At 37.4% G+C, this 144,179-nt stretch overlaps 2 protein-coding genes and 1 pseudogene across 3 annotated transcripts; 2 read left to right on the top strand and 1 right to left on the bottom strand.

Moving 5' to 3' along the window:
• Positions 1-26,719: 26,719 nt before the first annotated feature.
• Positions 26,720-42,602, bottom strand: CISD1 (CDGSH iron sulfur domain 1). Of its 2 annotated transcripts, XM_032423817.1 has the most exons (4): positions 42,367-42,602; positions 36,455-36,549; positions 35,334-35,539; positions 26,720-27,035 (listed from the first exon to the last, which is right to left on the bottom strand). In XM_032423817.1, the coding sequence occupies exons 2-4, from the start codon at positions 36,492-36,494 to the stop codon at positions 26,946-26,948; spliced, it is 336 nt and encodes a 111-aa protein (XP_032279708.1). In that variant the 5' UTR covers positions 36,495-36,549; positions 42,367-42,602; the 3' UTR covers positions 26,720-26,945. The 2 variants fall into 2 exon arrangements, with proteins under 2 accessions (XP_032279708.1, XP_032279709.1); XM_032423818.1 differs by lacking the exon at positions 36,455-36,549 and having other exon boundaries at positions 42,367-42,593.
• Positions 42,603-43,690: 1,088 nt separating this feature from the next.
• On the top strand, positions 43,691-86,140 carry IPMK (inositol polyphosphate multikinase). The gene is made up of 6 exons (XM_032423719.1): positions 43,691-44,231; positions 56,262-56,347; positions 62,186-62,282; positions 70,732-70,904; positions 82,082-82,163; positions 83,857-86,140. Exons 1-6 carry the CDS (start codon positions 44,042-44,044, stop codon positions 84,477-84,479), a joined length of 1,251 nt encoding a protein of 416 aa, XP_032279610.1. The 5' UTR covers positions 43,691-44,041; the 3' UTR covers positions 84,480-86,140.
• Positions 86,141-136,341: 50,201 nt separating this feature from the next.
• LOC116644196 overlaps positions 136,342-144,179 on the top strand; it is a 12,209-nt pseudogene continuing 4,371 nt past the window's right edge.

Here is a 144,179-nt window from a genome sequence, read left to right as displayed (position 1 = left end):
TATCACACTTTATCAATCTATAATTTTCTTTGCTCAAGAAAAATGTTTTTGAGTTTTATTCATTTTGATGCATATACAGTTTAAATAATTTTAACTACTATATATTATGTATAAATATACCACAACTTATCCATTAGCACATGTCAGTGGACATTTAGATTGTTTCAATTTTTTGCTATTACTAATAATGCGTCCCTAATAGCTATTGCTTTTTGGATCTTACAATTAAGCAGTTTTTCTAGGTTAAATTCTAGAAGTGAAATTGTTGGGTCACAGAGTAGACACATCTTTAACTTCACTCAATATTGCCAAATTGCTTTCTAAACTCTTATGCCAACTTTCACTCCCTCATTCTCTCCCAACATTTAGTATTGCCAGTCTTTTTTGATAATCAGATGAATGTCAAGTTATTATTATTTTAAAATCTGAATTTCTCTGATTACTCTAGAGATTGAGCATCTTCTACCTGATTACTGACCATTTGGGTGTCCTTGTCTATAAATTGCCTTTTTACATCTTTTGTCAGTTTTTCTCTTTTCTTTCTTTATGAGTTTTTAGAAGTTCTTTATATATTCTGGATACCAGATGGGTTGTTTTTTTTTGTCAAATGGAAGTTTTAAATATCTGTGTCATCAAATATCTATGTGGTCTATATAATCAGATCTTCCCCTTCAGAGTCCATGCTTTGGGGGTCTTGTGTAAGAAATCTCTCCTATTTCAGTGTCATTAAAATGGTCTGCCACATTTTTTTCTAAACATTTTAAAATTTGCATTTATATTTAGTTCTTCAATTAATCTGGAGTAGAAGGATACAGGAATCTAATTTTATCTTTCTCCACTGGTTAGACAATTGCTCTGCTACTGTTCATACCTAAGTAGATCTGGTATGGGCTTTCTGTTCTTTTTCACTGGTATTTTTGTCTCATACCAAACCACATTATTTCAATTACTAGCTTTATAATGAGTTTTGCTTTCCTGTAGGACAAGCGCCCTTTTCTTATTTGCCTTGAAAACTAAGTTGCCTATTCTTTACCTTTTCATATGAATTTTAGGATCAGCCCATCAAAGTCCATGGAAAACCATGTAGGGATTTCAACTGTAATTGCATTAAATGTAAAGATTAATCGGTCTCATTGTGATGGCAATCCTTAACTTTCTTGATCATGCTATGGTCTTCATTTACTTAGGTCTTCTTAAGTGTTTCTTTACTGAATTTGGTATACTTTTTTCCATAAAGATCTTTGCGTTTTTTGTTAAATTAATTTCTTGGCATTTTTGTAATTATTTGTTGCTAGTTTATAAGAATATGATTGATTTTGGTATCATGATCTTAAAGGTTCTAATTGTTCCAAGATTTTCATGTTGACTATCTTTAGGGTATCAAAGTCAAAGTATACATCAAAGTATATCCCAAAGTCAAGACTAATTACAAAGTCATAGTTAAGACTCTGAAAATTACCAAAGAACAAATAGACCACTTAGAATTGTGTTTGTTCTTTTCAAACCCTTTGTCTCTTATTTAAGTATCTTATTCTCCCTCTTTTCCCCATCACCTCTTAAACTGACTAGGACTTTCATCTGAACATAGTTTTAATAGCCACGTAGTACAACAAGGCCTTGAAGAGAAAACAGCTGTCCTTTCCTATCTATCCAGTTTTGATAAAATCAAAACTAATGGTTTAATTATCATAACCAGCTAAATATTATTCACAGCACAGCCACACAAGACCTTTTCTTTTCTTGTATCACATTTACTTGTCTTGGAGTTTATAATGCACCTATTAATTCCCAAATTCTCTGTTGTTTATTTGCTTCTGTTTTTCATGTTAGAGGTTTACCTCGCAGGCCTGGTGATCATTGTCTATCAGTTCACTTTTAAGAGGAGGCACTTAAAAACCTGGCTTCAGTCTCTGCAGGAATAAGTCAGGTTTGCTGACTATCTGCTGGCTATCTATTTAAGTTACAAATGTCAATATTTTCCCTTGGCTATTCTCTTGGGCTGGGGTGGTGCTATGGACCGAATATTTGTGTCTCTCCCTAAATTCCTATGTTGAAGCCCTAATGTGATGGCCCTTGAAAGTGGGGCCTTTGGGAGGTAATTCATTCATGAAGATGGAAGATGGAGACCACACGATGGGATTAATGTCCTTATAAGTAGAGTAAGAGAGTCAGCCCTCTGCCATGTAAAGAAAGCATGTGGAGATGTCCATCTGCAAACCAGGAAGCGGGCTCTTACAAGACACAGGATCTGTTGAGCAACTTGATCTTGGACTTCTCAGCCTCCAGGAGTGTGAAAAATAAATGTTTGTTATTTAAGCCACCCAGCTAATGGTTGTTCTTGTTACAGTAGCCTGAACTAAACAAGGTGGGGAGGAGATGTAAAGAAGAGTTATAAGCAACCCATTAGGAAAAGGGGCTGCAGGTCTTGCTATACAGATTTTTAACTTAGCCCTCCTGTTTTTAATCCAGCCCCTTACTAATTCTAGAGTCCTGAAGTCCAGTGCCACCCATGACAGCCTTTCCCCAGAGTAAGGTCAAGTCATCTTTCAGAGAGTGGAGCAAAGGGGCAGTTAACTGCCTATGTGGGCCTGACAGGGAATTTGGTGTGTGTGGGGCGGTGTTTACAGCCCCTAGTCAGATATTTAATATATCCTCTGGTTTTCAGTGCCATACCCCTTTCCCATGTTCACAGTTAGCCCAATTCCTGAATCTCTGTAGAATTCTGTTTTTCTTCTTAATATTTTTAATATGAGATTTTAAAAACAAAACTTTTTTATTAATATAGAAATTTGACAAATAACAGCATATATGTCTATGATTCTTGCAAATATAGCTCCCTTCCACCAGTTTCTTGTTTCTTTTGATTTTATTTATTGGGTATTTGTCATGCAGAATATTTTATTTTTGTTTTTAAAAATGAACTCAGAAGTTATGCCTTCTGTGTTTTGTGTTATACTTACAAAAGTTTTTCTACTTCAAGAGTTAAAAAATATTGTTCTTTCTTTCAGAACCTTATAGTCTCTCCAAGTCTTTACATTTTGGGGGGACAATTATCAATTATTGTAAGATACCAGGTAGTAGCAGGTATCTAACATTATTCTTTCTTCCAGTTGGCTATTAATTGTTTCAGCACAATCCTTTGAATTATTTATCCTTTTTTTAATGATTAGAAATGTCACTTTTATTTTAAATCCTAATTTGAATTAAGGTCCTTCCTAAACTTCTATTCTTTTTCATAGTTTTTTTTAATGTAAATTCATGCTCCATTATCACACCATTTCAATTATTATTGTAGTTTAATAATAGATTGGACAATCTAAGATTGCTAACTTGGGGTTTAATAGTAGTTTTTGCTACCCCACTGCTAGCACTCTGGAAAACATCTCAGTAATACTTAGGTTAAGTCCTCACCATGACCCTTCCTCTTTCTCTCACATTCTATACCCAATCCATCAGCTAATCTGATCCAGTCTACCTTCAAAACATATCCTGAACCTGACCCCTTCTCTACTGCTCCATCCTATCGAAAACTGCCTTCATTTCTCTCATCTGGATTATTGCAGTAGCCTCCCAAATGCTTTCCTTGCCTCTGGGCCTGTAGTCCCTACAGTTCGTCTCCATACAAAAGTGTGGATTACATGTAAATCAATGTCAGCTTCCTGCTCAAAAACCCTCTGGTAGCATTTGAGTTTACTCAGAGTAAAAGACAAATACCCACAGAGCCCTAGTGACTTTTTTTTTTTAAAGATTTTATTTATTTATTTGAGAGAGAGAATGAGACAGAGAGAGCATGAGAGGGTCAGAGGGGGAAGCAGACTCCCTGCCGAGCAGGGAGCCTGATGTGGGACTCGATCCCAGGATTCCAGGATCATGACCTGAGCTGAAGGCAGTCACTTAACCAACTGAGCCACCCAGGCGCCCGCCCTAGTGACTTCTTTGACTTCCTCACCTCCCACTCTCTCCAGTGCCAGGGCCCTCCCTGCTATTCTTCAAATACATAAACAAAAACACTTAGCATAATTTACCCAGGCCTTTACACTTGCTCATCTGCTACCTGGAACTTACTTCCTTTGGATATCTATTTCGGTTGGTGGCGAAGAGGGAAGAGAGAAAGAAATTCAGATATTCTGTTATAATTTCTGAATAGGGCAGCTAGACACTAAACAAACAGAAGATAGAGTATATTTCATAATAAAGCTAACAGCAAAAGCAAAATACAAACTTCCCAAATTGTCAGAATACACATACTAACACAAAACAAACACAGAACATACAGTGAAAATTATATTTAAAAGGCTAAAAATAAGAAAGAAGTCATAAAAAATGGTAGAACTAAAACCCACCTATTATATCCATAGATGTAAATATGCTAAAACATACCTATTAAAAAAAGACCGGTTGAATTATAAAACAAAGAACATTCTATATTGTACATTCTGTACATAGAGAAAACACTAAATTAAAATTACTCAGAAAATTTGAAAATAAAAGGATGAATATCTTTATAGTCTATGAAAATATATATATAAGAAAGAGGGGTTGCAATATTAATATCAGATGAGATTAAATTCTGGAAAATAATTACAAAATTACACTTTATAAAGAGTGCAATATACAATGAAGGTTTTATGATATGCCCAACTTATATGTACAATTTGACCCAAATTGTTGGAAGTTGCAGGTAAGGCTGGGAGTGGGCAGTGGTAGAAAATCTGGCAGGTCTTCTGTGGCCTTGAACCATCATTTAAGTGTCAACTCTGCTTTTTAGGTCACATCCAAGTATTACCTGTCTAGTTATTTACCATAATTTTCTTTAAAATGGCACATTTCCTTTTTTTTTCAAGTTTTTACTTAAGTTCCAGTTATTTAACATACCGTGTAATATTAGTTTCAGGTGGAGAATTTAGTGATTTAACACTTCCATACATCACCTGGTGCTCATCACAACAAATGCACTCCTTAATACCAATCACCTCGGTGTGCCTGGATGGCTGTCAGTTAAGCATCTGTCTTTGGCTCAGGTCATGATCCCAGGGTCCTGAGATTGAGCCCAGCATCGGCATTGAGCCTGCTTCTCCCCCTCCTTTTCCCTCTCCCTCTGCCTGGCATGCTTGTGCTCTCTCTCTCTGTCAAATAAATAAATAAAATCCTAAAAAAAAATACCAATCACCTGTTTCACCCATCCTGCCACCTACCTACCCTCCAGTAATCCTCAGTTTGTTCTCCATCATTAAGAGTCTGTTTCCTGGTTTGCCTCTCTTTTTTCCCTCTTATGTTCATCTGTTTCGTTTCTTAAATTACACATATGAGTGAAATCATATGGTATGTAACTTTTTCTGACTGATTTATCTCGCTTAGCATAATACCCTCTACTTCCATCCATGTCATTGAAAATGGCAAGATTTTATTCATTGTATGTATATATACCATCTCTTCTTTATCCATTCATCACATTAGGGCTCCTTCCCTAATCTGGCTATTGTTTGTTGATAATACTGCTATAAACATTGGGTGCATGTATCCCTTCGAATCTGTATTTTTGTATCCTTTAGGTAAATACCTAAATAGTAGTGCAATTGCTGGATTATAGGGTGGTTCTATTTTTAACTTTCTGAGGAATCTCCATACTGTTTTCCAGAGTGGCTGCACCAGTTTTCATTCCCACCAACAGTGTAAGGGGGTTTCCCTTTCCCCACATACTCACCAACATCTGTTGTTTCTTGTGTTGTTAATTTTAGCCATTCTGACAGGTGTGAGGTGATATCTCATTGTAGTTTTGATTTGTATTTCCTCGATGAGTGATGTTGAGCATCTTTTCATGTGTCTGTTGGCCATCTGTATGTCTTCTTTGGAAAAATGTCTATTCATGGCTTCTGCCCATTTCTTGATTGGATTATTTGTTCTTTGGGTGTTGAGTTTGATAAGTTCTTTATAGATTTTGGATACTAACCCTTTATCAGATATGTCATTTGCAAATATCTTCTCCCATTCTGAAGGTTGCCTTTTAGTTTTGTTGTTTCCTTCACTGTGCAGAAGCTGTTTATCTTGATGAAGTTCCAATAGTTTATTTTTGCTTTGTTTCCCTTGCCACAAGAGACATATGTAGCAAGAAGTTGCTATGGCCAGTGTCAGAGAGGTTGCTGCCTGTGTTCTCTTCCAGGATTTTGATGGATTCCTGTCTCACATTTAGGTCTTTCATCCATTTTGAATTTATTTTTGTGTATGGCGTAAGAAAGTAGTCCAGTTTCATTCTTTTGCTTATTGCTGTCCAGTTTTCCCAACACCATTTGTTTAAGAGACTTTTTTCAATTGGATATCTATTACTTCTTTGTCAAAGATTATAGTTGTGGGTACATTTCTGGGTTTTCTCCTCTGTCCTGTTGGTCTATGTGTCTGCTTTTGTGCCAGTGGCTATTCTGGGTCTTTCGTGGTTCCATACAAATTTTAGGATTGTTTGTTCTAGCTCTGTGAAAAATGCTGTTGGTATTTTGGTAGGGATTGCATTAAATGTGTAGATTGCTTTGGGTAGTATAGACATTTTAACTATATTTTTTCTTTTTTTCTTTTTTTTTTTTAAGATTTTATTTATTTATCTGACAGAGAGAGACACAGTGAGAGCAGGATCACAAGCAGGGGGAGTGGGAGAGGGAGAAGCAGGCTTCCCACTGAGCAAGGAGCCTGACGCAGGGCTTGATCCCAGGATCCTGGGACCATGACCTGAGCCGAAGGCAGACACTTAACGACTGAGCCACCCAGGTGCCCCTTAACTATATTTTTTTTTCTTCCCATCTATGAGCATGGAATGTCTTTCCATTTCTTTGTGTCATTTTCAATTTCTTTCTTCAGTGTTTATAGTTTTCAGAGTACAGATCTTCTACCTCTTTGGTTAGGTTTATTCCTAGGTATCTTATGGTTTTTGATGCAATTGTAAATGGAATTGAGTTCTTGATTTCTCTTTCTGCGGTTTCATTATTGGTGTATAGAAATGCAACAGATGTCTGGACATTGATTTTATATCCTGCCACTTTGCTGAATTTCTGTATCAGTTCTAGCAATATTTTGGTAGAGTCTTTTGGGTTTTCTATACAGAGTATCATGTCATCTGCAAATAGTGAAAGTTTTACCTCTTCCTTACTGATTTGGATGCCTTTTATTTCTTTTTGTTGTCTGATTGCTGAGGTTAGGACTTCCAGTACTATAACAGTGGTAAGAGTAGACATCTCTGTCTTGTTCCTGACCATGGAGGAAAAGCTCTTAATTTTTCCCCATTGAGGCTGTTATTAGCTGTAGGTTTCTTGTTTATGACCTTTATTATGTTGAGGTATGTTCCTTCTAAATCTTCTTTGTTAGGGTTTTGTTTTTGTTTTTTTTTTAATCATGAATGGAAGTTGTACTTTGTCAAATGCTTTTTCTGCATCCATTGAGAGGATCATATAGTTCTTATCTTTATTTTATTAATGTGGTGTATCATGTTGATTGATTTGTGAATATTGAACCACACTTGCAGCCCAGGAATGAATCCCACTTGGTCATGGTGGATGATTCTTTTAATGTACTATTGAATTCGATTTGCTAGTATTTTGTTGAGAACTTTTGTATCCATGTTCCTCAAGGATATTGGCCTGTAGTTCTCTTTTTTAGTGGAGTCTTTGGTTTCGGAATCAGGGTAATGCTGGACTCATAGAATGAGTCTGGAAGTTTTCCTTCCATTTCTATTTTTTGGAATAGTTTGAGAAAATAGGTATTAACTCTTCTTTAAATGTTTGGTAGAGGGGTGCCTTGGTTGTACAATGGGCTAAGTGGCTGACTCTTGGTTTTGGCTCAGGTGATGATCTCAGGGTTCTAAGATCGAGCCCCTCGTCGAGCTCCACACTCAGTGGGGATTCTGCTTAAAAGATTCTCTCTCCCTCTCCGTCTGCACCTCCCCCCACCCCGCACTTGCACACATGCAGGTGTGCTCTCTCACTCTCTCTCTCAAATAAATAAATCCTTAAGAAAAAAACAATAAATGTTTGGTAGAATTCCCCTGTGAAGTTGTCTGGCCCTGTACTTTCGTTTGTTGGGAGATTTTTTGATTACTCATTCAATTTCTTTGTTGGTTATCAGACTGTTCAAGGTTTCTATTTCTTCCTGTTTCTGTTTTGGTAGTTTATATGTTTCTAGGAATTTATCCATTTCTTCTAGATTGCCCAATTTGTTAGCATATAATTTTTCATAGTATTCTCTTATTATTTTTCTGTTTCTAAGTGTTGTTATTTCTCTTCTCTCGTTTGTGATTTTATTTATTTGGGTCCTTTCTCTTTTCTTTTTGATAAGTCTAGCTGGGAGTTTATAAATTTTATTAATTTTTTCAAAGAACCAGCTCCTGGTTTCATTGATCTGTTCTACTGTTTTGTTTTGTTTTTAGTTTCTATATCATTTATTTCTGCTCTAATCTTTATTTCCCTTCTTCTGCTGGCTTTTGGCTTCATTTGTTGTTTTTTTTCCAGCTCCTAGGTGTAAGGTTAGGTTGTGTATTTGAGATTTTTATTGCTTCTTGAGGTAGACTTGTATTGCTATATACTTCCCTCTTATGACCACTTTTGCTGCATCCCAAAGGTTTTGGACAATCTTGTTTTCATTTTCATTGGTGTCCATGTATTTTTTTATTTCTTCATTGAGTTCCTGGATGACCCATTATTCTTTAGTAGCATGTTGTTTAACCTCCATGTATTTGTGGTCTTTCCAAATTTTTTCTTGTGGTTGACTTCAAGTTTCATAGCATTGTGGTCTGAAAATATGCATGGTATGATCTCAACTTTTTTGTACTTGTTGAGGCATGATTTGTGACCTGGTATGTGGTCTATTCTGGAGAATGTCCCATGTGCACTTGAAAAGAATGTGTATTCTGTTGCTTTAGGATGACATATTCTGAATATAACTGTTAAGTCCATCTGATCCAGTGTGTCATTCAAAACCATTGTTTCCTTATTGATTTTCTGCTTGGATGATCTGTCCATTGTTGTACATGGCATGTTGAAGTCTCCTACTATTATTGTATTATTATCAATGAGTTCCTTTATGTTTGTTATTAATTGTTTTATATATCTGGGTAATCCCATGTTGGGGGCATAAATATTTATAATTGTTAGATCTTCTTGTTGGATAGTCCCTTTTATTATAATACAGGGCCATTCTTCATCTCTTATTAGAGCCTTTGGTTTAAAATCTAGTTTGTTGATATACAGTAACAGTCACCTTACAGGCAACACGTTGGTACTAAATTCGTATCTTTCAATTGTTACCCTGAATGTAAATGGGCTAAATGCCCCAATCAAAAGACACAGGGTATCAGATTGGATAAAAAAACAAGACCTATCAATATGCTGTCTGCAAGAGACTCATTTTAGATGCAAAGACATCTCCAGATTTAAAGTGAGGGGGTGGAAAACCATTTACCATGCTAATGGACATCAAAAGAAAGCTGGGGTGGCAATCCTTATATCAGACAAATTAGATTTTAAACCAAAGACTGTAATAAGAGATGAGGAAGGACACTATATCCTACTTAAAGGGTCTATCCAACAAGAAGATCTTACAATTTTAAATATCTATGCCCCTAACATGAGAGCAGCCAATTATATAAGCCAATTAATAACAAAATCAAAGAAACACATAGACAATAAATCAATAATAGTAGGGGACTTTAACACCCCCCTCACTGAAATGGACAGATCATCTAAGCAGAAGATCAACAAGGAAATAAAGACTTTAAATGACACACTGGACCAGATGGACTTCACAGATATATTCAGAACATTCCATACCAAAGCAACAGAATACACATTCTTCTCTAGTGCCCATGGAACATTCTCCAGAAGAGATCACATCCTAGGTCACAAATCAGGTCTCAACCAGTACCAAAAGTCTGGGATCATTCCCTGCATATTTTCGGACCACAATGCTTTGAAACCAGAACTCAATCACAAGAGGAAAGTCGGAAAGAACCCAAATACACGGAGGCTAAAGAGCATCCTACTAAAGAATGAATGGGTCAACCAGGAAATTAAAGAAGAATTGAAAAAAATTCATGGAAACAAATGAAAATGAAAACACAACTTTCAAAATCTTTGGGATACAGCAAAGGCAGTCCTAAGAGGAGAGTATATAGCAGTGCAAGCCTTTCTCAAGAAACAAGAAAGGTCTCAAATACACAACCTAACCCTACACCTAAAGGAGCTGGAGAAAGAACAGCAAATAAAGCCTAAACCCAGCAGGAGAAGAGAAATAATAAAGATCAGAGCAGAAATCAATGAAATAGAAACCAAAAGAACAGTAGAACAGATCAACAAAACTAGGAGCTGGTTCTTTGAAAGAATTAACAAGATTGATAAATCCCTGGCCAGACTTATCAAAAAGTGAATGAAAGAGGAGAGATCACAACCAACACCAAAGAAATACAAACAATTATAAGAACATATTATGAGCAACTATATGCCAGCAAATTAGACAATGTGGAAGAAATGGATGCATTCCTAGAGACGTATAAACTACCAAAACTGAACCAGGAAGAAATAGAAAACCTGAACAGACCCATAACCAGAAAGAAATTGAAACAGTAATCAAAAATCTCCCAAAAAACAAGAGCCCAGGGCCAGATGGCTTCCCAGGGGAATTCTACCAAAATTTAAAGAAGAATTAATACCTATTCTTCTGAAACGGTTCCAAAAAACAGAATGGAAGGAAAACTTCCAAACTCAATTTATGAGGCCAGCATTACCTTGATCCCAAAACCAGACAAAGACCCCATCAAAAAGGAGAATTACAGACCAATATCCCTGATGAACAAGGATGTTAAAATCTCACGAAGATACTAGCCAATAGGATGCAACAGTACATTGGAAGGATATTCACCACGACCAAGTGGGATTTATTTCTGGGCTGCAAGCATGGTTCAACATCTGCAAATCAATCAATGTAATACACCCCATTAATAAAGAAAGGACAAGAATCATATGATCCTCTCAATGGATGCGGAAAAAGGATTTGACAAAGTACAGCATCCTTTCTTGATCAAAACTCTCCACCATGTAGGGATGGAGGGAACATACTTCAATATCTCAAAAACTGAGAGCTTTTCCCCTAAGGTCAGGAACACGACAGGGATGTCCACTTTCACCACTTTTGTTCAACATAGTACTAGAAGTCCTAGCCTCAGCAATCAGACAACAAAAAGAAATAAAAGGCATCCTAATCAGCAGAGAAGAAGTCTTGAAAAAGAAAAGCAAAGCTGGTGGCACCACAATTCCGGACTTCAAGCTCTATTACAAAGCTGTAATCATGAGGATAGCATGGTACTGGCACAAAAACAGACACATAGATCAATGGAACAGAATAGAGAGTCCAGAAATGGACCCTCCACTCTATGGTCAACTAATCTTTGACAAAGCAGGAAAGAATGTCATATACAGAAAGCCCACAGTGAATATCATTCTCAACAGGAAAAAACTGAGAGCTTTTCCCCTAAGGTCAGGAACACGACAGGGATGTCCACTTTCACCACTTTTGTTCAACATAGTACTAGAAGTCCTAGCCTCAGCAATCAGACAACAAAAAGAAATAAAAAGCATCTGAATCAGCAAAGAAGAAGTCAAACTCTCACTCTTTGCAGATGATATGATACTTTATGTGGAAAACCCAAAAGACTTCACCCAAAACTGCTAGAACTCATACAGGAATTCAGTCAAGTGGCAGGATATAAAATCAATGCACAGAAATCAGTGGCATTCCTATACACCAACAACAAGACAGAAGAAAGAGAAATTAAGGAGTCAATCCCATTTATAATTGCACCCAAAACCATAAGATACCTAGGAATAAATCTAACCAAATAAGGAAAGAATCTGTACTCAGAAAACTATAGAATACTCTTGAAAGAAATTGAGGAAAACACAAAGAAATGGAAAAACATTCCATGCTCATGGATTGGAAGACAAATATTGTGAAAATGTCTATCCTATCTAGAGCTATCTACACATTTAATGCAATCCCTATCAAAATACCATCAACTTTTTTCAAAGAAATAGAACAAATAATCCTAAAATTTGTACGGAACCAGAAAAGACCCCAAATAGCTGGAGGAATGTTGAAAAAGAAAAGCAAAGCTGGTGGCATCACAATTCCGGACTTCAAGTTCTATTACAAAGCTGTAATCATGAGGATAGCATGGTACTGGCACAAAAACAGACACATAGATCAATGGAACACAATAGAGAGCCCAGAAATGGACCCTCAACTCTATGGTCAACTAATCAACAAAGCAGGAAAGAATGTCCAATGGAAAAAAGACAGTCTCTTCAACAAATGGTGTTGGGACAATTGGACAGCCACATGCAGAAGAATGAAACTGGACCATTTCCTTACACCACACACAAAAATAAACTGAAAATGAATGAAAGACCTAAATGTGAGACAAGAATCCAACAAAATCCTTGAGAAAATCCCAGCAGCCTCTTTGACCTCAGCCGCAGCAACTTCTTCCTAGAAACATCACCAAAGGCAAGGGAAGCAAGGGTAAAAATGAACTATTGGGACTTCATCAAGATTAAAAGCTTTTGCATATATATACATATATATATATATATATGTGATATATATATATATGGAAACAGTCAACAAAACCAAAAGACAACCAACAGAGTGGGAGAAGATATTTGCAAATGACATATCAGATAAAGGGCTAGAATCCCAAATCCATAAAGAACTTATCAAACTCAACACCCAAAGAACAAATAATCCAATCAAGAAATGGGCAGAAGACATGAACAGACATTTCTGCAAAGAAGACATCCAAATGGCCAACAGACACATGAAAAAGTGCTCAACATCACTCGGTGTCAGCGAAATACAAATCAAAACCTCAATGAGATACCACCTCACACCAATTAGAGTGGCTAAAATTAACAAGTCAGGAAACGACAGATGTTGGCAAGGATGTGGAGAAAGGGGAACCCTCCTACACTGCTGGTGGGAATGCAAGCTGGTGCATCCACTCTGGAAAACAGTATGGAGGTTCCTCAAAAAGTTGAAAATAGAGCTACCCTATGACCCAACAATTGCACTACTGGACATTTACCCCAAAGATACAAATGTAGTGATCTGAAGGGGCACCCCAATGTTTATAGCAGCAATGTCCACAATAGCCAAACTATGAAAAGAGCCTAGATATCTATCAACAGATGAATGGATAAAGAAGATGTGGTATATATATACAATGGAATATTATGCAACTATCAAAAAATGAAATCTTGCCATTTACAATGATGTGGATGGAAGTAGAGGGTATTAGGCTAAGCAAAATAAGTCAATCATAGAAAGACAATTATCATATGATCTCACAGATATGAGGACTTTGAGAAACAAGATAGAGGATCATAGGGGAAGGGAGGGGAAAAATGAAACAATACAAAACCAGAGAGAGAGACAAACCATAAGAGACTCTTAATCTCAGGAAACAAACAGGGTTGTTGGAGTGGAGGTGGTGGTGGGAGGGATGGGTGATAGTCATTGGGGAGGTTATGTACTATGATGAGGGCTGTGAATTGTGTAAGACTGGTGAATCACAGGCCTGTACCCCTGAAACAAATAATACATTATATGTTAATAAAAAAATTTTTTTAAATAATAGGATCTAGTTTGTCAGATATACCTATTGCTACTCTGGCTTTCTTTTGACGTCCATTTGCTTCATAAATGATTCGCCATACCTTACTTTCAATCTGTAGGGTCTGAGTCTGAATCTGAGTCTCTTGTAGGCAGACTACAGATGGGTTTTGTTTTTAATCCAATCTGACACCCTGTGTCTTTTGATTTGAGCATTTAGTCCATTCACATTCACAGTAATTATTGATAGGTATGTATTTAGTGCCATTTTATTAATTGTTAAGTCATTGTTTCTGGAGATTTTCTCTGTTCCTTTCTAGTCTTTGTCACTTTGTCACCATCTACATTTGAATAATTATTGATAGATATGTATTTAATGTCATTTTATTACTGTTAAATCATTGTTTCTGGAGATTTCCTTGTTCCTTTGTAGTCTTTGTCTCTTTTGGTCTTTTTTTCCCACTCAAAGAGTCCCCTTTAATTTTTCTTGCAGGGCTGGTTTAGTGGTCGTGAACTCTTTTAGCTTTTGTTTGTCTGGGAAATTCTTTATCTCTCCTCATATTCTGAATGATTAGCCTTGCTGGATAGAATATTCTTGGCTGCAGATTTTCCCCATTCAGCACATTGAATATATCATGCCACTTCTTTCCAGCTTGCCTAGTTTCTGTGGAGAGATCTGCAGCTTGCCTTATGGTCTTCTCTTATAAGTAGGGACTTTTGTCTTGCTGCTTTTAGGATTTTTTCTTTATCACTATATTTTGCAAATTTAACTACTATATGTCTTGGTGTTGGTCTGCTTTATTGATTTTTGTGGGAGTTCTCTGCACCTCCTGGATTTATATGCCTGTTTTCTTCCCCAGATTAGAGAAGTTTTCAGCTATTATTTCTGAAATAAACCTTCTGCTCCCTTCTCTCTTCTTCTTCTGGGACTCCTATGATATGAATGTTATTATGTTTGATGGAGTCACTGAGTCCCCTATGTTTACTCTCATGATCCATAATTCTTTCTCTTCTTTGTTCAGCTTCATTATTTTCCATAATTCTATCTTCTACATCACTTATTCGTTCCTCTGATTCTTCCATGCTTGTGGTCATTGCATCTAGTCTGTTTTGAATCTCAGTTATTACATTTTTCATTTGGGCCTGATTGTTTTTTTAACTCTTTTGTCTCCAAAGTAAGGGTCTCCCTGATATCTTCCATGCTTTTCTCAAGCCTAGTGAGTATCCTTACAATGGTTGCTTTAAATTCTCCATCAGGCATATTAATTATATCTGTTTCGATTAGATCTCTGGCTGTGATCTTTTCTTGCTCTTTTTGGATGAATTCCTCTGTCTTTGCATTTTGTCTAGGTCTCTGTCTTCTTCTGTGTGTAGGAGAAGCTTGTTATGTTTCCTACTCCGGAAAGTAATGGCTTTGTGAAGAAGAGGTCATATAATGTCCAGGGCCTGGCATTTCAGGGAATGTCTCTGGTGTGTGCTGTGTTTTGGCTGCTATATCCCTCATATCAGTCATCTGCAGAGGTTCTCCTTGCCTGTTTGGAGAGAAGGCAGTGTTTGGACCTTGGCTAGAGTGTGGTGAGTTTTAAATAAGTGTGCTCTGTTTTGCTTGTTAAATGAGACCTGATGCTACTTCCACTAGAACTGAAGCTCTATGGTTGGTAGACATGATGTATGTAGGGGTTTGTGCTGGTCTCCTGGGGAATGATCCTGCTATGCTGGTCCTTAGACACATTTGCCTGAGAAAAGCAGTATTAGGAGAGCACAGGGGCAGTTGGGACTTGGTGTAAGCAGGTTAGGCAGCCAGTATTGGTGCTGTGCTGTTTATTGAAGTTGGTTTATGCTGAGGGGTGGGGAGGGAAATGGTACCAGCCAGCTCCTTTTTCCCCAGAAAGGGGACCTTGTGCTTGCTGCTTTCAGGGAAGCACTCCCAAAGGAACAAATAATTTCCCCTTGTGTGTCCCAAGTACTTTTTTGATCACTGTTTTCATGCTGTCTGTCTCTGGGTTGCTTGTCTGCCTGGAGCAGCACAGTGCACTTTGGGCTCCATCCCAGCCAAGCCTGCTGACTTTCATAACCCCAGGCTTTAGGGATGTGGTGTAGTCAAGGTCTTGTGCTGGTCTTCTGGTGGATGGTCTTGCCACACTGGAACTGATGCAGGTTTGACCAAGAAGGGGAGTGGCACCAGGATGTAGGAGTGTGTGATATGGAGCAAAGCAGGCTAAACAACCAGTGTCCAGGTTAGCTGCCCTTAGCAGGTGTTTTTGTGCCCATGCTGAGGGACAGGGGAGGGATATGGCACCCTCTGGCTCTTTTGTTCCAGGAGAGTGTACTTTGTGACTGGCACATCTCAGAGATGTGCTCCAAGAAGAGCTAATAGTCTCTCCCCTCATGTCTTAGGCTATTTTCAGATAGTGCCATCTGCCCCAGGGTTGCTTGTGTGCCTTCTCTCCAGGAGCAGGACAGTACCCTCAGGGCTCTATTCCAGCCAAACCCCTGACCTCTAAATCTCGTCTTTGAACCCAGGTGGTTGCAAAAACTCACAAAAATCAGCCCCTCTTGATTTCCCAGCTAGTGGCTTTGGGGGAGTGTTCTCTTTGTGCATATCCCTGTGCATTCTACTCTCTTACCTTTCTCTGTGACCAGGACTCCATCCCTTCCACAGCACCTGAGATCTGTTTCTCCCCCAAACCGTGTCTCCACAATTCCTACCTTCTTTGATGTGGCCTCTTTTCTCCCTCTACTTGTGCAGTATGTTTTGTCAGTCCTCAGGTCAATTTCTTGGATATTCAGAATGATTTGATAGTTATTCTAGCTGTGTTCGAGGGAGAAGGCAAGTCTAGAGTCCTCCTACTATGCCAACATCTTAGCTACCCCCTGCCAATCACACATTTCTTAACTGAAATAAGTTTATTTAATATAAAAATGTTAAATGAGAGAGTTAATGCCCTACCAAAAAAAAAAAAAGGCAGCTGTTCCTCGCATCTGAAAATGTGGTTCCCTGTTACCAAATTATTCAAATGAAGCAGAAATCCATCTTATTATATAAAATCTTCTGATTTTTCAGTGTTAGCTTGAAGAAACAAACAAAAACTACCTGTTGTTCTTTTGGCCGTGGGTCTACCAGCATTCAGTCTTTGTGTTAGTAGGTATTGGGGACAACCAAGATATTTCCCTTATTGTCTCCTCCTTCCAGCATCAACCAATGATTCCTACAGTTCAGTTCCCCCTACTCTTTTCCCTTCATCCTCAGCCACTGATAATGCCACTTATGACTTACCTGGACTGTGAACTCCTTAAGAGCATCCCTTCTTATTACATCCCTCTCCACTTCCCCCTGTCTACCATAGTTTCTGGTACTTAATGGTGTCATGCATTTATTTGTTGATTCATATACTCAGTCAACAAATGTTAGATAGCAGAGAAACAGAAAAGACTTTATAGCCTAAATGAAAAGGTTTATAATAAATGTAAGGACTTGGACAAAAAATAAGCATAGTCCTGTGGGCTGCAAAGAAGGGGCATCTAATCCTAAATGAAGGGGTAGAGATTTACAACCTCCCCCCCCCCACCCCAGCCAGGGAGGCAATATCTAAAATAATTCTTTGATTCTTGAAGAAAATCCAGAAAAAAGAAAAAAGGGTGGGGAGGCATTCCAAGAAGAGAAAGCAGTTTGGTATGGGAGCTGAATGAGACTGGAATAGCTGATTCCAGAGCGTTGGTGGGAATTATGAATGATGGTGCCAGAGTGTAGTCAGAGTTGGTCAAGAAGAACTACATTGAATAAGTTCATGTGAGACCAGCACACAATGCAAACTAATGCCTCTTTTTTTCCAAACAGATTTTCTCCCCTGGTCTGTACTTTCTTTCTTCTAATTCTCTGATTGGGAAAATCTCACCCTTCATGTATCAGTTCAAATATCAGTTTTTCTGGAAAGATGGTCTCAACCTCCTTCTAACCCTTATGAACAGAATTTGAATTGATTGAACCATTGTACTTTGCACAGACTTATATTTTAGCTCTAATTATTTTGTTTTACATTTATTCTTAGTTTTTCAGCTAGGCTGGAATCATTTTATGTTTTTAAAGTTACTGTTTTTAAGTTCATCTTGGTATCCAAAGCATCCGTAAGATATTTTATATTTGTTCCTTGAATGAATAGATTGTCATCAGCTTCTCAGAGGAAATAGCATTTTAGGTGGATGTTGAGAATAAGTAACATTAGACACACACACACACACGAGTGAGGGAGGGCATATCATGCAAATGGAATAGGAGCAAAGACATTTCTTTTTTCTTTTTAAAGATTTTATTTATTTATTTTAGAGAGAGAGAGAGAGCATGAGTTGGGGGAGGAGCAGAGGGAGAGGGACAAGCAGACTCTGAGCTGAGCGGCAAGCCTGACCCAGGGCTTGATACCATGACCCTGAAATCATGACCTGAGCTGAAATCAAGAGTTGGATGCTTAACCAACTGAGCCACCCAGGTGCCCCAGGAGCAAAGATATTTCTTATTAAATCATTTGGGTTGAAATGACTGCCCAAGTGATTAGTGAGGATAAAGAAATTTTGATGGCATTTGCTTAAAAGGAAGGCTGTCATGAAATTCCATTTCACACTGAATTCTTCCACTGCTTTGACCTATGTTCATATATATCTGAAGAGGTGAAGGTATTTATTTATGCTAGTGCAGTTGAACAGACAACTATGACAGGTCTTTCTTTCCTTACTGTGTGTATTTTAATACCCAGGTTATGTTTGACTTTCTCCATGCAGTCTTTTCCAATTATTGAAACCCTAGGGGTTCCTTTATCTTTTCCAAATCCCTCTGGACTTTCTGCTGCTACATTTTCCAATACAAATTATAACCTGAAGGCATGATTACTTCTTTTGTAATTGCATACTTTATACTTTGATTTATAGCTATAAAATGACTTTTTTTGGCATGTGGTTGATATTGTAAGACATCATATTTACCACATATATGAGTATAGATAGATATACTTCGGTAGTTGACTCTTCATTTTACCCTCTCACAGTATTATGAATATATGGAATCCTTACCAAGAAGGAAAAAAAAAATCTCAAACTCTTCAGAAAAATTAGATTAAGGTTAGAGAAATGTTCACTCAAGAAATATATTATTATAAACGTTTCCTATTGTTTAAAATATATTTGAAGGCAATGGGAGATTAGAAATTTTATTTGATATTACACATGAAGTTTCTTAGAGCTCTTTTTTTCTGTGCCTGCTAGGATAAAGAACAGTCTGAGATCACCTGCTTGCTTTGATCTGCTTACTATCTGCAGTTTGATTCTGCCCTCAGGGTTTACATTCTCCTCTTTTTTCTTAGGACACTAATAAAAATTCAGCTGGTTGGAATGGCTTCTTTGAAATCAAGTGGTATACTCCCTCTAGTCAACAGTACTGCAGTTTTCCTAATCTTGATTGTTAATGAGAAACTTTTATAATAAAAGAGACTTTTCTCCACCCTATTATCTTGTGATAGAAAGGTGTGCCCAGGGGGTGCCTGGGTGGCTATGTCCTTAAGCATCTGCCTTCTGCTCAGGTCATGATCCCAGCGTCCTGGGATCGAGCCCCGCATCAGGCTTCCTGCTCAGTGGGAAGCCTGCTTCTCCCTCTCCGGCTCCCCCGCTTGTGTTCTTGTTCTCATTGTCTCTCGCTGTCAAATAAATAAATAAAATCTTTAAAAAAAAAAAAGAAAGAAAGAAAGAAAGGCGTGCCCAGGACTCCCCCTGGTGGTCATGATAACCAGGGACGTACATGGGAATCTAGAATTTTGCATTTCTCACTAGGCTTTCGTTCTATGGAGTGGATACTAATAGAAGAGGCCAAAGGAAGAAAGGGGAAGGATAACATTTAGGAATGTTTGGATTACTTCTCTCAGTTTAAATTTCCAATCTCATCAACTTTGTGTGGTGTGTTTATCGCTTTTGTTCTTTTTTAGTTTCTTGTTCTTGGTCTTTAGACCGTATCTATCAAAGGGTATATTAATCAAACCAACCTTATACTCAAACTATAGTTTTTGATCAAGAAAAAGGTTTCTTTGAATTAAAATGGTCATGGTAATGTAGTAGTAATGACTCATACAACATCTGATATGCTGTTAAACAGCTGAACAACAATTGACAGTAGTGAACAATTGAGCATATTTACCAGGTGTTGGGAACTATATAAAAGACTTCATATGCATTTTATATGCATTCATCTTCTTGCCTTTCATATGCATTCATCTTCATGACAGTGCTGTGATAGTCCTATTATCCCTGTTTTACAGGGGCTCAAATAGGTTAATTGATCAGACTAAAGTCACACAGTGGAAAAGGTAGAGTCTTTAGCTCTTGGCTTTGTTAGGAACCTTCCAGGGTACTCACTGATGGTTAGTGAATACTAAGAATGGTTTTGATATAAACTCCCACCTAATTTTCCTCTTCAAAATTACATTATGGTATAGCTTAATTTAAAACATCACTATTGGTACTGAGATTATGAAACCTTTCTATTCAGATCAGGTATTTCTTCATTATACAATGAAGAACAATATAGAACAACATTGATTTAACTTCTTGGTCTCTCTGGTGACATGATCAATGTTGAACACATGACCCTTTAAGTTTTAGCTAAAGCAATAAGGGCCAGCCTCTTCTACCTGGGTTTAATGCTTTGTCTGCTTTCATCTGGTTAGTCAGGGATGACAACTGGATTTTATCTTGCACATCAAAAATTAGGAAAAAAATACCATTAATATAATCATTCCACAGGAAGTTGCACTGCTGACATAAGTGGTAGAACCAATCAGGGCCATGTTGGGTGAGAGGGTAACGTGGTCTCTGGTCTTCCAGACTTGAAACTTGCTTGCCCGTCTTCCCCTTCAAACATTCATTCTTCAGCCCTTACTGCCCTAACCTGGTTCTGTATTTTTGCCCCTTGTACTCCTGCAGTGTTTGTACTTATCTCCTTCACCTCATCTCTCTAATCATATTAATAACAGCCTGTTGTAATACCACCCTTCACCCCTCCTAAGAGTTGGGGGCTGATAAACTGTAAGGGCAGGGATTGTTTCAATCTTGTTACCTACAGCTGGCAAACAGTAAAGTGCTGAGTAATAATTTGTAGAAATTGCTATAGAAAGACCTTATAATTAACAACTGCTTTTTCCCCCTCATGCAGAAAAACCGGGGACCATTGTAGAAAAATGTCCTGGGAATGTTAACAAAAGTATGCCAATATTCAATCATTTCTCGGTATTATTTGTGTAGAAAACAGCTCTGAATCTTTTTGTACTACTTTTAGCAGGGGACATGATTTTATGGTAAGGAAGCCAATACAGTTTGTATTATATGATTAGAAGGAATTGGCTCATCAGATTGTGAAGGCTGCTGACAAGTCCCAAGATCTGCAGGGTGAGTCAGCAAGCTGGAGACCTCGGAGATCCAATGGTGTAATTTCAGTCCAAAGACTGACAGGCTTTAGAGACTCAGGAAGAGCAGATGTTTCAGTTCAAAGGCAGTCAGGCAGGAAGAATTCTTCCTCTGGGGAGGGTCAGCTTTTTTGTTCTATTCAAGCCTTCAGCTGGTTGGATGAGGCCCACTCACATTAGGGAGGACAATCTGCTTTAGTTTATCGAATTAAATGTTGATCTCATCCAAAAACACCCTCATGGAAACAATTAGATAACATTTGACCCAGTATCTGGGCAGTCTGTGGTCTGGTCAAGTTGACATATAAAACTAACCATCACAGAGGCCCACAGAAAATTATTTCTTCAAGTGGCAGAGCAGGGATTTAAATATGTCTGATTTAGAGGGCTATAATTGTTGCACCAGTGCAAAGAGGTACTACCTCCAAAGAGGTAATAAATGCAATTAGAAAGCCTTCCAGGTTGACAAACTCCAAAACTTTTGGTCTTTTTCATAGCAGCTTTGTCAAAAAAGCATATTCCCAAAGCAATGTCCACAGATTTTAAGTATTCCAAGTACCATAATTTTCCCCCAATTATAATGCATCATGTGCATACTGTCCTAAAACAAGCTGATTTGGGTAATAGTATTTGTTGGTTTTTATACTAGGAGCTTAGGCACAGAAGTATTGATTAGACTAAATTATAGCCAATCTTGTCAGGGTAAGATATCTACTTAGTAAATTTTCCTAATAAGCATGTTCAAATGTTTATAATACTGGATATAAAGGAGCAAATTTGAAAAAAAGAAAGACAACCAGGACTTGGGGGTAGAACAAGACACAAATACCGACTTTTGGGGGATTACCATTGTATCCTTTAAAAATTACATTCAAATCTCTTACTAATGAAAACAAGTTTTTATTGAGTACCTGCTATGTGCTTGTAATTGTTTTGGGTACTGGGTATATTGTAATGATAAAATCTGAGATTTCCCTTTCTCAGGGGTTCAAAAAAAAGTGAGTATGTAGCATGACCAAGGACTTTGGGAAACAAGATGCCAAAAGCATAAAGGTGTAACAAAGCCATAAACTGCAAACTGCTACAAGTGACCAGACTTTTGGGGGTACAAAGGTACTAGAGGAACAGGGACTTAACTCAAGTTCATATGCTGGATGGCAATGTTAAATTAAATGTAATTTATGGTTTAATATTTTTACTTCAGAGTCTACACTAGGTGGCATCCAGGGTCAGAATAGAAGCAGTAACCAGCAATGGAAAGCCAATGTATTTAAGCTTCTGTGCTAGAAGCAGCTTCCCAGTGGATCCTAAAAGAAATAGTATTAAAAGTGAATTGGTTGCTTTAAGTGATGATCAAAATGCTCTCCATTGGAAGGGAGGTAGAGGTGAAGAGATCAGGAAAAGGTTCATGTGATGGCTATAGGGCAGACTACAAGTTGGAAAGATGAAGGCTGAGGAATTTTTAAAAAATAAAATAATGGTATTAAAGTGAATACACAGCCTTCTTGTCTAGAATGAAGGAAGCCTATATCAAGAAAGTTTAGGATAAAGAAAAAGGATTTCTGTGCAGATGGAATACATAAACGGAACTCTACCTTTTCATGGTTGGGAGATTTTGAAACATAACAGATTTAGTTAAGTGTAATGGATGATAGGGCTGTAAGAGACATAATCTCTCATGTCTATCTTGAATATGGAGTTAGATCAGCCACTCATTGCCTAACCCAATAATGAAAATGTTAGTAGGCAGTATTATCAGCAGAAGAAATAATTTATCCCACAGTAATAAGCATGTAGGCAGGTGGGCAATATCCACAATTATTTTAAACATAAGGCTGGGAATCTATAAGACTCTGTGTACTTACAAATGAAAACAACTTTTGAACTAGCACTCGGGAGAACCAGGTTTTGTTTTGTTTTGTTTTGTTTTGTTTTTAATTCATGTGACAGAGAGAGAAAGATAGAGAGAGAGAGGGAATATGAGCAGGGGGGAGAGGCAGAGGCAGAGGGAGAGGGAGAAGCAGACTCCTCGCTGAGCCAGGAGCCTGATATGGGGCTTGATCCCAGGACCCTGAGATCATGCCCTGAGCTGAGCTGAAGGCAGACGCTTAACCATCTGAACCACCCAGGCACCCCAGGAGAACCAGGTCTTAACAGAAATTGACTTCCGCTGATCTGTAAGAGAAAGGCTGAAAGAACTAAAGAGTCTATTCTCACAAATAATAGGTGCGACTGAAAGAGAAGAACATCTAGTTTATACAATGTCTAGCTGACATTCTCAGCTTGGCATTCTACTGTTCATGTTTGAGGTTATACTGCTTGTTATTCAGATTTTGGGGGTAATACCATATCGATACCCCTAATCTATAATCCTAACTATATTCACCAATTTGATAAAATCTTATTCCCATTCTTTCCCCTTTGTCCTAATTCCTGGCAACTTTAGTTAACTTATGCAATTCTTTTGTTTATGAAATACTTAAGTCCACAAAAATATAGACTTTTCTCAGGAAAGGCATATACCTAATTAACAATGATCCTTTCTAAATCTGTGTGTTGTGTATTTTATTTAATGCTTTAAATAAAGGATTAGGTTGGATAGCCATTACTCTTAGTTTGGATCAATTCCATGACGGTACATTTGAATGGAAATAAAAATGATTTCTTATACATTAATAACTTTGCATGAAACCTCAATACATGGTAATCATATGTGAAAAATTTCATATGTACAAACTAAGTATCAAAATGAATAAAACTGTATTGTTTTAATATCTTAATAAAATAGTAAGTCCCAGAACTTTACATAGGACCTTGGCTTAGTGGTTCCCAGGCTTTTAGATTTCATGGAGTAGTTAAAAAAAAAAAAAAAAAGTGGGGACCAATACAGAGCTGTCAACTTTTTATTTTGCCAAGTAAGGATACTTAAAGCAACTGATAATACTATCAACATTTCATAAAAGGATACTTCAATACCACAAAAGTTGGAATAATCTTATAATAAAAATTAAATTCAAGCTGATTACCTATCAGTCTTTTACTTTTTTCCCTTTTGGGATGCTGAAAATTTAGGGTTGGCCTAGAATTTGCAAATAAATTGCCTAAAATGCCATTTTCTCCAACCATTTTAAATAGAGGCTGAGAGGTGAGTGGCTTTGCCTGAAATCAACTTGTGTTAAACTCAGAAAGAAAGCATAGCTTCTGACAACTAGTAGATAATACACACTCACAGAAACACAATCACTAAATATGTTGCTAATTAGGAACCTTAATCAATGTTTATCTTAAAACCAAACCAAACCCAAATCCTTCATAACTAATGAAAAATCAAATAAACCCACTTACTTTGTTGTATACACAACTGTATCTATTATAATTTAAGGAAAACCCCAAATCATAAATTATCATAATTATGTAACCTACATCATAAATGATATAATCTTATCTGTGAGCTTTTAATTCTCCAAAATGTTTCGGTCTCAATTACATGGTCTGTGGAAAATGCTTAATAAATGTCTGTTGTACTAACAGAGGAATGTCACTTTCAATCACTGCAAAACAAGTTTCTTCCTGACATTAGGAACTCTCAACCTAGCATAAAATCCTATTTTGGAAATCACTGGAACATTAATGTATAGAGAAAAAAAGATAGTGGTGGTGTGGGGGAACCCAATTTGCCTGATTTCTCAAATGAAAAAGCAATCAGATGCTTCGGGGTGCTTAAATGAGAACAGTATTTGCACACAATGATTTTTGTGTAAAAACATCACATTAATTTAACCACACCCACTTAACTTTTTTAGGTAAGTAACATGAAAGGTTTAATATCCTAAAGGGATTCTAGTTGAAGAGCATGTAACAAAATTTTAACATGACCCTGAGGATATATTTATCTAACTATTTTGGACTAACAAAATGCTACAGTAGATCTGCATTTCAATTAGGCAATCACTTCTAATTCCACCATAAACATACACATAATCTTATTCCTTTGAAAAATAGTTTTGACAGTTGGCAGTAATTTCTTCCCCCCTTTCCACTAGCTATAAAAATGCATGACCAATAGTCTAATTTCAAATTCAAAATAAGAATACAGTTTAGTCTGTTAAAAGGATGTCCCTTTATCAGAACCTGGGAGTTCATGGATTCATTTTTCCTTAAAACAATTAACCTTTAAAAGCATGATGCTTCTTTTGCAGACCCACCCATACTTACTTAAAACAGAAGGCAGAGGCACAGAAAGAAATTCACCTTAAGAAACTGATAGGTAGAATCAGGGTTTGTAGTATTTTAGATTTTGTATTGAAGATATGCCTTAAAGACATATCCAAATAAGTCACATAGGCTGCTTAAAACCAGTATACACAATTTTGGTATAAACTTTCCCTACTGTAATACACAAAATTGTACATTTAAAAAATATCAGTGATTGTACATAATACAGGAATGCTGATATTTGGTTTGATTCCTGTGACTTCCATGGTAATCCTGGATTTTAGCACACAGAAACTTGTTATTCACTACTACTGAGAATTCAAGTATACTAAAAGAAATGATGAGAATATTTTTGTTACCTATGTCAAATTGTTTGTATTACAATTGTATATATTCTGTCCCGACTTTTCCTTCTAACCCATAAAGCCCAAAGAACTAATCTCTCTTTAAAAATTCACATATTAACTACTCCTGTCTTACTATTTTTATTGCTAATTATTTTGTTTTCACATTTTCTTTTTTTAAATTTTATTTTATTATGTTATGTTAGTCACCATACAATACATCATTAGTTTTTGATGTAGTGATCCACGATTCATTACATTTTCTTTTTTTTCTGAATCAGGAATGAATGCAATGTTTCTGAGTCTTCGAAGATTATATAAACAAAAACTTGTCTTCAAATTTTTGCTTTTAAGATCATACAATTTAAGAGAATGTAATTATTTTTCTCCCTCAAATAGTTTCTTTAATAGAAATAGCCATGTGCCTGATTATCAAGGGTGGGAAATAAAATCCTCCTGTGCCTTTCATCTAGCTTTGTGACTACTATTCCTGTCATGGATGTACGGCTTTCTGTTCAAGAGGCTTGACATCATGTGCTCCAATTCCTTCAGTGTTCCCGCTTCAAGTGCTTGCCACTTCTTGGAATAGAATTCTGGAACATTACCATTTTAAGACTTTCTTCATGACTACTTTAATATCACTTTGATCCAAATTTCCAGTGTTGGTTCCTTTAATGGGTCAATTAAATATCCATGAAAATGAATAAAGAAGCTACTGTGCCCTTTTATTTTAGACCTGGCCCACTTATAATTAAGCAGAATAACATTCCAAGTTCATTTTGATTGAAAACTATGAAAACATAGAAGCTATATTTTCTCAGCGTCATCACCTAGGTCAAGAAGAGAATCAAGGTCATCACAGGTTTTTCCTATATTAAGAGATTAATATAGCTTGATCACACCCAATTTACTTTCTAGGTTAACTAAGTAATATTAAAAGGTGATAATTTTCTTTGAAACTTATAAGTACAACCTGCATATACAGGATTTTGAGAATAATTTAATGTTAACTTTAACATACAACTATATCTTAATATAATTATTTTAAATGTAAAGAAACGGATCCTTACAAGACCAAAATAACCCACAGGCCATGAAGTTGGTTTTTACTTTTTCCTTTTTTTGTTTAAACAAATGTGCACCACGATGGTTCAACAAGTAAGGCAAATGCCGTGAGTATGAAAGCCGCAGTTTCCAATACACCACATCTAGAACCCAGGGGAGGTGAATTAGACAGAAGTCGTAGTCATTCTAATTAAACAATCAGATAACATCATGACAAGTTGGTTTGCAGTATCAAAACTGTCTAAGTTTCCTTTCTCTTAATGATCAGAGGTCCCACGTTGTCTCCAGTCTCTTCATTGTGTTTTGTGTGAGATCCATCACAGAATGGGAACTAGGAAAAGAGAGAATGTCAATGTCTAACTGCAAAATCAGTATTAGCCTGGCAGAGTGGGGGTGATGCTTAATTTACATATATAACACACATGATAACTCTTAATAAAAAGATTTTCTTAGACTACCTTATATAGGTGTTCTTAAAGAGCATATTTGAAGTATAAACAGCAAGTAGAAGGAAGAAATCAACTTGTGGATAATACACAATGATTAAATGCATTTCCATTGGTGATATTTGATTGTGGATGCTGAATATCTTTTCCATGTTTATATGCTAGTTACAGTTACATTTCCCTTCTAGTGATCTATGTCCATTTAGAGCCTTAGTCCATTTGTTTAAAATCAATTTGTGTATTATCCCTTTGTTGATCAGCTTTGTAGCAATTTTTCCCAAACCTTTTTATTCTGCTAATTTTTTATATTCGTTTCATACAAGCATGCCAGTATTTCCCTTTTTAATATTCTTCATGGAGACATCTTTCTCCTAGGGATGTGGTAAATATTTATTACTTTCCATGATTTCACATTTTAAATATAACTGACATTTTGGGTTCAGTGGTAGAAGAAGTGACAGAAGTAAATTTCTAACAGTGCTTGTCACAGTGTGCTCCAAAGAAGTCCTAAGATGTTCTGATTTGGTTTCATTATGTTTTAAAAACATATCACAGGGCGCCTGGGTGGCTCAGTTGGTTAAGCGACTGCCTTCAGCTCAGGTCATGATCCTGGAGTCCCGGGATCGAGTCCCGCATCGGGCTCCCTGCTCGGCAGGGAGTCTGCTTCTCCCTCTGACCCTCCTCCCTCTCATGCTCTCTGTCTCTCATTCTCTCTCTCTCAAATAAATAAATAAAATCTTTAAAAAAATAAAAAAAATAAAAACATATCACATAATTCTCTTGATTTGTAGCATACATTATTATTTAAAAGAAGTCCTGCTATTAAAAAATGCTATTTTAACTCAAAATTTACCAGGCTGACTGAACTGTGACACTTTTCTAAATTGTTATACCTTTATTCCTAATTTTATAAAGTTCTACCTATAAAAATGCCTATTTACAGGTTTTACATTATCATATTCATCAACCTACTCTGCTGAGATAATAACAAGGTTTAAAATATGCTTCAATATTTGGTAGAGCTAGGTTTCTGTCACATTATTCTTGTTAGACTTTTCCTATTTATTCTCTACCTACCTTTATTAAACTTTACCTATTTATTCTTCCAGATAAACGAGAATTTTTAAATTTCTCTTGGAATTCTCATCTTCAGGTCTCATGCATACTCTGAAAACATTATTTCTGCCTTATATGTTTTATAGTTATCATAATTAGGTATATTTTCATACCTAACTACTTATTCTATATATTATCAATGGTTTTTGCAAGTATAGCCTTCCTACTGTTAAATGATAAAGATAGGAATTCTACAATGTTTTACTTGTGTCCTCAGGATTTTACATTTACAAGGTCCAATTACTAGTTATTTTTTTTCTTTCTTTCTTTCTATATTTATAACTTTTATTTTCTATTTCACGTCAAACGATGATAGCATCTTCATTTTATTCTTGATGTCTGAAATGTACCTAACACTCTAGAATCTAGAGTCACTGTTTGGTATAAGGTACACTATTGCATTGAAGAGGCCTATTTAGAAGGGTAAAGTAACAGGAATCTTAGCCTTAAGATTAAAATTGCTTCATTACTCACAGTGAAGGCAATATAATTTTAGATACCTGAAAATAGGCAATAAGGGTATAAATCTTTAAACTATGACATTAGAAGTGTCTAAGATTAAAATAATACTTGGTTGATGTTAAAGAAACTTAATTTTAATTTTACTATTTGTATATAATTCCAAGATACAGTAAATTAGTTAAAAATTACAGAAAAAGTCAAGGTACCAGCATATCTAATATTTCAAAGTAAAAATTCTACCTTGGGGTAGATGGCAATGTCAATGCAATGTATATAAAGCTTTCTTTCTTTTTTTTTTTTTTTTTTTTGTCAATAAGATATGGTACACAGTATATTCATGTTAAAAACAAGTTCTTACAACAAAAACATCAACCTAAGCTTTCAGTTTTTTCTTGGCATGGATAAGAAAGAGGCTATAACAATCCACAAAAATCAAAATAAAATGTACCCCATATCAAAGAACAGCATATCAAGGTGACATATGTTTAATAAACAAACAGATGATTTTACAGTGAGAATACAAATTTACATTGCAAAAGACTCCACATTTTTTAGAAATAGCAGACACAAAACATGTTACTGTACAGTTTTAAGATATAGGTTATAAAATGTATTTCTAAAATGTGAAATATTTATAAATTAAAAAGCTTTAAATAACTTACTGAAATAGCATGTTTAACTTTTCTTCTTAAATCTCATTTTAAAAATACTAGAAAAATAATACATTTTTAAAAATTATTTCCCTCTATAGAATCAAGAGAAGAAGAGAAATCTATAGAGAAATATACAAAGAACATCTTATAAAAAGATTAAGAAAGCCATACATCTAAAATGAGAATATACTTTTTATATGATAATCTAGGTCTGCCTAAAAACAGAAATTTGCCTGGTTCCTGTTTTAAAAGAAAAAATATTTCTTTAAAAAGCAGCGAATAGTAGATCCTATTTGTTTAATAAATTTTCATGTTTTCATAATATGTAAAGCTTTTATGACTTTAAAATGTAAACGAAGCATTAAAAATCATTTTGTTCAGGCACACAGATATCTTTTAATAGTATTTTATTAATCCCAGGAATTACTGACTTAAGGCAGAATCCTCTCCCAAACTTCATGTGAAGATTAGGTATTCTCATTATATTTATTCATTAGAGTTCTCACTTTAAGTTAATGAAAAAACAAAACTTTTTTTTTTCAACAAGGACCGAGATGAGTTATTTCTATTTGGATTGGATTAGCAATTTCTTAAGACTACACTGTACATATTCATGGGATATATTTATTGAAATTAATTCATGATTCTCAATATAATATAAATGAATGAATGTCAATTACTTGGCATTAAAATTCAAAAACATAAATAATACTTATGTTTTTCAGGAAGTGTCTTGTTCAATTTTTCAACTTTTCTATGCAAGGGAAAGAAAATGTGTGTATACTTTCAAATGTAATCTAGGAAGTAGTCTTTGTATTAATAATGCAATTATATGTCAAAAACAAAAATTACCCTCTTTCATTGAAGATTTTGAAATTTGTTAAATTGTCAAGCAAAGAGCTGAAATTACAAAAAAAACCCACAAAGGGTATATTTAATTTAATTCATATAGTTATCAATATTTAAAAGTAAAACCTAAAGGATCAAATAACTGATGGAAAAAAGTTTAGCTTTTAAGTGATTTTAAAATCTGTTCTAACATGCCAGTGTTTGTTATTAACAAATTCTGGATAAAAGCTTGCAAACTGAATTGGCTGAATTTCCTGTATGTCCAGAAAATATCATGTTTGTTAACCCAATTAGTAAACTAGAAATCCCACATATTTTTAAAATTAGAGAAGAGAGGGTTTAGAGAAGAGGCTTAATAAATGATTAGGATTGAAAAAAAAACAACCCTAGAGATTCTTGCTTTTCATTTGGAAAGATAGGAACATCATTGGTCTTCATAAAATACACAAGATTTGTTTCTTTTTAATGGCTCTAATCTCAAGTTAATGATGTTTCTGTTTTTTGGGTATTTCAAGATAAAAATAAATAAATGCTCCTTCTTATCTCCTGTATCTACAACAATTTAAAAAAAATTATCTTCCTTCTCTAAACTTTGTATTTTTAATGAGTTTGGATTCTATTTCCCAAGGAAGTTGCATGGGGCCATTTTGACTCACTATCATAAACTGCTCTGAGAAAGTCTTGCTTTGGTTGAGAAAGAAAAGCAGTAAGATCTGACATTACCTGAGAAGATATGACATTTTATTCCATTCTTAGGTACTTGCTTTAGTAAAATGTAAGATAGAGGGGCGCCTGGGTGGCTCAGTCGTGGAGCGTCTGCCTTCGGCTCGGGTCATGATCCCGGAATCCTGGGATCAGGCCCCGCATCAGGCTCCCTGCTTGGCAGAAAGCCTGCTTCTCCCTCTCCCACTCCCCCTGCTTGTGTTCCCTCCCTGGCTGTGTCTCTCTTTGTCAAATAAATAAATAAAATCTTAAAAAAAAAAAAATGTAAGATAGAAGTAAAATATATTAAGAGAAATTAGGATTTTACAAGACTCTCCTTATGTGGATTGGACAAGCTATGTAACCAACATACAGAATTTTGTTTCTATGAAGAGATGGACTCCAGGCACCCACCTCCAAACCATTAATAGGATGGAGACTTCTGTAACACACACACACACACACACACACACCCTAAAACAGAAACAAGCACACCACTAACAAAAAACCCAATTCAAATCCTGAAGTTGTAAATGAAACAAAATGATTCTACATAGTATGTTCAGTTGCATTCAACTTCAGTTGAGCTCCTGACAGTAATTAGCACGCTTTTCCTCTATTCTTATTTCTTAGTCTGTGTGCATCCTTCTACTGTCCTTGTTCAAACTCTCTCCTGCCTCCTAGATGGCCAAAATACAACTCAGGGGAGTGGGGGTAGGGTGGCAATCTGGCAAGAAAGACTATGTTGCATACTCTTTCCTCTGAAATCAAAGTTCTCTCACTTTCTTATTTCGAAAATAAGGCTCTCCCTTCCTTCCTGAGTTTCACATTTGTGCTCCCACTCTCATTTCCTTCCACCTCTTTCAAGACAGCGCTGTCTCAAATAGTATTTTTCCCTGCAGTCACTTCTCTATTGCCTCCTTTCTTTCTCCTGTCACATATGGATAGCCCTTTTGTGAAATACTATGAAATAGGCCTGTTTCTGAAACAGCAGAGGGCATATCAATCCTGGGGGGAGGAGGGGGAGACAAATGAGGCATATTTAAAAAAGTAATTTCTGCACACTGCTAAGAGATGATTCATTAGGCCTGGGAAAACCACTCAAAAATGTTAGACCCACACAATGGGCTACTAGTGATTGTAACTTAAGAATGAATTAGAACAGAATTAAACTTTCTATCACATGTAACTTTTTTGAGATAAGTAGAAAGGTGTTTTCATTTTGTTATATTATAAACACAACTGGTTTATATGAGGAAAAAAATTATTGACTATGAACTCAATAGAGCCAAAGGTATTAATTACAAGTCTTCTGTGCACTGGCAGGTAAATGTGTGAGTTGGCACCTCTGTGATAACCTTAGGTACCTCAGGAATGTGGGGAGTTTCCAAAGCTATCTGAAGAATAAGAACATCCATTAACAAGAATAATATTCAAAGTGAACTCTTAATTGATTCATGTGGGAATAAAAAGTTCCCAAGATTCAGTGAAAATTCAGAACTGACAAATCCTAGATGCAAAGAGGATCACTAACAGCATAAAAGATAAGCTTAAAAAAAGAGAAAATGGGAAATAAAATGACTGGTCTGGCATTCCTCTCCTTAAAGTCTACCTATGGGAAATGACCATCTCTAGTTTAACCATCTGGAAACTCTAAACTGTGTGATGAAAAAATAATCCCAGAATGTTTTGTTGAATTATAAAGTCTAATAAACCGTTTAAACCACTAGCTTGTGTCCATTTATGATTCTTCCTGAAGTATTTAAGATCTTAGTCCTTATAAGTTCCTATTTGCTTTATTGACCCTTTCTTTACCCTCTGGGAAAAACCAACCAAAGCAAATACCCTTTACTTGACCCCAAATCTATGCTTTAGAGTTCACTCAAGCAGTCATCTTTCTTTTCCTTTCCATTCACTGTCACATTTACTGAAGTTTTGACATATACTAAGACTTCTAGCATTTCTTTATTAGTAATTCACTCTTTAACCCACTTAGACACAGCTTCTATTCTAATTATTCTGTTGAAATGACACCAAAAGGTTAATTGCCTAACTGTTTAATGCAACTCATACTATAATATTCACCTAGCCATCTTTGCACAAGCCAATGTTCACAGCCAAATCTTTGAAACTTTCTCCTTTCCACTGTGAAGCCATGATATTCTTAGTTTTCTTCTAACTCTGGTCCATTTCATCTTTTTGGCTCTTATTCTTCTTTCCAAAATGCAAAAAATTCCCTAAGATTTCATACTTAGCCCTTGATTTTTATCTGCATCAAGGATCTGTTGTATTCTTATGTTTGACTCATCAGTTTTGCTGATTTCTATCTCCAATCCTGATGTCTCAGCCTTAGACCCACATTTCAGATTATCTGCTGGACATTTCCATTCAAATGTCACCTCAAAATTCACTTTGGAATTAAATTCCTTGTCACCGTTCTAGAAAATCAGCTTTTCTTCTTGGAAGTCCTATTTCTGTTGGCAGCACCATCTCTTCTAATACTATAGGTGTAGAGACTTTAATGAGTTTCCGTTTTTCTCCACCAATCTCCCTTACAAATCAGTCAGTGCATTTGGCTTATCCTTCCCTCAAAATGTCTCCTGTATCTGTCCATTTTTCTCCATTCCTAGAGCTGTCACTCTGGTATAAGTATCATAACTTTATCTGGAAATTCCTGACAAGAAGCTCCCCATGTCTGGAGGCACAAACTCCTCAAACAGGTACTGAAGAGTCTCCTCAATTTGGACTTATTCCTGGGGGGGATGGAAATGCAATAACCAGACTAGATTCTTCATTGATCCCACCACCTTTGCTCACATTGAGTTCTTTCCTACAGATTTTAAGAAAGAGTCCCCCAAAACTGCTAGTTTATTCAAATACCACCAAACTTTCCAGGGGCAATTTAACTCCCATGTATATCACTATGCTTTCCCAGAAAATTCTAGCCCACAGTGTAAGCTCTTTCTTTTATTTAAAGCACCTGTACTAAGTCTACTGTACACATCTATACCTGCTGTTTTACTATTTAACTTTTTTCATGCATATATAGACATTAAATGATTATTGACTAAAGAACTACTACACTGACTTAGAAATTCTTGAATTTCTAAAGGTATTATTTTGCATATTTTGGTGAGCAACAGGAGAATAAAACTTATCATGGGCATAATTCTTAAAAAACAAACCAGGTCTGGTCTACAGAATATTATTTAGGATTATTTTCTAGCAACCTCACTAGTACTTACAAATAATCCCACATACCAAATGAACAGTGTTCTTTTTAAGGTACAACTGACTATTATTTTGATTCCCATTCCGTATGTTCATCAAGCAGTTTCAGATTGTATCGGGGGAGAGAGTTAGAATACACTTTCCAGTACCTAGTATGTGACTTCTTCCTTATTTGTGATGCGTGATTTGTGACAATGGCTTTCCACTGTGGGAAGAGGTGGTGCCTGACATGTGCTTTCAGAAACAGATAAATCATTTTTATTGTCTATTTTCTTATGTGTTATAGTGTCATCTTTAGTGAAATCCATCTTATTTAAATGCTAATGGTGGCGGTACACTCACCATATTCCTCACAATACATCACATTCAATGTATGAAGCTTTTCAAGATGACCTTAGGAAAGATTTACCATCTTTAGGTCACTAGCTGTCATCACTGTCTAAAAGCTGCAGGTATCACAGATGAGAGTTCCAAATGGAACTTGATGAAATGTAATTATCACAAAAGAAGATTTAAAAAATCCTGTTAGGTATTTAACTATAGGAGCTATAGCTTAAAGAAAGCTTAGATACAGGGTCAATATATTTACCAGATAAGAAATTTTCAAGGGTAGTTTTCCAAGTTTCTCCTGAATTTTCTAAAACTTGTCCTAGAATCCAGGAGCTTGAAAGTTCAAGAAAAGAATCTACCCTTTCTGTTCCTCTTTGTGTTTTAGGCTGCACACTCTCTTTCCTGGGATAGTGGAGGCAAAGATCCACTTGGGGAGGAAACCCTAAGAATAAAGGGATTTTTTTCTCTTCTTGGTCAAGAATATAGTTACATTCACCTGAACTCAATAAGGAAATAATGGAATTTTACTGCATAGTAGGTACACATTTTAGGAAATATAATCCTGGAGAGTACATGTAAAACAGAGAAGAACAGGATGCATTAAAAAGGAAAGAAAGAAAAGGGGAGCCTGGCTGGCTCAGTCAGTGGAGCATGTGACTCTTGAGCTCAGGGTTGTGAGTTTAAGCCCCATGTTGGACACAGAAATTACTTAAAAAAAAAAAAAAAAAGGAAGAAGAAGAGATATCCTAATAATATCTGGTGATACATGTTTGATAGAACAGTTTAAAAAGAACTGTTACATTAAAGATGGCATTAACATAAAAGACTTGTTTTCCTCACCTTTTTGGACCTCCAACAACGGCAGTACACAGCTTTATCTCCCAAATCCTCCATGTCATAAGCATGTACTATCTTGGGGTTGTCTTTCTGGATGTGAAGGTTTACCATAGATTTGTTGCGATGATCTTTAACATAAAATCTTTTGTAAGCTAGATAACCAACTGCAGCTGTCCCAGCAGCAATAGTAACTGCTGCAATCCATTCAACTAGAGCAGGGAAGGAAAACAGGAATAATCATCAAAACCAAAATATACACTAATAATGTGTATTTTTACTAACATTAATGTTCAGGAAATCCAGTTTTTGAGTTAAGCATTCCAATAGTCAAAAGTTTTTACTGTTAACAAAATAATCACAACACAATGGTGTAACAATTCTTGTTAAGACTTTCCCCAGCGTTTACTGAGGCAATTGCGTATTTTCTACTGAATGATGATAGCTAAATTGAGATAGAGGAAAACTTAAAAATTATTTTATAGATGGAGAAGGAAAAACAATGTTTAATAATTCTTAAAGTGTTCATAAATAGATTTAAAAGAACATGTAAGCCTGCTGATACCTATTGTTTAAAAAAAAATCCGATACATAAAAAAATTCAGATTATAAAGACTACCCCCACCCAAAAAATCAGGAGGTGATTATGTAAACAAACTGACTCATCAGAGTTCATTTAAATAGTAGGTCCTTTAGTGATTTTAAAGTGCATAACCACAAAGAGAATTGGTATCCGAAGAAAAAAACAAAAAAAGGACAAATAAAACAAAGCCACCCTTAATACTAAACACTCAAAGAAATATATCCAGCAGGATTCTGGGCTTCAAAGTCATCCAAAAGTTTTTGTTTTTGTTTTTTAAATTTCAAAGTGCTTTCTCATTAGAATAAAAATCAGAATGTATTAATTTCTTATTTCATAGAAAACATGAATATAATTACAGTTATATTCTCAATAAATTCTAAATTTCCATTATCCACCAGTGGATGATGATTTGAATTCCCTACAAACTTCATTTTAAATTTAATGACATTTTTCTACTCAATTATTTGCTTGACTAACAGACCATCTATTTATTCTTTTCATGTAGCTTTTCAAGGAGTCCTTAGAAACCCAAGCACTTAACTACCCCAGTTCCACAGAATGTTGGAGAGAAGAAAGTTCTGCATAGTCTGGTTAGCCTCAGCCTCAGAGGAGAGTTGTCTATTCCCAGCATGGAGTGAACTGCAGGAAGAAGTTGAACAGGGGTCAGGATAAACACACTGGACTGCTTCCCAGCACTTCCTCAGTCAGATCTTCACAGTGTTTGAAATAAGTTCCCAGACTATCAAATAAAGCCCTAGAGAGATAAGTACAAAAAATACAATCCAAGGACAAATAAAAACATATATTGAATAATTAACTGTATGGCTTATTTGCACTATTGAGTCAAATTTCTTTTTTTTTTTTTAAGATTTTATTTATTTATTTGAGAGAGAGAGAATGAGAGAGAGAGCACGAGAGAGGGGGGAGGGTCGGAGGGAGAAGCAGACTCCCTGCTGAGCAGGGAGCCTGATGCTGGACTCAATCCCACAACTCCAGGATCATGACCTGAGCCGAAGGCAGTCGCTTAACCAACTGAGCCACCCAGGCGCCCCTTGAGCCAAATTTCTTATTGCACTAATGTGATTAATCACCCTTCCTAATAGTGCCCTATATTAAATTGGAGGTCATTCTTACACAACTATAATGGGAAGGAACAATCATTCTCACACTTAGTTCCTTTTATCTTGGGTCTTCTCTTTTAACTCATTCCTTGGATTCTATTTTCAACCACAGTATTTTTCTCTACAAAACAGTTTATTTTCCTTCCCACAATATTTCCATTCCTCCTTGCTAAAATCCTCTAAAATAAACATTAACATTATGTCCTTCCCAGGTGCTGCATGACTGAGACAAGTTAATAAGTTATTTGACATCTTCAAACCTTTGGACTCATTGAAGAATGTTTTTAACTTCACATTTTGTGTAGATTTGTCTTGAATTTTAGTGCAGCTTCATGATATTATCCTGTAGCAATTCCAAGTAGGGCTGAAACTTTGCTCTGATTTCTAGCTGGGTTCATGATATTCCTTTTTGATGTATTATTTACCATGGAACTCCCTTGAGAAAGGACTCTCTGTGTCAGGAGCTATAGCAATCCGCTTCTAAGCTAATGGAAAGCCACTCTGAATAGCTAATGTACCTATCACAAAATGGGCTAATATTGCTTTGCATAGTATATGTTCAATTATGTTTGCTAAATATTATCTTTAGTATAAACTTAAAATGACGAAATATCCCAAAAGAATAAATTAACACAATAGAAACTGTTAATCTTAGTTACATCCTACTTTTTAGGTGAATTATGAAGTAATCTCTAGCAGATTTGCTTTAATAGTGCCTACTTATATCAAAAAGGCCCGAAACCCAAATAACTACTAAAATTGGTTAAGATTAATTTGTCTCAACATAAAATGGGAATCCTACCTGAAACTCATGATAAGCCAAAAGAATCTTTCTTAGTCATCAAAACAGTCTTCTATTCTCTTTTCTCATATTAGCCACTGAATCCATATGGTGACTTTTTTTTTTTTTTAAACCTTTACCTCCCTGGAATTTTTGACAGCGGAATAAATGACAGAATAACTGACACACAAAAGAGGCAAAAGCAAATGAAAGAAATGGGAACTGACTCTGGATACTACTGAAAAGTAGCTGCCCCATGGGGAATCAAAACATGCACTGTTACCCTACCCCCTAACAAAGGTCACTTATGACCCTATATAAATGTCATAGGACCATATGTGTGCTGGGAAAATGGCTTCGCATGTGCTCCAATGGGTTTTTTTAGAATCACAGAGCTAGACAAATTCTTTAGAATTTCCACTTTCTCCTCTTCCCAAAACCTAATTCCCTAATCTCATTAGACACAAATGTAAAAGTTCCCAGAATAAGAAATATGTTGCTGTTTTATCATTTCATTATTGCAGCCTGAATCAGTTTTTTTCTGGCAAAAAGCTGTGGATGCCACTGGCAACTCTAGGGAAAAGAAGGAAAAGGAAACTGTGTAGAGATAGGCAAGAATGATGATGGATTGAAAAGTCAACAATTAGAATAGAGAAAGAATTGAAAACCCAAGACAATAAACAAAAACAATAAAACCTAAGTAACTATTTAGTTCTTGACAGTGGATATATTCTATTAAGAATAAACACAATCTCAGAGGCAAAAAGAGACTTTACCAAAACCCATTTTTAAAGACATTTCAGTTGGCACCTTTCAGACACTCTTTCATAACTGGGGTCCAGAAAAACCCTGAGCACTACTTCTGACTCTTACGGTTTTATCCTCACTTCCCTTCTCTATAGACATTTCTCAAGGCACAGTATTCTTACAGTTAGATGAAACCCCACCCTGCCCAATCTTGCTTAACAGTGCTTTCTATCTATACAAATACAATGAATAAACCAATATAAAGAAAATACAGAAAATACATTTCTAAATAATCCTTCCCATTCTTACTCTTCCCTTGGTCTACTATTGTATAATATTGGTTTGTATAACATAATACTGGTTTTCTCTCAGAATTATTCAGAGATTGAAAACAATCTCTTGTTTATAACCCATTCCTCAGCTTTTCTCTACTGTGGGAATTATTTTGTTTCAACTTAGACAGAAATCTCACCGTTTCTGTTCCTTTAGTCCCTTTTCTGTCTAAAACGGTCCTCTCCTGCCCAGGATCAACTGCCACAGAATCAGAATGTTCTTTTCTTCTCAGGAGAGGGGGAGGGGAGCTATGTTTAAATCTTTCCCTCCCTTAGGTCGTTCGCCCAGATTGGCAGGCTGTGTCTGGTAATGTTTTTTTCTTAAGGCCTGGCATACAGGGGCGCCTGGGTGGCTCAGTCATTAAGCGTCTGTCTTTGGCTCAGGTCATGATCCCAGGGCCCTGGGATCGAGCCCGCAGCGGGCTCCCTGCTCCGCGGGAAGCCTGCTTCTCCCTCTCCCACTCCCCCTGCTTGTGTTCCCTCTCTTGCTCTCTCTCTGTCAAATAAATAAATAAAATCTTAAAAAAAAAAAAAAAGGCCTGGCATACAGGTAGTGTTCAATGTTAGCTGAGTATAAAGAAATAACAGATTACTAATTTGAATTTGCAACTCCATCTGTCCATTTTACCATCACATTGCTCTTATACCAAATGACTTATCTTTGGCCTCATCTTAATCTACTGTAACAAGTGTGGGACTTAAAACATTTCTTCAGATTAAAAAAAAAAATTTTAGGAATGCCTGGGTCACTCAGTGAGTTAAGTATCTGCCTTCAGCTCAGGTCCTGGGATGGAGCCCTGCATCAGGTTCCTTGCTCAGCGGGGAGCCTGCTTCTCCCTCTGCCTGCCGCTCCCCCTGCTTGTGTGCTCGCGCTCTCTGACAACTAAATAAATAAAATCTTAAAAAAATAAAACTTTAGTATGGAACACTTCAGACATATACAGGGATTACTATAATGAACTCCCATTTACCCTCACTCAGCTCCAACAAGGATCAACTCACTGCCAATCCTGTTTCATCTATAATCCCTAATGCCCCCCAATATTTACTTATTGTTTATAATCTAAAGGAGCAGATTCAATGAGTTTTGGAGGTATCAAGGAGCAAGACATATAGTAAACTTCCTAAAAGTCATATACTGGGTATGAGGAGGGGTCACTAAAGATGGGGGACTCCATAATAGTGAAAGATGTTTAATGTTAGAAATTATAATAAACTAGAATTAAATAAAAATAAGTTCGGCATAAGTATGTTGATTATACCTCAATAAGGGAAAAAAAAAAAGGTTGGTATCACCCACCCAAAGGGTATCAAGAACCATCTCACTGAATAGGGTCTCTGGATTCCAATCATTTATCTTCATTGCCTCTCCCAGATTCATGTCCTGGCCTGATCCCCATTAATTTTATTTATAACCCACAACCCATTATTCTTCTTCTGAATATAAACAAGAATTCTGCATGTATAGACATACCCTTTTATTTTTTATTTAACATATACTTACAAAGTGCATACTATTTTAAGCCCTTTATAATTATTAATCTACTTAGTTGAGAAGAGACATCTCAATTCATCTTCCCCAAATTCAAAAATCAAAAATATAGATTTTTTAGTGTGGTTTAAAAATTGAGAACAATTTGAGGTCTAAACATTACAAGGTGGATTCTCAATACATTATCTGTCCCTTCCCAGCCACACTACAATGTTTGAAGAAGAAAGTAAGAAGGTGCTGGATGAAGAGATTTACAAGGGTTTTGGACCTTTTCCCATAGTCCTCATAACAACCTTTACACTTTTAGGTGAAATAAAAAGTAGTTACTTCTCATAACAAAGTTGAGTACTTCAAGTTTAAGCTGATAACCCTCTTCACCAAGCAATTTCCTATCCCTTAGAAAACAGCAAGCTAATGGGGAAGTCACCTTTGGACTCCCCTATGGTTAGATTAAAACAAAAACAAAAACACACACACACACAAACTTATCTTGATTGCAAGAAAGATTAGCCAGCAGGTAATGCTAAGAAGTCCCAGGGTTCACCTACTTCACATTTCAATGGGCACTAAACCCTAGGTTCAAAACACACAAAATGACTCCACATTTTAAGAACACGTGTTGGAATCTTTCAGCCCATATCACAAAAGTGCAAACTGTCTTTCTATAAAATTATCAGTGGCTCAAGTCATATGAGTATCTGATTTTACACAACAGTCTTATTCCTGAGAAAATACAGGTTTGGGTTTTTTAAAAAACTGAAACAAAAATCGCTCTGTATTTTAAGTGCCCCAAGGTACCTCTATTTAAAGGACTCTCAAGATGAGCAACCTTTGAAATAAGTTTTATAAATAATCACCTCCTATATACTTCATTAGTAACTAAAAAAGTCATGGGTTATCCCCCCCCAACTCTGCCAGGTAACTTTTGGCAACAGACGTGGAATTCTCCAATTTAAAGAATGGATTACAAAATTAGGTCTCATGTTAACAGGAAGCTTTTACAGAACCTGGCACTCTAGTTGCTCAGTATTTACTAAATGAATCAACAGGGCTCTTTTTAATTAACTTCTGGACAATCTCTTTACTTTTACTTAACTACTGTTACAGGTAACCAAACCAGGAGGTGTGGCGTTTTATACCTGGGCAGAGAGATCGCATGTGTCACGTAGCTGGTGCACAGTATTATATTAACAGTTATACCACCACCAAGAACTGTTATAATGTGAAGCTCTACATTAATCGAATTCTAGAAAATCTCTTAATTTTAATTGGACCTGTTTCCAAACGCCAGACTAGCGCAAAGGAAGCAAGGCTGAGAAAGCGGAGAGCTCAAAGAGCTCCGTTTTCTATCCTCTCTCCTGGACCACTGCCACGGAGTTCCAGATGCCAGAGGGATTAAAAACAAAACAAAAAACCCCCCCCAAAAAAAAAACAAAAAAAAAACCTGGGAAAACTGAAGATCTCGGATTGGGTTCGTTCCTTTAAAAAAAATGTGCAAAACTGAGATGTGATTAGTCACGCACTGCTTCAGAGTTGCAGGAAATTGATGGTCTGTCTCCACGGTGATTTAAACTTGAGAAGGCGGAGCAGTTCTTTTTTTTTAAAACCTTTCCTCTTTTCCAAGCTCTGTGACTTAACACAGAGGTGCCTCAGGGGAGAACAAGAAAAAAAGCTAGCGACGGAATCATTAGGTTTTAGGTCATGGCTGGTTAAGGAAAACGTGATCCAGACTTGGGTGAATGCCTCCATAGCCCCCATGCCACTTATGCCTGGAGAGATCACCAACCCATACGGACATCGCCCCCCTTCCCCGTTTGGCCCAGGGAGCCCGCAGGCCAGCCCTGCGCTTGCCCTTCTACATCTCAAGGTTACAGGACTGGCGGGTTCGCAGGGCAGCGGTAGCTAACAGCCCAGAGAGGAGCAGAGGAAGCTGCAACCGGTGCGCAGGCCTCCAACCTCACCCGCTCCCAGGCCCCACTTCACCTCGTACGCTGGAAGTCAGACTCATGGCGCCGTCGCTTGCAAGGCGTGTGCACAGGACACTAAGCACAAAGAGGCTCTTGCGGAGGGCCGGAGTCAAGGTGCGAGAAACGTCTACGCGTACCGACTCCAGGCCGCTACGGCGCAGGCGCCGCGGCTGGCCGTAAGCACGTGTGTATTGCCACCCTAGTTAATGCTGAGCATGCGCGGAGCTGCGTCCCAGTCTAAAGAAGTCTTGAGTCGGGATTTTGACAGCCGGAAAAGTGGGGAGGAGGAAGAGACCTAGAAAGGTAGCAACTGAGTGTGCGCAGTCGTAAGGGGCGGAGTCCTGGAGCCTGGGGCAGGGCTTTGAGAATAGAGATTCCAGGCCAGATTTAAGTCTTTTCCAGGTGTGCGGGCTTCACAGGGCAAATGACAGGTGCTGGTATAACACTTGACATAATCAGGTATCTAAGATTTTATCTACAGTTTTCTTGTTCAGTTCGGCACCTGCAAGGCCACGTCCAGTTTTCATATAAAATGCCAGTGGCAGACACACAGGTATTAATTGTGGAGTCCTATTTCAGAACCTCACCTCGCCCTCGGTGTACGTCACTTTCTTCTGCTTTTGAGCCAGTTATCTACTGAGGACCCTGGAACCTGCGCTAAGGGCTGAGTAGGAGAGAGAAACAAACGGCTCATTTCTTCAAAAAATGTACTCAAAAAAGATACTAAGATTATTCTCTATCTTCTACAGTCTGAAATTAGTGTCAGTTACAAAATATTTTATAAAAGCGGTTTAGGGGCCCGAATTTGGGGAGGGGGGTTAGAATTAACTCAAAGGGTGTTTTGGAAGGTGTATTTTCTAAGAAGCTTCTTGTTTTTACTCTTATTGTTTCTATGCGGGGTGGGAGTTGGAGGGAGTTGATTGCAGGGAAGCCTCCCAAGCCATGCTTGGCACTACGGCCTCCCAACTCTCAACACGTGACTGATTGCTCCTCACAACTGGAAGCCCCTGGAGTCTCTGAGCCGCACCCCAGGAAGAGCTGAAACGCCCTCTGAATGAATGAAGCTACAACAGCCCTGCTGGCATTGTAAAGCCAGCTCAGGGCTGGGGTGAGAAAGACCGCGAGTGCGCTTGCCCTATCCGGTAGCCTTCAGCTCCCGCTGACTGCGCCAAGCTCCCGCCCCACTGCAGGGGGTCCCGTCGGGCAGCCTCTGGGCATGCTCAGTAGCGCGGCGGCCGTGGGTCGCGCAGTCGGAAGCTCGCGGCTGCTGCGGCGGTGCAGGCGGCGCTAACGCGCCCGGCAGCTGAGGGGACTGGAGGACGGCGGGAGGGGGCGGGGGCGCAGGAGGTGGGGCCGCCGTCGCCGTCAGGGCCCCTGGGAGCGCGGGGCGCCGCCGCCGCCGCTCCTCGGCTCGGTTCCGTCTCCAGGGCTGCGCCGGCAACGGTAGCCGCCTCGGCAGAGCAGCGGGAGTCGGGAGCCGCGCTCCGCCGAGAGTTGGGTAGGGGAGCGCCCGCGCCTCCGCGGCGTCATGGGCCCCCTTCCCGGGCCTCAACGGGCACCAGCCGCGGGAACCCCCGGGCCTCCTTGCGGCCGAGCCTGAGCGACCCTCGGGTTCTCCGGCTCCCCCTCCCTCCGCCTTATTTTTTTTCCTGCTCTCGCTGCGGCTACAGCTTCAGCTTCAGCTCTCCGTTATGGCAACGGAGCCGCCATCCCCCCTCCGACTCGAGGCGCCCGGGCCCCCAGAAATGCGGACCCCACCGGTGAGCGAAGCCCCCCCCGAGGGCACCCCGAAGCCGGCAGGCGGCAGGCTCTGCTTCCTCAACGGCTGCGTGCCCCTCTCGCATCAGGTGGCCGGGCACATGTACGGGAAGGACAAAGTGGGTAAGTGGGGGTGGCGTGGGGCTCGCGGCTCCCCTTCCGCCTTTGGGAGCCCCCGGCCGGCCGAGGCAGCTTGGCGCTCACGGGCTGGGCTGGGCTGGACTCCCCTCCGGTCTGCGCACAGCACCCAGGCCTCTTCCGCTGTCCCCCAGAGCCTCGCGACCCATGCAGCAGAGGCTCGAAAGGGGGGAGATTTCTAGGGTGGGGGGCGTCAGGCCAGCAGCAGGAGGTGGCGGGGAGAGGAGTGCCTGGTCTCCCCAGGAGAGTGGTTGTTGATTGCAGACTGCGTTGTTAGTGAAAAATAGGAACTTACTGGACGGGGAAGTAAATTCTCCCTTGAGCACAAGGTCTGTTTATTATAGGCGGGTAGCTATTGCACAAGGAAAGGAATGAAATGCAGATGATGCTAATCTAGTGCTTCTCTTCTGTGTGCAGCTGCATAGCTGGAGGGGAAGAAAAGACATAGGGCTTATTTCACTTATTTATTTATTGGGAACGCTAGTCTTGGCTTATCCAGGATCTTTCTCCCTATTCCCTTGAGAGGTTTTTCTGGCATCTCCTGGGTTTTTCAGGAGGCGTGGTTCCGGTAGTGCAGAAACTCGAATTCATGGTAGGAAATATACCCTGCTGTTATACTAGGAAGGTACACGGTTAAGACATTCAGTTATTCTTGATTATCTTTTTAAGACTGTGTCATGGCCTGTGTAACACACTTTGTGAGCCTACCACGTTCAAAGCACAATACAGGACCTATCGCAGTTGATTCTCTTGGTGATGTAAAAGTTGAGTTTAGGAACCATAATTCACCTAGCTTACTCACACTGGTTCTCCGGGCCATGATTTTTACTTGGGGAATCTGATGTACGAGTATGTGAGTAGTACAGATCTTAGACTTGGAAACCACTAGATACAGTTTGGCTTATGCTAGTAAAATGATTCGGGCTTAGGGTAGTAAGATAATACTGGTATTTTTAGAAGAGTAACTGAGGCCAAGCCCGGTTAAAGTGACAAGCCTGAACTCCCACCGCTACTGTGTTAGAATCAGGAAACCAAGGGTCCTGCCTCAGACCACTGTATTTTTCCACCGTGTATTGTTCTTGCAGATAACTCATCGAACAAGGATTTTTCAAAATGGATGAGTATTTGTTTGAATCTGTGTATGTATGTTATTTCTCAAAGAGCAACATTTCTCACTGCTTTTATCTTTACCTTTCTTTTCTCATGGTGAAAGTTAGGTGTTAATGATGATGTCATGAAGACTGTGTGCCTTTGTCCCCACCGAATTGTGAGTTCCTTTAAGTTAGAGACCAAATCTGTTTATCCTCATAGCCTTGTACAGGGGTTGGGGCTTAGTTAAACTGGGAAATGTTGAAAGAGTGAAAATTGACAGTTCTTTTAGTACACACAGGCAAGGAAACAAATATAGTTCTCAAGGTGCTTAGCCTAGATGTAAGGAACCAGCGTTCTTAAGATGCTTAACATAGACACATTCTTGTGTGTGTCTCTTCTGGTAATGAAAGTTTGAGAGAGTAGTGGACTTACTGTTAGTAGATTTATATTGCATACCTATTGATTTATTTTAATGAATTGTAATGATAATATTCCTAATAATATTCTAGAAGCTTAAAAAAAATTTCCCTAAGGGTTCCTAGAGATCGACTCATAAACAAAAAATCCCAGCATAAACACAATCTCAATGGTGATTGTCATTTGAGAGTGTAACCACTGCTTATCAAAATATGTAATAGCCTATTCACAAATGTACTCTAAATGTGACTATACCACATTGCAACAGTGGCTGAAAGTGTTAATTTCTCACCCAAATTACCTAATTGAAGGAGTAGTTGAGATTCTAAACAAAGTCCTTAATTTTATTTATTATTGCATTCAATTTAAAATAAGCTTTTTTTAAAAATTTTGTAAGAGACTCTTGACTAGGGATTGTCTTTGTATCACTACTGCACAATGCCTCAAACATATTGTGCTAGCAACCTAATACATATTTTGTTGAATTTAATTCATAGTTATTTACACAACCTAGCATAATTGTTAATGAAAGGACACCTGAATGATGATAATCTTACCTATTCATAAAATGGATAACAAATGGTCAGTAATTCAAAGTTCAGAAATTTATTATGTCTATCATAAATCACTTACAGTTGTAAAGTACATTATGTAGAATATACTTTGGTTTGGCTGTCAACTGAAATTCTCAGAATAAATTTTCTTAGAGACATTGTGTGGTTATTTGTTTTGCTTTTTAAATTTTTTCTTACTGTCATTAAGTAAGAGTTTTTCAATTTCGGATTGATATCTATCATACCTGTTTCCAAAAAGGAGTTGTTGGCTTTGTTAAATTAAAAATTAAAAACATGGAACCAATTGCACAAAGGTGCTTGAACATAAAAATAGATCTTGTTATAGTTGAGTAATAAGAATATTCTGCTATGAGTGTTATATTTTGTTTTCTTCACTGAAATATGATTTCAGTTTTAGTTCTAAGAATACAAAGTTTGGTTTTTTTTTAATTGTAAAAGTAGTACATAATCTTTTAGGAAAAAAATTCAAACAGTATAATAGTACCCATCCACCTACTCTCCCTCTCCCAAAGATAGTCACTGGTAACTATTCCTGGTGCATCCTCTCAGGTTTTTGTTTCTGGGCACATATAACAGAACTCTAATTTTTTGTACAAATAGGTATATCAGCAACTTTTTGTTTTCATTCTATATTATGTAGTATATCCATATTTTTGTATTCATAATACACTTCAATTTTTAAAAAACTGTTGTATTCCATAGTGTGAATCTGTCACAATTTAACTATTCCTCTAGTGGTAGATTTTTATATTTTCACTATTTTTTTGCTATTATAAATGTATTAAACATTTTTTTACATTATAGTATACCTTACACATTGTGCAACATTTTCTATAGGGAGGTTTCACAAAAGTGTGGTTGCGGTCGATTTAAATTCCCAAAGCTCACCAAAGTTAGCATGAAATCCTTTTTTTGTTTTATTATTTAACATGTACCATTAATTTCTTTCAAAATTCCTTAAAGTTTCAAACAAATAGTTGGAATCTGGTGTGTGTTTCCTGATCTAACTAAGTATATAGAAATGAGGTAGTCTGGGTAAAAGAAGGATTTAAACTGGTGTTATCTATTTTGGCTGTGGTCTATTTTATTAAATATGTTCTGAAACTAATTGACTTAAAATAATTTCAGACTTACAGAAAAGTTGCAAGGACAATACAGAGAACTTAACATTTTGTGGAATTTCTTTCTCTATGCATATTATTTATTTTGGGGGAACTATTTGAGGATAGGTTGCATATATCTTGTCCCTTTAAACAGTAATACGTCAGTGTGTATTTCTGTAACCATGGCACATTTATCAAATATAGGAAATTTAACAGTGATACAATGCTTTTATCTAATCTATAATCCATATTCTAATTTTGTCAGCTGTTCCAATAATGGCTTTTGTCATATTTGTTTTTCTCAGTCCAGGATTTAGTTCAGGATCATTTATTGCATTTAGTTGTCATGTCTCTTAGAATCCTTTAATTTGTAACAGCTCCTCAGCCTTTATCTTCTATGACATTGTCATTTTTTAAGAGTACAGGCTAGTTATTTTATGAAATATTCTTTAATTTGGATTTCTGATGGGTTGTTATGGTAAGATTCTGGTGATGCATTTCTGACTGGATTATACAAGTGTGTTCTCCTCAAGGTATCACATCTGGAGGCCTACAGTGTCCATCTGCCCATTATTAGTGATATTAATTTTGATCATCTGGTCCAGTTGTGGCCTGGCTTCTCCAGTATGTAGTTAATATTTTTCACTTTGCAACTAATAAGCTGTTTGTGGAGAGACACTTTGAGATCATGGATATATCCAGATCCTCATCACACTTTACCCCTAGATTTGGCATTTATTGATAATTTTTGCCTGAAGCAGTCTTTACTCTGAAAGTTGAAAAATTGTGATTTTTCTCCCCAGTTCTATCACTACCTCTATTTAACAGTCAGCATTCTAAGAAATAGCCCTCCCTTTACTCCTATATATTTCCTTTTTTATTAATAGTTTGGACCCATGGATTCTTATTTTATAAAGTGTTATGACCCATTATAGAACATATTTATTTTGGTGTTCAAATTGTCCCAGATTTGGTGAGTGGGAGCACTTCCTTCCTTTCTGTCACAAGTTATTTTAGACTTACACTTTCCTTTCCCAACTCTAGAACCAGCAATTGCTCCCAGAAGCCCTGGTTCATTTTCAGTGGAAAATGGTATTTTGAAACCAAGATCTGGGTGCTAGATGTGCTTATTACCATTGGAGTGTTATTGCTTCCTGGCCTTTTCAAAGAACATAACTGAGAAGAATGTATAAATATTTAGAAATCATAATTTCATACTGATATTTCCGATTTCATTCCAGCACCACAGAGTTCTTCCTTTCCTTTCCTTTCCTGATTCTAAATTTGTATTTCCCATCTACCTCAGTGAGAACCCTGGCTCCCAACATTGTTAATGTTTTTTGTGTGTGTGGGTTTTTTGGTTTGCTTGTTTGTTTTGCTTGTTCCTGTAATTTTCAGAATTTCTATACCCGTGCTACTGCAGAAAACAAACCTAGAATAAAGAATTCAAGAGAGATTCCCTTATACTAAGGGTATGTGGTTGGGAACTCTTCAAAAGCTATTGGATTACGGTTTTTTGGATTTCGTTTGGTTTGGTTTGGTTTGGTTATTTTTACCCCCTCTTCTCTAAGGTAATATTATTTATTTGAAAAGCAGTTGGATTCATTTCTGTTTAAGTTCAGTTCCCTCCTTTCATTTTTATTTAATTATATATTTTTGAATGCTTATAAAATTAACATGCTTCCAAAACTCAAAACTTTACAGAGAGGTGTATCAGAAGTGTCACGCCATTCTCTGTCACTTCACCCATTTCTCAACATCCCCTGTAGGTAACCAATTTCATTGTTTTCTGATTTATCCTTGCTAAGTTACTTGTTGCAAAAATAAGCAGATCTAAATAAATTTTCATATTTTTCTTTCTTTCTGACACAAAAAGTAGTATGCTATATATACTGTTTTGCACTTCACATTTTAAACTTATCTTAGAAATCAGTGGTTTCAATTCATAGAGTGCTTCCTCATCCTTTTTAACAGCTCAGTTGTACTCCAATGTGCATATATACCCCAGTTTTTTCAGTTTCCTGGATTTGCTTTTGGACTTGTATTTATTTTCATTGATTTGTTTATCATAGCAGTAATATCTCATTGTCTTAATTCAGTGAGGACTTGAATCTTGATGTATGGTAATGTAAGCATCCTGTTCTCTTTTTTGAGATGATTTCTGGTCCTTTGCATTTCCATATAGATTTTAAATCAACTTGTAATTTTTCCCAAGAAAATTGAGATTTTTGTGTCTGCTTTGAGTCTTTAGGGTGCTTCAGTGAAAATTGATTTCTCTATAATACTTGTGTCTTCCAATACATGAACCTAGTAGATCTTTCCATTTATTTAGGCCTTCTTAAATTTCTCTTAGTCATAGTTTTCAGTGTAGAGATCTTACACAGCAATCACTAGATTTTCCCTAAGTATTTGATGCTACTGTAAATTGTACTGCCTTTTTTTAAAGAATTTTTATTTTATTTTGGAAAAATTTCAAACTTAAAAGTTGCAAGAATAGTATAATCAACTAATGTACACCATTCACCCAGGTTTACCTGTTATTAATATTTTGCCACATTTGCTTTATCACTCTCTATACTTGATAATGATTTTGCAGAACCACTTAAGATTAAATTGCAGACATCATGACCCCTTTTCCTCTAAATAATTAAGTAACTCCTAAAAATGAGAACATTTTCTTACCTAACCATGGTAAAATGATCAAATTGAGAATATTTAACATTAGGCTTTTGTTATTTTTTTCTGTAATATCCTTCATAGCAATAACCCCCCCCCCATCCAAGACTGCACGCTGCATTTAGTTGTTAGGACTCTTTAGTTACCTGTCATTTGGAGCAGTTTTTCATTTTTTTCTTTATATTTCATAACTATGAAATATTTGAAGAGTATAAGCATGGCTTTTTTAGAATATCTTTTATATTTGTCAGATTCCTATGATTAGATTCAGATTAATGCATTTTTGGTCAGAATACTGTATGCGTTGTATTGTGTTCTTGAAGCATGATATCATTAAGCACAGGATGTCAGTTGCATTACTGGTTACATGACTTTGATCACCTGGTTAGGTGATACGTTCCAAGTTTTCCACTGTAAAGTTTTCATTTTTCCTATTATAATTAAGTAATTTGAGAGGAATAAAGAGACTATTTGACACTGTTAAAATCCTGCTCCTCATCAGAGTTTTCACCCAGCATTACAAACATCCATTGACAGTATTTGACCAACCTACTACTATGGTAGTTGCAAAATGGTAGTTCAGTTCACTGTATGAATTGAAACTACTGATTTCTAACTCTGTCATTCCTGTTAAATTTGTTAGTTGGCATTCTACTTTAGGGAATTGTAGATTTCACTTCTCTCTCTTGCTTTCTTTCATCATAAGGATTTTGAAGACTTCAGTCGATGGGTCTTATCCATTATTGTTACTGCTTATTTTGATGCTCAGATTGTCCCAAATTTGGGCAGTGGGAGCTTCTTTAAGCTGGCTCCTTGATCTTTTCAGCATTTCCCATTTTTCTTTTAAAGCGTTTTCTCAGTTTCAGCATAAAAAGATGTTCTGTGTTTATCTTGTACTTTCTCTGTTCCAGCCCTGGAACAAGCTTATTTTTCTTCAAGAACCTGGTTCCTTTAGGGATAAATGGTATTTAAAAACCAAAGTATGGGCACCAGGTATACTCATTGCTCCTTGGGTGTGGTTGCTGTTTGTCCTTTCAGCAGATTAGACTAAGAAATCTGTAATTTCAGGGACACCTGGGTGGCTCAGTTGGTTAAGTGTCTACCTTAGGCTCAGGTCATGATCTCAGGGTCCTGGGATCGAGGTCCCACATCAGGCTCCCTGCTCAGCGGGGAGCCTGCTTCTCCCTCTTCCTCTGCCTGCCGCTCCCCCTGCTTGTGCTCTATCTCTCTGACAAATAAATAAAATCTAAAAAAAAAAAAATATACAGAATTTCACATTTTTTAAAAGTTGGGTTCATACTTATACCTATAATTTAAACCTAATACCACAGGGTTGTTCTTTACCTTCCCCTGTTCTATATTTATATATCTCTTCTTTCTCATTGAGAATTCTGTCTTACCCAAAACATCAATATATTTACTCATATTGAAATATTTAAACCAACTTTGCTTTCCTGGAATTAGTCCACATGGTCATGATAAATTATCCTGTATATATTGCTGGATTAGGTTTACTGATGTTTCATTAAATATTTTTATGACTATGTTCATTTGAGATAATTGTCTATAATTTTTGTTTAAGTCTTTGTTGGGGTTTTTAAAAAAAATATGCTGGTTTCATAAAATTAGTGGGGAAATGTTCCCCACTTTCCTGTTTTCTGAAAAAATTTGGTAAGAGTGCTGTTACCTTTTTCTGTAAATGTTTCATAGAATTTACTGTTGAACCCATTTTCTACAATTATCTCAAGATATTTAAAATTATGAATTTAGTGTTCTTCATGGACATAGGGCAACTCAGATTTTCTACTTCTTGTGTTTTAATAATTTATGTGTAAAGGAATTTATTCGTTTTATTTAAGTTGGATTATTATCTATAATTATCTCAATTATCTCAAGATATTTAAAATTATGAATTTAGTGTTCTTCATGGACATGGGGCAACTCAGATTTTCTACTTTTTGTGTTTTAATAATTTATGTGTAAAGGCATTTATTCGTTTTATTTAAGTTGGATTTATTGGTATGAAGTTCATAATGGTCTTATGCCTTTAATGCTTATTATAGCATTTATAGTGATATCCCATCTTTCATTTATTCTTAATAATGAATTTATGTTTTTTTCTTGATCCATCTAGCTAGAGTTTTATCAGTTTTATTGATCTCAGAGAAACTTTTTCATTGATTTTTTTTTTTTTCTGCTGTCCATTCTTACTGTTTTTGTTTTTATTCGCTCCAGTCTTTCCACTTATTTTGGGTTAATATATTACTTTTTCCTAGCATCTTAAGTTGGAACCTTTTTTTTTTTTCTTTTTTCTAATACAAGCATTTAAAACTACTCATTTTCCTGTAAGTACTAAGCAGTACTTCAGGTGCATTTCACAAATTTTGTTATGTTAGTTTTCATTATCATTTAGTTAAAACTATTTTTTAATTTCCCTTGTGAATTTTGATCCATGGATTAATTACAAGTGTGTTTACTTCTCATCTATTTGGTATTTTCCCAAATATCTTGTTATTTCCATTATGGGCAGAGAATATTCAATCCTTTTAAATTTATTCAGTACATGGTCAATCTTGGTAAATGTTCCATTTGTACATGAAAAAATGTATATTCTGTTAGATAGAGCATTCTGTAAGTGTCAGTGTGGTTAAGTTGTTTGATACTGTTGTTTGGTTTTATGTGTCACTATTAATGTTTTGTATGCTTGTTTTATCAATTATTGAGAGAGTGCATGTTTGTCTGTCTTCTCAGTTCTGTCAGTTTTTATTTCATGTATTTTGCAGCTCTTATTAGGTACACACATTTAAGATTGCTGTGTCTAAATGAATTGACTTATCATTATGAAATGTCCCTTTTTACATGAGATAACATTCCTTTTTCTTGAGTTCTATGTCTAATATTAACATAGTCTGATATATGGTAATATGTTAACTTTCTTATGAATGGTACTTGCTAGTGTAGTCTTTTTTCCCATCCTTTTATTTTTAACTCATCTGTGTCTTTATATTTAAAATGTCTAGGAGTTTGTATTTTCTATCCTATTTAGAATTCCCTGGCTCTGTGTTTTTAGGTTTTTCATTAGTTTTAGAACATTTTAGACATTGTCTTGTCAAGTATTTCCTCCTACCCTTTCTGTCATTTAAAAATTTTTTCCCTTCATCTTTTTCAATAACTTGTTTACATAATTGAGATTATATAGAATATGTAATCATTTTAACATATTTGAATTTCTCATGTCATGTATTTTTTCTAATAGTAAAAGCAGTGTGTTTATCATAGAAACTTCTGGAAAAAGTTACAAAAGAAGTAAAAATTACCTAGAATGTTCAAACCACAGATAGAAATTTTAACATGATTTATTTTACATAGTTGTAATCTAACTACATAATTTTTTCATTGTGGTAAAACACACAACATTAAATTTACCATAGTAATCATTTTAAGTATACTTTGTAGTAGTGTTAACTATACAAACATTTTTGTGCAACGTATCTCTTAGAACTTTTTCATCTTGCAAAAGTGAAACTCTATATTTCTTGAACAACAAATCCCCCTCTCCCTCCCTGTAGGACCTGGAAACCAGCATTGTAATTGCTGTTTCTAAGAGTTTGACTACTTTAGATACCTTATATAAGTGGAATCATGCAGTATTTGTACTTCTGTGACTGTCTCATTTCACGTAACATATGCCCTCAAGGTTCCGAATGAAGAATTTTTTTTAAGGCTGAAAAATATTCCATTATACGTATATACTACATTTTTTAAATTTTTCATCTGTTGATGGACATTTAGGTTACTTCCACTTATTAGCTATTGTGAATAATGGCTGCAGTGAACATGAGTGTGCCTTTTATTTTTTCTAGGATTCTAATAGTTATCTTAAATGTTTGATATTATTCCACAGATCTTAGATGCTCTCTTCTAATTTTTTCCACTCTTTTTTTTTTTCCTGTTTGTGTTTCAGTTTGGGTAATTTCTGTTAACCTGTCATCAAATTCCCTGATTCCTTCCTCTTCTATATTTTGTGTACTGATTAGCGCATAGAAAGCATGTTTTTGCCTCTTAACTCTCTTTTTCATTTCTTTTTTTAAAATTTAATTAATTTATTTCTTTGAGAGAGAGAGTGAGCAAGAGAGGAGAGAGCACAAGCCAGGGGAGGGGCAGAGGGAGAGAGGGGAGCAGACTCCCCACTGAGCAGGGAGCCTGGTGTGGGACTGGATCCCAGGACACTGGGATCATGACCTGAGCTGAAGGCAGACACTTAACGGACTAAGCCACCCAGGTGCCACTCCCTTTTTCACTTCTAACATTCCGTTTGACCCTTATAATTTCTGTGCTAAAATTCCCCATCATTGCTTGTATGTTATTTACCTTTTCTATTATAATCTTTAACATGTTAGTTGTGGTTATTTTAAGTTCCTTTGATAATTTTGACATTTGTGTCATCTCTGAAACTGTTCTGTATGTTGCATCTTCTTTTGGTAGTGTTTTTTTCCCTTGCCTTTTCATATGTCTTGTAATTTTGTATTAAATTCTGGACATCACATGTGAGACTGAAGGCAAACAGTATTTATGACCAAAATGAATGCACCTCTTCTGCTAGGCAGTTAGTGTTGGTGATTGAGCCAATCTAGTCAGGAATAGAGCCAAGTTTGAATTTTGTTGTTATACTTACTTTCTGTTATGAACTGTATGTTGTGTTGCCCCAAATTCATACACTGAAAGAACAACCTTCAATATGATTGTATTTGGAGAGGGTCTTTATGGAAGTAATTAAGATTAATGAGGGCATAAGGGTGGGCCTGATCCAAAAGGATGAGTGTCCTTATAAAAAGAGACATGAGAGAATATCTTTTCTCTGTCACTGTCTCCACCATGTGTGGACAAAATGAGAAGGCAGCTGTCTACAAGCCCGGAAGAAAACTCGCACCAGGAGCTGAATAGGCTGTCATCTTGATCTGTGACTTCTAGCCTCTAGAATTGTGAGAAAATAAATTTTTGTTGTTTAAGCCACTTGGTCTACAGTATTTTGTTATGGAAGCTGGAGCAGACTAATAACACCTTCAGTGCACCACAGGCTTGAAATTTTTCTTTTGTAATCTTTTGTTTAGAGTGGGGTTGATTTGCCAGAGGATTTTTCTCAACATTCCTGTTTAACCCTCTGCTTTATGTCTTCCTCGTGCACTCATGCTTCAGAGATAGTTTTTCTCCATGTTCATGCCTTTTCTCCAAATGTAGATTACTGTTGCTTATTACTTGGTGATTACTAGCCTGATGCAAGGCTGTAGGAGGTGTTTCTTGTTGTCTTGGTCCAGCTTCAATATTAGGTAGGCCCTATGACCCTGAGTCTTAGGATGGGGTTTTTAGGTTTCTGTATCTTAGGTGAAAGTAGAAGTCCAGAAATTTTTTCTGACCTATTCTCTTTTCTCCTTATGATACTTATTTGAGTCCTATTGTGTTCTAACACATGATTTTGTGAAATCTCAGTATTTGAAAATTTAAGGTTTTAACATATAAATTTGGTAATCAGTCTTCATGGTGTAGGGACACAGCCAGTGCTAGTACATATGTGATGGCTTTAGGAAAAGGCTGCTCCTTTGAGTGGGCTGATTATGAGAAGTTGCCCCTTCCTGCTTCAGGCTTGGTGTCTGATTTCAGTCCCCACTTTTCCCAGTGGCTATGCATTTGAATCAGGAAAAATTTTTAGTTGCTTTCTTGTAGTAAATGAGAGAAACTTATAAAAAAGTTACAAAATAGGAAGTTCATATAGTACCACTTTTAACATGTATGTTTTTTTCTGTTTACAAGAGTGGAATCAGTTTACACTACTGCTTTTAACTTCTTGTTTAACTATAAATTACTTTCTCCCTGAAGACCATTACTGAAGAATTTCTATAAAATTTAGAAATACATTCTAAATTTATTAGAAAGTCTGAGCGGGCTCTAAGGGGAATAGTAGTTTGAGACAATAAAACCACACTTCAGAGTTTGTTTTCTGGTGCTTTGCGTATAATAAGCACTGAAATGTATTGGTTAAATGTTAAAATTTTTATGAAAGTGGTTTATCTGTAACTTTAGGAACACATCTAACCCTGTGATGCAAGGTATACTATTATCGACGCATTAAAAAATAGCTGATTTTTGTTTTGTAGGCATCCTGCAACATCCAGATGGCACAGTTTTGAAACAGTTACAGCCACCTCCAAGGGGTCCAAGGGAGCTGGAATTCTATAATATGGTAAGTAAGGTAAGATTTGTTTCATTGTATTCAAAGAGTTTTTCATAGTTTCTGATGAGTAGGTAAGAAATACATTTGACAGCATGTCCTGGTGTATTGTTTATGTGACTGAAACAAAAGCTTTATGGAATACAGTGCTTATCTTTATTGATACAGTCTAGTATTTTCCCACTGTACTTCATTTTTTAAATTTTATTTATTTATTTTAGAGAGCACGTGCACATGAGCAGGGGGAGAGGGAAGGGCAGAGGGAGAGGATCTCTAACAGACTCCCGTGAGTGAGGAGCCCAACTTGGGGCTCCATCATGACCCTGAGATCATGACCTGAGCTGAAATCAAGAGTCAGCAGCCCAACTGACTAAGCCATCCAGGTGCCCCTACTCTACTTCATTTTTTTTTATTATTATTATTTATTTGACAGAGACATAGCAAGAGAGGGAACACAAGCAGGGGGAGTGGGAGAGGGAGAAGCAGGCCTCCCGCAGAGCAGGGAGCCTGATGCGGGGCTCGATCCCAGGACCCCGGGATCATGACCTGAGCCGAAGGCAGACGCTTAACGACTGAGCCACCCAGACGCTCCTCTACTTCATTTTTGAAAGATCCTTATTCTGAGCTGCTAAATTGATTTTAATTAATGGATTTTGACCTACAGTTTAAAAACCCCTTAACTGAGAGCCCATTTGTATTTCTCAGAAGTGCTGAGTTTAAATAAGTGTTTTTATTTTTACTACAGGATTGTTTTGGAACCTTAAATATGCTAATGTGTACTGTGAATCTCCAAATTTGGGGAGGGGGAAAGGGCATACTTAACATCTAATTAACTCTATGACTAGGAATACTTTTTAGTACATTCACAGTGTTTTCAACCCATCAACTCTGTCTAGTTACAAAACATTTTCATCACACAAAAGAAAACCTTTTACCTGTTAAGCCATCCCTGGCAACCATTAATCTGCTTTCTATGGATTTACCTATTCAGGATATTTCGTATAAATGGAGTTATACAATATGCTAGCTTGTTTTGTTTAGCATAGTGTTCTTTTTTCTTTTAAAGATTTATTTACTTATTTTAGAGACAACAAGTACAAGCCAAAACAAAAAACAAGTACTACTATAAATGCTTTTCCAGTATTAACTTGTTTGATCCTCACAAAAACCTGTGAGTTAGGTACTATATTATCCTCATTTTATATATGTGCATATGAAGGCATGATTAGTTGAAATAATCTGATCAAGATCATTCAAATAGTTAATGATGGTCCCTGGATTTGAATGTATGCAGTCTAGCTCTTGAATATGTGCTTTTAACTGCTACACATAGCCTCTTTTTTGAAGAATGTATTTTATATTCTGTAAAAGTCTTGTATGTAATTTGTTCAATTTATTCTTGGTACCTCATTTTTTGTTTCTATTGTAAATAATATTTTTTTGAATTAAGTTTCCCAATGATTGCTAATATACAGGAATGAAATAGATATTTGTATTTCTTTTATCTTATTGAACTCTAACAGTTCTAATTGTTTCCTATGTAGACAGTTAAAGCTACTGTGATTGGAAGGGTTTTTTGTTGTTGTTGTTCTTTTGAATCCATATATTTCTTTCAAGTACTTCCAGTTCATTGATGAATAGAAGCAATGATGGGAGGGAGGGTATCTTCCTCTCATTTCACGGAAGTGCTTCTAATATTTCTCCTTTTAAGTATGGCTTTCTCTCTTGTTTCTTTGATAGATACTTCTTCCCAGGTTAAGGAAATTGCCTTCTGTGTGAGTCAAGACTCTGTCAAGAAACAAATGGTGCCCTGTGTCAGTTTAATAAAAGGACTGTTTACAAAGGTGTGGTCACAGTTTAAGGCCACCTGCAAGAGATAATGCTATACCATCCCTGGGCCTGAAAGGGCAAAGAAAGGGAGTGGTAACTAGAACTCAGGGAAGGTAACTTTACAAGAAGGTATGAACTGAGAAGGAGGGAATTAGAGAAGTAAATAACCTGACCTTAACCCTTTTCCTACCGTCCACTGTCTTGTACCATTAAGAGACAACGGCAGGAGGACAAGAGATGACCACTGATGCAGTTGATTAAAGTTAGCTTCTTGGAAAAAGGGAAAGATACACAGCATCCTTTCTATTTTTATTTCAAGAAACTTTTTAAGACATGAATGGGTATTGAATATTTTTCGGCTATCTTTTCTGTATCTATTGAAATAATTTTATGAGTTTCCTCTTTTAATCTGTTGATGTAAATACCATAATAGATTTCTAATCTATTATCACCTTTCATTTTTGGAGTAAAACCTACTTTTACATGTCCTTTTAATTTTTTTTTTTTTTTAAAGATTTTATTTATTTATTTGACAGAGAGAGACACAGTGAGAGAGGGAACACAAGCAGGGGGAGTGGGAGAGGGAGAAGCAGGCTTTCCGCTGAGCAGAGAGCCCGACGCGGGGCCGGATTCCAGGACTCTGAGATCATGACCTGAGCCGAAGGCAGACGCTTAACGACTGAGCCACCCAGGCGCCCCTAATTTTTTTAATAATATGCATTACTGAATTTTGTTTGCTAGTGTTTTATTTAATATTTTTTCCACCTATTCTCAAAAATGAGATTGAATTATTATTTTCTTCACATATTTTCCTTGTCTGGTTTTGATATCAGGTTTCTTATATCTTCATAAAATGAGCCGAGGGGCATTTCTTTTTCTATTTCATGGAAGAATTTGTATCAGATAAGGATTTGTTCCTTAAGGGCTTGATAGAACTTAACTGTAAATCATCAGTGTAGCCAGCTGTCTGTCTTTTTTCCTTTCTTTTTTTCTTTTTTTATTTTATTATGTTATGTTAGTCACCATACAGTACATCATTAGTTTTTTATGTAGTGTTCCATAATTCATTGTTTGTGTATAACACCCCGTGCTCCACACAATACATACCCTCCCTAATACCCATCACCAGGCTAACCCACCCCATCACCCCCCTCCCCTCTAAAACCCTCAATTTGTTTCTTGGAGTCCATAGTCTCTCATGGTTTGTCTCCCCCTCCGATTCCCCCCCTTCATTTTTCCCTTCCTTCTCCTAATGTCCTCCATGCTATTCCTTATATGCCACAAATAAGTGAAACCATATGATAATTGACTCTTCTCTGCTTGACTTATTTCACTTAACATGATCTCTTCCAGTCCCATCCATGTTGATGCAAAAGTTGGGTATTCATTCTTTCTGATGGCTCAGTAATATTCCATTTTATATATGGGCCACATCTTTATCCATTTGTCTGTTGAAGGGCATCTTGGCTCTTTCCACAGTTTGGCTATTGTGGACATTGCTGCTATGAACATTGGGGTGCATATGGCCCTTCTTACCTCTGTGTCTTTGGGGTAAATACCCAGTAGTGCAATTGCTGGGTCATAGGGTAGCTCTGTTTTTAATTTTTTGAGGAACCTCCACACTTTTTTCCAAAGTGGCTGTACCAACTTGCATTCCCACCAATAGTGTAAGAGGGTTCCCCTTTCTCCACAACCTCTCCAACAATTGTTTTCTTGCCTTGTCAATTTTTGCCATTCTAACTGGTGTAAGGTGGTATCTCAGTGTGGTTTTGATTTGAATTTCCCTGACGGCTAATGATGATGAACATTTTTTCATGTGTCTGTTAGCCATTTGTATGTCTTCTTTTGAGAAGTGTCTGTTCATGTCTTCTGCCCTATCCTTTTTTTTTTCATTTCGTTCCTTCTTTCCTGGAAAAGGATTTTTTTCTTAAGATTTATTTATTTATCTGAGAGAGAGAGAAAGTGTGAGCAGGAGAAGGGGCAGAGGGAGAGACTATCAAAGCAGACTCCTGCTGAACATGGAGCCGGACACAGGGCTTGATCTCATGAGGCATGAGATCAGGACCTGAGCTGAATCTAAGAATCAGATGCTTAACCTACTGAGCTACCGGTGTGCCCCTGGGAAGGGATATATTTTTAACCACTGATTCAGTTTTTTAATATCTTTTGTCAATGTGATAATAAAATATAGTTGGATTATATATGACTTTTTTTATATTCCTAATATTACTTGTTTATTTGCTGCTTCTATCTTTTTCTTGATTAATTTGGCCCCCAGCATTTTTAGAGTGTAATGGTAGGGGAAGGGAGAGGATGACAGGGTTTTTACTTTTCAGTAGTTAGATTTTCATTTACTCTCCCTGTTTCAGTATAGTAACTCTGTCTTCATCTATGCTGAGTCCCTAAATTCAGAGATCCTTTGGTTCAAGTCTTCAGAGTGGACCTTTATGAAGCCCAAACTTCACTGCTCAGTTTAACTCTTTTGGTTCCCTCTTTATTTTAGAACCCTATGAGTTTCCTTTTCTCTTCCTTGGGAGCTCAGCTAAGCATTTAAGAAAATGTTTATTATATTTTATCCTACATTTCTCTAGTTAGAAAGGTTTTTTTTTTATCACCCCCCCAAAAAATATTTAAAGTAAGAAGAGAAAGTTTCCCTCTTATATATACTCTTCCAGTTCTTTTATCTTTTTTACTTACAAATATATCATGGACTTCAAGTACATAGAGATATACTTGGTTCCTCCATCCTGTTCTTATGTCATCATGAACACTCTGCCGTCACTGATGTTATGCCAGGAACAAAGGGATGATAAGGTATACCCTTCTCTTAATTACCTTGGTCTAGAAGTGACTAATAAATATCACTTCTCACATTTCAATAGTGAAAGCTGGGAAATACAGTGTATCACATAGATTCTGTCACACTTGAGTTTATTCTATAGAATTCTGTTTTTATGTGTAACTACTTGACATGAATATGGCTTGACAAATAGAATTGTAACACTAAGATTTCGTAAGCATTTTATACCAGTGAACTTTAATGATTTTGGATAATTAGGTAGACCATATTGTGAGAATTCATTGGATAACATGCCTTACAAGTTGTTTTTAAACCAAAAATATTTTCTTGCCCTCTTCTAGGAAAAAAACTGAGAATCTAGTTCAGGATATGTGAACATTTCTAGTATTTTCTAGAATTATTACTGGTTATAAATCAAGGAATTAAATGAGCAATAATTAGACTTACATTGAGTTAAAGGATAATTTTTTAAAGGTAAAATCCTAACTCCCAAGTGCCTAGGTGGCTCAGTTGGTTAAGCATCTGCCTTCAGCTCAGGTTGTGATCCTAGGGTCCTGAGATCGAGCCCCGCATTGGGCTCCCTGCTCAGCGGGGAGCCTGCTTCTCCCTCTCCCTCTGCTACCCCCCCTACTTGTTCTCTCTCTCTCTGTCAAATAAATAAAATCTTTAAAAAAAATCATAACTCCCTTACAGATATAAAATAAATATATGTTAAAGATTTTGTTAAACTCATTGTATAATGAGGGAACCAAGCAGATATTGAAACTGGTTCAAAAGAGAAGCCAAAGAAGCACAAATTTATAAGGAATAAAGGGAAGTTGAAATAAATATATATATTCTGCCCTCCCATGAGGGGTGGTGGAAGGTGGAAGGAAGTGAGTTGCACCTCTTCTGGACAGAATTTATTTACATTTCTATGGACAAGAGTTATTTTGCATTTGCTGAAAGTTTTATCTACAACTTACTTAGTTGTAAAATAGTTCAAGGACAGTGAAAGGCTAGAATTAGATAACCAAGAAAAATGTGCTCTAAACAATACATACTTTTTTGTTGGAGACACACAATAATCTTTTTTTTTTGCTTCCAAATGTATTTCCAGTTGAAACTCACACGAGATAAATTATGATTCAACAGTATTGTTTTATTTGAGAAATGTGTCGGGCAATTGTAAAGCATTATAAGAAACTATCATGCAAATGTTATATTTCTCTTTGTTTCAGGTTTATGCTGCTGACTGTACTGATGGAATTCTTTTAGAGCTACGAAAATATTTGCCAAAATATTATGGCATTTGGTCGCCTCCCACTGCACCGAACGGTAATCTTTTCTTAAAAATTCATCCTTTACTATTAATTCATGAGAGTGGCTTTTTATTTTATTTTTTTACTTTTTTTTAAGATTTTATTTACTTTTTTTTTTTGAGAGAGAGACAGTTCACAAGCAGGGGAAGCGGCAGGCAGAGGGAGAAACAGACTCCCCACTGAGCAGGGGAGCCTGACGTGGGACTCGATTCCAGGACCCTGAGATCATGACCTGAGAGTGGCTGTTTAAAAGGCTTTATATAGGGCGCCTGGGTGGCTCAGTTCATTAAGCGACTGCCTTCGGCTCAGGTCATGATCCTGGAGTCCCTGGATCAAGTCCCGCATCGGGCTCCCTGCTCAGCAGGGAGTCTGCTTCTCCCTCTGACCCTCCCCCCTCTTATGTGCTCTCTCTCTCATTCTCTCTCTCTCAAATAAATAAATAAAATCTTTAAAAGGCTTTATATAAAATTAAGCCTAGTTTTATACAGACAGAATATATGTGTTTTTCTTTCTAGTCTTTTCTCTACTTCATTAAGGAAATTTTACTAATACTTTTTTTTTTTTTTAAGATTTTTGAGAGAGAGAGAGAGAAAGTGAGAGAGCGAGCATGAGCGGTTGGAGGGGGCAGCAGTGGGAGAGGGAGAAGCAGACTCCCCATTGAGCAGGGAGCTCCATCCCAGACACCTGAGATCATGACCTGAGCTGAAGGCAGATGTTTAACTGGCTGAGCCACCCAGGCACCCCTACTTTTGTTTTTCATACCCAGTTTCTTAAATGGTGTATAACATTAATGACCAATGGAGCACCTGGGTGGCTCAGTCAGTTGAGCGTCCAACTCTTGATATGGGCTTAGGTCATGATCTCAGGGTCATAAGATCCGGCCCCCTGTTGGCTCTGTGGTCAGCAGGAAGTCTGCTTCTCTCCCTCTCTCCCTTCCTCTCCCTCTGCCCTTTCCCCCCCATCCTCCATTCACATGTGCACACTCTTTCTCTCTCTTTAAAATAAATGTCTTAAAAAAAATTAATGACCAATTTGTTATAATTGAATACAAAAATCTATGTACTTAATACTGTGTTAATTTATAGATGTTCTTTTTTCCTAATTTATTGGGCAATTTCTTTTTCCATTTTGAGTAGGAAAATCAAGAAAAATATTTTCTTTACGTAACTCCCTCTGTATCTCCTTGCTTTAAATTGCAATCTTTTAGGGGTGTCTGGGTGGTTCAGTTGGTTAAGCATCTGACTCTTGATTTCAGGTCATGATCTCAGGGTTGTGAGATTGAGCTCCATGCTGGGCTTGGAGCCTGCTTAAGATTCTCTCTCCTTCTGCCTCTGCTCCCCTCCCCCTTAAAAAAAAATTGCAATCTTTTAAAAAAATACCGCTAAGTTTCATGGTTAAAGGACAAAATGATCTATGTAAGGGCACAGCATCTCTTTCTTAATGAATACTTGAAGGAGTATTTGCCTTTTCAAAGCCTTTGACAGAGCAGACAGGATTAAGTAAACAAGTAGCATGACTACTTAATGATTGAAGAAGGTTCATGAATGGGTGAAGAGTTTCAAACTTGACTGAGTTTGAGAATAACCCAGAGGCTTGTTAAAATGTAAATTATTAGGCTCAACTCCCAGTTTTTTTATTATGCAGATCAATGTTGGAGTTTAGTGATTTGCTTGTTAAAAAAAAAAAAGCTACACTTTTTTTGCTGTAGATAGTACTTGAACTGCATTTTGAGAACAGGGAGAGAAGGGGCTCCAGCTTGGGCTTGTTCATCAGTTGTTTTTCTAATACTCACTTACTAGGTGTGGAACTGTCATTTGTAGGGAATCATGGTATCTCCCTGAGTATCCTCAGTTAGGTAATAGTAAATCTATGATTCCCCGGGTATTTAGGATTCTCCTGTATTTCAGTAATATGAAAAAAAAAAAAAAAAGAGTGAGCTTTTCTCTTTTCTTCCTCCCTCCTTCTTTCTTTCTTCTTTTTCCTTTCTTTCCTTTCTCTTTCCCTTCCTTCTTTCTTTTCTTTCTTTGTCTTTTCATCCCAAATATACAGTATATCCCTGATTCAGATCAGCACATTACTTAAATTATTTCACAAATCTTTATGATCACCTTTACTTTGTAGAGGTTTCCATTGTAACATAAGATAACTGGATTCCATTAAATTTTGCTACTGGTTGCTGTTTAATTTTGAGCAAATCAATACTTATCAGTAAAGTGACAGTGAAAGATTAATGAAGGTTGCTGAGGATGGTACTAGATTAGACATCTAGATAAGTAAATACTCAGTTTAAAAACATTGTTAGGAAGGGGTAGAATAACTAAGCAAACAGCATCATTATTTTTCTTTTAATTTTTTTATTAACATATAATGTATTATTTGTTTCAGGGGTACAGGTCTGTGATTCAACAGTCTTACACAATTCACAGCGCTCGCCATAGCACATACCCTCCCCAATGTCCATCACCCAACCACCCCATCCCTCCCACCCCCCTCCACTCCAGCAACCCTCAGTTTGTTTCCTGAGATTAAGAGTCTCTTATGGTTTGTCTTCCTCTCTGGTTTCATCTTGTTTCATTTTTCCCTCCCTTCCCTTTTATCCTCTGTCTTGTTTCTCAAATTCTTCATTTCAGTGAGATCATATGATACTTATCTTTCTCTGATTGACTTATTTCGCTTAGCATATACTCTCTAGTTCCATCCATGTCGTTGCAAATGGCAAGATTTTATTCCATTGTATATATATACCACATCTTCTTTATCCATTCGTCTGTTGATGGACATCTAGGCTCTTTCCATAGTTTGGCTATTGTGGACATCGCTGCTATAAACATTGGGGTGCATGTGCCGCTTCAGATCCCTACATTTGTATCTTTGGGGTAAATATCCAGTAGGGCAATTGCTGGGTCGTAGGGTAGCTCTATTTTCAACTTTTTGAGGAACCTCCATACTCAAACAGCATCATTATTTTGAAAAGTAGAGTATACAGAAAGAATCTAGGTGAGAGAAGTATTTCAATTAAAAATAACATTTTATAGTTTGGAATTACTAGCATATGATTTAAAAATCAAGGACCTGCTAGCAGTCGACAACCTTTTTGGTTTTCAGTACTAAATAGAGGGACATCTATGCTAAAACAGAAAGAGCAGTAAGTTTGAAGTCAAAAGACTTGCTTTTTACCTTGATTTTTTCCGAATTTTATGAAGTTGGTTAACTCATTAACCTTCTTGAGCTCTACCTTTTCTTCCAAAAATTGAAAATAATACCATATAGATTTGAGAGGATGCATGTTACGTAAGAAGGCCTTGAAAATTCTAATATTCTTATTTGACTATAAATGGAGAAATTGGTGCTACTGGGATAAGAAGATGAAGTGAGGAAAATGAGAGGAGAGAGGAGAAAATGTAAATAAAAGGGGGAAAAGGACAGGAATAAAAAAGTATATGTGTACAGAATGGTTCAGTAATACCAACAATTGCCTCAGGGGATTTCCTAATTCCTTTTCAATTTTTTAGCTCTGGAGGAAATTAGACAAAAATTGTTGCACTATGCACGTGTTTAGCTTTGATTTTACTAGAGAATTCATGGGATCATTTTTCTATTTTTATCCTTTTGATAATGAAATAAATATAAATATATCATGAAACCAAATATTTTCTTAGATTTTAGAACACTGTGATTTGCCTTACTGTATTTTACATAGGAATAACTGGCCTTCCCCACCCCCCCACCCCCACCCCGGGCATGTTTTTTAGGTGCTCACGGTAGTCTTATAAAGCTTGACATAGTTCTTATAACCCAGAGTAGTAAAATGTAGAAAGTACTGCAAATTTGCTTAGCAAATTATTGTAACTTCAGTGAAGCATAAGAATGTGCTGACCAATAAGGTTTTTTCTTTTGATTTTTTTATGATAGCTTTAAGATATGTGATGTATCATAAAAGCCACTCATTTAAAGTATACAATTCAGTATTTTTTAGTATATTCATAGAGTTGTACAATCATCACTATTAACTAATTTTAGAACATGACCAATGGATTTTTTTTTAAGTTAAAACATTTGTGAATTATCTTTGAAGATTTTGAGTTAGTTATATATATTAAATCTCATCTGTATCTGTATAAACATAGATGCCTAGTACATGTACCATCAAAAGCCTTTTATTGATAGTTATTTAGGGAGATAGAAAAGTATATCTTCAAGTGGGTTTGAGCAAATTTAGAGTTTTTAAATGTAATCTCCGGCAGCCTGTTAATTGTTAGGTTTCTGGATCTAGCTACTAGTCAAATTTTAGGAAGCATGCACTGAAATAAGCTGTCATACATGTCTGTTCTCTCCTTCACACTTATGTCAAATTTGGAGGCTCAAGGTCTCTACCTATAATTCTTTCTACTTTCAGTTTATCTTGCTTTTAGAAATGACCGATGATTGCAGTGGAAAGCAGAAGCAAGGCCTTGTCTGTTTTTCCATATGGCTTCATAGTTGGAATGGGGCTCCTCATCTGGCCTTTTCTCTTTTTTGAGAGGTTCAGAAATGAAGACGGTAATCAATACCTAGTAGACTTTCTAGAGATGGTGAGGAAGAATTTGATGAAACTTGGAACCTATAGTCTCATAATTTATACAATCAGTAATATTCAGTAAGAGCATCTAAATAAGTCTAAGGAACTAATTATCTTTACTGTTTAGTTATATGTAGGTCTTTCAGTTTTTCCACAGTATTTCAAATGTTTCTATTTTTTTCTCTTTTGATACTGGGAATTTTCCGCCTCTTTCTTAGAGTGTCAGGAATATATTCCAGCAGTAGAAAATTGGCTATAGGAATTTTTTGTGCTTAATGTATTACAAAACAATGTAAGTATTATATTTAATTTATATTAAAGGTAATTATATTTAATTATACATATTTAATTAGAAAATATATTTAAAATAGAAAGCTTCCTTCAGCCATAATAACCTTGGGTAATCTTACACGGTCATCAACAGCATGAAGTATATAAATATTTTGAGTACGCTAACCATGTCATTGGTAAAGCCACTGAGAAATCTTACTTAGTAATCTGCTTAGAACAGCATGAAGTGGTGTATTTCTGAATACCTGGTAGTTATTTTCATGATCTTTACCTCAAAATATTAATGAACTATAGAAATTCTGTGTATACTTCTCATAAATTAATAAACAATAGATTTATCTCTTATAGCCAAAGCCTCTTAAACTTAACTATATGTCTAGTCAGTGTGACCTCTTGTAATGAGCTCCACGTATTTATGAAAAGTAGATGTCCTTTTATTTATTATACAAAAACCAAGAGTAGCCTTTACAGAATATCTCCTTAGATCTGAGTTTCACAAATGCCAGTCCTTTGACCTCTAGCAGACTGGCTTTATCAGAATCTGTTGTCCTAAATAGAACTTTTCAGAATTTAAAAAAGTAAATCTAGTTATTATTCTTTCAGTATTTATGATGTATACAACATACAAATATACACATGTATATGCATATATATGTAAAAATCACCTCTCTTCATTCAAAGTCATATCTTGCAAGTTACATCATATTAAATAATCATATCGTAATTATTTTCCAAACATCATATTAAAGTAGTTTATTTCCTTGACCTTGGTCAGAAGAGACTTAAAACTATTCCACATAGAATATTTATCTTATTCTTAGTCCATCCGATTTTTTGGATGAGTTTTAGAATATATTTTCTGTTTACCTGAAAATTAAAAATACTGCTCCATTCTATACCCAGAGGGGCCTCGCTGAAAAAGTGTCCTTTGTTATCCAGTCTGCGGCATTGCCTTACAATTGAAACTCCCCTGTAGTAAAATGCCTTTGAGCATTTAAATTACTGAATCTCAAGATTGACCTACTTTGAATGAAGCTCTATGCTAGCGAAATAATTTGCTAATAGCATTTTTCAGAGAGAATTAGTATTCAGACTTATCTCTAGTGATAACAACCTGTAAAAAAAAAAAAATCAGTAAAGGTTTCAGTGCTCAGATCATGCCCCATTTTCCTATTTACCTATTTCATTCAAAAGCACTTGTGGCAAACTGCTAGATATATGACATTATAGCCTTAAAAGTCTGCATCTCTAAAGCAGGTTTTGATGTTTATTTTTACAACTTAGAGGGAAGGATAGAAATTATAGTCTCAAATTCTTAATTTCACTTAAAAAAAATATCAAGGCCAGGGGACTAAAAGAAAAACACTAAGCCAACTCAGTAGGCCTTAATTTAAGGGGTATTTACTTAAAGCTATTAATAATTTAGCAGTTATTTGGTAATTCAAGTCATATATCACATATCAAGAACCTGAAAGTAAGGTAAAGTAAAGAAAAACACATTTGGCTAGTTGAAATAAATGTCAAATAAAAGCCAAGAAGCTCAGGCCTGTTTACTGAAGGAACGACTCAGCTCTTATAGTGTTAGTGAGGCCAAACCCAAAGTCCCGCTGGGCAGTAGAAATGAGAAAAGCAAACATTCATTCATTCAGCAAACATTTATTGTATTCCTACTATATATGGGACTTGCATTTGTATTTTCCTCCTTCCCAAGAGGGGAGGAGGAAATAGAGATTTTATATTAAGATTTGTAATCTACTCTCACTTCTGGCATCTCTATCTTATTACCAAAAAACAGTTTATTGTTTGTTTTTAATCACTACCACATTGGCAAGTAGAAAATAATAACCCTACACTGAGGTAAAGATGCTATGATACTTAGCTAAGTTCACTCACTGTCTTTATACTCCCATACATCGCCTCACCTCAGGAAGACTTTTGGGGTCTCTTGAGTTATAGAAATTAATGATACACTTGTGAATGTCAGTGATTTACTGTACTAGGTTCTAATTAGTCTTTTCTGATATTTGAAATATAAACCTTGTTACTGAAATTTTTACACAGCTATAGGAAAATGATGGATCTGTTTCCTTTACTTTCGCTCAAGGTAGCTGGAGATGGGAGGAGAGAATATGAAGGGGACTGTTCTGTGCTGCTTTCTTCCCCATCTTCTCACCCCATCCTGTGGTTATCTTTTAAAGCACAGAAGCTTGGGTGGGTTCCAATTTCTTGATCAGGATATTCCCACTGTGCCATTACCTTTCACTGTCAACAGTCCTATGTCTGTGTCCAGACCTTTTGTTTTCTCTTGTTGAACATGTCTGTTTGTGAGAGTCCTTTTTTAAAATGTGTCATACTTCTTCCTGTGTGCCAGTGCTGGTTTCTTAGGGTGTAGTTTTTTGTCATATTTGGGCTTGACTTCACCTAGTTCTACAAAATCATGACCTTGCCCCCATCTTCCTTGATTAAGGAATAAAACTTACCTCTTTATTTCTTATCTCAAGGAAAAGATTTATGCCCCTTAAATCTGAGGGGCTTAAAACTTTCATAAGCTCTACCAGGTTTGTTCTCACTTTTAGTTCAACACAGACTTCTTTGTTGTAATTTAATAACTATGCTTGGTGGGTCAAGGTAAAGGAAAAGAGGGTAAGTCTTCTTTTTTCTCTGGTGGCCTTTTTTTTAATTCATAGAAAATACATACCTTCTCTAACTTTGCTACTTTGGTAAAAAGCAGATAAAATCTTTTCTGTTTTTGAGAAAAAGTTTTTGAGAGAAATGCTTCACATATTCATAACTGAAAGTTATGATCTCAATCAGAACTTTGGGAAGATTCTTTCATCAAGTAAAGAGAGAATTTCCTTCTTCCTTTCCTTCCTTCCTTCCATCAAGTAAAGAGAGAATTTCCGTCAGTGTACCTAGACTTTACTTTCAAGCTAAGCTGTAATTAGTTCAGCTTCAGTATATAATAACTGGAACTTTTATAATCTTTTACTTGAATCTCCATTTATAATAGTTTTCTGTGGGAAGATGTATGCAGGATGCCAAAGTAGTTTACAGATGAGCTTTTGATGAATGCTTATATTCTAAGCAAGATATTTATTTTTCTTTTGCGACTAGTAAGACTAGAATATATATTTGGCAGTGACCATAATTTAGATTGATTTACATTTCTTAAACTATACTTCTGTTGTGTACTCTGTGGGAAGGATTTATTCCTATTACTAATTTTAAATGAAGATTTTTAAGAATTATTAAAATACTAAGAGATCTGCTAAGGCACAGATGACATAAAATGTATTCAAAAGGGGAATGCATTCTGAAACAGCTTTTGAAATAATCTCATTTTAATGTCCTTAGAAACCTTATATCTATCTCATCCTTTTGCTTATGATTGAATATTATTTAATCACTTCCTGCAAGAGTTTCTCTGTGATATTTATACTTGTTATAAATTTGTTGGTCATTTTGTTTTTTCAGATGGAGTAATAATAATTATTGACTCTGGATTTATTTTAATTTTTTTCTAAGTTTTAAGATTCCTCATTTTGTTTTCCCCTGGCAGTTATTTGGGTAGTAATATGTTTGCTTATTACTAATTAAGGTTTTTCTTTAATAACAGATTTATACTTAAAACTGGAAGATGTGACCCATAAATTTAATAAGCCCTGTATAATGGATGTAAAGATAGGGCGAAAGAGTTATGATCCTTTTGCCTCATCTGAGAAGATTAAGCAACAGGTCAGCAAGTACCCATTAATGGAAGAGATTGGGTTCTTGGTGCTTGGCATGAGGGTAAGAGTGATTATTGGTAACATTTCTCTTTACATGTTCCTCCCTTGAAAAATATAGATGTTATTATAATACTTACATATTAGAAGATAATATATTTTGGATTTGGGTTGTCCATATCTCCCCAATGCAGGCAGGGATTTTAGTCTCCTTTGTTCACTAATATATGGTCAGTGTCTGGAGTTATTCTGACACATAGTATATAATTAATGAATGAATGGCTGAACCACAAGACCGTGACTCTGGTAATTTTGTTTTAAAGAAGCTTTAGTTTAGGTGCAAAATAATGTGATAAGTAAATGTGATATTATTTATGATTTTTCCATGAGAAAAGTAATTAAGTTTATATATTCAGTTTTTTCTGTATTTTTAAAATAGAAAAGGGAAATTTAAAATTAGGTTATTTCTTCAGACTGTATTTTAAAACAGTTGTTTTATTTGCTCATGATTCTGTAGGTTGACAGTTTGAGTTGGGCTCAAGTAGACAATTTGCTGATCTCACTTAGGGTCCCTCATATGGCTATGCTCATTTGATGACTCAGCTAGGGCTAGATGGTCTAAAATGACCTCACTGTCATGTCTGGGAGATCGTACTGTTGCCTGGGCCTTTTTCCCTGTGATCTCTCATGTTCCAGAAAGCTAGCTGGAGCTTCTTAATATTCCAAGAAGGCAAGATTGAGAGCTATAAGGTCTCTTGAAATCTACATTAGGAAGTCATTTGATGTCACATCTGTAGGACAAAGTATATCACAGGGCCAGCCCATATTGATAGGGAAGAGAAATAGACTCTGCTTCTGATGGTGGGAATAGAGAAGTCACAATATAAATGGCAGTGCACACAAGGATGGGAAGGCTTGTTGAGGCCGTCTTTGCAAACAGTATGCCACAGTTAAGTAATGTGGAATAAAATCCTCTGAATAAATGGTATGCCTTCTAGATGTATGGAGGTAAAATTTGTATATATGATAAATGATTGCTTACCTATATAAGCATAATGGCCAGTTTTGAAATTCATCATGTAAGATGATATATATAGGTGTTCCTTTTGACTTTTAAACTGTAATACAGAAGTATTATAGATGAATTGTTAATGTGATGGTAATAACAGCACAGTTGAATTTGGTATTCTGATTATAAATAAAACCAAAGAAATGTTGTACAGTTATTTCATTTTAGAAAACTATAATTAATTGTGGGTATATGGTAAAGAAAAAAAAGGATAATGGAATCATGTTAAACAAGGAATAAATATCCCACAGGACTATAACTGGGCAACTATTTAAACCTTCACTGTTGTCAGATCTCTCACCCTCCCACTTTCCTTCTCACTCTTAGCAGATGAATTTGCCTTCCGCTTCAGAAAAAATAAAAGCTATCAGACAGGATTTCCTTTAATTTTCTGCTAACAGATGTACATACCTAACCTGCAAGTACGTTCATTCCCTCTTATTTCTTCCTGTCACATTGAAGAATTTTTCATCCTCTAGTCTAAGCGTAGCCCTTCCCTGTGTCCTCTGGACCTCAGTCCTACCACCTCTTCAGGAACCTAATACTATTGATTCTCTCTTGTTTTTCTTATATCTTCAACTTCTGTCTCTATCTACTGACTCTTTAACTTTGTTTTTGTTTTTGTTTTTGTTTTTTTTAAAGATTTTATTTATTTGACAGAGAGAGACACAGCGAGAGCAGGAACACAAGCAGGGGGAGTGGGAGAGGGAGAAGCAGGCTTCCCGCTGAGCAGGGAGCCCGATGTGGGACTCGATCCCGGGACCCCGGGATCATGACCTGAGCCGAAGGCAGACGCTTAACGACTGAGCCACCCAGGCGCCCAACTTTGTTTTGAATATGTTCAAATTACTCAATGTTTTCAGTAACAAAACCTCAAAACCTGCCTTTACTGTGCTCTGCTCTCCAGCAGTGGACTTGACTTGCCTCCCCTTCACAACTGAACTAGTTATTTCTATTGCGTTTCCACTCAGTGTTCTTTTATTTTTTTAAAAAAAGATTTTATTTATTTATTTGAAAGAAAGAGCGCGCGTGTGCATCCTGCAAGTGGGGGGAAGGGCAGAGGGAAAGAGAGAGGGAGAGAGAGAATCTCAAGCTGACTCTGTGCTGAACTCGGAGCCTGACACAGGGCTCGATCTCATGACCCTGAGATCATGACCTGAGCCAAAATCAAGAGTCGGACGCTTAACGGACTGAGCCACCTAGGCACCCCTCCACTCAATATTCTTAAACTTATTCCAGTCTGGATTCTGTTTGATCATCCCTCCAGATTTGCTCCTTACTGAGGTCCCTAAAGACCTTAACAATCTTCACTGTTACTAGGTCCAAATGACATTTTTCATTACTCACTTTACTTTGAAAAGCAGCTTTCAAAGCTAAGTCCTCCTTAAAACTTTTTCTCTTAGTGTTCATGACACCCTCTCCTGGGTGTTTCCTAAGACCACTTTGCAGTCTTCTTTACCAGCTCATTTCTTTCTGTTTATTCTTTAAATGTTGAGGTATTCTGCTCAGTTCCATTTTACTCCTTCTTTTTTCTTTCTGTTTCTTCCTAAGCAGTGTCTTTTGTTCTTAATTGGTTCATTTTCACTTACACTGGTAACACCCAAATGTATATCTTCTGCCTCTGGTTTTTCTCTGCTCTCCTAATCTGACCTTTACTTGGATAATATAAAGACATCTAGAATGAATACATTAAAAACTGCCACACATCCTTTTTGCAAACTAACAACCACAACAATAGTAACATCTCTATTATTCCCTATCCCAGTAAATGGCATCACCATACATACAGTTTTACAAAGGAGAAAACTTGTAATACTATCACATCTCAGAACCATCCATCAGTTCTATTGATCTTAATTCCCAAACATCTCTTGAATCCCATTATCCCTTTCCAGACTCTAGTCTTAACTGATCTCTCAAGTTCAGTTTTGCTCTCTTCCAGTCTGTTCATCAAACATTGCAAAAGGTATATCTAATTAGGACATTACCCTATTTAAAAATTCTTCAATGGGTTTCCATTACCTTTAGGGTACATATACAGAGGATAAATAAGACATTGTGTGATTTGGCATTCTTGGGATATGTGGTTTACCCAGAGAAGTAGTTCTTCTGTTTGTATTTTTTTAATAATAACTTTATTGAGATATAATTTACATATCCTTCAATTCACTCATTTAAATATATGGTTCATTGGTTTTAGTATATTTGTGGAGTTGGGCAACCATCACCACATTCAACTTCAGAATATTTTTATCACCCTCAAAAGAAATGCCATACCTACTAGCAGTCACCCCTCTTTTTCTTCCAGTCTTTCAACTCCCCCTAGTTCTATGAAAATTATCTCTCTGATAATTCTGTTTTCATTTCCTTGAATATATACCCAGAAGTAGAATTGCTGGATCATGTGGTAGTTCCATTTTTAATTTTTTGAGGAACCTCCATACTGTTTTCCGTAAAAGCTCTGGTGGCTTGATGCTGAGATGCTGAGTATAATTCCCAGGGAAGAAGTGTAATTCCTTTTTCCATATTCTGGCCAGTCCTTATTATCGCTTGTCTTTTTGATGATAGCCATTCTAACAGGTGTGAGGTAATGTCACTGTGGTCTTGATTTGTGTTTCCCTGAGATTAGTGATGTTGAGAACCTTTTGATGTTCCTGTTGGCTATTTGGATATTTTCCTTGGAAAAAATGTCTATTTAGTTCCTCTGCCCATTTTTTTAATTAGATTTTTTTCTATTAAATTGTATGAGTACTTTTATATTTTAGATATTAATCCCTTATCAAATATATGATTTGCAAATATGTTTTGGAACCACACTATTGTAGCCTTGGAGTAAGCTTTGAAATCAGAAATCGTGACAGCTCTAATTTTATTCTTCCTTTTTTCAAGATTGTTTTGACTAATTCTGGGTCCTCCTTAAATTTACACATGAATTTTAGGATTAAGTTGTAATTGTCACTTCCTGGAAAAAAATGCCAGTTCGGATTTTGGTGGCAATCATACTGGATCAATTTGTGTTCCTATTATTTTTGTACTCATAACTTCCTTTATACAATAGTTAACATATTGTTTAATTATCTGAGAAAGGATATGATTGAAGTATGAGATAATAAATGAAAATGATGTGAATATAGATTTACTTATACAATTCTAGGATATTAAAATTAGGAGATAAACCTTGAATTTTAATAGGAATAATGTTAAGGTTAAATTTTTCATAGTTTATTTCTTTGGAAGGTGGTAAATTCATTGAACTCTTTAGTCACAGTGGATTTATAAACTAATAATAGAGTTGGATAATTTGATCTTATTTTTTTTTTAAAGATTTTATTTATTTATTTGACAAAGAGAGACACGGAGAGAGAGGGAATACAAGCAGGGGGAGTGGGAGAGGGAGAAGCAGGCCCCCTGCAGAGCAGGGAGCCTGATGTGGGGCTCGATCCCAGGACCCTGGGATCATGACCTGAGCGGAAGGCAGACGCTTAACGACTGAGCCACCCAGGCACCCCAGAGTTGGGTAATTTTAGAATTAATACTCTAAAGTTTAAAATTTCCCCCCGGGAAAGTCATGCCTCTAAACAAAAAAAATCCCTTGATATCACTGACTAGACTGAAGTTTATCAAATATATCAAATGTTTAAAATATATTTAAATATTTTTCTATTGTGTTCAGCCAGTAGTAGAAGAGGTTTTGTGGGTAGAATAACTTGCCAATTCTCTGTGCTGATTTAGGATCTTTCTTTATTTTTTTGTATTTATTTACTTATTTAATTTTTTTTTTTTTTTTTTGAGAGAGAGAGGGTGTGCAAGCAGGGGGAGGGGCAGAGGAAGAGAGAGAGAATCTTAAGCAGGCTCCATGCCCAGCGCAAAGCCTGACACGGGGCTCAGTCTCACGGCCCTGAGATCATGACCTGAACCAAAATCAAGAGTTGGATGCTTAACCTACTGAGCCACCCAGGAGCCTCTAGGAATTCTTTATATTTAATTACTTTTAGTAATTATACTATATTTCATTGATCCCAAGATGGTGTAGATGATAAGACTCAAAGAAAAATGAAATCTTGCCATTTGCAACAACATGGATGGAGCTAGAATGTAGTATGCTAAGTGAAATAAGTCAGAGAAAGACAAATACCATATGAGCTCATTCATGTGAAATTTAAGAAAGAAAATAGATGAACATATGGGAAGGGGAAAAAGAAATAAAGGAGAGAGGGAAAGAAGCCATAGAGACTCTTAATGGTAGAGAACAAACTGAGGGTTGATGGAGGGAGAAGGGTGGGGGATGGGCTAGATGGGTATTAAAGAGGGCACTTGATGTGATGAGCACTGGGTATTGTATGTAAGTGATGAATCACTGAATTCTACTCCAGAAACCAATATTGCATTTTATGTTAACTAACTAAAATTTAAATTAAAAAAGAAAAGAAAATCTTTTAAAAAAAAAAAAAAGATTAATTTTCAGGTGCCTGGCTGGCTCAGTTAGTGGAGCATACAACTCTTGGTTTCAGGATTGTGAGTTTGAGCCTCATGCTGGGTGTAGAGATGACTTAAAAAATGAAAAAAAATCTTTAAAAAATAAAAGACTCATCATTGATTTAATAACAAGATTTATTGAGATATGTGTTACAAAAGACATAGAAACAGAGTAGGGCCTATAAGAGCAAGGGAGTCAAGAGAGGAAGGTTATAGAGTGACTTTAGAAAAGATGGTACAGTTTTTCCCTGCTCTCTGAAAGTAGTGTTCCCATGAAACTTTTTGTAATCTGAAATGGCATCAAGTGAAAACTCAGTTACCATAATTTATATGGAAAAATTTTGAGTGTTCCCACACCCAAAAAATAACCCCTCAGGCTTTTCTGATACCTTAGGCTACATCTTGCTAATGGATGCACAAAATTCATCAAGATAAAGCACAGATACTCACAGACAGTTCAAAGTTATGGCAGCGTGATGCTGGAATGCTGAGTGCAGTTCCTGGGAAGGAGTTTGGTGGTGCTGTTCTTGCTGCTGGGGTTCCTGTTGCCTCTGTTAACAGTTACTACAAAACAAAGGCTGAACACTATTTTCACTTTTTGTCTTTCTTTATAGAAGTGAAAATCCTCTTCGGACCTCTTTTGGTTAGCAAAAACGGATACTAATGTAGTTCTTTCGTAAAAGTAAAGTGGCGTCACACAAATTTGAAAAGCAGGTGATACCTGTCTTTTGAACTGGCAACAAGGGAAAGTAACAGGTAGAAAATTGAGAAGTAGAGCATATTGTGAAACAGTTTATGTAAGGTGACTGAAACATACTGTATATAGGTAGGTGGGGTGTATATTAAAGTATCAGACTTAAGAGAAGTTAGTATATCAGCAACCTGCTTTAGGACTTACTGGTTTTTGAAATAGTGTCCTTATGGATTGACTATTGTATACATTCTTGTTTAATTTTCCAGTTTTGTATTCTGAAAACAAGAGCTATGTAATTACAGGGATTTATTATATTTATTAGCTAAAAGTAATTAAAATGTAGTTTGTAGAAATTTACCTAAAATTTCTTTAAAACATAATTCGGGGCTCCTGGGTGGCTCAGTTGTTACGTGTCTGCCTTAGGCTCAGGTCATGATCCTGGTGTCCTGGGATCAAGCCCCGCCTCAGGCTCCCTGCTCCGCGGGAAGCCTGCTTCTCCCTCCCCCACTCCCCCTGCTTGTGTTCCCTCTTTCACTGTGTCTTTCTCTGTCAGATAAATAAATAAAATCAAAAAAATAAATAAATAAAACATATAATTCAAGACTTTAAATGATTTAATTCTCAGATGTTCCAGTATATTTTTGGCAACAGCTTAAAGTTTTGACATACTTTTTGGAGAGAAGTACCTTTTCTTAATCACTGGTTCCTAGTTACTTGGGGAAAAGATTCTTCTCTTTTGGTATTTATTGATCACATCGTCTAAAGATCCGATTCTGTATATCTTTTTTTCTTTATAGTAATGGATGATAGTAACCTTTCAAATTTGAATTGACTTAATAGGAAAGGTGTTTTGCTAAAGATATTTGTATTTGTTTGCCTCAGACGTAAGTTCATATAAAATGAGCAACTCCTGTGGTGAAATATAATCCAGGAAGTGCTAGAACTTCCTTTTGCTTGTTTTTTGTTGTTGTTTTGTTTTTTGTTTTTGTTTTTAAGTAGGCTCCACTGACAGAGCCAGCCAGGCTCCCCAGTTTTTGCTCGTTATTCTGCCCTACTCATGTCTCCCAGCTTTCCTTTCCATTAAAAAAATTTTTTTTTTTTTTTGCTACATATTTAGATGTTTTCAAGGTTGGTGTGTAACTTTTGATTTACAAATATCTTTGCTGCTGACCAAGACTGGGCAGTCAGTAGAGATGGAGAAATTCTCCTATCTCTTCCCATTCCAGTGTTAACTGTAAAGTAGAAATAGAGGAAGAGAGAATATCAATAAAGGAGTTCCACTAAAACTATTTAACTTTAGTCTGTATGTGAAATTTAGATTCTCATATGTGAAATATAATTTAGCTCAGATAATTACACCCCTGAATTAGTAGAATAGGTTTTATTTTGAAAATGATGGTTTTTTTGTACATTTTCTAGTTTATGTTCACATAACTGTGTATTTGAAAATTCTTCTCATATTTTTGTATTAATTTATTCAGATTATTAATTTTCTCAATTTCATCCTTTTTTATTGCAATATAATTGACATATAATATTGTGTAATTTTAAGGTGTACAACATGTTGATTTGATACATTTATATATTACAGTATGGTTACCACCTTAGCATTAGGTTAGCTAACACCTCTATCATATTGGAAATTCTCTTTTATTTAATTAATTTGTTTATATTTTTCAAGAATCCTCTTTTAAACCTATTTATGTGTATAGAGAACATGAGTGGTTTTTTTAAAACACATTTTGGATATACTTAACTGTTCTTACAAAAATAATTTTCCTGTAGCCAAATGTAATTTTTGATGTTTATAAAGTGCCTTCTTCCATTCATAGTAACACTTTGCCCAGTGATAAACTGTATTTCTTCAATAGGCAATATGTATGTGTATGTTTAAGAACATGGTTGTAACTGAACTTTTTCAGTTAAGTATAGCATTTGAAATAGATGGAAATTAGCTATAACAGACTAAAAGGTTTAAAATATCAATTCCTAAATCAATATATTCTTAATGCTTCTTAAAAATACTTATTTAAGGGGTGCCTGGATGGTTCAGCCGGTTAAGCGTGTGACTCTGGTTTTGGCTCAGGTCATAATCTCATGGGTCATGAGAATGAGCCCCAAGTGGGGCTCTGCACTCACTGGGGAGTCTGCTTGAGATTCTCTCCCTGTGCCCCTCCACCCACTCATGCATGTGCTCTCTCTCTCTCTCAAAAATAATAAATCTTTAAAAAATATATATATATTAAAACTTGAGAAGGTACATTGTTGTATGCTTCAAACTCCAGAGAGTATAGAAACATACACAGTGAGAATTCACCTTCCACACAGGATGTTATATTTTTTCCCCAGTGTATCCTTCCACAGATATTTTTAACATATACAAATACTGCATATATGTGTTATTTTATCATAAAACCTCCTTTGAACACGGTTTTGTATCTTGCTTTTTTTTTTTCCATTTAATGTATCATAAAGATCTCTCCACAGTGGCACACTGTTATTATACCACAATTTCACCAGCTCCCTTTGATTGTTTCCAGTCTTTTGCTATTACAAATAATGTTAAAAATGAGTAAACGAGACCTACCTCATTTCACCAGTATGCAAGTGTATTTATGGGACAAGTTCCTAGAGGGGAATTGCTGGGCTTATATGCATTTATAATTTTGGTAGATATTGGCAGTCTGCCTGATACAGAGCAGTGGTTTTGAACCAGGGGCAGTTTTGTTCCAGGGAGACATTTGGCAAAGTCCGGGACACTGACTTTTCACTATTTGGGGGAGGGCCATGCTCCTGGTATGTTTGAGAGCTGTTTGATTTATGTGAACTGTTAGGTCCTTTATTCATTTTCCAGTAAGAGTAATCATGCCCTTTGTTCATTATATAAATTTTGAATACCTTTTCTCTGTGTCTGTTTGTCTTTTGATTTCTGCTTGGCAAAAACACTATGAACATTTTTTTTTTTTAAAGATTTTATTTATCTGAGAGACACAGTGAGAGAGGGAACACAAGCAGGGGGAGTGGGAGAGGGAGAAGCAGGCTTCCCGCTGAGCAGGGAGCCCAATGCAGGGCTAGATCCCGAGGACCCTAGGATGATGACCTGAGCTGAAGGCAGACGCCCAATGACTGAGCCACCCAGGCACCCACTATGAACATTTTTAAAAACATATTGTATATGAAGGAAATTTCAGAGTTTTGGTTGGAAATGCCTTCCTTAGTATCAGTTATTCAAGGATTCTTCCATCTTTGTGGGAACACTTTTATCATTTCATTTTGTGCATTTTGATATTTGATGTATTTGGAATTTATCCTGGTATAAGGTATAAATACAACTTACTTTTTTCCAGATCACTACCTAAAGACACTATCACTATTTAATAAATTATCTGTCTTTTTGTACTGATTTAAAATACTGTTATCACATACAAACTTCTCATGTATTTGAGTCTAAAGATACGTTTTAATGAAATCAATATCTTGGAGATATCTGCACTTCTATGTTTATTGCAGCATTATTAATGATAGCCAAGATATGGAAACAATCTAAGTATCACCTACAGATGAATAGATAAAGATGTGGTTTGTGTCTACACACACACACAGTGGAATATTATTCAGCCACAAGAAAGAAGGAAATTCTGCTGTGCAACAGTATGGATGAACCTGGAGGGTATTTCGCTAAGTGCAATAAACCAGACAAAGAAAGACAAATGTGTGGTACCATTTATATGTGAACCAAAAAAAAAAAAAAACCCAATTTCATGGAAACAGAATGGTGGCTCCTAGGAGCTTGGGGGAGGGGGAAATGGGGAGATGTAGGTCAAAGGGTACAAACTTTCAGTTACAGGATGAATAAGTTCTGAGGACCTGATGTACAGCATGGTGACTATAGTTAATAATACAGTACTGTATACTTGAAATTGGCTGAGAGTAGCTCTTAAGCCTTCTCACCACACATGCACAAAAAATGAGTCAACTGTGAGGTAATGCATGTGTTAATTATCTTGATCTTAGTAATCATTATACAGTATGTATGTATAGCAAATAATCATGTTGTATACTATATATAATTGTATTTCTCATATGTGCCTCAATAAAGTTGGAAAATATAAATAAAATATGTTTTAATATCTAGTAGAATGGCAAGGCTATTCCCTCATTATTCTTACTTGGATTTTTCCTGCCTGTTCTTGTTTTTCTTAATATGAACTTCAGAATTAGCTTGTATGATTAAAAAAATTTGTTTTATTATAATCTCATTTTAGTTGTTGATTAAGTAGAATTGATATCTTTTATGATGTTGAGTTTCCTCTCTGAGAACAATGGGTGTTCTTAGGAATGTTTTAAAGATATCTTTATATAGACTTACACTTATTTAGTTTATTTCTATGTTTTATTTTTTTGTTGTTGCACTTGTAAATGGGGTCTTGCATTACATATTCTGATTATTTGTAAATATGAAAGCTTATTTCTGTATACCAATTTGTACTCGGTCACCATTTCAAGTTCTTATTGTTTGTATTTTTCAGTTGATTTTCCAATACACAACCATTATCTAGAAAGAGTAATATTTTTATCTCCTTCATTCCAAGTTATTATACCCTTTCTCTTGTCTATTTATATTTGCTAGAAATTCCAGAACAATATTAGATGGATGATAAAAAAACATTGTGGTAGAATACTTTTTCTGAAAGCTTCTTGTATTTTAGGACAGATGTTTCCTTATTTCCTTTTTAAACCTGATAACTTTTGGTGGATTGATGTCGCTAATTCTTTCATATTGGAAATATTCATCAGTCTTTTTAAAGAGTTTTCATCAATAGAGGATGTAAAATTTTTAAATGCCTTTTCAGCATCCATTGATATATGATTTTTTTCTTCTTAAATCTATTAGAATGAAATATGAGTAGATCTTCCCATCTTTAACTATCCTTGCATTGCTGGGTAAACCCCACATGGTCAAGGATGATTAGTTTTTAATATTCAGTGCTTTTTCTCACAGGTTTACCATGTTCATTCTGACAGCTATGAGACACAAAACCAGCACTATGGAAGAAGCTTAACAAAAGAAACTCTAAAGGATGGTAAGGATTGAAAAACCTATTTCAATACTTTTATTACTGCACAGTTATCAAAACAATTCTAAAGTAATTTCAATCTTAATTCTTTGGTATAATGATAGTATAATGACTCAATCCATAATAAATAAACATAAATCCTTAAATTTACACAATTGAATTATTCATAATCCCTGGTTTATAATACACCAAAACCAGGGATCCGTGAATGCCTTCTTTTATATTTTAGCACATTTCTTATTTATTATTATACATAAAAAAAATAATGAACATCTGTGAACCAGCCATATAGTTCAAGTCCTGAAACTAGAGGTTGTCTTTCAAATCCTAGTATGTAAATCATAGTGTATTAAAACTGCTTTTTACATAAGAGACTTTAAAGTATGTATTGTTGTATGTCATGTATTTTTATCAAAATCTCCCATGTCTAGTTTAGTTGTATATTATAAGCTTCTAGAATTACATAATAAATAAATGGCATTAGAAGTAGTTTAAAGTCAGTTAACATACATGCCTCTAAAATAGTTATAGCCAAGCTATTACAAAAGCAATGAGACCTTAATAGATTTCTGGAAATAATATTCTATTAAGAAGTTTATTCTTAGCTTTGCCTAAGATGGGAAAGAGCTTATGTGTAGTGTAATAGTTTGAAGAAAAATTTTAATTTTTTTTAAAGATTTTGTTTATTTATTTGACAGAGAGAGAGAGATAGCAAGAGCAGAAACACAAGCCGGCTTCCCGCTTGGCAGAGAGCCCCATGTGCGGCTCGATCCCAGGACCCTGGGATCATGACCTGAGCCGAAGGCAGACACTTAACGACTGAGCCACCCAGGCGCCCCGAAAAATTTTAATTTTATATATAGAAAACAAATATACACAGTGTGATCTTAACAGTATTTGCCTTGGTTTACTTAACCAATAGCAGGTAATATTCAGATCGGCTCTTTATTAAAATATTTTGCAGGCTAATGTGAATATACGTCTTTAGCAATTTCTGTCCCAGAGTGGGGGAGCAAACTATTTAAGAGCAGAAATGAAATTATATATGCCCATAAATTCTCAAATAGGATAAAATAGGCATAAATAACTTTAAAAGAGGCTTAATAATCTGATCGGTTAAAACATGTAAAAGTCTCAATTTTGAATAACATATTCAACCTGGGGTAGTATTGATCCCCAAAGTGAGCTTAACTTTTGTGAAGACTGATTTAATCAATATTATTAAGAACAGGAAGAATTTATTATAGTTATGATTTGGTATTTTGGTAATGGGCTGTTGATGCCATTACACGTAGTTGTGATTTGACTGTAGGTTTTAGATTAGCTCTTGAATGTGATTTTCTAACAAGTAATCTTAGTAAAAAATAAATCCCTCACACTGGCAAATGAAGCAAATCTTGGAATCACATTCCTAAAGAGAATATAGAGAGAGAGAACTAAACTACCAGTCTTTGTGTAATAATTTTTTTAATCTAAATAGTATATTTCACTTTACATAAGTGTCATTTTCTAGTAAAAGAATCTTCACTAGAAATTAAGTTGCGGCCCAGGTTTCTATGTCTGACTAGAATTTTGCCTGTTCGGCTAATTGTAAGGGGTAAAGGGAAGAAATTGACGAATTGTATCTAAGATGAGTTTATTTCCCACATGATAGCTAGTTCATAATTTCATTATAATGCTAATATTTTCTTGTTTATAGGAGTCTCCAGGTTTTTTCATAATGGATTCTGCTTAAGAAAAGATGCTGTTGCTGCCAGTATTCAGAAGATTGAGAATATTCTGCAGTGGTTTGAAAATCAGAAGCAACTTAACTTTTATGCAAGTTCATTACTGTTTGTTTATGAAGGTTCATCTCGGCCAACTCCTACAAAATCGAATGACAGAACTTTGGTAGAAAAGTTTTTGTCCAAAGGGCAGCTGTCAGACACAGATGTACTGGAGTACAATAATAACTTTCATGTGTTAAATTCCACAGAGAATGGAAAAATAGATGCTTCAGTAGGCAAAAGCTTGTCCAAGATGTATGCTCGTCACAGAAAAATGTGTTCAAAAAAGCATCACAGTCAGACTTCATTGAAAGTTGAAAATATAGAGCAAGACAATGGGTGGAAAAGCATGTCACAGGAACATTTAAATGGAAATGTACTCTCCCAACTGGAAAAAGTTTTTTATCATCTTCCCACTGGTTGCCGAGAGATTTCAGAAGCAGAAGTGCGAATGATAGATTTTGCTCATGTGTTCCCTAGCAACACAATAGATGAGGGATATGTTTATGGGCTGAGGCATTTAATTACCGTACTGCAAAGTATTTTAGACAATTGAATCCTTTGCTGCAGTCTTCTTAAGGGAAGGAGCAATCAAGAACAGCAGTCAGTATCTCTGTACTTGTAAAGCTATGTAAAAAAATTTATATTGTGAGTCTACATTTTGTCTTTATACTTTTGGTAGAAGGGTTATCTTTTTATAATCTTACTCAGGAAAACTAATTATTTGTTCATTAGAAAACTATGAAGAATAAAGAAAGAGGAATCTTAAGCAGGGAATGTGGTGGTACATGGCTTAAACATCTGTTTGGCTGAAGCAAAATGCAAACCATTATTCAGCCATTAAGAGTTAATTTAGCTTTCTGTAGCCAATTTGTCATGAAATCTCTGTCCACCCAACCTTGACAATGAGCCATATCTAAACTCATTACATTATTAGAACACTTTTAAAAATCTAGAAAGCACAGGTTGATGTCCTTAGTATTACTATGTGTGTATGAAGTTACTAAAACTGGAGAAAATTCTACTTCAGAACAGTTAAGTACTGTTCAGGTTTTATATTAAAAGTTCAGACCAGCGTATCAAAAGGTGCTTCTTAGTAAAGCGATTTAGAATTATTGCATTCCAAAAGCAGATTTTTCTCTTTAATTTCCATTAATATGCATATTTCAATATATTATACTTCATAAGAAAGATAATTGAACAACAACAACAACAAAAATCTTGAAATTAAGGTCACTAATTATTCTTGCCAGGGTTAGAAGAGAGAAGTTATTTGCGAGGAACAAAATGGTTTTCTTTTAAAATCTTTCATTGATGTGAAATTGGAATATATATTTACTACATTGTGAAAAGTGCTATAAAGTGCTATAATACCTTTTCCTCTTAACTGCAACTTCAAAAGGTAGATGATTGAAGCTTTGTCTTATTTCTCCTTTAAATAGCTTTTGAGAATTTTCTCATTTAAAATTCATGTATTTATATGTCCCCATTTAGTTCAGCAGTAGTATAAATATATGTTGCTAAAAAGTGTTTCTCAGAATTCTAATAAGTAGTGAAGGACACCATCCAGTATTGTGTTATCAAAAATACTACGTGTAAATTAGTGCATCTCTATGAGTTTGGCGCATATCTAAATCCATGCTTCTATTTCACTCTTACTCAAAACAGTTTTATATCCTATTCCAGAGAGAAATTATGATTTAATTTTGTGATAGGTGGGGGAATGCTATTTTTCCTGGAAAAATTAGATTTTTAAGTATTATGTGTTTCATATTTACCACCTTTTTTAAAAAAATAACTAGTTATTGAAAACATTTAAAACTTTGAAATTAAATTTACAAATATGTTAGATATTTATGAAAGCATTACTTGCACTTTGATTTACTAATAACACATCTAAGTAGTTAACAGTTTGCCATATTCCTGGAAAATGTTGTAGATTTGTGGCCTGTTGGACTTTTACCCCCTCTTTTCCCCCTAGAATTACAAATTAAAGTTTTAAATCTAAGCAGTTTTTTTTGGTGAGGAGGAAAGTATCACAATTTTAGGTTTATTCACCTTCCCAACCTAAGTGTACTTTGCAAATATCTGAGCACAGACAGAAGTACCAAATGCTCTATGAATTCTATGCTTAGTAAATTATTAAACCTGAATTACTTTAAAATTCATATACATTTTGGGGTGCCTGGGTGGCTCAGTCGTTATGTGTCTGCCTTCAGCTCAGGTCACAATCCCAGGGTCCTGGGATTGAGCCCCGCATTGGGCTCCCTACTCAGCGGGAAGCCTGCTTCTTCCTCTCCTCCTCCCCCTGCTTGTGTTCCTGCTCTTGCTATAACTCTCTCTGTCAAATAAATAAATAAAATCTTTTAAAAAAATTAACATACATTTTGTTATAGCAAAATTTGTTTTTAATTTTATTTAGAGTCAGTATAAGTATTTTTCATAGAGACTTCATATTTTTCTCTACTGCCTAAATGGGTATTGGCTGTAGCTTTTTTTGTGGGGATGGATTTCAAGTCCTAATAGTCAAACATTTTTTAATTTTACTTTTTTTCTCCTACAATATAGACTTTTGTTGTTGTTGTTGTTATTTGGACAGTAGTTCAATAAATCTTTAAGCTCAGATAATTAACAATTTTGAGTCTTTTAACGAGAGGCTTTTTTGTATGGGATGGTATCAGCCTATGCACAATGAATTTAATAAATTTAAGTATTACCAGACTTTTTGCACATTTTAGCTCAATAAAGTGTGAATCAGCTTTCTAGATTTTCTTTATCCATATTTGGAAATACAGTTTTGTAAAAATCAGTCTTACCTTTTTGATACAGTAGATCATCTTTGGTTTTGTTTTAATAAAACAAGCGCTTTTATCTTTTGTTTTTCAGGGAAAGGATTAACATTTAATTCTGTTTGTTTACATTTTTATCACTGTTATCCAATGCCCATTTTATGTTACTTTATAAGTAAGCTTACATGTCACAGAATAAGTATCTGTTTATGTAATCTACATGTGAATATTTTACTGTTTAGCCCAGTCATTTAACATTATGCTGATATTTACCACTGCGAGGAAGAATGATCACTATTCACCAAGCATATTTAAACATGTACATGTTTAAGAAATAAGCATAATAAGGATAATAGTTTGGGTTAATAGGATTATCATAGGTTTTTTTCCCCTAGGAAACATAAATAATGATTTTAGTGTATTTCTTATGGAATGCACTCATGAAAAGGACTTCAAGAAATTGTGGATAGTGAATAATACATTTCTCTAATAAAAATTTAAATTGTATAATAGTTTTATAATAAAGTACACTAATTGATATTTTAATATGGATGGAAGTTGTGTAGATTCAAATAAATTAAAAATTGATAAATGCTAAATATTTTATCTAAATAGTTTTTCAAGAAACAGTTGTGAAAATGTGTATATTAAGTGGCTCTAACATGGAGCTAGTGGTATTTTCAACTCAGTATTCATTATTCTTTGTTTCATGTGTCTAGAAAGCTCGTACTTAGTATGCCTCTTTACACTACAATTTGCTATTGTGGGGCTTTAGATTGGGTTCAACTGAATAAGAACTTTTTTTCTGATTTTGAGTGTAATTTATTATTTTATGATTTCTAAGACGATGTTCATATTATCTCTATAATGTCTATGTATTAAATTGATAATATAACTTAAAAGGATTAATTTTCAGAGATATTTCAGTTGTAATTTTCATATTTCATGCAACTGAAAACATTGTTTCTAGGATTTGGAATATTGCAGAAAATACAGGATGAAAGAAAATGGTATGAAACAATTTTATTTGTGAAATTACAGAAATTTTGTCCACTGTTTTTAAAACATTGTCATCATTTTAATACTCTCTTAGCAGTTAGACATTTGATACTTTAAAACTTGATTTGCTCTTAAAATTGTTTACAATGCTTTGTAATAATCTTCCTTATCCAGTGCCTTTAACCTTGATTTGATATGTTTGTAGCCTCAGTTATCATTCCACTACATCCTATAATATTTTTATAACCTAGACAGCAGTTTCTTTTAAAAAGACATGTTAATTTGATCATGTAAAGAGATAGCAATTGTCTATCAATGCTTTGGGAAGACAAGTAGAGTTGCCTATAGGCCAGGCTTCTTAATTCATTTAAAAATATTTAGTGGATGTCTACCATGTGCCCAGCATTTTTGGCCCCTGAATATACAGTTCAGACAAAGCCCTAACCATTTTCTGCATTCTGTCTAGATGGGGTGGATTTGGGGACCGAATTAAAGGAGAGATACAGAAAAATATGCATTTAACAATAATAAAGTTAACTAGCATTTGAGTTTGTGTAAAGATAAGGAAATGATTATTGAGCTGAGATGAAGCAACTGACAATATGTTAGGTTAAAAATAATACTTTGCAGCATTATAACCTCTATTTGACTCTTGAGTTCAGGTAGTAATTATAGGTAGGATAAAAAGGCCTTAATTTTTCACTTTTCTTGCTGGTAAAGGTACGTTTATTTTTAGGCTGTCCATTTAGAGTAGTGTTTTAACAGAACATTACTGTGAAAAACATTCCATTACATATTCACAAGCAAATTACTGCACATTTTTAAAATTGGGTTTTACAATTTAGTACAAATACTTTAGGCCTCAGTCTCACCTTCAAACCACTGGTATTTTAAGTTTGGCAATGAATATGAAATTTTTGACTTACGGAGTGACTATATTGTTACTTAAAATGCTTGCTAATATTTTGGGATGGAGTCTCCGTTTTTTTGATGTTTTAATTCTTGTTACTTATGTTGATAGTGTCAATAAGAGGAAATAGCATTTGTGTGAGTAAATTAGAGTATACTTTGAAAAATTTTATATTTTAATTGTTAAACTTTGTCATCATGGGATTAAATTTTGGCCTGGTGTTCACTTATAATATATGTTAACAAGTTTAATTATGAAGTGAAATAGTTTCAAGTATGATGTGTAATGCACCTGCATATAAATGAAATTGGCGTGCACAAAGACACTTTACTATAGGGAGTTGTACTGGAAGATTTATGAAAGCATGTGAAATTGCACCTAAAATTGTATTAGTGACTATGCTAAATTTATTGTACTTGATGAATGAATGTATTTAGTGTAGTCAAAGTTACTTTGGTTTTAAATGTCTATACAATGTCTTTTTTTTAATGTGTTTGTAATTTGTAGTATTGATGGGGGGTATTCTTGGACTGCAGGGGTTATTGTCAATGTGCGATTTGTGTTTTTATTTTATAGAATCATCTAATGTGATATACTGATTTTTATAAGTGATATTTAGATAATTCTAATAACTGTATATTTGACAACCTATTAAAATGTTTTGCATTGGAGCTTTTCTTCATTAATTGTAATATGCTAACAAACTCATGGTAATTTAAAAATCACTCATTCAACAAATATTTGAGTGCATGTTATGTACCAGAAACTACAGGAATCATAGGGATTCAAGGATGATTAAGACAAGCTGCTAACAGAGAAAAACAAAAACAAAAACACATGCATTGCAAATGAAAAAGTGTGTAAACTTTTTGCCTGAATGTTTTACTATGAGATATACTAAAATCTTTGGAATCAACCTTATAGGAGAAGTGGACTATAGGAGAAACAAATTGACTTGGCTGTGAAAATATATACTATAATTGTAAAACTTCAGAAGTGGGTAAGATAGTTTTGCCTGTATTTGAAGTTTCATGAATCAGCTACTTAATCAGTGACCTAATTATTTTCATTCATTAATTAAAAAGGGTACTATCAAACACATACCATATATTAGGCACCATATTTGGCTTTGGAGATTTTGAAAAGTTGCATAAGAGATTCAGTACGTGTTCTCAAGATACGTACTCTCTGGTAGAAAGAAAAAAAAACTATGTAAATATGGGATAAAATATTATTGGGGCTATGACTGATACTTAACCAACATCCAGCAGGGCTGTGAAAGAGAAGAGTCAGTTCTGATAAAATGCAAGAGGAAGCTTCATTGCAATTGTGAGTCAAGGCTCCAGAAAGCTATACGGCATTCCTCTTTTATGCCTGCTACTGTGAACTGTGGGAAGGAGCAATACTATATGAAGTAGTTTCTTAAGATTGGCTGCCTAGGGAGGGGGGAAAGATGGCGGAGGAGTAGGGGACCCTATTTCAACTGGTCCCCGGAATTGAGCTGGATATCTACCAGAGCACTGAGCACCCACGAAACCAGCCTGAGATGTAAGAAGATCTGGATCTCTACAAACAGAATATCGCAGGCAGTTGGTTTTGAAGTACGAAGCGGAGATCCGTGATTCTGCGGGCAGATATCGGAGGATAAACGGCGGCGGGAGGGAGCCTGGCCGTGGGGATCCAGCACCGCCGGTGAGTGACAGCCTCGCGCGCTGCGGACAGGCACAGACTCGCAGACCGGTAGCTCAGGAAAGGACTTTAGGGCAGCCCCCGGGGTGGAAAACCAGACCAGCGGGGTCGTGCGCACGAGAACTGCAGCACCCTGGACAGAAACCCGGAGCGCCGGTCGCGCGCACGCGAACTGCAGTGTCAGAGACAGAAACCCGGTGCGCCCGGGTCGCCGGTGAACTGCAACCCCCGGGGTGGAAACCCCAAGCGGCGGGGTCGCGCGCGCACACTGGGAGCGGCTGGCGGTCTTAGAAGCACAAAGGGCAGAGACGTGCCCCGACCTGGAGGCAGGACTGGGAGCGCTGCGGAGGGGCGCACAACCCAGGACGCTGCAGTTTATAGCAGCACGGACAGAAACGGAGACGTTGTGGCCTGGAGAGCTCACTGAAGAACAGACTGAGGTCTCTCTGCTCTGAGGCAGAGGGTTGGAAACGGTCTCTTCTGCTCTGACTCGTGGGAGAGACGCAGAAAGCCCCCAGGGAAAGGTGCCAGAGAACAAAAGCCCCAAAGACTGATTCCCACTCAGCCCATCCCCCGCCACAGGGGCGCAGGGCAACTCCGCCCAAACAGGGTTGCCTGGGTAACAGCGCGGCAGGCCCCTCCCCCAGAAGACAGGCTGGGAAAACAAGAGGCCAGCAACCCTAAGGTCCCCAAAAAACAGGTGCATCTTGCTTGGGTTCTGGTCAATAATTTCGACTCTATACATTCTCTCAAACACCCATCAACAGACTGACTAGGAGGAGGAGCCCCCAAAACAGAAAAGACTCAGAGATTATGACTTATGCTGCAGATTTACAAATGGTTGCAGATATAACCAAGATGTCGGAGATGGAATTCAGGCTAGCAATTGTGAAGACAATGGCTAGAATGGAGAAATCAATTAATGGCAACATAGAGTCTCTAAGGGCAGAAATAAAAGGTGAATTGGCAGAACTTAAAAATGCTATCAATGAGATCCAATCCAATCTAGATAATCTAACAGCTAGGGTAACCGAGGCAGAAGACAGAATAAGCGACCTGGAAGACAGTATAATAGATAAAAAGGGAAAAGAGGAGGCCAGGGAAAAACAACTCAGAATCCATGAAAATAGAATCAGAGAAATAAGTGACACCATGAGGCGTTCCAATGTCAGAATCATTGGAATCCCGGAGGGAGTGGAGAGAGAGAGAGGGCTAGAAGATGTATTTGAGCAAATCGTAGCTGAGAACTTCCCTAATCTGGGGAATGAAACAAACATTCGAGTCCTAGAGGCAGAGAGGACCCCTCCTAAGATCAAGGAAAACAGGCCAACACCCCGGCATGTAATAGTAAAACTTGCAAATCTTAGAACCAAGGAAGCCATCTTAAGGGCAGTTAGGGGGAAGAGATTCCTTACGTACACAGGGAGGAACATCAGAATAATGTCAGACCTATCCACAGAGACCTGGCAAGCCAGAAAGGCCTGGCAAGCCAGAAAGGCCTGGCAAGACATATTCAGGGTACTAAATGAGAAGAACATGCAGCCAAGAATACTTTATCTGGCAAGGCTTTCATTTAGAATGGATGGAGAGATGCAGAGTTTCCACGACCGGCAGAAACTGAAAGAATATGTGACCACTAAGCCGGCCCTGTAAGAAATATTAAGGGGGGTTCTATAAAAGAAGAAAGACCCCAAGAGTGGTCTACAACAGAAATTTACAGGGATAATCTGTAAAAACAACGTCTTCACAGGCATCATGATGACAATTAATTCATATCTTTCAATAATCACTGTCAACATGAATGGCCTAAATGCTCCCATAAAATGGCACAGGGTTGCAGATTGGATAAAAAGACAGGACCCATCCATATGCTGTCTACAAGAGACTCATTTGGAACCTAAAGAGACATCCAGACTGAAAGTGAAGGGATGGAGATCCATCTTCCATGCCAGCGGACCTCAAAAGAAAGCTGGGGTAGCAATTCTCATATCAGACGAATTAGATTTCAAACTAAAGTCTGTAATAAGAGACATAGAAGGACACTATATCATTCTTAAAGGGTCTATCCAACAAGAAGATCTAACAAGTGTAAATATCTATGCCCCCAACATGGGAGCAGCCATATACATAAGCCAACTGTTAACCAAAATAAAGAGTCATATTGATAACAATACATTAATTGTAGGAGACCTCAATACTCCACTCTCAGCAATGGACAGATCATCTAAGCAGAAAATCAACAAGGAAACAAGAGCTTTGAATGATACATCGGACCAGATGGACCTCATAGATATTTACAGAACATTCCACCCTAAAACAACAGAATACTCATTCTTCTCGAGTGCACATGGAACTTTCTCCAGAATAGACCATATACTGGGTCACAAATCAGGTCTCAACCGATACCAAAAGATTGAGATTATTCCCTGCATATTCTCAGACCACAAGGCTCTAAAACTGGAACTCAATCACAAGAAAAAATTTGGCAGAAATTCAAACACTTGGAAGCTAAAGACCACTCTGCTCAAGAATGTTTGGGTCAACCAAGAAATCAAAGAACAACTTAAACAATTCATGGAAATCAATGAGAACGAAAACACATCGGTCCAAAACCTATGGGATACTGCAAAGGCGGTCCTAAGGGGGAAATACATAGCCATCCAAGCCTCACTCAAAAAAACAGAAAAATCCCGAATTCACCAACTAACTCTACACCTGAAAGAACTAGAGAAAAAGCAACAAACGACGCCTAAGCCACGCATTAGAAGAGAAATAATTAAAATTAGAGCAGAAATCAATGAATTAGAAACCAGAAACACAGTAGATCAGATCAATGAAACTAGAAGTTGGTTCTTTGAAAGAATTAATAAGATTGATAAACCACTGGCCAGACTTATCCAAAAGAAGAGAGAAAGGACCCAAATTAATAAAATTATGAATGAAAGGGGAGAGATCACGACTAACACCAAGGAAATAGAAACAATTATTAGAAATTATTATCAACAACTATATGCCAATAAACTGAGCAAGCTGGATGAAATGGAGGCCTTCCTGGAAACCTATAAGCTGCCAAGACTGAAACAGGAAGAAATTGACAACCTGAATAGGCCAATAATCAGTAACGAGATTGAAGCAGTGATCAAAAACCTCCCAAAACACAAGAGTCCAGAGCCTGATGGATTCCCTGGGGAATTCTACCAAACATTCAAAGAAGAAATAATACCTATTCTACTGAAGCTGTTTCAAAAAATAGAAACAGAAGGAAAACTTCCAAACTCATTCTATGAGGCCAGCATTACCCTAACCTCCAAACCAGGCAAAGACCCCATCAAAAAGGAGAATTTCAGACCGATATCCCTGATGAATATGGATTCCAAAATCCTCAACAAAATCCTAGCTAATAGGATCCAACAATACATTAAAAGGATCATCCACCACGACCAAGTGGGATTTATCCCCGGGATGCAAGGGTGGTTCAACATTCGCAAATCAATCAATGTGATAGAACACATTAATAAGAGGAGGGAGAAGAACCATATGGTCCTCTCAATTGATGCAGAAAAAGCATTTGACAAAATACAACATCCTTTCCTGATTAAAACTCTCCAGAGTATAGGGATAGAGGGAATATTCCTCAAGCTCATAAAATCCATCTATGAAAAACCCACAGCGAATATCATCCTCAATGGGGAAAAGCTGAGAGCCTTTCCCTTAAGATCAGGAACACGTCAAGGGTGCCCACTCTCACCACTGTTGTTCAACATAGTACTAGAAGTCCTAGCAACAGCCATCAGACAACAAAAAGAAATAAAAGGTATTCAAATTGGCAAAGAAGAAGTCAAACTCTCTCTTTTCACAGACGACACGATACTTTATGTGGAAAACCCAAAAGACTCCACCCCAAAATTACTAGAACTCATCCAGCAATTCGGTAATGTGGCAGGATACAAAATCAATGCACAGAAATCAGTTGCTTTCTTATACACTAACAGCGCAACTGTAGAAAGAGAAATTAAAGAAACGATTCCATTTACAATAGCACCAAAAACCATAAGATACCTCGGAATAAACCTAACCAAAGAGGTAAAGGATCTATACTCTAGGAACTATAAAACACTCATGAAAGAAATTGAAGAAGACACAAAAAGATGGAAAAATATTCCATGCTCATGGATTGGAAGAATAAACATTGTTAAAATGTCTATGCTACCCAGAGCAATCTATACCTTCCATGCCATCCCGATCAAAATTCCAATGACATTTTTCAAAGTGCTGGAACAAACAATCCTAAAATTTGTATGGAATCAGAAAAGACCCCGAATTGCCAAGGAGATGTTGAAAAAGAAAAACAAAGCTGGGGGCATCACGTTGCCCGATTTCAAGCTATATTACAAAACAGTGATCACCAAGACAGCATGGTACTGGCACAAAAACAGACATACAGACCAATGGAACAGAATAGAGAACCCAGATATGGACCCTCAACTCTATGGTCAAATAATCTTTGACAAAGCAGGAAAAAACATGCAATGGAAAAAAGACAGTCTCTTCAATAAATGGTGCTGGGAAAATTGGACAGCCACATGCAGAAGAATGAAACTCGACCATTCTCTAACACCATTCACAAAGATAAACTCAAAGTGGATGAAAGACCTCAATGTGAGACAGGAATCCATCAAAATCCTAGAGGAGAACATAGGCAGTAACCTCTTTGACATCGGCCACAGCAACTTCTTTCAAGATACATCTCCAAAGGCTAATGAACCAAAAACAAAAATGAACTTTTGGGACTTCATCAAGATAAAAAGCTTCTGCACAGCAAAGGAAACAGTCAACAAAACAAAGAGGCAACCCACAGAATGGGAGAAGGTATTTGCAAATGACACTACAGATAAAGGGCTGGTATCCAAAATCTATAAAGAACTTCTCAAACTCAACACCCAAAAAACAAATAATCAAGTCAAAAAGTGGGCAGAAGAGATGAACAGACACTTCTCTGAAGAAGACATACAAATGGCTAACAGACACATGAAAAAATGTTCATCATCATTAGCCATCAGGGAAATCCAAATCAAAACCACACTGAGATACCACCTTACACCAGTTAGAATGGCAAAAATGGACAGGGAAAGAAACAACAAATGTTGGAGAGGTTGTGGAGAAAGGGGAACCCTCTTACACTGTTGGTGGGAATGCAAGTTGGCACAGCCACTTTGGAAAACAGTGTGGAGGTTCCTCAAAAATTTAAAAATAGAGCTACCCTATGACCCAGCAATTGCACTACTGGGTATTTACCCCAAAGACACAGATGTAGTGAAAAGAAGGGCCATATGCACCCCAATGTTCATAGCAGCAATGTCCGCAATAGCCAAACTGTGGAAAGAGCCGAGATGCCCTTCAACAGATGAATGGATAAAGAACATGTGGTCCATATATACAATGGAATATTACTCAGCCATCAGAAAAGATGAATACCCAACTTTTACATCAACATGGTTGGGACTGGAGGAGATTATTCTAAGTGAAATAAGTCAAGCAGAGAAAGTCAATTATCATATGGTTTCACTTATTTGTGGAACATAAGGAATAACATGGAGGACATTAGGAGAAGGAAGGGAAAAATGGGAGGGTGGGGGAATTGGAGGGAGAGATGAACCATGAGAGACTATGGACCTGAGAAACAAACAGGGTTTTAGAGGGGAAGGGGGAGGGGGGATTGGTTGGCCCGGTGATGGGTATTAAGGAGGGCACGTACTGCATGGAGCACTGGGTGTTATATGCAAACAATGGATCGTGGATCACCACATCAAAAACTAATGATGTATTGTATGGTGACTAACATAACATAATAAAATTAAAAAAAAAAAAGAGAGATTGGCTGCCTAACTGCTGAGAATAACGGAATCCCATTGCCATAGTCCCCTAGTTAGCTATAGCTAACTGTAAGAACTAAATAAAAGCTGAAATGAAGTAAGTGAAAATAATCACTTGAGGATTTCATTAAAAATGCAGATTCTGATTCAGCAGGCCTGGATGGGGTTGTGATGCTCCTGGCCCATGGACCACTTTTTAGTAGCAAGATTTTAAAAAGTTCTTTGGGTGTAGAGTGTGCAGTAGAACTTGGATCACTTTGATCCAACCAACCAGAGCTATTTGAAAGCCAGGGAGAGTGCTGAGAAAGAATATAAGAAAATACAGCCAGCAATGGCTCAAGTTAATACTGCCAATTCTTGAATGGAAGAAAGGTTCATCAGCTATGTCAGGCCATTAAACTTTCCTCTTACAGGTCTTAAGGGTCCTATAATAATAGACTAATCTCTTTCTACTTGCGCTGTTAGCTTTTCGTGTGTGTGAATAATGCGTACTTTGCCAACTGAAGAAAACAGTCTGCATATGCTTGTTAATTACACTGTACTTGCCTTAGGCAGAAATGATGTGGTACAATTGGTTTGGATACTCTGAAATGTTTTGAGTCTATGTGTTTCTTTTTTCCTTTTAAAGATTGTATTTATTTGACAGAGAGAGACATCGAGAGAGGGAACACAAGCAGGGGGAGTGGGAGTGGGAGAGGGAGAAGCAGGCTTCCCGCTGAGCAGGGAGCCCAATGCGGGGCTCGATCGCAGGACCCTGGGATCACGACCTGAGCCGAAGGCAGATGCTTAACGACTGAGCCACCCAGGTGCCCAAGTCTATAAGAGAAGTTAGAAAGTCTTTTTTTTTTTAAGATGTATTTATTTACTTTTAGAGAGCATGGGGTGCAGGGGCAGAGGGAAAGGGAGAATCTTTTTTTTTTTTTTTAAGATTTTATTTGACAGAGACACAGCGAGAGAGGAAACACAAGCAGGGGGAGTGGGAGAGGGAGAAGCAGGCTTCCTGCTGGGCGGGGAGCCCGATGTGGGGCTCGATCCCAGGACCCTGGGATCATGACCTGAGCCGAAGGCAGACGCTTAACGACTGAGCCACCCAGGCGCCCCAGGGAGAGAGAATCTTAAACAGACTCTGGTGGAGCCCAACGTGGGGCCCATCTCAAAATCCTGAGATCATGACCTGAGCTGATATCAAGAGTCGGATGCTCAACCGACTGCGCCACCCAGGTGTCCAGGAAGATCTTTAAAATTGTTATTTGTTAAACTAATGTAATTTGACAAAGTGCTTTGGGATGGGCACAAAAAAGATGGTGAATGTGGAAGCATCATGTGGACACTTGTTATCTGTGGAAGAATAAACAGTATCACCTCAAACATTTTAAAGATTGTGGTAAATAGGCTTAATTTATAGCTTATAGGGCTTTGATCCAGTTAAAATAATATCTTTGTTTTTGTGGATTTGTAAAGAAACCATAACTTTTAGTTCTCATCAGTCTTAACTTCCATTTGCCACTCCCTATTATGGTCGACTCTAACCCATCCAGGTTATGCCAGAGACAGAGACCAATCTCAGTAATGGGCTAGCCTGACCACTCTGTCAGCAATTATTGCTGCATAACATCCTAAAATGTAAGTGGCTTAACAACTGTCCTTTATTATTTGTATGGATTTGCAAGTCAGTTGGGTGATTCTGCTGATCTTGGCTAGATTTACTCATGTTTCTACAGTCAGCTGGCCGGTCAGCTGAGTTGGGGGCTGGGAGGTGGGTTGTGAGCTAGTCTAGGATGGCTGGGATGACATGTCTTACATCCTTTCAGCAGGCTAGCCCCAGGATTTTCTTGTGGTGGTGGTGGGGGTCCAAGAGAAGATGATGAAACATGCAAACAGGTTTCAAGCTGATTGAGTCAAGTTTGCTATTATTGCCAAATCCAGTTAGTGTGGGCAGCTACAGAGGAAGGGCACGACGCAATCAACCACATGCTCCAATCTCAGACCAACTCATATAGGGCACGAAAATATTGAGTCTTGGCTTGTCATGGTCTATGTTTTCATCAGGCAGCAATGTCAGATCAAGTGTACAATGTGGGCATTAATTCTGTTGATCAGAACAGAGGCAGCAGGATAAGCAGCATGTGCAAATTTTAAAATCTCATTTGTTTTCCCTTTTTTAAAAATTTCACCCAGGTTTCCACCCATACCTCCCCTAGATAGAACCCTCTAGGTAGTCTCACAGTGTTGCCATCCTCAATTTGTAGTAATATGTTATTTGGGGAATGGTTTGGTATTTTAAGCGATCTTTTATTTTTTTTCCAAGTTTTTACTTAAATTCCAGTTAATTAACATACAGTGTAATATTAGTTTCAGGTGGAGAATTCAGTGACTCATCACTTACATACAATACCCGGTGCTCATCACAAGTGCTCTCCTTAATCCCCATCACCTGTTTAACCCATCCTCCCAACCATCTCACCTCCAGTAATTATTGGTTTGTTTTCTATAGTTAGGAGACTGTTTCTTGGTTTACCTCCTTTTTCCTCCTATGTTCATTTGTTTCTTAAATTCCACCTATGGAGGTGCCTGGGTGGCTCAATTAGTTAAGTATCTGCCTTTGGCTCAGGTCATGATCCTGGAGCAGGGCATCTGCTTCTCCCTTTCCCTCTACCCCTCCCCCCACTCATGCTTTCTCTCTTTCTGCTCTCAAATAAATAAAATCTTTTAAAAAAATAAATTCCACTTATGAGTGAAATCATGATATTTGTTTTCTCTGACTGACTTATTTCGCTTAGCATAATACTCTCTAGCTCTGTCCATGTCATTGCAGATGGCAAGATTTCATTCTTTTTGATGGCTGAGTAATAGTCCATTGTATATATACACCACATGGTATCCTAAGCAATCTTGTCTTAATGGGCTTCCTTGGCGATGACTTGAATGTCAGTTGATTTTCTTTCAAGTGTATATAAACTGTTATGTTTCTATGACAAAAATTATGCAAAGGACATGTACTTTCTATTACATATTGTAGATACTGTCCTCCAGTTGATGAAACTATTTTTTTTAATTGAACTAGTACTTTCGGTTCAGTTTTTAGGTGCAAGAGCTACTTAATTCTAAAATACTATTTGAACTTGAATGTGCTGTTTTATTGTCAGTTTAGTACCCCCTCTCTCTCCTTACTGTGGCTTCTACTCACAGCCCTCCAGTGATGTCAAATGCATCACTGTGACCTGGCTTATAGTCATACTCTCTCCGTGGAGTTTTTTAAAGGTGATATCCATGTATACGCACTCAAACTTGTGGCTGAAGTCTGAAGTAAGAACGGTCTTATTGGAGACTGTCCTTTAACCTGTGGAGTGTGATGCTAAACTCTGAGTGGTTAGTGTCAGGATTGTGTGGCAGTATCTTAATGTGTGTTTCTGTTTAAAGACATCTTAATATATATTTAAAAGTATATATAATATATGTGTGTGTGTGTGTATATATATATATATATATTTGATTCATTAACATCAAAATCATGGCCAATAGCACTATAACTCATCCCTGAACAAAGCTTATCTAATACATGTATTTTCTTTGTCAGACACATCACAGCCTTCTTCTCAGGTACACTAGATAGCAGTTCAGCCCTGCTCAAGGGCCATTTAAACAATGATATTACCAAAAAAAGGCACAAAAATACAAAAACATAGCACAAAATAAAATACAAAAAAGACATTTATAATATGAGAACTGAAATGAAGGCAGAGCACTACCTTGTTCAACTTCAGCTGGGAATGTGTGCATCAGGCAAATCAAATTTTTTGCTACTCTGCATGTCCACAAATGATTGCAAAAATGACATGAATATTGATTTGAGGCTACAGTAAATTTTACTGAGTAGGTGAATTTGCAAATATGGAATCCATGAATAGTTATGCTCAACTGTGTGTGTGTGTATGTATATATATATACATATACATACACACACACACACACACACACACAGAATGAGAGTGTTTATATCAGCCACTGCACTAAGTAATTTACATATTATAACCATTTATAACTCAATTCTTTTAGTTTGGGGTCTAAGCATGATTGGTTAGAACAATCTATCCCACATCCTATAGGAAGTTCAATATACTTCTCCAGGGCTTGTGCTTAATAGGAACTAGCCCCAAGTGTGTATTCCGCCAAGCATTTCATCTTGTCTCCACAACTGCTCTTTCTGCTCCATACAAAGCCAGGAGTGGGACTCAGCTCTTTTTTCTTGATTTACTCTCAAACTACTCACACAAGGCATTTGTATAGCAGGCGAGGGAAGGCTGGGGAATTGAAAACTTGGTTACGTTGCAGTAATGCAAACAGAATAGAATATTAAATATTCTTGCCTTAAATTGCCCTTTACTCCACACCATCTCCTGGAATTTATTAAAAATAAATAGTTACTATAGTCACTAGTCTTTTTTTTCCCTCTTTCCTAGCGCTATCTGTAAATAGAAGAACATAGATTTAGTTTAACTCAAATGATTTTAGTACCATTTTCCTCCTTTATGTTGCGATGACAAACCCATTTAAACCTCACAAAATCTTTATAAGAAAAATTTCTTTCTTTTAATTTTTTATTATGTTACGTTAGTCACCATACAGTACTTCATTAGTTTTTGATGTAGTATTCCATGATTCATCGTTTGTGTATAACACCCAAGTGCTCATTGCAATACGTGCCCTCAATACCCATCACCAGGCCAACCCACCCCCCTCCCCTCTTAAACCCTCAGTCTGTTTCCCAGAGTTCATAGTCTCTCATGGCTTGTCTCCCTCTCTGGTTAACCCCCTTCAGTTTTCCCTTCCATCTCCTAATGTCCTCCATGCTATTCCTTATGTTCCACATATGAGTGAAACCATATGATAATTGTCTTTCTCTGTTGACTTATTTCACTTAGCATAATCCCCTCCAGTTCCATCCATGTTGCTGCAAATGGTGGGTATTCATCCTTTCTGATGGCTGAGTAATATTCCATTGTATATAGGGACCACATCTTCTTTATCCATTTATCTATTGAAGGGCATCTCAGCTCCTTCCACAGTTCAGCTATGTGGACATTGCTGCTATCGACATTGGGTGCATGTGCCCCTTCTTTTCACTACATCTGTATCTTTGGCATAAATACTAGTAGTGCAATTGCTGGGTCATAGGGTAGCTCTATTTTTAACTTTTTGAGGAACCTCCACACTGTTTTCCAAAGTGGCTGTACCAACTTGCATTCCCACCAATAGTGTAAGAGGGTTCCCCTTTCTCCACTTCCTTGCCAACATTTGTTGTTTCCTGCCTCGTTAATCTTTGCCATTCTAACTGATGTAAGGTGGTATCTCAATGTGGTTTTGATTTAAATTTCCCTGATGGCTAGTGATGTTGAACATTTTTTTCATGTGTCTGTTAGCCATTTGTATGTCTTCTTTGGAGAAGTGTCAGTTCATGTGTTCTGACTATTTTTTGACTTGATTATTTGTTTTTTGGGTGCTGAGTTTGAGAAGTTCTTTATAGATCTTGGATATCAGCCCTTTATCTGTAGTGTCATTTGCAAATATCTGCTCCCATTCTGTGGGTTGCCTCTTAGTTTTGTTGACTGTTTCCTTTGCTGTGCAGAAGCTTTTTATCTTGATGAAGTCCCAAAAGTTCATTTTTGCTTCTGTTTCCCTTGCCTTTGGAGACGTGCCTTGAAAGAAGTTGCTGTGGGCGATGTCAAAGAGGTTACTGCCTATGTTCTCCTCTAGGATTTTGATGGATTCCTGTCTCACATTGAGATCTTTCATCCATTTTGAGTTTATCTTTGTGTATGGTATAAGAGAATGGTGGAGTTTCATTCTTCTGTATATAGCTGTCCAATTTTTCCAGCACCATTTATTGAAGAGACTGTCTTTTTTTCACTGGATATTTTTTCCTGCTTTACCAAAGATTACTTGACCATACAGTTGAGGGTCCACATCTGGGCTCTTGATCTATGTGTTTTTGTGCCAGTACCATGCTGTCTTGGTGATCACAGCTTTTAATATAGCTTAAAATCAGGCAACATGACGCCCCCAGCTTTGTTTTTCTTTTTCAACATTTCCTTGGTGATTTGGGGTGTTTTCTGGTTCCATACAAATTTTAGGATTGTTTGTTCCAGCTCTTTGAAAAATGTCATTGGTATTTTGATTGGGATGGCGTGAAAGTATAGATTGCTCTGGGAAACACAGACATTTTAACGATGTTTATTCTTCCAATCCATGAACATGGAATATTTTTCCATCTTTTTGTGTCTTCTTCAATTTCTTTCATGACTGTTCTGTAGTTTCCAGAGTATAGATCCTTTATCTCTTTGGTTAGGTTTATTCCTAGGTATCTTATGGTTTTTGGTGCTGTTGTAAATGGAATCGATTCCCTAATTTCTCTTTCTACAGTTACACTGTTACTGTATAGAAAAGTAACTGATTTCTGTGCGTTGATTTTGTATCCTGCCACATTACTGAATTGCTGGATGAGTTCTAGTAATTTGGGGGTGGAGTCTTTTGGGTTTTCCACATAAAGTATCATGTCATTTGCAAAGAGAGAGAGTTTGACTTCTTCTTTGCCAATTTGAATACATTTTATTACTTTTTGTTGTCTGGTTCCTGATACTAGGACTTCTAGTACTATGTTGAACGGTAGTGGCTAGAGTGGGCATCCTTGTCATGTTCCTGATCTTAAGGGAAAGGCTCTCAGCTTTTCCCCATTGAGAATTATGTTTACTCTGGGCTTTCATTCTTTCATTCATAGATGGTTTTTATTCAATTGAATAATGTTCCCTCTATCCCTACACTCAGAAGAGTTTTAATCAGGAAAGGATGCTGTATTTTGTCAAATGCTTTTTCTGCATCAATTGAGAGGATGATATGGTTCTTGTCTCTTCTCTTATTAATGTATTCTATCACATTGACTGATTTGAGAATGTTGAACCACCCTTGCATCCCAGGAATAAATCCCACCTGGTCGTGATGGATAATCCTTTTAATGTACTCTTGGATCCTATTGGCTAGGATCATGTTGAGAATTTTGGCATCCATATTCATCAGGGGTATTGGTCTGTAATTCTCCTTTTGGATGGGGACCTTGCCTGGTTTGGGGATCAAGGTAATGCTGGCCTCATAGAACTAGTTTGGAAGTTTTCCTTCTGTTTCTAGTTTTTGAAACAGCTTCAGGAGAATAAGTATTATTTCTTCTTTAAATGTTTGAAAGAATTCCCCAGGGAATCCATCAGGCCCTGGACTCTTGTTTTTTAGGAGGTTTTTGATCACTGCTTCAATCTCATTACTGGTTATTGGTCTATTCAGATTGTCAATTTCTTGTTTCAGTCTTGGTAGTTTATAGGTTTCCAAGAAGGCATCCATTTCTTCCAGGTTGCTTAATTTATTGGCATATAGTTTTGATAATAATTTCTGATAATTGTTTCTATTTCCTGGTGTTAGTCGTGATCTCTCCCCTTTCATTCATGATTTTATTAATTTGGGTCCTTTCTCTTTTCTTTTGGGTAAGTCTGGCCAGTGGTTTATCAATCTTATTAACTTTTTCAAAGAACCAGCTTCTAGTTTCACTGATCTGCTCTACTGTATTTCTGGTTTCTAATTCATTGATCTCTGCTCTAGTCTTAATTATTTCTCCTCTCCTGCTTGGGTTAAGCTTTATTTGTTGTTCTTCCTCCAGTTCTTTAAGGTGTAAGTTAGCTTATGTATTCAGGATTTTTCTATTATTTTGAGTAAGGCTTGGATGGCTGTGTATTTCCCTCTAGGACTGCCTTTGCAGTATCCCATAAGTTTTGGACCGATGTGTTTTCATTCTCATTGGTTACCATGAATTGTTTAAGTTGTTCTTTGATTTCTTGGTTGACCCAAACATTCTTAAGCAGAATGGTCTTTAGCTTCCAAGTGTTTGAATTCCTTACAACTTTTTTCTTGTGATTGAGTTCCAGTTTCAAAGCATTGTGGTCTGAGAATATGCAGGGAATAATCTCAATCTTTTGGTATCAGTTGAGACCTGATTTGTGACCCAGTATGTGGTCTATTCTGGAGAAAGTTCCACGTGCATTTGAGAAGAATGAGTATTCTGTTGTTTTAGGGTGGAATGTTCTGTATATATCTATGAAGTCCATCTGGTCCAGTGTGTCATTCAAAGCTCTTGTTTCTTTGTTGATTTTCTGCTTAGATGATCTGTCTGTTGCTGAGAGTGGAGTGTTGAGGAAATCCTACTGTTAAAGTATTATTATCAATATGTTTCTTTATTTTGGTTAACAGTTGGCTTATGTAGTTGGTTGCTCCCATGTTGGGGGCATAGATGTTTACCATTGTTAGATCTTCCTGAATGATATAGTGTCCTTCTGTATCTCTTACTACAGTCTTTAGCTTAAAATCTAATTTGTCTGATATGAGAATTGCTACCCCAGCTTTCTTTTGAGGTCTGTTGGCATGAAAAATGATTCTCCATCCCCTCACTTTCAGTCTGGATGTATCTTTAGGTTCAAAATGAGTCACTTGTAGACAGCATATGGATGGGTCCTGTCTTTTTACCCAATCGGCAACCCTGTGCCATTTCATGGGAGCACTTAGGCCATTCATGTTGAGTGTGATTATTGAAAGACATGATTTTATTGCCATCCTGTTGCCCGTGAAGTCCTCTGTAAATTTCTGGTCTACATTACTCTTGGGGGTCTTCCTTCTTTTATAGAACTCCCCTTAATATTTCTTGCAGGGCCAGCTTGCTGGTCACATAGTCTTTCAGTTTCTGCCAGTCTTGGAAACTCCTTGTCTCTCCATCCATTCTGAATGACAGCCTTGCTGGATAAGATATCCTTGGCTGCATGTTCTTCTCATTTAGTACCCTGAATATGTCTTGTCAGCCCTTTCTGGCTTGCCAGGTCTCTGTGGATAAGTCTGACGTTATTCTTTTTTTTTTTTTTTTAAGATTTTATTTATTTATTTATTTGTCAGAGAGAGAGAGCACGTGAGCGAGTACAAGCAGGGGAAGGGGCAGAGGCAGAGGGAGAAGCAGGCTCCCCACTGAGCAGGGAGCCCTATGCGGGACTTGATCCCAGGACCCTGGGATCATGACCTGAGCTGAAGGTAGACGCTTAACTGACTGAGCCACCCAGGCGTCCCAGGTCTGACGTTATTCTGATGTTCCTCTCTCTGTACATAAGAAATCTCTTCCCCCTAGCCACTTTCAAGATTGTTTCCTTGGATCTAAGATTTGCGAATTGTGCAATTATATGTCAGGGCACCAGTCTGTTCTCCTTGATCTTGGGAGGGGTCCTCTCTGCCTCTTGGACACGAATGCTTGTTTCCTTCCCCAGATTAGGGAAGTTCTCAGCTACAATTTGCTCAAATATATCTTCTAGACCTCTCTCTCTCTCCACCTCCTCAGGGATCCAATAATTCTGATATTGGAACGTTTCATTGCATCATTAATCTCTCTCAGTCTGATCCCTTGGGCTTTAATCTGTTTTTCCCATGCCTCCTCGATTTCCTTCTTTTCTATCATCTTACCTTCTAGCTCACTAATTCATTCTTCTGCCTCGTTTACCCTGGCAGTCAGAGTATCCAGTTTAGACTGCATTTCATTCATAGCATTTTTAAGTTTGGCCTGATTAGATCTCATTTCTGCCCTTAGAGATTCTACATTGCCACTAATATTTTTCTCAAGCCTACATATTGTCTTCATAATTGTTACTCTGAAGTCCATTTCTGACATCTTGCTTATATCTATATCCATTAGGTCTGTGGCAGAGGCCACAGTGTCTGATTCTTTTCTTTGTTTGGGGTTCCTCCTCTTAGTCATTCTGTTGGGCCGGGGGCGGGGGGGGGGTGTTGAGGGAATGTACAGAATTTCAAAGTATTAACCACGACTCAAGCAAGATGCACCTGTTTTATAGGGACCTTAGGTTGTCTTCTCCTCGTTCTTCCAGCCTTTCCTCTGGGGGAGGGGCCTGCCACGCTGTTACTCAGGCAACCCTGTTTGGGCAGAGTTCCCCTGCCCCTGTGGTGGGGGTGGGCTCAGTGAAAACCGTTTTTGGGGGGCTTTCATTCTCTGGCAGCTTTCCCTGGTGGCTTTCTGTGTCTCTTTCGAGAGTCAGAGCAGAAGTGACCTCATCCAAACCTCTGTCTCAGAACAGAGAAATTGCAGTCTGCTCTTCACTGAGATCTCCAGGCCACACTGCCTCCATTTCTGTCTGTGCTGCTAAAAACCACAGCCTCTCTGGTTGTGCACCCCACAGTAACACTCCCAGGGGTGGAACCCAGGGCCTGGCATCTCTGCCCATTGTGCTTCTAAAACTGCGAGCTTCCCCCAGTTCGCTCCCACGCACGAGTGTACCTAGAGCTCCTGGATCCTGTCTGGGGGCTGCACTAAAGTCCTTTCCCTGCCCCTACCATTCTGCGAGTCTGTGCCCGGTCCCCAGTGCAGGACACTTTTTTGCTCCTGTGTTATTTCACCTTCCTGGCACCAGCTTATGGCGGCTCCCTCCCCCTTCTGTTTATCTTCGGATACATGCATGCAGAATCATGGCTCCCTGCTTCATACCTTGAGACCCCCGGAGATTTTCTGCTTGTAAAGATCCAGATATAAATTCTTAGGTCTCAGGCTGATTTTGTGGGTGTTCAGAATGGTTTGGTAGATATCCAACTAAATTCAGAGGACCAGTTGATATAGGGTCCTCTACTCCTCCACCATCTTTTCCATGTTCCCCAAAAAATTTATTTCAAATTTATAGACTAGGAAAAGGTCTATAGAGGTTAAGCAACTTACCAATGTTCAGATTTTATTACAAGAAGTTCAACCTAGATCTAAGAGGCCAAGGTGCTTAACTACCACACTAGATTTGCTTACTTCCCAAATCTCTAAGTTCTCTGATAAGGGATGTCTGGATTAGTAAGAATATGCTATACCATGTACTGACTTGTAGAAAAAAACACCTACAATCAAATGCTGAAAATACTATCCAAATTAAAAATGTGTGTTCATGAACTTTACTCTTCATGGAGATATTCTGCATGTTAAAGATGTTAAAAGGCCAGGGGCAACTGGCTGTCTCAGTAAGAGGAGCATGGGACTCTTGATCTCAGGGTCATGAGTTTGAGCCCTAGGTTGGGTATAGAGATTATTAAGAAAAATAATAATAAATACAACTTAAAAAGAAATAGAGAGGGGCACCTAGGTGGCACAGTTGTTTAAGGGACTGACTTGGTTTTGGCTCAGGTTGTGAGATTGAGCCCCATGTCAGCTCTGCGCTCAGTATGGAGTCTGCTTAAGACTTTCTCTCCCTTTCCCTCTGCTCCTCCCCACCCAAAGCTCACACGCATACTCTCTCTCTAAAATAAATAAAATAAAATCTAAAAATAAATAAATAAATAAAAAGAAACAAAGAAGTTAAAAGGCCAGAACTAAAAATTGAATAGTCTCTATTTAGTGTACAATATAACACAGGAATGGAGATTTTAAATATGTATTTAATTATACAGGTTAGTTATTTGCAGAATTATGATGGTTTTCTGATGTTGTTAGGCAGTTTTGAAAGGATGCAGATTAAAGGAGTTAAAAGTACCATCGTGGGAATATGTTCACATTATATAAATGAATTTAAAATTTTAAGTTGCTGCTAAGCAGAGAGCTTTCTCATGAATATATAGACAATGTATATGAATGCTATCAAGATATACTATGTATGGAAAAATTTTTTTACCCGTTTACATTTTATTGAGGTATAATTCAAGACTTGTTAGTAAATTTGAGATTTAAATTTGTGAGCCATCACTACAATTCAGTTTTAGAATTTTCCATTACCCCCAAACTGTTCCTCAAGCCAATTTGCACTTTTTTCACTGTTTTTAACAGGCCTGAGGTAGGAAAACACACACACACACACACACACAACTTTACTACTTGAATTAAAAAGATAAATCACCTAGTACCACCTAGTGGTGTTTATGTAGATAGCAAGTTGATATTGAAGTTCAGGAAATCCTCAGATTTGAGATTCCTTCAATGGGATTACTACATCAGCTACAAATGTTTGTGGTTTATAATTGAAACTCAACTCAAAAATATCCATAATCTTATCTAAAATCCTTACTAGATAAATTTTTTGAAATTTAATTTTAAAAACTAACAATATCTTTTCTTTGAATGAGAGTTTAGTTGGGGCCCCAGTAGGTTTAGTTGATAAATGCTTACCAGTTTTGTTTTTTGTTTTTTGTTTTTTAAGATTTTATTTATTTATTTGACAGAGAGAGAGACAGCGAGAGAGAGAACACAAGTAGGGGGAGTGGGAGATGGGGAAGCAGGCCTCCCGCCGAGCAGGGAGCCCAACGCAGGGCTTGATCCCAGGACCCCGGGATCATGACCTGAGCCGAAAGCAGACGCCTAACTACTGAGCCACCCGGGCGCCCCTTACCAGTTTTGTTTGAGCAGGGATGTCGAGGGCCAGGATCCTAACCCACTTACTCCCTGAATTGATAAAATTAACTTTATAAAGAAAAGGCTACAGAGAAATACACAAAAATAGAAAGAGGTTATACTTAGGCATTTGAAAATGAGTTAATTTTTCCTTTGATTTTATTTTTATCTTGAGTATGTATTTATAGTTGAAAAAACTAATAAGCCCTAATTTCAAAAGTGAATATCAAATTTCAACATATTGCAAAAATGACTAACAAAGTCCCTGAAAAACAGTAATTTTCCATGACTATTCCCTTTCTTAATTCCTCCCTATTGGTAGCAGTAACTGCATCACTCACAGGTTAAGACTGAAGGCAGTGGCTAACTAGGGAGCACCTGCTACCGCCTCTCAGTATGACTCCTTGCTGGGAACTCCATCGGACCTCAATGTCCCAAGATTAATTAAATAATGATCATCAGTGTTATTATAGTGAAAGGCACATATTTCTGATAATATTACTAGAAAACAGTGCTTTATTATAAAAAATTATTCAGGATAAGAATAGTTTTGGCAAAGAGTTATGTAATTAGAGATGTCAAATTGAATAATAATAAATACCTAATTTAGATTCCAGTTCTGGCTCTGATTTTTACTATCCATGTGACCTTGGTAAAGCCACTTGACATCTTTGTCCTGAATTTCTCAACTATATACTGGGGATAATAAAAATACCTTATAGGGTTGTTATGGGAATTAAATTAAACAATATATGCATACCATATATTAAGCTCTAAATGTAAGGTATTGCTACTATTATTGTACTGGTAGTATTATTAGAGTGGTGTAGCTTGATATGTGGCTGGCTAAATCTGATCACACCACTCCTACAGGTGTAGATAGAAAATAGACAGGAAAAGACAGGAAATTAGAAAATAAAATACAGTATAGGAGAGGTGGGGTGCAGGTGCTGTCCTTGGTTCTGAAACACCATCATGCACCAGGGTAAGATTGTTTGGAAAACTCAGGATACTGGTGATTCTTTTATTTATTTACTTTTATTTAAACAAAATCTTTATTTAAATTCAATTTAGTTAATGTATACTGTATTATTAGTTTCCAGGGTAGAATTTAGTGAATCATCAGTTGCATATAACACCCAGTGCTCATTACATCAAGTGCCCTCCTTAATGCCCATCACTCAATTACCCCACCCCCCACCCACCTCCCCTCCAGCAACCCTCAGTTTGTTTCCTAGAATTCAGTGTCTCTTACTGTTTGCCTCTCTCTTTTCATCTTATTTTAATTTTCCTTCCCTTGCTCTACGTTCATCTGCCTTGTTTCTTAAATTCCACATATGAATGAAATAATATGGTATTTGTCTTTCTCTGATTTACTTATTTTGCTTAGCATAACACCCTCTAGTACCATCCACGTCATTGCAAATGGCAAGATGTCATTCTTTTTGACGGCTAAGTAATATTCCACCGTGAGTGTGTGTGTGTGTGTGTGTGTGCGCGTGCGCGCGCATGCACGCGCGCACACGCACGCACATGGATAAAGACATCTCGGCTCTTTTCATATTTTGGCTGTTGTGGACATTACTGCTATAAACATTGGGGTGCATGTGCCCCTTCAAATCACTATATTTATGTCCTTTAGATAAATACCTAGTAGTGCAATTGTTAGGTCCTAAGGTTGCTCTATTTTTAACTTTTTGAGGAACCTCCACACTGTTCTCCAGAGTGGCTGCATCAGTTTGTATTCCCATCAACAGTGTAAGAGGGTTCCCCTTTCTCTGCATCCTCGCCAACATTGTTGTTTCCTGTCTTGTTAATTTTAGCCATTTTGACTGGTGGGAGGTGGTATCTCATTGTGGTTTTGATTTATATTTCCCTGATGCCGAATGATGTTGAACATTTTTTCATGTGTCTGTTGGCCATTTGTATGTCTTATTTGAAGAAATATCTGTTCATGTCTTCTGTGCATTTCTTGACTGGACTTTTTGTGTTTTGGGTGTTGAGTTTGATAAATTCTTTATAGATTTTTGATACTAGCCCTTTATCTGATATAGCATTTGCAAATATCTTCTCCCATTCTGTAGGTTGTCTTTTAGTTTTGTTGACTATTTCCTTTGCTGTGCAAAAGCTTTTTATCCTGATGAAGTCTCAATAGTTCATTTTTGCTTTTGTTTCCCTTGCCTTTGGAGATGTGTCTAGCAAGAAGTTACCGTGATCAAGGTCGAAGAAGTTGCTGCCTGTGTTCTCCTCAAGGATTCTGATGGATTCCTGTCTCACATAGAGGTCTTTCAACCATTTTGAGTTTATTTTTGTGTATGGTGTTAGAAAGTGGTCCCATTCATTCTTCTGCATGTGGCTGTCCAATTTTCCCTATACCATTTATTGAAGTCACTGTCTTTTTTCCATTAGACATTTTTCCTGCTTTGTTGAAGGTTACCTGACTATAGAGTTGAGGGTCCATTTCTGGGTTCTCTATTCTATTCCATTGATCTGTCTGGTTTTGTGCCAGTACTATACTGTCTTGATGATTACAGCTTTGTAATATAGCTTGAAGTATGGAATTGTGATGTTTCCAGCTTTGGTTTTGTTTTTCAACATTCCTTTGGCTATTCACAGTCTCTTCTGGTTCCATACAAATTTTAGGATTATTTGTTCCATCTCTGTGAAAAATATTGATGGTATTTGGATAAGGATTGTATTGGATGTGTAGATTGCTCTGGGTAGCGTAGACATTTTAACAATATTTCTTCTAATCCATGAGCACAAATATTTTTCCAGTTCTTTGTGTCTTCCTCAATTTCTTTCATAAGTGTTTTATAGTTTTCAGAGTACAGATCCTTTACCTCTTTAGTTATGTTTATTCCTTGGTGTCTTATGGTTTTTGGTGCAGTTGTAAATGGTATTGATTCCTTGATTTCTCTTTCTTCTGTCTCATTGTTAGTCTATAGAAATACAACTGATTTCTGTGCATTGATTTTGTATCCTGCAACTTTGCTGAATTCCTGTATCAGTTCTACCAATTTTTGTTTGAAGTCTTTGGGTTTTCTACATAGAGTACCAAGTTGTCCACAAAGAGTGAGTTTGATTTCTTCTTTGCCAATTTGGTTGCATTTTATTTCTTTTTTTTATCTGATTGCTGAGGCTAGGACTTCTAGTATTATGTTGAACAACATGTTCTTGACCTTAGAGGAAAAGCTCTCAGTTTTTCCCTGTTGAGAATGATATTCACTGTAGGCTTTCAGTATATGGCTTTTATGATATTGAGGTATGTTCCCTCCATCCCTACATGGTGGAGAGTTTTTATCAAGAAAGAATGCTGTATTTTGTCAAATGCTTTTTCTGCATCTATTGAGAGGATCATATGGTTCTTGTCCTTTCTTTTATTAATGTAGTGTATCACATTGATAAATTTGCAGATGTTGAACCACCCTTGCAGCCGAGGAATAAATCCCACTTGGTTGTGGTGAGTAATCCTTTTAATGTTCGTCAGGGATATTGGTCTGTAGTTCTCCTTTTTGATGAGGTCTCTGGCTTTAGGATCAAGGTAATGCTGGCCTCATAGAATGAGTTTGGAAGTTTTCCATCCATGTCTATTTTTTGAAACAGTTTCAGAAGAATAGGTATTAATTCTTTAAATGTTTGGTATAATTCTGCTGGGGGGCCATCTGGCCCTGGACTATTCTTTGTTCAGAGATTTTTTATTACTGCTTCAATTTCTTTGCTGGTTATGGATCTGTTCAGGTTTTCTATTTCTTCTTGTTTCAGTTTTGGTAGCTTATAAGTTTCCAGGAATGCATACATTTCTTCCAGATTGCCTAATTTGTTGGCATATAGTCACCCATAATATGTTCTTATAATTGTTTGTATTTCTTCAGTGTTGGTTGTGATCTCTCCTCTTTCATTCATGATTTTATTTATTTGGGTCCTTTCTCTTTTCTTTTGGGTAAGTCTGGCTAGGGGGTTTTCGATTTTCGTTCTGTCAAAGAACCAGCTCCTACTTTGTTGATCTGTTCTACTGTTGTTGCTGCTGTTTTATTTCTATAACATTGAATTTTGCTCTTATCTTTATTATTTCTCTTATCCTGCTGGTTCTAGGCTTTATTTGCCGTTCTTTCTCCAGCTCCTTTAAGTGTACAGTTAGCTTGTGTATTTGAGACTTTTCTTGTTTCTTGAGAAAGGCTTGTATTGCTATATATTTCCCTCTTAGGACTGCCTTTGCTGCATCCCAAAGACAGTTTAGGGAAAACTGTCATGTTTTCATTTTCATTTGCTTCCATGTATTTTTTTTTATTCTTCTTTAATTTCCTGGTTGACCCATTCACTCTGTAATAGGATATTCTTTAATGTCCGTGGATTTGTGGTCCTTCCAAATTTTTTCTTGTGGTTGACTTCAAGTTTTAAAGCATTGTGGTCTGAAAATATTCAGGGTATAATCTCCATCTTTTTGTACTACTTGAGACCCGATTTGTGACCCAGTATGTGACCTATTCTGGAGAAAGTTCCATGTTCACTCAAGAAGAATGTATATTCTGTTGCTTTAGGATGAAATGCTCTGAATGTATTTGTGAAGTCCATCTGGTCCAGTGTGTCATTCAAAGTCCTTGTTTCCTTGTTGATCTTCTGCTTAAATGATCTGTCTATTGCTATTAGTAGGTTGTTAAAGTCCCCCACTATTATTGTATTGTTATGAATGTGTTTCTTTAATTTTGTTATTGATTGGTGTATTTCTTGGCTGCTCCCAATTTAGGGGCATAAATATTTACAATTGTTAGAACTTCTTGTTGGATAGACCTTTTCGTTTTGATATAGTGTCCTTTCCTTCTTCATCTCTTATTACAGTCTTTGGTTTAAAATATAATTTGAGTGGCACCTGGGTGGCTCAGTCAGTTAAGCATCTGCCTTCAGCTCAGGTCATGATCCCAGGGTTGTGGGATCGAGCCCCACATTGGGCTCCCTACTAAGCAGGGAGCCTTCTTCTCCCTCTCCCTCTCCCTCTGCCTGCTGCTCCCCCTGCTTGTACTTTCTCTCTCTCTGTCAAATAAAAAAATCTTTAAAAAAAAAAATATATATATATATAAGTAAGGAGTGCCACCCCAGCTTTCTTTTGATGTCCATTAGCATGATAAATGGTTTTCTACCCCCTCACTTTCAATCTGGAAGTGTCTTTGGGTCTAAAATGAATCTCTTGTAAAAAAATAATAATAATAATAAAATAAAATAAGTCTTTTGTAAGCAGCATATTGATGGGTCTTGTTTTTTTTTATTCATTCTGATATCCTATGTCTTTTGACTGGAGCATTTAGTCCATTTACATTCAGAGTGCTTATTGAAAGATATGAATTTAGTTCCATGTAGTACCTGTAAATTCACTGTTCCTGTAGATTGTGTCTGTTCCTTTCTGGTCTTTGTTATTTTGGGGCTCTCTCTCTGCTAAAAGGATCCCCTTTAATATTTCTTACAGGGTTGGTTTAATAGCCACAAATTTGTTTAGTTTTTGTTTGTTCTGAAAACTCTATCTTTCCTTCTATTCAGAATGACAGCCTTGCTGGATAAAGTATTCTTGGCTGCATATTTTTCCCATTTAGCACATTGAATATATCATGCCAGTCCATTCTGGCCTGCCTGGTCTCTGTGACTAGGTCTGCTCCAGCCTTATTTGTTTACCTTTGTAGGTTAAAGACCTGTTGGCCCAAGCTGCTTTCACAATTTTCTCTTTATCTCTGAAATTTGCAAGTATTATATGTCAAGGTGTTGACCTATTTTTGTTGATTTTGAGGGGGATTTTCTGAGCCTCCTGGACTTGAATGCCTGTTTCCTTCCCGAGATTAGGGAAGTTCTCAGCTATAATTTGTTCAAATAAAACTTCTCCCCCGCCCCCTGCTCTCCATCTTCTAGAACCCCTATTGCTCAGATATTATTTTGCCTTATGGAATTGCTGAGTTCTCTAAGTCTCCCTTCATGATCCAGTAGTTTTCTTTCTCTCTTCTTCTTCTTCTTTTTTTTTTTTTTAACATATAATGTATTATTTGTTTCAGGGGTACAGGTCTGTGATCAGTCCTCCACAATTCACAGCACTCACCATAGCACATACCCTCCCCAGTGTCCATCACCCAGCCACCCTATCCCTCCCACCCTACCCCCTCCACTCCAGCAACCCTCACTTTGTTTCCTGAAATTAAGAGTCTCTTATGGTTTGTCTCCCTCTCTGGTTTCATTTTGCTTCATTTTTCCCTCACTTCCCCTATGATCCTCTGCCTTGTTTCTCAAGTTCCACATACCAGTGAGATCATATGATAATTGTCTTTCTATGATTGACTTATTTGGCTTAGCATAATACCCTCTAGTTCCATCCACATCATTGCAAATGGCAAGATTTCATTTTTTGATGGCTGCATAATACTCCAGTGTGTGTGTGTGTGTGTGTGTGTGTACCATGTCTTCTTTATCCGTTCATCTGTTGATGGACATCTAGGCTCTTTCCATAGTTTGGCTATTGTGGACATTGCTGCTATAAACATTGGGGTGCATGTGCCCCTTCAGATCACCACATTTGTATCTTTGGGGTAAATACCCAGTAGTGCAATTGCTGGGTTGTAGGGTAGTTCTCTTTTCAACTTTTTGAGGAACCTCCATACTGTTTTCCAGAGTGGATGCACCAGCTTGCATTCCCACCAACAGTGTAGTAGAGTTCCCCTTTCTCCGCATCCCTGCCAACATCTGTCATATCCTGACTTATTAATTTTAGCCATTCTGACTGGTGTGAGGTGGTATCTCATTGAGGTTTTGATTTGTATTCACCTGATGCCCAGTGATGTTGAGCACTTTTTTTTTAAAGATTTTATTTATTTATTTGACAGAGAGAGACACAGCGAGCAAGAGAGAGAGCACAAGCAGGGGGAGTGGGAAAGGGAGAAGCAGGCTCCCCGCTGAGCAGGGAGCCTGATGTGGGGCTCGATCCCAGGACCCTGGGACCATGACCTGAGCCAAAGGCAGATGCTTAACGACTGAGCCACGCAGGTGCCCCTTGAGCACTTTCTCATGTGTCTGTTGGCCATTTGGATGTCTTCTTTGGAAAAATGTCTGTTCATGTCTTTTGCCCATTTCTTGATTGGATTATTTGTTCTTTGGGTGTTGAGTTTGATAAGTTCTTTATAAATTTTGGATACTAGCCCTTTATCTGATGTGTCATTTGCAAATATCTTCTCCCATTCTGTTGGTTGTCTTTTGGTTTTGTTGACTGTTTCCTTTGCTGTGCAAAAGCTTTTTATCTTGATGAAGTCCCAATAGTTCATTTTTGTCCTTGCTTCCCTTGCCTTTGGAGATGTGTCTAGGAAGAAGTTGCTGCGGCTCAGGTTGAAGAGGTTGCTGCCTGTGTTCTCCTCAAGGATTTTGATGGATTCCTGTCTCACATTTAGGTCTTTCATCCATTTTCAGTTTATTTTTGTGTGTGGTGTAAGGAAATGGTCCAGTTTCATTCTTCTGCATGTGGCTGTCCAATTTTCCCAACACCATTTGTTGAAGAGGCTGTCTTTTTTCCATTGGACATTCTTTCCTGCTTTGTCGAAGATTAGTTGACCATAGAGTGGAGGGTCCATTTCTGGGCTCTCTATTCTGTTCCATTGATCTATGTGTCTGTTTTTGTGCCAGTACCATGCTATCCTCATGATTACAGCTTTGTAATAGAATTTGAAGTCCGGAATTGTGATGCCACCAGCTTTGCTTTGCTTTTTCAACATTCCTCCGGCTATTTGGGGTCTTTTCTGGTTCTGTACAAATTTTAGGATTATTTGTTCTATTTCTTTGAAAAAAGTTCATGGTATTTTGATAGGGATTGCTTTTAATGTGTAGATTGCTCTGGGTAGCATAGACATTTTCACAATATTTGTTCTTCCAATCCATGAGCATGGATGTTTTTCCATTTCTTTATGTCTTCCTCAATTTCTTTCATGAGTATTCTATAGTTTTCTGAGTACAGATTCTCTACTTCCTTGGTTAGATTTATTCCTAGGTATCTTATGGTTTGGGGTGCAATTGTACATGGGATCCACTCCTTAATTTCTCTTTCTTCTGTCTTGTTGTTGGTGTATAGAAGTGCCACTGATTACTGTGCATTGATTTTATATCCTGCCACTTTACTGAATTCCTGTATGAGTTCTAGCAGTTTTGGGGTGGAGTCTTTTGGGTTTTCCACATAAAGTATCATTTCATCTGCAAAGAGTGAGGGTTTGACTTCTTTGCCAATCCAGACGACTTTTATTTCTTTTTGTTGTCTGATTGCTGAGGGTAGAACTTCTAGTACTATGCTGAATAGCCGTGGTGACAGTGGACATCCCTGCCGTGTTCCTGATCTTAGGGGAAAGCTCTCAGTTTTTCCCCATTGAGAATGATATTTGCTGTGGGTTTTTCTTAGATGGATTTTATGATATTGAGGTAGGTTCCCTTTATCCCTACACTGTGAAGAGTTTTGATCAAGAAAGGATGCTGTACTTTGTCAAATGCTTTTTTTCTGGATCTATTGAGAGTATTATATGGTTCTTGTTCTTTCTTTTATTAATGTATTGTATCACATTGATTGATTTGTGCATGTTGAACCACCCTTGCAGCCCAGGAATAAATCCCACTTAGTCGTGGTGAATAATCCTTTTAATGTACTGTTGGATCTTATTGGCTAGTATTTTGGTGAGAATTTTTGCATCCATGTTCATCAAGGATATTGGCCTATAATTCTCCTATTTGATGGAGTCTTTGTCTGGTTTTGGGATCAACGTAATGCTGACCTCATAAAATGAGTTTGGAAGTTTTCCTTCCATTCTGTTTTTTGGAACAGTTTCAGAAAAATAGGTATTAATTCTTCTTTACATGTTTGGTAGAATTCCCCCTTGGAGGCCATCTGGCCCTGGGCTCTTGTTTGTTGGGAGATTTTTTATTACTGCTTCAATTTCTTTTCTAGTTATGGGTCTGTTCAGGTTTTCTATTTCTTCCTGGTTCAGTTTTGGTAGTTTATACGTCTCTAGGAATGCATCCATTTCTTCCACATTGTCTAATTTGTTGGCATAGTTGTTCATAATATGTTCTTATAATTGTTTGTATTTCTTTGGTGTTGGTTGTGATTTCTCCTCTTTCATTCATGATTTTATTTATTTGGGTCGTTTCTCCTTTCTTTTTGATAAGGGGTTTATCAATCTTGTTAATTCTTTCAAAGAACCAGCTCCTAGTTTTGTTGATCTGTTCTACTGTTCTTTTCATTGATTTCTGCTCTGATCTTTATTATTTCTCTTCTCCTGCTGGGTTTAGCCTTTATTTGCTGTTCTTTCTCCAGCTCCTTTAGGTGTAGGGTTAGGTTGTGTATTTGAGATCTTTCTTGTTTCTTGAGAAAGGCTTGTATTGCTAGATACTTTCCTCTTAGGACCACCTTTGCTGTATCCCAAAGATTTTGAACAGCTGTGTTTTCATTTTCATTTGTTTCCATGAATTTTTAAAATTGTTCTTTAATTTCCTGGTTGACCCATTCATTCTTTAGTAGGATGCTCTTTAGCCTCCATGTATTTGGGTTCTTTCCGACTTTCCTCTTGTGATTGAGTTCTAGTTTCAAAGCATTGTGGTCTGAAAATATGCAGGGAATAATCCATCTTTTGGTACCAGTTGAGACCTGATTTGTGATCCAGGATGTGATCTATTCTGGAGAATGTTCCATGGGCACTAGAGAAGAATGTGTATTCTGTTCCTTTGGTATGGAATGTTCTGAATATATCTGTGAAGTCCATCTGGTCCAGTGTGTCATTTAAAGTCTTTATTTCCTTGTTGATCTTCTGCTTAGATGATCTGTCCATTTCAGTGAGGGGGGTGTTAAAGTCCCCTACTATTATTGATTTATTGTCTATGTGTTTCTTTGATTTTGTTATTAATTGGCTTATATAATTGGCTGCTCCCATGTTAGGAGCATAAATATTTAAAATTGTAAGATCTTCTTGTTGGATAAACCCTTTAAGTAGGATATAGTGTCCTTCCTCATCTCTTATTATAGTGTTTGGTTTAAAATCTAATTTGTCCAGGGCGCCTGGGTGGCTCAGATGGTTAAGCGTCTGCCTTCGGCTCAGGTCATGATCCCAGGGTCCTGGGATCAAGTCCCACATCGGGCTCCCTGCTCCTTGGGAGCCTGCCTCTCTCTCTCTCTGTCTCTGTCTCTCATGAATAAATAAATAAAATCTTTAAAAATAAATAAATAAATAAATAAATAAAATATAATTTGTCTGATATAAGGATTGCCACCCTAGCTTTCTTTTGATGTCCATTAGCATGGTAAATGTCTTTCCACCCCCTCACTTTCAATCTGGGGTTGTCTTTGGGTCTAAAATGAGTCTCTTGCAGACAGTGTATTGATGGGTCTTGTTTTTTTATCCAATCTGATAGCCTGTGTCTTTTGATTGGGGCATTTAGCCCATTTACATTCAGGGTAACTATTGAAAGATATGAATTTAGTGCCATTGTATTGCCTGTAAGGTGACTGTTACTCTATATTGTCTGTGTTCCTTTCTGGTCTATGTTGCTTTTAGGCTCTCTCTTTGCTTAGAGGACCCCTTTCAATATTTCTTGTAGGGCTGGTTTGGTGATCACAAATTCTTTTAGTTTTTGTTTGTCCTGGAAGCTTTTTTTTTTTTTTAAAGATTTTATTTATTTATTTGACAGAGAGAGAGATAGCGAGAGAGGGAACACAAGCAGGGGGAGTGGGAGATGGAGAAGCAGGCCTCCTGTGGAGCAGGGAGCCCGATGCGGGGCTCGATCCCAGGATCCCGGGATCATGACCTGAGCCGAAGGCATACTCTTAACGACTGAGCCTCCCAGGCTCCCCATGTCCTGGAAGCTTTTTATCTCTCCTTCTATTTTCAATGACAGCCTAGCTGGATATAGTATTCTTGACTGCATATTTTTCTTGTTTAGGTTCCTGAATGTATCATGCCAGTCCTTTCTGGTCTGCCAGGGCTCTGTGGATAAGTCTGTTGCCAATCTAATGTTTCTACCAATGTAGGTTACAGACCTCTTGTCCTGAGCTGCTTCCAGGATTTTCTCTTTGTCTCTGAGATTTGTAAGATATCAGGGTGTTGACTTATTTTTATTGATTTTGAGGGGGTTTCTCTGTGCCTCCTGGATTTTGATGCCTGTTTCCTTCCCCAAATTAGGGAAGTTCTCTGCTATAATTTGCTCCAATATACCTTCTGCCCCTTTCTTCTTCTTCTGGGATCCCAATTATTCTAATGTTTTTTCACTTTATGGTATCACTTATCTCTTGAATTCTCCCCTCATGATCCAGTAGTTGTTTATCTCTTTTTCTCAGGTTCTTTATTCTCCATAATTTGGTCTTTTATATCACTAATTCTCTCTTCTGCCTCATTTATTCTAGCAGTTAGAGCCTCCATTTTTTTAGTGCACCTCATTAATAGCCTTTTTGATTTCGACTTGGTTAGATTTTATTTCTCCAGAAAGGGATTCTCTAGTATCTTCTATGCTTTTTTCAAGCCCAGCTAGTATCTTTATCATTGTCATTCTGAACTCTAGTTGTGACATCTTACTAATGTCTGTATTGATTAGGTCCCTGGCAGTCAGTACTGACTCTTGTTTTTTGTTTTTTTGTTTTTTTGTTTTTTGAGGTGAGTTTTTCCATTTTGTCATTTTGTCCAGAGAAGAATAGATGAATGAGAGAACAAAATGCTAAAATGATAACAGTGACCCCAGAAAATATACACTAAACAAATCAGAAGAGACCTGAAACCAGGGGGAAAAGAAAAAAGAAGAAAAAAAAAGAATTTGATCAGGCTGGTGAATAGAACAGAACCACACACTAGATTTTGGGTGTATTTTGGTCTGTTAGAAGAAACTGCCTCCCAAAATTTTAAAGAAAAACTTATATATATACAAAAATTAGGGTAAATACAATGAAGGGATGGAATATGACTATAAAAATGAAAATTAAAAAAGATTTTAAAGAAGGAATTGATAAGAAGTTGGTCAAAAAAGAAAGAAGAAAAATTAAAAAAAAAAACAAAAAAAGGAGAGAATGTGATCAGGTGGGAGACTAGAACAAAGCCATACACCAGATTTAGGGTATATTTTGGTCTGTTAGAAGAAACTGTATCCCAAAATTTTAAAGAAAGAAAAACTTATATATATACAAAAAAAAAATAAGGTTAAATACAATGAAGGGATAGAATATGACTGTAAAAATGAAAATTAAAAAGATTTTTAAAAAGGAATTGATAAGATGTTGGTTGAAAAAGGAAAGAATCACTGCATAAAAAACTGGTGATGTATTGTATGGTGACTAACATAACATAATAAAATCAAATTTAAAAAAAAAGGAAAGAAGAAAAATTCAACTAAAAAAATGAAAAAGAAAAAAGCAAAGAAAATTTAAAAAATTAACTTAGAAGGACTAAAGATTCGGAGGGGGGCGGAAAGCCATGAATTCTATGTGCAGTATTCCCCTAGTGCTGGCATTCTGCCATTCTCATTGATCAGTAAACTTGGTCTTGGCTGGCTGTTCTCGCTGATCTTCTGGGGGAGGGGCCTGTTGCCGTGGTTCCCAAATGTCTTTGCAGGAGGCGGAATTGCCCCGCCCTTGCCAGGCCAGGCTAAGTAATCTGCTCGGGTTTGCTCTTGGGAGCTTTTGTTCCCTGCAAGCTTTCCGTACAGCTTTGGAGGACAAGAGTGAAAATGGCAGCCTCCCAATCTCTGCCCAGAGGAGCTGAGAACTCGGCTCCACTCCTCAGTGAGCCCCCAGACAAAAGCAGTCAATCACTCCCATCTCCCCGGTCTCCGGCCACACTCCGTACTCACCCAGCCTGTGACTGAGCGTTTCTATCTCTGGCTCAGGACCCCATGTGGAGTCTCCAAACCCAGCAGATCCCTGCGGTGCGCTGCCATGCCACTCCTCCTGGGGGAGGGAGGGGAGTCTCCCAAGACCTGCCACTTGTTGGGACCCTGCTGGAAGAACAGTGGCCCGACTGTGCTGCGAATCACAGTTTATGGCAACCCCGAGCTGAGAGCCCGCGCCTCGGCCCTGTCTCTGCAGCCGGCTTCCCTGCTCTGATACCTGGGAGCTCTGCCGCACTCAGGCACCCCCGGTCTTTCTGTGACCCTGAGGGTCCTGAGACCACACTGTCCCAGCGAGTGTTCCACCCCCTGCTTAGCCACTGGAATGACGTCTCTCAGCGGAGCCAACTTCTAAAAGTTCCAATTTTGTGCTCCACGGCTCTATCACTTGCCAGAAGCAGCCAACGGAGGCCCCTCCCCTGCCGTCTATCCTCTGGAATATCACCTCGGATTCACTTCTCCGCACCTCCTACCTTCCAGAAAGTGTTCGCTTTTCTGTTCAGAGAGTTGCTGCTATTCTTTTCTTTGATCTCCTCTCGTAGGTGTTCAGAATGGTTTGGTCCCTATCCAGCTGAATTCCTGGGACCAGACGAAATTTAGGTCTCCTACTCCTCCGCCATCTTGCTCCTCCTCCCTCTTTCTCTCTTCTTTTCAGCTTCCTTATTTTTCATCATTTTATCTTCTATATCACTGGCTCTTCTGCCTCATCTGTTCTTGTTTTTATAGCCTCCATTTGGGACTGCATCTTGGTAATAACATTTTTAATTTTGACCTGAGTATATTTTATTTCCTTTATTTCTACAATAAGGGATTCACTAGTGTCTTCTATGCTTTTTTTCAAGCCCAGCTAGTATCCTTATAATCATTGTTTTAAATTCTAGTTCAGACATCTTACTTATGTCTGTGTTGATTAAATCCCTGTCAGTGGGGGTGCCTGGGTGGCCCAGTCAGTTGGGCATCTGCCTTTGGCTCAGGTCATGATCCCAGGGTCCTGGGATCGAGCCCAGCATTGGGCTCCCTCTTTGGCAGGGGGTCTACACCCTCTCCCTCTGCCCCTCCTCCCTGCTTGTGTGTTCTCTCTCTCTCTCAAATAAATAAATAAAGTCTTTATTTAAAAAAAAAAAGAAATCCCTGTCAGTGAGTACTAACTCCTGTTCTTTGTTTTGGGGTGAATTTCTTCATTTTGTCATTTTGTACAGAAAAGAATACAAGAAAGGAGTAAAAACAACAATGACAACAGAAAACAGAAAAAAAAAAAAAACCAAAACAAACCAGAAAAAAAAAATGCAAAACATGAAAAAATAAACAAGAAATAAAACAAAACAAAACAAAAAACCAGATCATGGGTGTGTTTTGGTCTGCTTGTTAAAAAAATCTAGATTCTAAAAAGTAAGAAAGAAATATGTATATACATATACATACATATATATATACACAAAAATAAAATACAATGAAAGGAAGCAAAATGTAAAAAATATATAATGTATATATAAATAAAAATTTAAAAAGAGTAAAAAAGAACTGAAAAAGTAAGAAAATAACTGAAAAAATAATACCAAAAGACTAAAGAATAAAAAACAAAGAACGCTATATACTGTTTTCCCCAGCTGTTGAGGCTTTGCAGCCCTCTGTGATCAGTAAACTTGGTGAAAGTCAGTTGTTCCTGCTGGTCTTCTGGGGGAAGGGTCTGTTGTGTTGATTTTCAGGTGCCTTTGCTCTAGTGGAAATGCACCTCCCTTGCCAGGGGCCGGGTTCAGTGTAAGCAGCTCTGGATTCCACTATGTGGTGCTGTTTTGCTCTCTGAAAGTTCTCAGCATGGATGGGTGGGATGAAAATGGCAACACCCTACTCTCTAGCCCAGGAGCTGAATGTTGGTACCCCCCACTCTTCAGTGAGCCCTTAGAGAAAAGCAGTCCATCACTCATCTCCTTGGTTTCTGTCAGAACTCTGTATTCACCTGGCCTGTGACTGTTTTTAATCTCAGGCACATGAGTTTTAAAACTCCCAAATCTATGGACTCCTGTGGCTCAGACCTGCACTGTTGCTCCAGAGGGAGGGAGGGAGACCCCAACATGCTTCTGCCTTTTATTGGACCCTTGCCAGGAAAGCAGTTGCATGACTTTGTAGCAGTTGACAGTTTATGGCAACACCAAGCAGAAAGCCGGAACCTAGACTCTCTGTTTTCAGCTGGCTTCCCTGCTCCTATGTCTGGGAACTTTGTCACACTGAGGCACCCCCATTCTTCTGATGACCCAGGGGATCCTGAGACCATGCTGTCCCACCTGGGATTCCACCGAGCTCACTACCTGATCACCTTTAAGCCAGAATTGTCCCCCACTGTAGCAGACTTCTAAAAGTTCTGATTCTGCACTCTGCTGCTTATAATACTTTGCAGGAACCTCCTTAAGCAGGCTCCCTTCCCTCTGCCATATCCTCTGTTATATCACCCTGGATTCAAGTCTCCCCACTTGCTACCTTCCAAAAAGTGGTCGCTTTTCTGTTTGGAGAATTGCAGCATTTCTTTTCTCAGATCTCCAATTGATTTTTCAGGTGTTCAGGATGATTTGATAACTATCTAGCTGAATTCCAGGGACTGAACTTCGGGTCCCCCTACTTCACCATCTTTACTCCCTCCTCTCCATGTATTTTTTTATTTCCTTGTTTGATTTCCTGGTTGAGCCATTCTTTTTTTTTAAGATTTTATTTATTTGACAGAGAGAGACAAAATAAGAGAGGGAACACAAACAGGGGGAGTGGGAGAGGAAGAAGCAGGCTCCCGGCAGAGCAGGGAGCCCAACACAGGGCTAGATCTGAGGACACTAGGATGATGATCTGAGCTGAAGGCAGACGCACGATGACTGAGCCACCCAGGTGCCCCTGAGCCATTCATTTTTAGTAGCATATTGTTTAACCTCCATGTATTTGTTGTCTTTCCAGAATTTTTCTTGTGGTTGACTTCTAGTTTCATAGTGTGGTCAGAAAAGATCCATAGGTTGACTTTGATCTTGAATTTGTTGAGCCTGGTTTTGTGGGCTAATTTGTGATCTATTCTGGAGAATGTTCTGTGTGCACTTGAAAAGAATGTGTAGAGGAGGAGAAAGATGGCTGAGGAGTAGGGGACCCTATTTCAACTGGTCCCCGGAATTGAGCTGGATATCTACCAGGCCACTCTGAGCACCCACAAAACCAGCCTGAGATGTAAGAAGATCTGGATCTCTACAAACAGAATATCACAGGCGGTTGGTTTTGAGGTAGGAAGCGGGGAGCCGTGATTCCGCGGGCAGATATCAGAGGATAAACAGCAGCAGGAGGGAGCCTGGCTGTGGGGATCCTACACCGCCGGTGAGCGACAGCCTCCAGCGCTGCGGATGGGCACAGACTCGCAGACCAGTAGCATTGGGAAAGGACTTTAGGGCAGCACCTGGGGTGGAAACCTGGAGCGGCGGGGTGGCGCCTGCAAACTGCAGCCCCAGCAGTGGAAACCCGGAGCGGCGGGGTCATGCACGTGAACTGGGTGCGGCTGGTGGTTTTAGAAGCACAAAGGGCAGAGAGGTGCCCTGACCTGGAGGCAGGACTGGGGGCGCTGCAGAGGGGCGCCCAACCCAGGACGATGCAGTTTATACCAGCACGGACAGAAACGGAGACGGTGTGGCCTGGAGAGCTCACTGAAAAACAGACTGCGATCTCTCTGCTCTGAGGCAGAGGGTTGGAAACCGTCTCTTCTGTTCTGACTCGTGGAAGAGACACGGAAAGCCACCAGGGAAAGGAGCCAGAGAACAAAAGCCCCCAAAACTGATTCCCACTGAGCCCATCCCCCACCACAGGGGAGCAAGGCAACTCCGCCCAAACAGGGTTGCCTGAGTAACAGCGTGGCAGGGCCCTCCCACAGAAGACAGGCTGGGAAAACAAGAGGCCAGCAACCCTAAGGTCCCAAGAAAACAGGTGCATCTTGCTTGGGTTCTGGTCAATAATTTGGACTCTATACATTCCCTCAAACACCCATCAACAGACTGACTAGGAGGAGGAGCCCCCAAAACAGAAAAGACTCAGAGATTATGACATGCTGCATTTACAAATGGATGCAGATATAACCAAGATGTCGGAGATGGAATTCAGGCTAGCAATTGTGAAGACAATGGCTAGAATGGAGAAATCAATTAATGGCAACATAGAGTCTCTAAGGGCAGAAATAAAAGGTGAATTAGCAGAACTTAAAAATGCTATCAATGAGATCCAATCCAATCTAGATAATCTAACAGCTAGGGTAACCGAGGCAGAAGACAGAATAAGCGACCTGGAAGACAACATAATAGACAAAAAGGGAAAAGAGGAAGCCAGGGAAAAACAACTCAGAATCCATGAAAATAGAATCAGAGAAATAAGTGACACCATAAAGCATTCCAGTTGCAGAATAATTGGAATCCTGGAGGGAGTGGAGAGAGAGGGCTAGAAGATGTATTTGAGCAAATCGTAGCTGAGAACTTCCCTAATCTGGGGAATGAAACAAACATTCGAGTCCTAGAGGCAGAGAGGACCCCTCCTAAGATCAAGGAAGACAGGCCAACACCCCGGCATGTAATAGTAAAACTTGCAAATCTTAGAACCAAGGAAACCATCTTAAGGGCAGTTGGGGGAAGAGATTCCTTACGTACACAGGGAGGAACATCAGAATAACATCAGACCTATCCACAGAGACCTGGCAAGCCAGAAAGGCCTGGCAAGACATATTCAGGGTACTAAATGAGAAGAACATGCAGCCAAGAATACTTTATCCGGCAAGGCTGTCATTTAGAATGGATGGAGAGATGCAGAGCTTCCACGACCAGCAGAAACTGAAAGAATATGTGACCACTAAGCCGGCCCTGTAAGAAATATTAAGGGGGGTTCTATAAAAGGATAAAGACCCCAAGAGTGATATACAACAGAAATTTACAGGGACAATCTATAAAAACAACGTCTTCACAGGCAACATGATGACAATTAATTCATATCTTTCAATAATCACTGTCAACATGAATGGCCTAAATGCTCCCATAAAATGGCACAGGGTTGCAGATTGGATAAAAAGACAGGACCCATCCATATGCTGTCTACAAGAGACTCATTTGGAACCTAAAGAGACATCCAGACTGAAAGTGAAGGGATGGAGATCCATCTTCCATGCCAGCGGACCTCAAAAGAAAGCTGGGGTAGCAATTCTTATATCAGACAAATTAGATTTTAAACTAAAGTCTGTAATAAGAGACATAGAAGGACACTATATCATTCTTAAAGGGTCTATCCAACAAGAAGATCTAACAATTGTAAACATCTATGCCCCCAACAGGGGAGCAGCCATCTACATAAGCCAACTGTTAACCAAAATAAAGAGTCATATTGATAACAATACATTAATTGTAGGAGACCTCAATACTCCACTCTCAGCAATGGACAGATCATCTAAGCAGAAAATCAACAAGGAAACAAGAGCTTTGAATGATACATCGGACCAGATGGACCTCATAGATATTTACAGAACATTCCACCCTAAAACAACAGAATACTCATTCTTCTCGAGTGCACATGGAACTTTCTCCAGAATAGACCATATACTGGGTCACAAATCAGGTCTCAACCGATACCAAAAGATTGAGATTATTCCCTGCATATTCTCAGACCACAAGGCTCTAAAACTGGAACTCAATCACAAGAAAAAATTTGGCAGAAATTCAAACACTTGGAAGCTAAAGACCACTCTGCTCAAGAATGTTTGGGTCAACCAAGAAATCAAAGAACAACTTAAACAATTCATGGAAATCAATGAGAACGAAAACACATCGGTCCAAAACCTATGGGATACTGCAAAGGCGGTCCTAAGGGGGAAATACATAGCCATCCAAGCCTCACTCAAAAAAACAGAAAAATCCCGAATTCACCAACTAACTCTACACCTGAAAGAACTAGAGAAAAAGCAACAAACGACGCCTAAGCCACGCATTAGAAGAGAAATAATTAAAATTAGAGCAGAAATCAATGAATTAGAAACCAGAAACACAGTAGATCAGATCAATGAAACTAGAAGTTGGTTCTTTGAAAGAATTAATAAGATTGATAAACCACTGGCCAGACTTATCCAAAAGAAGAGAGAAAGGACCCAAATTAATAAAATTATGAATGAAAGGGGAGAGATCACAACTAACACCAAGGAAATAGAAACAATTATTAGAAATTATTATCAACAACTATATGCCAATATAACTGAGCAATCTGGATGAAATGGAGGCCTTCCTGGAAACCTATAAGCTGCCAAGACTGAAACAGGAAGAAATTGACAACCTGAATAGGCCAATAACCAGTAACGAGATTGAAGCAGTGATCAAAAACCTCCCAAAAAACAAGAGTCCAGGGCCTGATGGATTCCCTGGGGAATTCTACCAAACATTCAAAGAAGAAATAATACCTATTCTACTGAAGCTGTTTCAAAAAATAGAAACAGAAGGAAAACTTCCAAACTCATTCTATGAGGCCAGCATTACCCTAATCCCCAAACCAGGCAAAGACCCCATCAAAAAGGAGAATATCAGACCGATATCCCTGATGAATATGGATTCCAAAATTCTCAACAAAATCCTAGCTAATAGGATCCAACAATACATTAAAAGGATCATCCACCACGGCCAAGTGGGATTTATCCCCGGGATGCAAGGGTGGTTCAACATTCGCAAATCAATCAATGTGATAGAACACATTAATAAGAGGAGGGAGAAGAACCATATGGTCCTCTCAATTGATGCAGAAAAAGCATTTGACAAAATACAACATCCTTTCCTGATTAAAACTCTCCAGAGTATAGGGATAGAGGGAATATTCCTCAAGCTCATAAAATCCATCTATGAAAAACCCACAGCGAATATCATCCTCAATGGGGAAAAGCTGAGAGCCTTTCCCTTAAGATCAGGAACACGTCAAGGATGCCCACTCTCGCCACTGTTGTTCAACATAGTACTAGAAGTCCTAGCAACAGCCATCAGACAACAAAAAGAAATAAAAGGTATTCAAATTGGCAAAGAAGAAGTCAAACTCTCTCTTTTCACAGACGACATGATACTTTATGTGGAAAACCCAAAAGACTCCACCCCCAAATTACTAGAACTCATACAGCAATTCAGTAATGTGGCAGGATACAAAATCAATGCACAGAAATCAGTTGCTTTCTTATACACTAACAATGCAACTGTAGAAAGAGAAATTAGAGAAAGGACTCCATTTACAATAGCACCAAAAACCATAAGATACCTCGGAATAAACCTAACCAAAGAGGTAAAGGATCTATACTCTAGGAACTATAAAACACTCATGAAAGAAATTGAAGAAGACAGAAAAAGATGGAAAAATATTCCATGCTCATGGATCGGAAGAATAAACATTGTTAAAATGTCTATGCTACCCAGAGCAATCTATACCTTCAATGCCATCCCAATCAAAATTCCAATGACATTTTTCAAAGTGCTGGAACAAACAATCTTAAAATTTGTATGGCAATCAGAAAAGAGCTCAAATCTCCAAGGAAATGTTGAAAAAGAAAAACAAAGCTGGGGGCATCACGTTGCCCGATTTCAAGCTATATTACAAAACAATGATCACCAAGACAGCATGGTACTGGCACAAAAACAGACATATAGACCAATGGAACAGAATAGAGAACCCAGATATGGACCCTCAACTCTATGGTCAAATAATCTTTGACAAAGCAGGAAAAAACATGCAATGGAAAAAAGACAGTCTCTTCAATAAATGGTGCTGGAGAAATTGGACAGCCACATGCAGAAGAATGAAACTCGACCATTTTCTAACACCATTCACAAAGATAAACTCAAAGTGGATGAAAGACCTCAATGTGAAACAGGAATCCATCAAAATCCTAGAGGAGAACATAGGCAGTAACCTCTTTGACATCGGCCACAGCAACTTCTTTCAAGATACATCTCCAAAGGCTAATGAACCAAAAACAAAAATGAACTTTTGGGACTTCATCAAGATAAAAAGCTTCTGCACAGCAAAGGAAACAGTCAACAAAACAAAGAGGCAACCCACAGAATGGGAGAAGGTATTTGCAAATGACACTACAGATAAAGGGCTGGTATCCAAAATCTATAAAGAACTTCTCAAACTCAACACCCAAAAAACAAATAATCAAGTCAAAAAGTGGGCAGAAGAGATGAACAGACACTTCTCTGAAGAAGACATACAAATGGCTAACAGACACATGAAAAAATGTTCATCATCATTAGCTATCAGGGAAATCCAAATCAAAACCACACTGAGATACCACCTTACATCTGTTAGAACGGCAAAAATGGACAGGGAAAGAAACAACAAATGTTGGAGAGGTTGTGGAGAAAAGGGAACCCTCTTACACTTTTGGTGGGAATGCAAGTTGGTACAGCCACTTTGGAAAACAGTGTGGAGGTTCCTCAAAAATTTAAAAATAGAGCTACCCTATTACCCAGCAATTGCACTCCTGGGTATTTACCCCAAAGACACAGATGTAGTGAAAAGAAAGGCCATATGCACCTCACTGTTCATAACAGCAATGTCCTCAATAGCCAAACTGTGGAAAGAGCCGAGATGCCCTTCAACAGATGAATGGATAAAGAACATGTGGTCCATATATACAATGGAATATTACTCAGCCATCAGAAAAGATGAATACCCAACTTTTACATCAACATGGCTGGGTCTGGAGGAGATTATGCTAAGTGAAATAAGTCAAGCAGAGAAAGTCAATTATCATATGGTTTCACTTATTTGTGGAACATAAGGAATAACATGGAGGACATTAGGAGAAGGAAGGGAAAAATGGGGGGGGGGAATTGGAGAGAGAGATGAACCATAAGAGACTATGGACTCTGAGAAACAAACAGGGGTTTGGGGGGGGGGGGGGATTGGTTAGTCCGGTGATGGGTATTAAGGAGGGCACGTACTGCATGGAACACTGGGTGTTATACGAAAACAATGGATCGTGGATCACCACATCAAAAACCCATGATGTGTTGTATGGTGACTAACATAACATAAAAAAAAAAATATTTAAGAAAAGAAACTAAAAAGAAAAGAATGTGTCTTCTGCTGTTTTTAAGATGGAATGTCCTGAATATATCCGTAAAATCCATCTCTTCCAGTTTGTCATTCAAAGCAATTTTTCCTTGTTGATTTTCTGTTTAGGTAATCTGTCCATTGAAGTAAGTTTCCTTTATGCTTGTTATTAACTGTTTTATGTATTTGGGTGCTCCTCAGTTGGGTGCACAAATACAATTGTTATATCTTCTTTTTGGATTGTCCTCTTTATTATCACACAGTGTTTTTCTTTGCTTCTTGTTACAGTCTTTGTTTCAAAGCTTAATTTATCCAAAATCAGTATTGCTACTCTGGCTTTCTTTTGATATCCACTTGTATGATAGATGTTTCTCTATCCCCTCACTTTTTCAGTCACAATTTGTGCGAAATATCTGTAGGTACTTTGTTTCAATGAAATTTCTGTATCATTTTGTTAAATGCCTTTGTATCCAAAACAAACTTGGCTAGAACATCACAATTAGTTATTCCCCAAATACATTCCTACTACTATCAGATGGCCACTGGGTTGGCAGAACTGTCTTCTAGAGAAAGAAAATTCTGGGGAAAGGGAGGATGCTAAGGACAAATTATCAAAATTGTACTCTTGAATAAACTGCATGTACATATGCACATCTGCATGTAAAACCATATAAAATATGGTAAATTCATTGGTGTTAAATGGGACAAGCTTAACTCTTCCCCTTGGGAAGACTGTAGCTAGCTTCATCCACAGATAACAATTGCTTATAATGATCTCAAATTCCACTGATATAATATCGTTTTTTATTTCTGTCCCTTCACACTCAAAATAATGAAGAATATTCTGAATATTATCTAAGGTCATATTCATGGAGCTTAACCATGAGCAAACCATGAATGTAGTCCCTATTGCTGATGTATAAATTATTCAAGGAAAGGGACTTCACCAGTGGATGACTGAAAAAATAGTGTGGGTAAAATTCAAGTATTCTTTAATATTATCCTAGAAGGAAAAGAAATAGAATTTGTTGGGGGAAGAAACACTGTCTATTTTGTCAATGTTTGTGATTCTTATTTTATTTTATTTTATTTCATTTTATTTTATTTTATTAATATTTTATTTATTTATTTGACAGAGAGAGAGCACAAGCAGGGGAAGGGCAGAAGGAAAGGGAGAAGCGGGTTCCCTCTGAGTAGGGAGCCCGATGAGGGGCTCAATCCCAGGACCCTAGAATCATGACCGGAGCTGAAGGCAGACGCTTAACAACTGAGCCACCCAGGTACCCCAGTGATTCTTATTTTATACACAGCTCAGTCATTTGCCTCTGCTCAGAGAGGTTGAAGGATAAACTCATAAAGATCTAGAAAACCACAAGGAGCACCTTAACCTGATCTTTGGCTTAAGATACCAAGAGTCCTGGACAGTGGACATACCAGAAGGGCAACAGTTCTCATGACATCTTATTTGACTGATCAAGTAAGGCAGGGTCAGTCAGAGCACCTCATGTCTCATACCATGAGCAAACTGAGTACAACATCATTTCTGATCTGAGCTAATAAGCAGACACCCAGATAATAGATTGTTGAACAGTTAAGAAAAACAAAACACTGGCAGTGCCCCCCCAAAATAAGAGAAGAGTAAAATTTAGTAAGAAATAAAATAAAATAAAATAAAGTAAAATAAAATAAAATAAATACTACAAATCTATGTTGCAGCCATATCCTGGAGAACGAGGGACAAAGTTGCTGTGTTCAAATCCAAACCAATTCCTTTTAAAATTTTTTTAAATTGAATTAGCTAACATATAATACATCATTAGTTTCAGATATAGATTTCAATAATTCATCATTTTTCAAGCCAATGCCTCATCATACTTTCAAGTGCATCAGTAGTTTGATTGTTCCTTACCAGTCTTTATAGATCGCTAGAACTGTTTCATAGTCTATAAAGTGAAATATATATAACAATGCTTTAAATTATATTATGTAAACATAATTATATTTAATACTATTTGATTCATTAAATTAACCCCCTAAGACAGGTAGTTCTTAAGACAAAACTGTGAAAAGCAATATTTATTTTTAGCTTCTGCCCACCTCTCCACCACTGCCCAACTCTTCCTGGCTTACCGATTTGCCCATGACCAAACTCTGTATAATCCTTCTTCCAACTGGGTTATCTGATAAATGGATGTGCAATACTTGTCAATAATGGCTTAATATGTTATAATTTTCATGGGGTATTTTTATTTTAATAGCAGACTATAGGAAGGCAGTGCCTTAGCCTAAATGGTAAAATTTCAAGCACATCAGCAAATCAACAGTCAAAAAATAAGGAAGGGGAGTTGCTTTCAAAGGCACAAACTTGGTAGTTGTGCACTGCACATGCCTGGAGCATTACAATTTGTTAGTTTCTCAGAATTTACAGAAGGTTTCTCTAAACTCTCAGGATACTCCCTTCATCAGTTAGCTATTGCTACAAAATGGCTATCTATTAGTCAACCACAAAGTCTCAATGATATTTAACAAACATATTTTTCATACTTCTGAGGTGTTCTGCTGATCTAGGCTAAATGTGGATGATCTTGGCTGGCCTTCTCACTCACTCATGTGGTTTATCTAATTCATTTATATGTTTTTATGTTGGCTCTAAACTATATGACTTTATGCTTCTCAGGGGGCCAGTGAACTAACCTGGGCATGACTTTCCTGTGGTGATGGCAAAGTTGAAGGAGTGCAAGTGCATTAAACAAAATCTTTAGAAGGCTAAGCTAGGACTGGCGTGCTGGCATTTCAACCATATAGTGTCAAAGAAAGTCACATGACCAAGCCCAGAGTCAGAGTGGGAAAGTACTGAAATTTACATGACAAAGAGCATAGTTATAGGAAGGAGTGAAGATTGAAGTCAGTAAAATAATATACCACAAGTCCACAAGAGACAAGAATTATTCATGCTTCTTCCATTTGAAACATATGCTCATCCCATCGCAGGACCCTCAAAAGTTTTATCAAACACAATATTAGGTTTGAATCTGGTATGATTCAAATTGCAAACCGGCCAATTCTTTTGAGTTCTTCCTGTTTGTGTTATCTTATATGCAGCTAGAGGCAGCTGGTGTTTTTAAATTTTCACTGGGAGATCTCCTTGCCCAAATCCAAACTTTGTTTAAGTACGTTCCAAATACCACAAAATACCACCAAATGGGTTGCCAGTTTTTCAGTCTTTGTAGTAGTTTCCTCAACATTTTCCCAACCTCCCACCACCAGCCAGCTCTAAAAATAATACTATACATTTCAGGCATTTATTGAAACGACATCCCATTTCTGGGTACCAATTTCTCTCTCAGTTCCTTTTGGTTGTATAACAAACCATCCAAAAACTTAATGGCTTAATATATATGACAGAACAACTATTTGAAAGTGTATTCAAAAAGATAGTTAAAACTTTCCAAAATTGATGAAAGGTAGCAATCCACAGACCTTTTAAGCTCCATGACCCCCAACTATGATAAACACAAACATCACACCTATTCAAACACAAAATCCAGATTGCTGAAAAAAACAAAGCTAAGTAGTAAATTTTAAAAGTAGATTTTCAGCTTTTAGGCAGAGTGAGACGAAAAAGAAGAAGACACATTATGTACAGTGTAAATCCATATAAATAATAGTCAACATGTTACCTGGAACAATGAAAGACATAGGACAATACAACACCTTTAAAGTGATAAATGAACAACAGAAACACACAGCCTAGAATTCTCTATCAGGAGACAAAATCCTTTAAAAAGGAAAGTGAAATAAAGACATTGTCAGAGTGACAAAAGCAAAATTAATCTTCAGCAGAATTGTGCTATAAGAAATACTGAAAGTTCTTCAAGCTGAAGAGAAATGATACCAGATATAATACTAAATCTGTAGAAAAAACACAGACCACAGTGAAGTGAGTGTGTATATGTGCATATTTTTAATTTTTAAAGGATAAATTGCTTTTAAAAATATCAACCAAGCATTATGGGAATTATCACATATGTAGAAGTAAAATATAAGACAACAAGAATAAAATAGAGGGGTGGAAAAAGACTTGGAATTCTTATACTATTTGTCAGGTAGTATGATATTATTTGAAGACAGACAACAATAACTTAGATCACATTGTAATCTCTGGGATACAGCACTCCTTAAAAGTATTAAAAAATATATAGCTAAAAGGCCAAAACATGAAATAAAATTTAATAATAAAATGTGAACTCACCCAAGGAAGGTAGGAAAGGAATAACAGAAGAATAATGAACTTCATATGTGAATTGAACTAAATATTTAAAGTGAAATAATACCAACCTTACATAAACCCTTTCAGAAAACAGAGCAGGAAAGAATGCACCCCACCTTGATTTAAAAAACCTGAAAAGAATATTTACAAGAAAGCTCCAGACCAATATTCATTATGAACACAAAAGTTCTGAGCAAAATGCTAGTAAATTGAGTCCAGAAATAATACTGATACTAATCCTACTAATACTAATAAATCATGACTAAGTGATATCTTTCCCAGGAATTCAAAATAGATTTGACATTCAAAAATCAATGTACTAGACTTCTGGTTTCAGCTCTAACATATGAAGGGCATAGAAGTCATCTCTCCTGTTCTCCTACAAGAAAAAAGCTGAACAAAATTAAAATAAACACTATTCTTAGATTAATCAGAGAATTGAAGTCTCAAGGCAGATCACTGCCCTGAAAACTAGGGAGACATGTGAACACAGAGTGTCACAGCCTATCAGGAGCAAAATCCACTGAAGCTACAACTAGTAGGAACACTTAAACAGTAGTTGACAAATCGCTGGAGGCTGAGTGTGGACTAGCTTGAGGGTTAAAAACCTCTGAGGATTGTTAGGGGATCTCCTTTACTTCCAAGAGTCTCACCAGGCTCTCCCAGGAAAGAACAAAGAAAAATAGCCTCTTTTTAAAAATATATTTTATTTATTTATTTGAGAGAGAGAGCAGAGCAAAAGAGAGAGAGCATAAGTGGGGGGAGGGGCAGAGGGACCCCAGGGGATCCCAGGACTCTGGGATCATGACCTGAGCCAAAGGCAAATGCTTAACCAACTGAGCCAACCAGGTGTCTAAGAAAAATAGCTTCTTGATCCCAGCTGCACAGGGGGATGTAGGAAGCGGGGGGGGGGGGGGGGGGGGAATGTAGGAAGTAACCGTTTTGAAATAAGCCTAGAATATTCTGTCTACTTTACCAGAGCCTTATCTGATATAGGGAAGGGGCAATTAGACAGCAGTATCATCCCCTTCTAGCCTTCCTGTTGCACATAAAATCAAGAAAAAAAGGCTAAGAAACTTTCTGAAGGTCACACCCAGGTACACTGGTCCACTAAAACAGACTTGATCATAACTTTATAGAATGGTTTCCCTCCTCAATATCTTACTAACACATTAACAGTGCCCCAGTATAAAAGGGGATTACGACTGAGAGAGCTACAAGACTCTATTTAAGAAGGAATTTCTAGGGAAACTCAAAGACAAAAGGGAAGGCAAAAGCAAGGACACTAGAGAAAATTGAGCTGCTGACACAGCTCTAAGAAACATTAAACACAGCCTAACCCCTTGCCAGATAAACATAACACCTCACACTAAAGTGTGGTTTACCTCAGTACTTATTACCCAACATATCTTATCAGGATTTCAAGAAAAAATTTACAAAGTATGCTAAAAGGCAAGAAAAAACTCAGTCTGAAGAGACAAAACAAGTGTCAGAACCTGACTCACAAATGGTGGAAATTTTGGAATTATCAGACCAGGAATTTAAAATAACTATAACTAATATACTAAAGGCTGTAAAGGAAAAAGTGGACAACATGCAAGAACAGATGGGTAATGTAATTAGAAAGGTGGATAGGAAAGAATCAAAAGGAAATGCTAGGGGGGAGGCAAGATGGCAGCAGAGTAGTGGACCTCATTTTATCTGGTCCCTCAAATTTAGTTGGATATCTATGAAGCCATTCTGAACACACACAAATTCAGCCTGAGATGTAAGAAAATATATCTGGAACTCTATAAGCAGAAAAACGACTGCTTCTTGCAAGGTAAGAGGTGCAGAATCGTGAATCTGCAGGGAAATATCAAAAGATAAACAGAGGGGAGAGGGAGACTCCATAAGCCGGCTACCAGAAAATGATATAAAATCAGAGCCCTTAGAAATCTGCTCTAGTAAGAAACATCCCACTCTGAAAGGGGCTCTGGAAATGAAAAGGCAGAATTCTAGGTAGGGCATTATGGTCTCAGGATATGAGGACCCACAGAGTGAAAGGGGGTGCCTGAAATGGTAGTGCCCGAGCAGTGGAGCCAGGAAGCAAGTTATGGTCAGTGAGCCCAGGAAGGGAATCTCAGCTCTGATCGCCATAAAGCACGAGCCAGGCTGGTTGGTAATTGCTCTTTTCCTGAGCAACCTGAAAAAGTCTGGAACATGTGCCCAACCAGGCAAAACTCGGAGGACGGTAGTGGCCTGGAAAAGACATTGGAGTGGCACCAGATATGATCCAGGAGCTTCAGGTGTTTATGTGAGCCCATGGCCGCTCATGGTTTTAGAATAACAAAGGGCATGGCACTCCCGGGCCCCTGGGACTACCTCTGAGAGAGTTGCAGTGGGCACACACCTCGGGAGAACTGCAGTTCTTGGTGGGCATACAGAAGAGGAGACTGTTTGTGCTACAGGGTTTATTAAAGAGGGCAGACTGCGGTTTTTCTGCTCTGGGACAGAGGTTTGGGTGTGGACATTTTTACTCTGATCCTCTGAAGAGGAGCAGAAAGCCTCCAGGGAAAAAAAAGCCACACAGAGGACCAGTTTCCACGGAGCCCATTCCCCTGACAGGGGGTTGGGCAACTCCACACAGGCAGGGTTACCTGAGAAACAGTGTGGCAGGCCCCGCTCCCAGAAGACAGTCTGGAAGAACAAGTGGATTACAACCCTATGGATCCCACATGACTGTAAAATTCCAAAGCCAGGGGAAAACAGTATATTGAAATCCAGGTGTTGCCTCACAACTTGTTTAGTCTTAGATAAAATTCTCCCTTTCTTTTTCTTTTTTTCTTTTTCTTATGCTTTTTATGTTTTTTTTTCTTTTTACTTTTTTCTCATTTCAACTAGATGTTTATTATATCAACTTATATTTCATAGTCGCTTTTTTAACATATTTTTTCAAACCTATATTTTTTATAGATATATGCTTCACTTTAGTCATTTTTTCACTCTATTCAATTTTATCCATATATATATATATATATATGTTTTACTTCCCTTGCAATTTTGGGATGTAGTATCTTCTAACACAGAGACCAAAATCCACTGAGGAACAAATGGAACACCCTGCTTTGTCCACATTGAGAGATTATAGTCCCTCTTCCCCTCTGCCCTTTTTTTTTTCTTTTTTTTTTTTTTTTTTTTTAAATTTTATTCTTGTGTTTCATTTTGGCTTTGTTTTTCGATGGTGGCTTCTGACCACTCTGGATTTTGTTACGGTGCATCTTGCTTGGGTCATGGTTGATATTTTGGACTCTGTTCATTTGCTCAACCATCCCTCAACAGAATGACTAGGCTGGAACTCTCAACAAAAAGTCCTCTGCCACAGAACTAATGGATATGGATAGAAGCAAGATGTCAGAGATAGAATTCAGGATAACAATCATAAAGTCAATAGCTAGGCTTGAAAAAACATTAGTGACAATGTAGAATCTCTAAGGGCAGAAATGAAATCTAATCAGGCCGAACTTAAAAATTCTATGAATGAGATGGAGACTAAACTGGATACTCTAACAGCCAGGGTAAATGAGGCAGAAGAGAGAATCAGTGATCTAGAAGATAAGCTGATGGAAAGGAAGGAAGGTGAGGAAAACAGAGATAGGCAGCTAGTAGGCTAGGAGAGATTAATGATGCCATGAAACATTCCAAGGTCAGAATTATTAGTATCCCTGAGGGGGTGGAGAGAGAGAGGGGGTCAGAAAGTATATTTGAGCAAATCATGGCTGAGGATTTCCTTAACCTGGGGAAGGAAACAGGCTTTCATGGCCAAAACGTGGAGAGGATCCCTCCAAAAATCAATAAAAACAGATCAACACCCCGACAAATCTTACAGCCAAAGAAACTATCCAGGGAGAGGAGGTTCCTTACATATGGAGGGAAGAACATCAGAATAACATCAGCCCTATCCACAGAGACCTGGAAAGCCAGGAAGGGCTGGCAAGATATAGTCAGGGTATTACATGAGAACATGTAGCAAAGAATACTTTATCCAGCAAGGCTGTCATTCAGAACAGATGGGGAGATAAAGAGCTTCCAGGACAGACAGAAACTGAAAGAATATGTGACCACCAAGCCAGCCCTGCAAGAAATATTAAGGGGGATACTGTAAGAGAAGAGAGACCCCAAGAGTAACATAGACCAGAAAGTAACAGAGACAATCTACAGAAACAGGGACTTGGCAGGCAATACAATGGCACTAAATTCATATCTTTCAATGGTTACTCTAAACGTAAGTGGGCTGAATGCTTCAATCAAAAGACATGGGGTCTCAGATTGGATCCAACCATATGCAGTCTACAAGAGACTCATTTTGAACCTAAAGACACCTCAAGATTGAAGGTGAGGGGATGGAGAAAAATTTACCATGCTAGTGGGCCTGAAAAGAAAGCTGGGGTAGCAATACTTATATCAGACAAATTATATTTTAAACCAAAGCTGTAGTAAGAGATGTAGAGGGACACTATATTATATTCAAAGGGTCTATCCAACAAGGACATCTAACAATTATAAATATCTATGCCTCCAACTTGGGAGCAGCCAATTATATAAGCCAATTAATGCCCAAAGTAAAGAAACATATTGATAATAATACATTAATAGTAGGGGACTTCAGCACCCCACTCACAGCATTGGACAGATCATCTAAGCAGAACATCAACAAAGAAACAAGGGCTTTGAATGACACACTGGACCAGAAGGACTTCACAGATATATATAGAGCATTCCATCCTAAAGCAACAGAATACACATTCTTCTCATGTGCACATGAAAATTTCTCCAGAATAGATCACATACTGCATCACAAATCAGGTCTCAACTGATACCAAAAGATTGAGATTATTCCCTGCATATTTTCAGACCACAGTGCTTTGAAACTGGAACTCAACCACAAGGAAAAATTTGGAAGAAACTCAAACACTTGGAGGCTAAAGAATGAATGGGTCAACCAGGAAATTAAAGTAGAACTTGAACAATTCATTGAAACTAATGAAAATGAAAATACTTCAATTCAAAACTTATGGGACACTACAAAGGCAGTTCTAAGAAGGAAGTACATAGCAATCCAAGGCGCTCTCAAAAAATTGGAAAAATCCCAAATACAAAAGCTAACCTTACACCTAAATGACCTGGAGAAAGAACAGCAAATAACCAAGCAGGAGAAGAGGAATAAAAAGATTAGAGCAGAGATGAATGATTTAGAAACCAGAAATATAGTAGAGCAGATCAATGAAACTAGAAGCTTGTTCCTTGAAAGAGTTAGTAAGAAAGATAAACCTCTGGCCAGATTTATCCAAAAGAAAAGAGAAAGGACCCAAATTAATTAAATCATGAGTGAAAGGGGAGAGATCACAACCAATGCCAGGTAAAAACAGGTAATTGTTAGAACTTATTATGAGCAACTATATGCCAACAAATTAGGCAATCTGGAGGAAATGGGTGCATTCCTGGATACTTATAAACTACCGAGACTGATACAGAAAGAGGTGGAATATCTGAACCGACCAATAACCAGCAAGGAAATTGAAGCAGTAATCAAAAACCTGCCAAGAAACTAGAGTCCAGGGCCAGATGGCTTCCCAGGGGAATTCTACCAAACATTTAAGAAGAAATAATACCTATTCTTACTGAATCTGTTTCAAATAACAGAAATGCAAGAAAAAATTCCATACTCGTTCTATGAGGTCAGCATTACCCTGATCCCAAAACCAGACAAAGACCATATCAAAAAGGATAATTACAGACCAATATTCCTGACGAACATGGATGCCAAAATACTCACCAAGATCCCAGCCAATAGGATCCAACAGTACATTAAAAGGATTATTCACCACGACCAGGTGGGATTTATTCCTGGGATGCAAGGGTGGTTCAACATTCACAAATCAATCAACATGATAGAGCACATTAATAAAAGAAAGGCAAGAAACATATGATCCTCTCAATTGATGCAGGAAAAGCATTTGACAAAATACAGCATCCTTTCCTGATTAAAACTCTTCAGAGTGTAGGGATAGAGGGAACATTCCTCAAAATCATAAAAACCATCTATGAAAAGCCCACAGTGTGGATCACTACATCAAAAACTAATGATGTAAAGTATGATGACTAACATAACATAATAAAATTAAATTTAAAAAAAGAAAAGAAAAGCCCACAGTGAACATCATTCTCAATGGGGAAAAGCTGAGAGCTTTTCCATAAGGTCGGGAACATGACAGGGATGCCCACTCTCACCACTTTTGTTCAACATAATACTAGAAGTCCTAGCCTCAGCAATCAGACAACAAAAAGAAATAAAAGGCGGGCGCCTGGGTGGCTCAGTCGTTAAGCATCTGCCTTCGGCTCAGGTCATGATCCCAGGGTCCTGGGATCGAGTCCCACATCGGGCTCTCTGCTTGGCGGGAGGCCTGCTTCTCCCTCTCCCACTCCCGCTGCTTATGTTCCTGCTCTCACTATCTCTGTCTCTGTCAAATAAATAAAATCTTAAAAAAAAAAAAGAAATAAAAGGCATTCAAATCAGCAAAGAAGAAGTCAAACTCTCTCTCTTTGCAGATGACATAATACTTTATGTTGGAAAACCCAAAAAATTCCACCCCCAAGCTATTAGAATTCATACAGCAATTCAGCAATGTGGCAGGATACAAAATCAATGCACAGAAATCAGTTGCTTTTCTATACACTAACAATGTGTCTGAAGAAAGAGAAATTAAGGAACCGATCCCATTTACAACAGCTCCAAAAATCATAAGATACAGAGGAATAAATCTAACCAAAGAGGTAAAGGATCTGTACTATAGAAACTACAGAATACTTGTGAAAGAAATGAGGAACACAAAGAAATGGAAAAATGTTCCATGCCCATGGACTGGAAGAACAAATATTGTTGAAATGTCTATGTTACCCAAAGCAATCTACACAATCATTTCAATCCCTATCAAAATACCATCAGCAGTTTTCACAGAGCTGGAAAAAACAATCCTAAAATTTATATGGAAACAGAAAAGACCCTGAATCGCAAAGGAAATGTTGAAAAAGACAAACAAAGCTGGGGGCATCATGTTTCCTGACTTCAAGCTATATTACAAAACTGTGATCACCAAGACAGCATGGTACTGGCACAAAAAGTGACACATAGATCAGTGGAACAGAATAGAGTCTCCAGAAATAGACCCTCAATTCTATGGTCAACTAACCTTTGACAAATCAGGAAAAAATATCCAATGGAAAAAAAACTGTCTCTTCAATAAATGGTGCTGGGAAAATTGGACAGCCACATGCAGAAGAAGGAAACTGGACCATTCTCTTATACCACACACAAAGATAAACTCAAAATGGATGAAAGATCTCAATGTGAGACAGGAATCCATCAAAATCCTAGAGGAGAACATAGGCAGTAACCTCTTTGACATCGTCCACAGCAACTTCTTTCAAGACACGTCTCCAAAGGCAAGGGAAACAAAAGCAAACACGAACTTTGGGGACTTCATCAAGATAAAAAGGTTCTGCACAGCAAAGGAAACAGTCAACAAAGCTAGGAGGCAGCCCATGGAATGGGAGAAGATATTTGCTAATGACACTACAGGTAAAGGGCTAATATCCAAGATCTATAAAGAACTTCTCAAACTCAACACCCAAAAAACAAATAATCAAGTCAAAAAATGGTCAGAACACATGAACTGACACTTCTCCAAAGAAGACATACAAATGGCTAACAGACACATGAAAAAATGTTCATCATCATTAGCCATCAGGCAAATACAAATCCAAACCACACTGAGATACCACCTTACATCAGTTAGAATGGCAAAAATTAACAAGGCAGGAAACAACAAATGTTGGCAAGGATGTGGAGAAAGGGGAACCCTCTTACACTATTGGTGGGAATGCAAGTTGGTACAGCCACTTTGGAAAACAGTGTGGAGGTTCCTCAAAAAGTTAAAAATAGAGCTACCCTATGACCCAGCAATTGCACTACTAGTATTTACACCAAAGATACAGATGTAGTGAAAAGAAGGGGCACATGCACCCAATGTCCATAGCAGCAATGTCCACATAGCTGAACTGTGGAAGAAGCTGAGATGCCCTTCAACAGATGAATGGATAAAGAAGATGTGGTCCCTATATACAATGGAATATTACTCAGCCATCAGAAAGGATGAATACCCACCATTTGCAGCAACATGGATGGAACTGGAGGGGATTATGCTAAGTGAAATAAGTCAAGCAGAGAAAGACAATTATCATATGGTTTCACTCATATGTGGAACATAAGGAATAGCATGGAGGACAATAGAGGAAGGAAGGGAAAACTGAAGGGGGTTAACCAGAGAAGGAGACAAGCCGTGAGAGACTATGGACTCCAGGAAACAAACTGAGGGTTTCAGAAGGGAAGGGGGAGAAGGGATGGGGGTAGCTGGGTGATGGGTATTAAGGAGGGCACATGTTGTGATGAGCACTGGGTGTTATATGCAACTAATGAATCACTGAACACTATATCAAAAACTAATGATGTACTATATTGTGGCTAACTGAACATAAAAAGAATGAAACTTGACCATCTTCTCATATCACAGACAAAGGTAAACCCAAAATGGATGAAAGACCTAAATGTGAGACAGGAATTCATCAAAATCCTAGAGGAGAACACAGGCAGCAACCTCTTCGACCTCTGCCACAGCAACTTCTTGCTAGACACATCTCCAAAGGCAAGGAAAACAAAAGCAAAAATGAACTATTGGGACTTCATCAGGATAACAAGCTTCTGCACAGCAAAAGAAACAGTCAACAAAACTAAAAGGCATCCTACAGAATGGGAGAAGATATTTGCAAATGACATATCAGATAAAGGGCTAGTATCCAAGATCTATAAAGAATTTATCAAACTCAACACCCAAAAAACAAATACTCCAGTCAAGAAATGGGCAGAAGACATGAACAGACTTTTCTACTTTTTTTCAAAGATTTTATTTATTTATTTGACAGAGAGAGACACAGTGAGAGAGGAAACACAAGCAGGGGGAGTGGGAGAGGGAGAAGCAGGCTTCCCGTTGAGCAGGTAGCCTGATGGGCTCGATCCCAGGACCCTGGGATCATGACCTGAGCTGGAGGCAGACGCTTAATGACTGAGCCACCCAGGCACCCCAGACTTTTCTACTTTTCTCCAAAGAAGACATACAAATGGCTAACAGACACATGAAAAAATGCTCCACATCACTTGGCATCAGGGAAATACAAATCAAAAGCACAATGAAATTCCACCTCACACCATCAGAATTACTAAAATTGATAAGTCAGGAAACAACAGATGTT

This window comes from Phoca vitulina, unplaced genomic scaffold, assembly GCF_004348235.1.
Source record: "Phoca vitulina isolate PV1807 unplaced genomic scaffold, GSC_HSeal_1.0 scaffold29, whole genome shotgun sequence".
Taxonomy (NCBI): domain Eukaryota; kingdom Metazoa; phylum Chordata; class Mammalia; order Carnivora; family Phocidae; genus Phoca; species Phoca vitulina.
This window is presented reverse-complemented; position numbering and strand designations above follow the sequence as displayed.

Excerpts from the sequence above, each read along its gene's own strand:
- IPMK (XM_032423719.1), top strand. The coding sequence starts at position 44,042 with ATGGCAACGGAGCCGCCATCCCCCCTCCGACTCGAGGCGCCCGGGCCC. Across the intron at positions 44,232-56,261 it reads GTACGGGAAGGACAAAGTGG|GCATCCTGCAACATCCAGAT; the intron begins GTAAGTGGGGGT and ends TTTGTTTTGTAG. Across the intron at positions 70,905-82,081 it reads TCTTGGTGCTTGGCATGAGG|GTTTACCATGTTCATTCTGA; the intron begins GTAAGAGTGATT and ends TTTTTCTCACAG.
- CISD1 (XM_032423817.1), bottom strand. The coding sequence starts at position 36,494 with ATGCAGAACTTTCTTCTCTCCAACATTCTGTGGAACTGGG. Across the intron at positions 35,540-36,454 it reads CAACATTCTGTGGAACTGGG|TTGAATGGATTGCAGCAGTT; the intron begins GTAGTTAAGTGC and ends TCCCTGCTCTAG. Across the intron at positions 27,036-35,333 it reads GTTGTTGGAGGTCCAAAAAG|TTCCCATTCTGTGATGGATC; the intron begins GTGAGGAAAACA and ends CTCTTTTCCTAG.